The sequence below is a fragment of the Gavia stellata genome, chromosome 5 (assembly GCF_030936135.1).
Source record: "Gavia stellata isolate bGavSte3 chromosome 5, bGavSte3.hap2, whole genome shotgun sequence".
Lineage (NCBI taxonomy): Eukaryota > Metazoa > Chordata > Aves > Gaviiformes > Gaviidae > Gavia > Gavia stellata.
This window is the reverse complement of record NC_082598.1, coordinates 47796266-47913974: the sequence shown is the minus strand read 5'-3', so window position 1 is coordinate 47913974 and position 117709 is coordinate 47796266. Positions and strand designations below refer to the sequence as shown.

Here is a 117709-nt window from a genome sequence, read left to right as displayed (position 1 = left end):
TGAAGACAAAAGTGCAAAAAACCAATTAGGTTATAAGAGATTTTTTTCATGACTTGGTTACGGTGTTTAATGTAGGTGGTAGTACAAAATATATCTGACTAGTTACAAGCTCGCATTTGAAAGACAATCATATGCACAAGAAGGAAATGGAGGTGATATGCTAGCATCTGATATGAATAAGAGATGGGTGGAGCTTGAGGCCCCAGAACCTTTTCTTTGAACAAAACTCTAGTAAAATCTAAAGCTAATAAACATTTGAGTGTGCTGCAGCCAAGCTGTGCACTGCAATATACACTCTTGTACTCTGAAACTTTGATAGCCTTGTCAATAACACCTATCTCCATGGAGCCAGAGCAAGGCCTGAGGCATACATGTCCTAATGTGTTTTTCATTCACCACATAGACAGGTCAACACTGTATTGTCACAAACTGTAAAATGGTTATTCAATGCATTTCCAGAGCCATTGTATATTAAAAAAAAAAAAAAAAGAAAAAGTTGGGTCATTATGTTCTAGCAGTATGAGAACTTGAAGAGAATTTGGTACCCATGTTCTCCAGACAGTCATCAGGCAGTCAGCATAGTGGTACAAATAGGAACTTATGGGCCATCGTAGATGAGTTTTGTTATTCACTGTGTTGGTTTATCATCTTCAAGTAAAGATGTTACTGGACTTTTAGTCCTGTTTTATTTGAGTGCCAGGGACACACAGTGTTAAAAAAATAGTGTTACTATTTTTCAATTAACAAGATCCTTTCTTTCCTGGGGGAGAGCCTGAAATTGTTGTCATTTCATGCACCTACCTGACAATGAGAGGGGAGCGAGTAGTAAGCCAGTAAAGACAGCCAGGCTAATCTAACTGTAAAGAAAAAAAAAGAGTGGTTCCATTCCCCAATCTATAGCTGCACATACAAGGCACTATTTTTTTTATCTATTGTTCTTCAGACTTCTGGCTGGGTTTGGGTGACAGCTGTGGAAAAACTGCAACAATACGTGCTGTCTCCACCAAGTCACTCTTTGTTTGTTATTAGCAGGAAAAGGCTAATGTTAATCTTCATCATAATGGTCAATGGGTCTTTCTGCCAATGTGACTGTTTTGGAGATAATGACAACCAAGGAATGTAAGAACAATTTTGTGATTATTATTCTGGGATGAAGGTGTGTGTTCTCTGTTATAAAGGTTTTGTTCCAGACTAGTCCACATATCCAGCAGTCAGATTGACGTTGCCTTTGTTACTGGTTTTTTGCAGAGGTGATTATGGGGATTTCAATATATATAAAGCACCTAGTACAAATTTTACTCTACAGTACAGTTGTACTCTCAAGGGAACAGATTTTGTGTGATGAGGGTCTATGAACTTGCCACAGTCAGCCAATGCTAGCACACATTTGTGTTTATCTGTTCATGTGCTGGACACCTCTGGCATGAAGCCCGTGTGGTTTTTTATATTGCAGGTTCTCAGGGTCATTCTCGCCTTCCGGAACTGATTTTACACTTTGATAAGTGTGGTATCCTGTCTAGAGCTCAAACAACTGACTTCTGATTAAAATGACAGAACTTAGCTGAGTGCAGACAAAAGATTGAAAGTGTTCATAGTTCCTAGCTGGTGTTAATCATAATCCTTAACTGACAACCAATTAAGTCAATAGTCCTTGAGCCTTTGTTTAAAAGTAAAAATTAAACACCGCCCCACCCCCACCCCCCCCAAAAAAAACCCTACATGGCCATAGTTTTCAAATGAGAAGTAAACCTCTGTTTGAGTTCAGTATTGCTGGCTTCAGCCCCTATGTCAGTATGAGCATAGTGTTTTAACAAACTGTGTGAAAAATCAAACAACCTTCACAGATCTCACTGAAATATGCAATGTACTAAGTGTGAAGAAATGCACATCTATTTCTCCTAAGTCCTAAAGACTATGTGTAAGGTTCCTGGAAAGAAAAAGCAGGTTATGTCCTGTTATTTTCAGATATTTTGTGCAAGTCAGCTTAATAAATGGCAATTTTCATATGCAAAGTGTTCAGAAACAGTCTGATTTTCAAAAAACCTGTATTAGGAGATTGAAGAGTAAGTATCCTTTTTCCACAGAGGGCATAGTGAATCAGTCAGAGATTTAACAGCCTGTACAAGAAACCAAAGCCTTGCCTTCTGTCACATTGTAGGTGTGTTTGTGGGCAACTATGTAATGATCTAGAGGATAAGAAACTTGCCAACAAAGTGAGGATACATGTCTTTTCACAAAGCCTTCCTTTCCCACATCATCCTACCCCTCAGGTTTTATAAATACACACGCACACACACATATATATATCACAGTTTAACGTCTGTGTAGGCCACCTTTCTTCTTTCCTTGCTGCTTGGGCCCATGTCCAGGGAAAAAGACTGGGTACTCATGAGGCCTATAAGTTAAGAACAGTAATACTGCAGTAATCCTGATGAAGGCACCGTACGGGGTCTGGGTAATTACTCTCTAGTCCCCATCCCTGCAGTCCTTCTTTTCTGATTAACATAAAACGTATGAGCAATCTTAGGAGCACAATTATCGGCTGGGAAGGATGCAGCCAGGGACAGGAGGGGAACACCTGAGCTCCAACTAGAATGATCAAAAAGTGTCTCAGATTACAAACAAACATTGTTTTCTCATTTGTGGCTCATACTGTGTAAATTTAAGGTTTGATGTACATACATTGTTAAACTGGAGGTGTTGGTATTTTCTTAAGCTGCAATTATTTATTGTTCTATCATGGAGACGCCAAGAAAAAGTCAACATTTCTTTATGAATTACTTGTCCTAGGACAGGTTTTTTGCTTACTCTTTATTATTGGGCATGATTCATTTTCCCGCTGTGGTATCTGGGTAAATGTTGATTTGTATTTTCAGTTGGAAAACACAGGACTACAGCTGGAGACAATCTCCATTGTCTCTTGCGGTCCCAGGTATGTCACATTTTAATTGTGATACTTCCTTATCTTTGGACCACGTTTTTCCTGGCACCGTGGCACTGCAGCAGTAGGAAACATTACTCTCACTCAGTGCCATAGCCTATCAAAAAGAGCCAAAGTGAACCCAACACTTTAAAAAGACACTGATTCCTTTTCTCATTACGCTTTCTTAATTTCTGGCCTCAACAGGCTAAAACCTCTCCAATAAATTGTTCAGAAAGAACCTGCAAAATGAAGAGCTGCTGCAACATGGGAGATCATGCAGTAGCCAACCAACAAATCTGACTGGGTAGCTCTTCACTGGCACAGCTGCCAGTCCCCAGATTTTATGTTCCTTCCTTAATGGAAGAGCCTGGTCTGTGTCAGACGATGTCATGCTCTGTAATTAAATGCTGCAGGGTGCCAATATTTTCTCCCCCTGTTGCTACAATAATACCAGGCAATCTATGTAGAATGTTACAACAGTCTTGAAGAAAACAAAAAGGATACCATATTACACTGTTGTGTCAGGTTTTGAAAGCTGTGCAAGGCTAACGGGAAAAAGCAGTAGTGGTTGCTTTGTGTATGATCCTGCCTGAGAGGTACCTGCATGTCCCACTGTAATACTGCCTGGGTAAAATACTCCCCATCTGAAAAACAATTTCAATTCGCTTTGTAAAATCATAACAAAACAGGATGGAGGAACACACTTCAGAAAAGGAAATCCTCCCTTTTCTCAGTTGAAACTTAAAGGGAGGCAATGGGATGCTGAACTTGGGTTAGTCTTGCAAAAGGTGTGAGGCTTTTGTTCCCAAAGCCAGGGCCTGCAGCTGCTCCGGACCTGTGCTGGCTCTGCTGGATCCGTGCTCAGCCAGGCAGCGGATGCCGCCTACTGAAGCACCACAGCATTGTCAGAAACATTTTGATAAGAACATTTGCTCAACTAGTCGGGGCTTCTCTTCTGTTGCTCATGAATTTTTAGCAGGAAGAGTAATTTTTCTTGGGCAGCAGCTCAAAACTGGTTAAAGGGAAAGTGTCACGTGCTATAAAACGTTGGGAAAAAGTAACAGTAGGGCCTTGATTTGCCCTGACCCCAGCAAAAAAAGATATTAACAGTCTCAAACAGGTCATCCAAGGGTGGAACAGGAGCTGCCTGAAGAAGAAATGTTCTGGGTTGGTTTTTTTTTTTTTTAAATGAAGTCTGTAGAAGAAGGTACTGTGAACTGGATAGTTTTACCCTAACGTATTTTAATGTTTATTATCTGTTTATACCTGACTAAAAGATAAAGCTTTCCTTGGAAAAGAGGAGCTAATTGACTGGGGCTGTGTGTTTGGCGCTGTGTTACTTAATGTTTGTTAGGCCTTGACATGAACACAAACACATTGCACAGTGTTCCTGTCCGGTGGAGGTTGTCCATCTGGCTGATTAACATTGTCTTTGGCTGTCACCTCTCCCGAGAGTGGGAACTGCAGTCCTGTTAGTCATGTTACAGGATGTAAGAGTTTGCACTAATACCCAGGCAAAACTCTCACTGGAGGCAGCCAGTAAGTTCTGTATTCAACAAACACACAGACTGTAGGGATCCACAGGTGGATCATGGCTGGAGATAATTCATAAGACTGCAGATGTTTCTCTTAGACACGCAGAAGTCTGATCTGCAATCACAGGGCAGAGACTCTGCTGCCAAACAGGGAAGGGGCAAAGAGCTCACTGTGGCTGCAGGACTGTGCACCTCCAGGGTCTTGTCAACCTCCCCTGCTGTCACCGTCCTGGCAAAAGGGTACAGAAAAGCAGCTGGCCATCAGGCTGGAGGCACGGGGCTTACCTTGGGTGCTGGAGGCTTGCTTTTGGTTGGAGGTAGCAGGATCTTGCAGGTATTTGTTAGGGAAGAAGCACAGGGTCACCTTGCTAGTTGTTGTTGGCTTTCTTCTGACTAGCAGGCAGTAGCTTTCTGCTGTGCCTGCAGCAGTCCTGTTCAAAAGGTGAGGCATTAATCACTGACCAAACAGGCGCCTTTGACTATGCACCCATTTGTGTGCAGTACACTCTTGCATAGAATAGCAAGAGTGGCATGCAGACTGCAAGATCTAAAGTCAGCAGCTGTTGGAAGAACTTGCTTTCCTGAGGTACTCAATTGTCCTCCTAAGAAAGTCCATGGAAATAACTGCTGCTTTGCTTTGGTCACTGGAAGAAAAGAAAGGTCAATTTTGTTAAACAGGAAAATATTTATTTTTGAAAGCAATTGCTTCCTTCAACACATAATGATTTGTCAAGGTACAGAATTAGATATGTTAATTTCCATTGCTCATTTTATAAGGCTGTAAAGAGAGGCTATCTGGACCAAAGTGCTGGTTTAACGATCAGATCTCTACCTCTGCAAGAGGATCAACTTCAATTTTCACTTGAACCTTACTTCCTGGGGGAATGGTCCCCAAACCATGCTGCATACCTGTTGAGGGACAATGTCCATCCTTTTGGTTCATTGGCTTTGTTTTTACTAAGTGCAGAATTCTCATCTTACCCCTGCGTGCCCTCGCCACCCCCAAGAAAATCACAAGCCTTTCCCTTCTTGGCTTCTTCTAACTCTGCTTTGGACTTCAGACGTCAGTTTAATGTTTGTGGTTGGTTCATCTAATACTGGCGGTATTAATGTTATTTTAAAAACATACATCATGTGGTTCATTACGTTTTACTTCAGGATTTTTTGCCTCTGATGGATGTGTCGATACTTTGCATTGTAATAGCTGTCATCTGTAAAAGGATGTGACATAACCTACCGTTCTAAATGAAGATAAAATAGTCCAGTATCTACGTAAGATATGGTTAAAATACCATTGATCTTTGGTAACTTTTTTGGTAAGGATTATGTAACAACAGTGTTATGTAACAACCCCAATTCAAGATAAATGAGATAAACTTTTCCCAAGCAGCACACAGTATTCCCATAACTACATTTACTGGAAGCTCTTAGAAGAAAAGTGTCCTAGAAGCAACCAAAACTTGTTACAAAGCAGATCCTATTGTAAGCGATAATTTTTTAGTTTAATTTTTTAAGACTTAAAAGCCAAAGATACTACGCTACCACATCTTTCTAAACATTTCTTTTCACATTTCATGGATAGTTTCTCATAGAAGAATTTTTGTGTCATTTCTGCTTGCATAGTGGCCGATTTTATTGCCCCCATGAACCTGGAGACTTGTGGCAACTGTGACATTGCTGCAAGAAAATGTTACATTAGGGTATTACCATGATGCGTTTATCTGGTCTGTTAATGGAATTAGTTGTTTGAAAGAGCTTGTCAGCACTTCAGGAGTGGCTTCTGTTGTGGAGTGCTCACTTATCTGCTACGAATATCCACTGACCAACAGTATCACTCCCAATGCAGGGTAGTCCATTTTACACATCTATTTCTGTGCCTTATGTTCATTTTGACCACAGCCCTCTGGTAAATATACAGAAAAAGTTCTATTAAGACAAGTGTTACTGAAGGTGTCTTTGAATTGAGGACAGGATTGAAAGTACTTTAAAAAAATATATTAATTTCATATTATTTCCAGACTGTTGCTCATACCTGGAGTATGCCAAAAGCCCCTATGTCTGATGCTTCTGTTCTGTTCTACAGTTCTACCATTTTCAAACTACTGCACAATCTTTATGAGGATGTGGATAAACTGGATGGACTGATGTTAAATTAAAGAGTCTTTGCTTCTTTCATGCATCTGTTTCTGTAACAATTCCCTTTCCCTTCTATGCATCTCAATAACACAGATATGAACTTTGGGTTGCATTTATCAGAATTGTTTTACTTGCTCACTGTACTTGAAAACATCCATAAGTCATTAGCGTTACTAAACGCAGTAGCTAGGTCAGGTTGGAACGTCTCCTGCTCCTAAACAACAAACACGTGCTAGAAAACTCCCTGCCCAGGGAAAAACAAAAAGCAGCTTTCTTCTGGCTGATATGCAAGAGGCTGAATTCTATCAGTGCATGGCTTGGTGCAAAAAAATTTAGTGGCAATCAGGGAACAGGGACCTGAGCAGGAAATGAGGTGATGGAAGGAACAGCCCCCACCCACCCGCAAACAGCGCAGTCAGGGAACAACTTTAAGCACTGCTGTGGCTTTGTTATTGATGCTTGTTTCCACCCTACAGGGGCAGGTAGAACAGATAATCAGGAGGCTGCAGGAGAAAGGAGACTTGATGCTTTCTGAGCATTAGGCCTCATTTGGGCCCCTCTCATCCTCTGGGCACTTGCATGAGCAGCAGCAGCAGCAGCATGTGGGGTACACATGCCTTGCCCTGTAGCAGAGGAAGTCTGGCTCTGTGGGTGCGGGAGACCTGGGCAAGGGAGACTGGTATGCAAGGTGCTGGAGGCTTTGGTCCCTGCCAAGGACCCGTCAGCACCCTTTCTTCCCATCGGCACTCAAAGAAACAGTACAAAGCAATGTTGCTACTTTTTCACTTTCAACAAGAAAAAGAGGGACGGAAGTTGGCCACTAACTGATTCTGTAAGTATGGCCAAAGGAATTGTTTTGTTTTATGAGTCTGAGAGCTGCCTGGCATCTGTTGTCTGTTCTGCTGTCCTTCACACTCCTTAGGGCAAATAATCATCTGTTGATGCATGTGAACTATGCATTCATTTTAATTAACAAGTCCTGTATATGCTTTATTTCATTAATCTGTTGTTAGTAATACATAGCCAAATTCATGCAGTCAGAATATGTGATATAAATCCATTCCTCTTGTAGCTCTCTCAGCAGGACAGCCATTCTGTCCTGATGGCTGATTGCCGAACAATCTCAAAAACTAACCCTCAACCTCTTTCAGCTGATTATTTGAAGGTAGAGAGCCTTTGGGTAACCTAGTGTTTATAAATCCAGACAGGGAGACTGAAAAATAAAAGTAGTCAAATTTTATCCTTGATGTAACCCTCCAGAATGCAGCTAGCTTTAACCACCAGTGCATAGGATTTTGTTGTTAATGAAATCCATATGGATAAGTGACTGTTGCATATTTTCCTCACAAGGCACCCTAGGGCTGGTCTTGAAACCATATAAGTGAGTGATCAGTTTGTGGATGTGTTTATATTCTTTGCTTTATTGAGGAAAGAATGTCAGAATTATGCAGTTGAATTCTGAAATATGTTTGTTGACGTTTTAAACTGTGAGAGTGTGATGACAGCTCCTGGAAGGGTTAATTAACAGAGCCTAACTCTATTGTTGAGTGCAAACTCAGTAGCAGGTTCTGCATTTAGAAGGTACATTTCCTTTTTGGTGTTATGAAAGACACAGAGGTTAAGAAAGAAGTCAAATGCCTAGGGTTTTCCTTAACATAGGAGCTGTTTGGATCCTCAGCCCTTCTGATTTTCCTCAGAGATATGAACCATACTTCTCATTGGGAGTATTACAAGAAATACTCTGTTCTTCTGTTGGAAACTACACCTTTCTCTTCCCCAAAGAGACCGTTTCCCCTAGTGGATGTATTTTTAGGATTCAATACAGTTATTAATTTGCTTATAGTATTCTTGTGGTTTCCAGACAGAATTTTCTGCCAAAAGTTTCTTATTGGCTTATTAACTGAAAATGTCTCATGGGATATGCAGAAACTGGCAATGCCAACTAGAGAGAATTCAGTCATGTATCAGCAATAAAGAAGGAATAGATTGTCTCCACACTTAGATGTAAACCTCATAATCCAGTATTTGCTAGTATCCTCAGCAGAGCTTATGTGGGTGAATGTTTGCTGGAGCAAACGCAAAGGTGTCATCAAAACGACTGGCTGTTCAACACGATTCAAAACCATTGCTGGCTCCCCCCCGCTGCCTTCTTCACACACCACGTGCATGACGTCTCCCTTAGCAAGGGAGGCTTGGGGAGAGTCATGCCCATCGCTATGGCAGTGCTGTTGCTATTGTCTGCTTGCTATTTAGGCCATTTGTTTTATGTTAAGACATCTAAGCTTTCTTTGCAAGCAGTAGGAATGAGGGAACAGGTAATAGCCATTGCCTGCCTACCCCGCTTTCCTATCTGACCATTTAAAGTGGTATCCCAAAACACTTTGGCATTTTGAATTTGGTGCTTTGAATTGAGGGATGAGAGAGATGCTTTACGTTTTTCTAAAGCTGAAGGACCTTTGGAACAGGGTCCACGTTTTGTGAAGTACTCCACATAGTGGAGTCCTCATCTGAACTGAGATACTGGAAAATAAAGAGCAACTAACTTACTCTTTGGGGAAAAATGAAGTCTCTAAAATATAGAGCTGTACTGCACGATGTGACTTTGTTTCTTTGTTTCCCTCAGGTTTTTTTAGAATTATGTAGGTCTCTTAGTAATAGTTTTGCCTTTTTTTTTGTTTAGCTGTTTTTCTCATATCTGATTTGTTTCATGTGGGGCGTTGTTTGCCATTTTTATTCATACATTGCTCAGAAGTTTGAACTAAAACAATTTATTCAGACTGCAGGAAAAGATCAAGATGTGATGTAACACTTCTAGACTAGAGCATGCACAATCTACAAGTGAACTGGAAGTTTACATGGGCATGGTCTGAAGCTGTTTGGCATTTTTAGGTTGGAAAATTTCCACTGAACTCTGGATCAAGTCTGTAACAAATAATATTAGTCCTACAGACGGGGGCTAGAAACAATAAGGATTCATTCAGGGTTACAAACATAGCAGGCCAGGTGACCAACAGGAAAATATTCCAGGGCACCAGGGCTAGTCCTACTAGCCAGGAGTCACGGCAGACTTTCTAAATATGTTTACTTTGGCACTGCACACAAAGATCTGTGGGTTACCCCAGGAAAAGAGGTTGTATTAAAATTCTTAGCTAAAGTTATTGGGAGTATCAGTTACAGAAACTGCACTGAGAATTGAGTCGTTGTGGGAGGCATATGGGTTGAGTTGAATAACACCAGAAGCAGATTTTGGTTTTTAATGAACAGTTTTTGCATGTTCTATGGCACGTGTGCAGCCCTGAGGAGCCCACATTTTTCACAGTTTGTGTACGAAAGTCTTTCTTCTTGTAACTGTTCCTATTTCGTATCTTCAGTTGATTTGCATTTTAAAATGAAGCCTTTAAGTATGTGATGGATACATCAGCAGTAGTCAAATATATAATCGTCAATCCTGCCTTGAATGCCTATTGCCTAAGTCTTAAATAGGTAGAAGTAGATAAGGGAACCCAATGCTGTGTTTAGATTGAGACCCACGAGGGACACAACCTGTGTTAATCTAGGTGTTCATCACTTTAACTCCAATCAACTGGCTAGGTTGACAGTGGCTTTGAAAGTGTCACAAAGTAAGAAGAAATACTAAGAATTATAATGTGGACTACAAACCTTCTTGTCATCAAGGACCCTGAAGTGCACTGGAAGTATTACAAAATTTTCTACGGCTCAGGGTCATTTCTTTGAAAGCAAAGCCCAGCATTAGCAAGGCAAAACTAGATACACACTTAACCAGGCTTCATGTTGCAAAATGATGCACTTTTCTAGAGGTAGAGGGGTTTTAGTATTTCAGTCTGGAAAGAACAGCTACATGTGTGCGTCTCTCTCTCCCTTGTACATTTTTGTAAAAGCACTCCTGATCACAAAAGAGGTTTAAAAAAAAAAAAATCACCTTGAGCGCCTCTGTCCTGAGATAGAAGATGGGTAGGGAGCCCCGGTTTGGACATCAGTTGTGTCTGTAGTGGGAAGGGCCATTTGGGAGTTTTTCTCTTCTAAAGAAGCTTCCCTTCTTCTTGTGGTGACTTTGTTTCTAGTGAGGAGTCAGCAGAGGTGAGCTGCTTCTGGTGGATAAAGGGACTTCCAGTGCAAGACGGTTAACAGGACCAGGATGGTCATAAGTAGCATCAACAAGATGTGATGCTAGCCCCGGATCCACAGCAGTATTCCTTTCATACAGAGCTTATCATTTATAACCCAGTCATGTTTTAACATTGCAGTAAGTAATTACTACAATATCAGCTTAGAGATATACCCTAATCAACTCCACGACTGACGAGAAGGCTTGTGAACAGAAGCCTAAGGTAAGTGGGGCATCTACTGGTGAGACGCTGCAATGAATTAATCTACTGCATAAAAGTCTGATCCAAATCCTTCTCCTGTACAGGCCATTCTGTGCTCATTTTGCTTTGCCAAATAAGCAAGTGCCAGGCCTGTGTCCTGAGCTCTTTGGCCAAAATTGCAATTTCTCCTTGAATAAATCCTTACTTTCTGGCACTTCTTTAGAGATGTCTGCCATGTACATTGCAATAGTAGTCTTGTGATATATCTTAGAAGAAGAAAGGAAATGAGCTAAAGAAACTTTTCAAAAGATGTGATGCAAGTCTTCAACAATCTCCAGCCTTCTCCCACTCCAATCTATCATGGCAGGTTCTCTGTCTGTTAGTTTATAAAGCTGTTTTCCTTGTACCAGGAGCTACTTTTATACTCTGATCCGCTGCCAAAGGGTGTGAAAATGAATGCAATGCATAAAGGAATGCAACAATACTCTAATGATATAAAATCCAGAGCAACCAAACACAGGTCATTACCCACACAACCCAGTTGCCTTCCTCCATTCTTCAGAAAATGTTGTATGCAACAGCATGATATTCTCTATAGTATTAAATAAACTTTAATAACTTCTGCAGAATGCATTTAAAAATATGTCCAATTTTTGTTTTATTTGTTGTGCAACACTTACTACTTTGGGCCAGTTAGAGGGTGTCATCTACAGGCTGACATGTTTCTAGCTACAAAATTCGGTGTTGCATCTTTTTGTGCACATCAGACAAGGATTTGGAAGTAGCTCAAGGGGGTTTTCCCAATCATGTCACTAATTAAAATGTTAATCCTAACAATGAAGAATCAAACAATTAGCATAGGAAAAGCTTGCTGATCTGTACTTGGAGCATGGATATGCACTTCTGAAAAGGAAAAGTGAACAAATAAGCAGCAAAGTAATGCTAAATTGGGAGATGATCTGATGAAACTGTTAAAATGCCTTGCTTCTGCTGCCCTTATGGATACGTCATCTTCACCTATCCAGTAAAGCCAAATATTTTCTTAAAACTTTTTAAAATTCTGTTGCCTTAATAGAACAGTAGTCATACATCAAAGTACAAAAGCACCCTTACTTCTGCTCTGCTGCACAGCACATTTGCTATATTTAGCTGTGCTGGGGAATCAATTCCTTTGTATAATCTCATCACAAGCCATTGCTGAAAAAAACCCAAACATCTGAGTCTGTCACTTGACCTTGGGCAAAATACCATTCTTGGTGCTTTCTTCAGAGCTCCTTTTGCCACGTATGTTAGAAGAATCTGTAACCAAGCACTGATTTCAGCTGTCCTTGTCCGAAGTCAGTGGAGTAAGCAAAAGTAATTTTAGTCTTGTTAAACTAAGCAAAGATGCAAGTACATTCCCTTTTGGAGAACTGGCTTTTTGCTGATTCTTTAGCATGTTCTGTGCTTCATTTCACTTGAACTTTTGCACAGCAGAAACAATACCAGGTTTTTTTAGTCCTTACAATACTAATTTTCTTTTATTTAGCCCTTATTAGTAGAAGCAAACAAAAACAATCATTGTGACTGATAGCTACAAAACACTTTGATCTCTGGAATACCAGGTGTGCTAGATCACTATGTTTAGTCTTTCCCCTGCTTTTCTTCTTATCCAGAAGCCAATACCTGATTCCCACTTCCAAAACCACAGTTTCTTCTGGCTCAAAAATTCCACAGCTACAAACCGTTTGAGGCTGGGAGAAATCTTTAGAGAAATATTGCAGTATGTTTGCTCTGTTCTTTCCATTATTCCTCTGCTTTGGCCAATACACACCTCGGACAGTGGGGTTAGATAGACCTTTTTGTATGGCCGCTGTTCCAAGTGTGCATGTGCTTGGTAATAGTGAGGGGGGGATAGTCCCAGCAGAAATGACCAATTAAAAAGAATAGAGAAAAATATCTCCAAGTTAACCTTAAGGTCTCTCTAGCCTGCAGTTACCGAGGAGTAAAATCAAGGCATCTCTTTCTAGGAAGCAAAAACGTTTCCTGTATTTCCTGATTTGCTTATCCTAGGGCTTATGTTGAAGGGAAGCTGTTGCCAATGATGGCCAAACAGTAGCATTTTCATTACTTGATCTCTAACCTTAAGGACTTCACTGCTTACTAAGTACACTTACTACTTTCTTTGTAGACACTGATTTATTATTAGTCGCTGAATTTGAGTGGATGGTATGGAAGAATAGTGTGAATTATAGAGCATGGGTATGGCTGATTGCTCACCTGGAGTGTCAGGCTCAGCATTGGCATTACTTAAGAGCACAGAGACATGCTCCTGGGCAGTCTGAGGGTTGCAAAGCCCAGGCATTGACTGGGGAGCAGTGGTTCAGAAGGTATAATGTTGTAGCCTTTGTGAGCTTTCTAACCTAAAAATGTTTTGATTAGCAAAGTCTATGTGGTGCTAGTCTGAAGTCTAGACAACTGTCTGTAAGTTTTCAAATAAACAGTTATCTATTACTATTATGTATAGTTAAGTGAGTAGAAGCCAATGCTTCAAATCAGTATAATCCTTTATCACGTAGTCTTAAAATTAGTCTTGGGTGCAATTTTTACAAGACTGTTTTGTGTCTACCTCTCCTAAAGGGTTTCCATCCAGGCTTTGTTTGGCACCTCCAAATGCATGAAAAGCTTTTGATTGGTAGACTCTGGCAGGAGACTTGGGCAAGTGTGGATTTGTTCAGAACTGTATACAGAGACCTATTCCAGAGGAAGAAATGTATTAAAGATACACTGTATAATTTCATTGTATAAAGTGAAATTATCCTATCCTATTAACACTCACATTTTAAAATTATTATGCTGTTTACTAAGATGTTGTAGTTAAAAAGAACACAACACCCCCCTCCAGTGCACTCTTCTTGTTCTATGAGCTGTAGTGTGTGTGTGAGGGGGAGAATGTCTGTTTACATTACACTATTACACATCTTTGGAAGTTTAATCACCAGAGTCTTCTCTAAAAACATAAGAATCTAAACCACTACTGCTCCATAGGCCCACGGAGACTTAGGAAAGCACAAAAGCTTTTCTGAACACTTTTAAAAGAATGAATGTTCAGGAAGCCTCATTCAGCACCAAAGCCACAAAGTTCTTACTCTCACTGTTTTTTAGTAAGACTTAGATGAAACCTTTAGTCTTCATTTTCATCTTTCACGACATTAAACACTGAACTTGGCCTATATTTGCCCACGAGAGGTGGGCGCTGGTCTCTTCTCCCAAATGAGAAGTGATAGGACAAGAGGAAATGGCCTCAAGTTGCACCAGGGGAGATTTAGATTGGGTATTAGGAAAAATTTCTGCACTGAAAGAGTTGTTGGGCATTGGAACGGGCTGCCGAGGGACGTGGTTGAGTCACCATCCCTGGAGGTATTTAAAAGATGTGTGGATGAGGCGCTTAGGGATATGGTTTAGTGGTGGACTTGGCAGTGTTAGGTTTACGGTTGGACTTGATGATCTTAAAGGTCATTTCCAACCTAAACAGTTCCATGATTCTATGACTTGCCATCCCCTCAGATGCCCTATGGTTCTCTACAGTAGTTGGCAGACTCATGAGATTTATTTTTTTTGATGCATTTCAGACAAACAGATAATACACTGTAGAAGTTATTGTTATTAGGCACACTCCTAATTCTGATAGGCAAAGCTATGATACCCTTCATTGGAACATGTAACAGTGGTAACCTACTAGCAAAGACTTTGTCGTCAATAAGGAATCTGCTTTTTCAGCATAGCAATGCTCCACCTTTATGGTGGTTAAGAAACGTGTGTGTTAATTTGGCATGCATATTATTTCTCTTCACTCAAAATACAGAAGATAAAAACCGGGTCAGGAATGCTAAATTGCATTGTATGTCAGTATCGTTTGCTATGCTATTTAAAAAAAATTGTAATTTTAAAAATTTTAGGTAAAGAAAAGAAAGAAAAAGAAAGTGAGACTTTCCAAAGTTCACTTTTTAAAGTCATTTAGCACAGTTAAATAGTTCTAGGAAATAAAAGAAGTAGGAAGAATAAGGAGTGCAGGGAAGGGAGCAATGCGAAATATTACTGACTCCTTTGTATCTGAAAAAGGAAGGGAAGTTGCAGAAACAATTAGTTCTGTGCTTCTTTAAGCTACTAACATTCTTGTATTCCCTTCTTTTTTTCCTTGTGTGTTGGTTGGTTCTGGGATGGATTGTTCCACTGAGGCATTTCAGGAGCTTTCAGTAGAAGAAAGATGCACATCCAACAGAAGTTAGTAAAAATATACTCGAGCAGTTCTATGATTGTAATCATACTGGCACCACAAAACAATCCAAGCTGGCCACCTACATCAGCTGTAATAGAAGGAAATAAACATATGTCATCCGAAGCATTTGGTTTAGTCTAGCAAGCAAACAAAACCCTGCCAGGTTCAAGTGGTAAATAAATTCAATATACATAATCCATCACTTTAAGAAAACAGAATTAATATTCTTCAGAGTGTTTATTGGAGAAGACTAAAGTGTTTCTTAAAACTCTAAATAAAGCAAGTACAACACAACATCCTACTGTGAAACAGATGCTTAAAATATTTCCTACTTCTATGCCTTTTTAACCATTCTCTTGCTTCTCCTCCCCATGTTCTCCCTCTCCCCTCCAAATCCCATAAATGTCACTATTCTTACAATCCTGCATGTGATATAGCCTTAAACTAGTGTCAAACTTAATTTACTCTCAGCTGCTGTCCATACTGCAGGTTCTTTAATGGAATGACAGGACACTATCAAAAATGACCATGAGGCAGACATCATTATTACCATTATAACAGAAAAGGTTTTGCTTTTTGTTTAGAAGCCCACATAGGTTATGACTCAGGATGGGAAAGAATAAAAAAGCAGGTTGGTTTGTGTGGTTTTTTTTATTTTTAGATTAATTATTAATCAACAATAAATGAATATTAAACATTCACTTACCAAGCAACTCGGATATAGTCAAGGCCTTCTGCTGCTGTGTTATTTTGTAGCTCAGATCATGATATTTAATGTCAATACGCACAAGGTTCTGCCTAATGACAAATACAGCATTACTTGAGACAGTCAGGACTGCTGTTCATTTTTACCAACGTTTATCAGAATGGACCAAGTTCAGGGAGAGTGATGGTGTCTTTTAAAGAACAATTAGAGTTACCAAGATAAGTTAGATGACTGAAAAAAAGAAGTGTTCTAATAACAACAGTTTTAACAGGAGCTTATCAGAGGAGTAGATCTTCAGGCTATGTTGAAATAGTAACTCTAGATCTGTACAGTGAGATAGACTCATACTTGTTAAGGGTCACAAGATAAGCTTGAGTGGAAGTGTCAAGGATCCTGACCTACAGCAGATACAGTGCTTGGAAGTGTAGTCTACCACTCTTGTTTATGTGCAATTGTATATTTAAATGTGCTTATTTCAACGAGCATGTTTGTGCAGAAAAGCCCTTGTCCTATACTCGGATGTTTAGTTCTATCCTCTGCTAATAGCCTCGCTTACCTAATTATATTCTTGCCTGCTGCAAAAGCGGAAGAGTAGGTAAATCTCAGTTGGAGCAAGACCTGTGGAATGATTCAGTGTGAGTAAAGAGCTCATCTTTATGATATCGTGTCTATAGAAAGATTCTGTGTAACTCCTAAATAGAATATAAACATAACGGTTGTGGAATAAAAAAGACACAATAAATGATTGCACGCATAATGCTGTGACCTTTAAGAATAAAAGTAGTGATTATTCTTCAGAAGTGTGAACAGCGACAGATTTTTAGGTTGACAGTGATAATGAGCTCATTAACAATATTAACTGAAAATAAAGCATTTGCTATACAAAATGATCACTTCTATCTCTTTAGGTAATAATTCTAAAATTCAGGTAGCACTGAGTAATAAAAATAATTTTATTCTCATGGCTTCTATTAATAAGAGTTCCTACCATTGTCATGGAGTTGCTAGCAGAACTATCCAATAAATATTTAACTTTTCCCTTCTTACATCTTCAGAAATCAATAGATGTCTACGTTTTATAGTTCGGAATATGTACTCATTAATACATGGGCAGGATTCCTATTGGTTAAGGCTTGGTAACAGGGGAATGTTCTGTATTTTCACTTGCTTAATTGAATAATTATTGAGTTGTGCATGATGTTTACAGACAATAAAATAATCAACAAAGATAAAACGTCCTCAAAGGATTAGTATCTTTTGCATATAACAACAGGTTTAATTTTTATAATCTTAAATAGGGACAGAGTTTTTAATAGGGCCAGTAGCGATAGGACAAGGAGTAATGGTTTTAAGCTAAAGGAGGGTGGATTCAGACTAGATATAAGGAAGAAGTTTTTTACAATGAGGGTGGTGAAACACTGGAACAGGTTGCCCAGAGAGTTGGTAAATGCCCCATCCCTGGAAACATTCAAGCTCAGGCTGGATGGAGCTCTGAGCAACCTGATCTAGTTGAAGATGTCCCTGCTCATTGCAGGGGGTTGGACTAGATGACCTTTAAAGGTCCCTTCCAACCAAAGTGTTCTATGATTCATGTAATTCCTCTTCATGTATAAACATATGCAAGCATTTGCAGACTGATGGCTTCAAGAGTGAGAAAAGTGAAGTCACTGAAACAATGACGTGTTCATAGATATTTCATTAGCCAAATTTTCTACAGTTCTTTATAAACATATTTTGATGTTGTGGATACTATAAGTTCATGTAGCACTTGTCTTAATACTTATTTGTACTGCTGACATCTATGTCTGTGAACAAGAGGCAATTCAGTCTATAAAACTGTATTAAAAGCTCTTTGACAACTAGATTGTATCTTTCTAGGAAAAAAATCTAGAAATCATTCTGGTTTTGGATATGCTTGTGTTTGCAAGGAAATCTGGCATCAATTTATTATATTGTAAGAGTAAGGCACGTATGCTCTATTAAAGCATAAGCATATATGATACCTCTCCTATGAATTTAAAACTATGGAGATTTATGTCAGCTCAGTGCTAGTACTGAGCGACACAACTCTATGCAAAACACAAGTCCTAACACCATTTCCTGGATAAAATGTGTAGTCAATACTGTTGAGACAGTATAGTTAAATGCATCTAAGTATATTTTATATATATGAATATGTATAAATCAAATTTTTTCTAAGAGATTATTTATCTCACAGACAACATTATTAATACCACACATAAGAGTATCTTTTTAAAAGGTCCCATTTACATCACACACTCTGTTAGCACACTTAGAAGTAATTGATCATTTCTTTATTAGACAAGGTGTTAAGCAAGATTACCTGATGTATTCTGGGCTTTTCTTCAGTTTTGTAGAAAAGTATTTTATGGCTTTTTCTCCTCCGAAACTTGAATAGGTGACCGTGGTAGGATAATCCGTTTCTTCACATGGGGCAGGGCAAGTGGAATTGTGGGTTCCTACTGTACATAATCCTTTTATCTCTATATCATCTGAAATTTCAGGAGAAAGAATTGCATAACGTTTCTTAAAAAAGCACACAGTTTTAAGACTTTCTTTTAAACTTACAAAATTGCTTTTAACTGACTTTGATAAAGATATGGATTAATTATCCTTAAAAAACTGGATACTTACCAGTTTTGAAGGAACAAATGAGTATTTGTAACTGGGATTTGGGAAAATGGTGCATAGTAATAAGGGTTGAGATTTTTTGGTCACTTTTTCCAAAGAAATTCAGCACCTGTAAGTCTTTCTGCCTTCATTAGGACTTTAAGTGCTCATTATTTCTCATTCACAGTTAAACTTTCCATGTTCTGTGCTAGCTTTCTGATTACATACTTAGGTATATAATCCTTGGTCTTGATGCCTTGATGTTTGCCTAGCTCCTTTCAATGCACAGAAACAGCTTCCAGAGCAATGTCAGTTGTAGTTTACTATCATCTGATAACTATGTAAAAATCCTGGTAAGCTAAGTTCACTTTTCCTTAACCCCTGCCTGCCATTTGATAATTGGGCTTAAGACAGCTAAGAGGGCTTAGGGACAGCTTTGTTTCTTCAAATACAAAAGAGAAGTCACAAAATTCTGCAGATCTGGCTGCTCATGAAACTGGGGAGCCATTCCTCTGACAAGGCTCTAACAGAAAGAAATCGTTACAGAAATCTAGGAAAGCTGGAGAAAATTAATGTAGAAGAAAAATGGTGAGGCATAAATAATTCCTGAAGCATAAATCATAAGCCAAAGCCATTTGATACTCTGAGATGAGTACTATAACCTCCTGCTTGTGATGCTTTGCCCTGGCATGGTGGTGGCCGTTGCGTCTGTTCCCTCTGCATATGGGCTTCTTGCTTTTGCAAACCACAGGGGAGGAGATATCTCAGCCTGTTGGTTGATGATTTTAGGTGCTCTCCAGGGACACTAGGGTTGTGGCTTTCATTCTGGATAGCTGGCTTTTAGAGTTCCTAAAATAAATGCTCTCACCAACAGTAGGTCCCTCAGATACTGGATCAGTGGCACTGGCTTTTGAGATTTTGTTATTAGGTGTTTTTCTCTCCTGCGCTGTAAAAGGAGACTTAGCACCTAACCTGTGGTCCTGGGGACCAGACACCTAAAAGCCAGGCATCGTACTTGGTTCACCATGTACAGTTCTGTGATGCCAGTTCCCTCTGGGGTCCAGCTCTGAATCCTATCCATCCTTGATAGGACTTAGGGGTCATTTTTGTTTTAATATCCATTAAGTAAAGCAATATATGTATTTCCACCATGACAGGATATTAAAGTTCATGATTATTTAAGAATGTGAACTTCGTGGAATCTATTTCAAAACGGCCACAGGAAAAAGAAGTAGTCATTGTTCATAGTAGTAGATCTTGCCTGAACGTTGCACACTCCTAATCAAAACAGAAATAAACTCCTGCACAGGCCCCCTAAAACTTCTTAATCATCTACTTGATTTCTTAATCATCCATTCCTTTGGGAAGGGAGAGTCACGTTACATAGCAGAATCCAAAATAATTAAAAAGCAGGCTTTCTAAAGTTCATGAGAAGTTACTTCTCAGATTACCATTTGCAGTATTTCCCAGGAAGTCTGTTGTAGTGACTTAGAAATTTCATATCTACTGTGTGCAGATTACTTGCTTATGGAAATGAATTGCATTTGGAACACTTTGAAAAAATATAAACCATTTTACTTTTGAAAAGATAAAAGCTTAGAATCCAGTGATTTTGAATTATATTTTCTATCAGTTAGCAAACCTCTTATTACTGTGCTGTTCACTTCTGTGTCATAAACAAAAAGAATACAACATTGGAGCTAGAAGGATGATACCATGAAGATACAAAAATGCAAGCCAGAGGCTTGATAACTGAAAACAGATTAACTGAGCATTCTTCCATTTTGAACCATTTCTGATTACTAAAATTAATTTTTTTTTTTTTCTCTTTAATTGGCATCTAGTTAATGCTCTGTCTGGTCTCTGTTTTCAGAATGTTAAATGAACTGGGATGTACTCCATTTCAGTACGACTTTCAGTATTTTAATTGATAAATATTGTCTACTATTTGGAATTGGCTTAGAAAATATAAATATGAAGTTATTACTTACAGACTGCTGGATAAACGCAATTGTAAAACTTCAGCAAATCACATTCTATTCCATTTCCTTAAAAATAAACAGCAAACTTTAGGAACTTTGATTAACAATCCAACACTTAGCTCTATTTGTACTAAACTGAAATGTAATGGTCAACAAAGCCTGCTCACCACTTCATGTTTATCATTATACAACTGAGAAAACAATTCAGTTGCGCCCAGTGCAGTTACCAACACCAAAAGGGGTACATAGCAAAAAGAGACAACAGACCAAGCCAGGAGGCTTGCTGTTGGAGCAAACATCTTTATGATGCATGCCAGCCAGAACTGCCTTTAAGCCTGTGGCTCAATCTTTCTGTTAGCTTGCTAAAGCCAAGAATTTCTGCTTTTCCTAGTGGAAATGAAAAAACAAAGTAGGGTAGACACGCCCTGTGTTTCAGTAAAAGTTTTGAACTTCATGCAAGAGTTGTTTAGAAACCTAAGGGGTATGGTAGCACCCTGAGCTAACAGCAAAATTTTCAGATTTCAAATGATCTCAGTTTCACCCCAAATTTTCCCTTGCATGGAAATATTATTTAGCAGTTTAGCACCCAGTTAAAGAACATTGCCCTCCTTTATCTTGCTGCCACTGTATAAAGCTCTCACCCTGGGTATGGGAGACCTAGACTTAATTTCCTTCTCAAACCCTTTTCCATGAGAGTTTCTGGGAGATTTCCAACCTCATTTCCAAGAGGCTGTCAAACAAACAGGCTGGAGTTAACTCATTAATGGGTATCGCTTAGTGAAAACATTCTACCTTGCTTGGGGATATTTAAAAATACAGAGTCAGAAAGTGCAGGCGTGACAGTGGCTTTCTTGCCCACTAGTTGTGAAAAAAGAGCTGTGAGAGCAGAGATTTGGGTTCCAGCTTTTGCTTCAGAAAGAGGTGACAGTATTATCATTACTTTTAATGCTGAAAAGGTGGGAGGGAGGAGACTACTCAGGGCTTAATGTTACAGCTTTACATTTCTAGAGTGATTAAGATGCCTGGATTCTCAAGGGGAGTATTACAGGATACACCTGTACTCCGCATTTTGGGCTGATCAGATGGCTCCATCCAAGGAGACCTTGGTTTCTGTCTTCAAGCAACCAGTTCTGCTGCGGCTGCTAAACACTTGCAAAGTAGGTTTTCTATGGTACATGTGAAAATCTATGACTTCTTATGGATTTAGTTCCAGCTCTTTAGGAAGTCAGATTGAAGACTACAGACTTGTCTCACAGCCCTGAGGCATAATCTTTTCTTTCAAGTTTTTTGGTCTGTATCCTAAGAATAGCCAATGACCCAGATGCTAGATCTAGAGCTGACCAAATAGCTTGCTTGTTTTCTCTGAATTTAAAAAGAAAAAGAAAAAAAAGCTTATATAATTTTAATTAAATCCAGCTATAGATATCCCTCAAGCATGTGCTCCATCTCCTTTGCTGTTCAATAACAGGTGAGGTCTCCTAGCAAGATGATCAGTGTATGGTATAATGATATTCCTGAGAAATACCTGGAAGAATGAATGGCAAACAGCCACACCAGTCTTGTATGTACCGGGCTTTGCATTCCTGCAGACATCCATTAGTACTATAAATCTTGTGATACTGAAGCTTTATATCAGGCTTGCACTCTCCCCATGGGTATTCTTGGATAATTGACTGTAGGGTAATAATAACAGAAGATATCATTTTTTTGTTTCTGTTTTAAAATTAGATATTATTTTCTCACATTGTAAAGTGCTGAAGGAAGCCTGTTGAAGACATAAGCAGTAACATTGTGATTTAACTGGAGGCAATTACAGTTCGTGCTTTTGGGATTATAAAATCATCTCCTCTCTCTCACAACAAAAGTAGGACGTGATCAGACAGCCTAGAGCAGAAGGGTAGTCCACTCCACTTGGATTCCACTAGGAATCTGAGACAACCTTAATGCTAACAAAATGCGTTGACGGGGAAATGCTGTGGTGTCCTTGTGTCATTATATGTCAGCAAGACTGTAAGACATTAGGAAAGAAAGGCTGACTTTAATAGATACAGATTATGAAGACCAATGACATTCCCCCCGCCCGCCAATAGCAGGAATTTTGTTTGTGTCCGGAGGAAAAGTTCTTTTTAGGAGTCATTTTGGCATGATAAATATTTTAATTTCCAAAACGTCTAATTCATTGTCACGCTTCAGAAGAGAATTAAAGACAGTAAAGACCAATACTTCCAATTGATGGACAAAGTCCTTACCTTCAGCTGGCGGATTGCGACCTGTGCATGCATGCCGACCGGTGTTAATAAACCTAAACCATCAAAGCGTGGACGCTCTTTGGGTGAATGGATAACAAAAGTTATACCAGCATCAGTATAACCAAGAGCAGGTTCATCAGTGAATTGTTCCTGATACAAAAATAATTATTTAAAATAGTTTTGGCTTTGCTTACCATCTGAAGCTTTAGCTATATTTAAAATAGTACTGTAGTTTTTTATTTGGTCTTGTATCTCTAGTCATATTTTTGGCAATTTACAGAAAAGTGTAGAAGCAAACTGACTTGAATTTCCTTTGTTGATTACCTCTGTGGTTTCCTTCCAGTTACTATAAACTTTCAGGTTTTTTATTCCTTCTGTCATCTCCCCATTTCAAAAGCAAGAAGGCATAGATGAACATTTACTCATAACTTGGGTATTCGTTCCTTTTACTTGCAACTGCCCATCACATTTCAGCAAATTTCCATTACCCTCTCCAGAACCTGTCACTCCTGTTTCATAATTCCTAGAGAACAAAAGTGAACGTCTAAGTAATTTATCACTCTAGATTTTAGGTTTTTTCCCTCATCTCACAAGGTGATATTCCCTGAGTTTTATGGGTTTTGTTGGTCAAAGACAATTCTAATAAGGTCAGAGACTATTTACAGTGCAAAGACCAGATCTTAGCTGGCATTGAGCACTTACAGCTGCTGCTGCTGCAACTGAAATCCAGTACTACTTAGAAACTGGCACCATATGACTTTCCCTACAGGGCCTTTTATTAAAATGAAATTATGTTATCCCAAAGTGCTTGTATAAAATTAAATTACTGCTCTGATGACATGTTTCAATTGTAGGTGAACTGTGTATATATACACTAACTCGCAGCTTTCAGAACCATTTAGCTGGGGACAGAGTCAATAATAATTCTGACTTTTTAAATCTGTATTAGATCTTTCCTTTAAAATACCCTTTCACTCAGAAATAGTCTTGATACAGAATTTCATGCACAAAATTTTGTAGGTCTGTGTAAAACCAACCAAAAAAACACAAAAACCAAACCAAAACCAAAACACCTCATCTATAAGTTATTACATGATTTGCTGTTTATTATCATTAGGATAGCTGTACCTGTTGGACATCAAAAAGCAAATGTAAGCCTCTTCCAGACAAAGTCACTCTTCTTGCTAAAAGATCATTGTGATTAAAAGTAAAGCAGTTTCCGTATTCAGTGAAAACGTGTTCAAAATCCTTCAATAAAGGAAAATAGGGAAGAGTAAAATGAAAGAAAAATCACTTGAAGTTTCCTTAGTGAATTACAGCGCAAGAGATGGACTACTGGGGTTGTGTGGGGGGTTTCCTCCAAAGGCAGTGCTAAGTATTACAATCAGAAAGTGGTACTGATCGAAATACTTAAAAGGATTTTATCACTTTCTATACAAAATGAAGTTTAAAGGAGAAATTTCACGTTGTTTATTAATACCTATGAGCTGCTCAGGATCATTTAATGAGGCCCTGTTGTTTTTCTACATCTGTTACATTATATATAAATTATATATTCAAAAACAACTTGTTTAATTTTTCCAGTAGGTGTTTAGTGAAGACTGTTTCAAAACTAAATGTTGTATTACATATGAAAGTACAATATTTGCATTTTTTCCCAAAGCCACCTCAGCATTTAATATGACTGCATCTCATTTCTTTAGTTTTAGTTATTAGAACTAGTGTCTTCAGTTAAGAGAACTCTCCAATGCCTAATTTTAGAAGCTACAGCATATCTAAAGGTTAGATTAATCTGAAAGACTATAGGCCTGACTTTTGTGTTCACATTTTCTATTTAAGTTGGGAATTACTCTATGGAAGAATTGACATAAAAATGGGAAGACCATATTCTTTGGCTGTTGTCCAAAATTCCCAAAGATGGGCTATTTCACCTCATTATTTAAAATTCCGGTGGACTCTGCATGTGGTTACCCTGGCTGTCTATATTCTTGACCTCAAGGACAAAACTACGCAATCATGTCATGCAAAAAACTCCATTCAAACTGACCTTCGTTATAGGCCATTTATGGAAAAGGTTGTTAGATACAGCCTGGAGGTATGACAGCTTTCAAAGGCTGCTATCTGTGCAGAAGTGGCACTAGGCAGAGAGCAATTTAGACTGAAATCCCATTTTACGGTTCAGGGAGTCCAGCAGGCTGTCTCTGCAGTCAGTGGGAGAATTGGGGTTCTCAGGGTGATTTAAAGCAGGACTTTTTTTCTCCATTGGCTGACTGTAAAGGGAAAACAGGGGGAATAGCTGGCAAAGCTAGATGTCTCAAATTGAGTGGTAAGAATACATCCCCTGCCCCTCCATGCTACTCTTTTAGTAAAATAAACATATTTACCTGTGGATAACATGGCTTTCCAAAAAATTCACATTCTAGCAACGTGCTGCTGTTCAGATAAAACCCATTTTTCCTTGTAAACTCTTTGATGCTGAAGTTCTGGTTCCCAAGAAGGAAATCATTTAGCTCTTGAGAATATTTATCTTCCATAGCAAATTTGTGGAGAACTCCAGACACAATGTTCCAAATTAAAAAAATTATTTTGAGGTTGCTTACTGCATGAGCTTGAAACCTGTCAGTGGGAAGGAGAAAGAATTTTTTGGAGTTCCGAAGAGTTATAGGACTGATCTCAAGGCTGCTCTTGCCAAATCTGACACGATTTGTTACCTACTGGCAAACTATAAGTGATTCTTGCCCACCACGTTGCACTTTGATTTCTACAACATGAATAAACAATGTAGTCTCTGTGTCTAGGAAGGTGTTTTCCATATCTGAAAACAGAAAATGGACACCTTCCCATGGCTATTCTGGTCAGTCATATTGGAAGCATTTCTGTTGTGTGTGGTTGTTTATTAAAAAAATAAAAACCTAAAAACCTGAGTAGATTAGCCATCTGCATAAGTAAACAACCAGACTTGTAGAATTGATAACAAGGTGAACAATTGCATTTACATGTGGGAAACCAGCTGAGAGGAGCCGTTCCTTTCGAAAACGCTGTCTTCCATCATTTAGAAAATTGATTTCTAAGTGCATTTGCAGTAATCTCATGCCTGCTTTATTAAGACACTACACCCCAGTGTAGAGACAGTCTACCTTCCCATGAGCTCTGTGGCTGGTGACACAGTGGTATAAACCAAGGGTGATCCTTACTCCTAGAATCCACTTGAAAAATCTCAAAAACATGATGAGGCGTTGGAGGTGCTTTCCTGATGTACAGCATAGAAGTCCTTTATTGAAGTAAAGTAAGGGTTTATAGAACAATTAGACATTTGAAAAGAGAATAAACACAAATGAAACTACAATACCATGTTCTTTAGAATTGCCATTTTATGTAATCCTATTTTTAAAAACATATCATCGTATTTGTATAATAGATCTTAATGCCCCAACTAAAGGAAGATTGGTAGGAACAACTCTTCACAACTGAATTTGAGTCAAAAAATAAAGACAACGGTAGATCTGTGCCTCTTTGCCCTGCCAACAAAAAATCTGGTTACTAAAAACAGGAGGGAAGGATAAGCACAGCATGAACAACAGATGGATGTGGCACCAAACTGCTGCTTAGGCGGACAACTGCCATGCTCAATAGCTATTTACTTACAATGTTCTGCTGCTATAGTTACAAGAAGTGAGGCGTTTTTATAACAGACAGCCCACTGTAATCAAGAGGGACTTCCATCTGCAGTGCATGTTTTGCAGTAAAACCCAGGATGGCTTTATGCAGGGCAATGAGAAGGAGGCGTAGTGAAGCAGAACAGCTACAGATACTTGAGACTTGGACTTCTGGCTGATTCTGCCAGCAAAAGGTAGAAGATAAGAAAACTTACACTTCTTGAGGAAACAATGTGGGTAAACTTTCTGTATTTCTAAAACTGTTCCTAAATTACATATTTGCTCTAAAAGTCAGGCTGTAGGTTTCTTATATTATTTTCAAAGTGGCTGCATCTGAATCTTGGCCATTATCTTCAAATGTAGAAATTTGTAGTGACGTTCCTGCTTAGATACATGACTTCCAAACCCCCCAAATGCTTCCCTCCTGCAAATCCCGCTGACATCAGCTGGAACCGTAAAGGCTGAACACCTCTGGAAAAAAAGTATCTACTTTGCCTAAGATTTCTACATTTGTATGAGGTTTCTATTTGAATCTCTCTATTTGCAAATCTTGTCTTTTATTTATAACTAGGATGTGACTGATGACTGTCCCTTAGTTACACTGTAGAAGCAACACTCATGCATAGAAGAACACCACCAGAGAGGTTTTTCTACTCCAACTTGTGTTTTGAAACTTAAAAATCTGTAGTGCAATTGTTCATCTGAAGGAGGGGGAAGATTAAAAAAACAACCTCCCTTCGCGTATTTTCCTCTTCATTTAAATCTCATATGGTGGTGTGGAAGACATGCCCCTCAGAGCCATATTTTACTTGTTTTATGTGATTTGTTCAAGCAAGTTGTGGAACCTGACTGCTTTCAGATAAAGAGGCGTTGCCTCTCAAGAGCAAACAACAAGCATAACTTTTACCTGTTCAAGTTGCAAAATGTCACAGCAGGGAATTTGACATTTTCCACATACTGAACTACAACTGTAGTTGTGGTCGGCCAGCTGAAGTAGTAGATGAAGCGACTGCAGATTTGCCAAATAACAATGGCAAGACAGCCTGCAACGACTAACAGCCACAGCACTTTGCGAGTCTTGCTCTGCGTTTGAACAATATTATGCACTCCATGAAATGAAGTGGATGAGGCAAACTCCTGATGATACTTCCTTCTGTCTTCCAAATGTGGCAGCAGTTTCTTTATTAAGTACAATCGTACCTTTTCCAATATTCCTTAATATGGAACAAAGTGAAAACACATTTTTAAAATTAGCAGTTAAATGGCACTTAAGAAAGGAAACCACATAATTTTGATATTGGAAAGCAGTTGTAAAGTTTCCGTTTAATTGTAAATTCTCTTTTTAAGTAGTGAACTTGCTTCTCAGGATGAAAGAGTTGTGTGCTAAGAGATGAGCTTAGTGCTGCCTGAGAACAGATTATATCTTGCAATGTTTTAAGCACACCATTTTTTAAGCACATCATTAATATAAAAGAGTAGTTCCACTTCTGTGGAAAAGATTGGATTTTGACATACCTCAGTGATCTGAAACCACAGGTTGCTGTGAACCTACTGTAAAAAGCTAAGCATCTGATTTTTGCAGTAACATCCCATTGAAGGCCTGGTCCCTAAGGTAAATAGGGAATAATATAGAATGATATGCAAGGGAATCTCACTCTTTCACTGTTAAAAGTTTCTGCATAAAACTTGAAAGGTTACAAGTTCAAAAGGAAATCTACTCTCTTTTTTTTAGGTGCATACTTGTCTGATTCCATAACTTTGAAACAGGAATGTTTTTAGTTTTCATTTACCCCATGTTTTCTACAAACTGATGTTAAAAAACCAAACCATTTTTACGTCTAAGTTTAAGAGCTATAACAGTAATGAATATAATCAATACCTCAAATGTAGTAATTTTCTTATGCTTGTTGCTGAATGATCTTTTGAGTATGGTTTTGAACAGAATGTTCTCTCTCAGAACATCCAAATGATGGAAACTTAATAAGACCTTTCCTGTATCTAGTCTCTTTGCAAAGTGCTTCATTTACAGATTATCTGCTACTTTATTCTATTGTTAAGAAAGTCCATAAGAACAATAAATCAAAGAAAGTTTGTGAGACAATAATAGTTAGGATCTGAAGATATATTATTTAGATTAGTGTTTAACAGCAATTAAATGCTTCCCTAATTCTGTTTTTTAACCCAAAAATAGATTTAATAGTGTGGCATGCCTGCTAGGAAGAGAATATACCCTTTATAATGCTGATTTACTTGCGGCTATTACAGTTGGGCAAAGGAACAAAGGGATGTAAGAGTCATCTGCCAAAGCTATCCTGACCACATCAACACTCTGGGATGTTGCTTTGGTCTCTGCACAGTCTCTGGACTGTGATAATGAAATCCCAGATTGTGCTGGATCTCAAAATATTTCTTAAGGGAAAGAATTTTCTTTATGTTGTTCACTAAAGGTCTATGTAAGAACTTTGATCTATACTGGTATAATTTACTGTGACCCCTTTTAATCATCAAACAGTTTTCTGCTGGAAAACTGTTCAGAAGTTTCTCTCCTCACTCTAGTGACTATTGGATCCCATTGCAAAGCTGTTCAGCCGTGTGTGCTTTTGTACATTGCACTGGAATGGAGTGGATTTCTGGTTTTGCTGTAGGCTTCTCTCTCACCAGTGCATGTGCAGTGAGACAAGCACTTTGCGTGTTCCCTGAATAACAGGAGAGCAAGGTACATTCCTAGCATGTGTCTGCATCTGCTGCTCACAGACTCCAAGAAGAGACTACAAGCGGGTCAGACCCTTTTCTCCAGGGAAAGTGCTGTGTGTGTTTATTCCTCCTATAGACACTGCGCTAGGTAAGAGAATGATAGCATATTCCTACATAAAAGTCCATTGCCATCAAAAAACAGCTTAATCAGCAGAAATGTAGCTTAGAATCTATGCAAATAAGTAACTAAACTGTATTTCAGCTCTTGTGCATAGGTACTACAGTAAGTATACATGATGTTTTATCTGATTGCAAAAGTTTTGCTGTTAGTGCATAAGATTATCTAATATGATACTGCTGCTTTCATTACTGCCTTTCACCAGAGGAAGCACTACTAGGTGGGTGACTTTAAGAATCCTTACTCTACTTTCATATTTCATTAGAGAATGCTATTATTAAAAAAAATAGAAATAAATAAAGAAAAAAGATTGTTAACTATTCTACATAGGGTCAAGTGGTAAATTTCTAGTATGAGATTTCTCACATGTGATGGATTGGAAAATATTATGAAATGTGTATGTCGGGACTAGCTGTTTATTTTGGGATCTGGTCTCTTTGTGAGGAATAGGTACATTCCAGTGATATATAATTAATAATAGAATGGTTATGCCAGGTCTCAGTTAATGAATAGTAAAATAACATACCACAGTAATAAGTGGGTGGGAGTTTATAAATGATTAATCCTTCATCATATACTGTGCAAAACTTGGGCTGTGTGTATCTGGACTAAGGTTTTGTAACCAACACAGCTAAACTAGCTGTAAGTGAGTTAGAGTATCCAAGCTGCTCCTAGATAACCAGTAAGGTCGTGCAAGACCTTAGACATATTAGACAATAAGGTCTTGAGAGCACTATGTTCTTTAAGTAGCAATAAAAAGTACAATTAATGTAGGCACTACAATAAAATATATTTTTGTCAAAGATGTGAATAAACCCAATATTTATAGAAGATTCAAAGAGTAGAGGATGGATAAGCAAAAAAGCAAGGAGGTAACTAAATGAGAGGGATCCAGGTCCAGGAGCAAACCACATGTTTAAAGCCAAATATAGAACATGCATGTAAGAACTAGTAAGGTAGCTCATATGTTCAGGATGGGCTGCAGGTGCTTTGCCTGAGGAAACATTGATTACTGGAGAAGCTCTGAGAACCATCATGATTAGTCAGATAAACCTGATTTTGCAGTCAATGTTGTTATAGAAGAAATTACTTCCCTGCATGTATAATCAGGGATACATGGCCAGGGACATACTATTATAAGCTTATATAAAAACCTCAGAAATTAACGATATTTTTAAAGTTAACACTGTAAATTGAATTTAAAGGTGTTTTTAACTTCAGTCAGCAGGTAATTGATCACAATCTGTAACTACTTATATAGGGAACTGATAGCTAATAATAATAGGCTCTTTGATCTAGTGCAGAAAAAGATGTAACAGGACCCAGTGGGAAGAACTGGAAGCTAAGCTCTTGCATAGCAGCAATAAGGTACAACATTTTTATTTTTGTATTCCCAATGTTTAATTGTGGTTGGATTTTCATTAATGAACATATTGAAAAAGAATGGGTTTTTAAGAGATAGCTCATCTTCATCCAGAGCTCTTACCTGGAAGGAATTATTTCAGGAAGGTTATACGTGGCCTCTGTGCAAGAGTTACTTAGTCTAGATAGATTTGTGGTTTTTCTCTTTGCCTTTATCTAAAAATCATTAAAGTATGGTATCATTCAGAGAAGTAATTGCCTAGTTAAAACTGCGTTAGCTTTATTCTAAATGCATAAAGGACCAATAGCTAGAGACTTTTCCTCACTTCTTAAGTAAGTGTACAATTTTTTTTCTACAAGCTTTTTTCATCTCTCCCTTCTTCTTTATATCTTGCAAATGCACACTACTGCTATTTTTGGACAAGGTTACAAGAGAAAGGAGACAGATTTTTCTGATTTTGATTGTCAGTCCTGGGAAAAAACCTACCAAAATGTAGCAAAACTCTTGGTAAAGCACTCTAATATGTCTAGTCACATACCTTTAGCACCCGATTGAATGAATCTCCCAAGCTGGTCCATGAGGCTGTGCTTATTTCAGTAAGGAAGGAATGGATAACAAGCTGCCTTATCACTGTGATCATTGCTAGGTAATGGCTTTTATAGAAAACTAAATGGGAGGTGATACTTGATGACATATTAACACTGGGCAATTTACCTGCCGGGGTTGCTATGTTTTGCCCTTAAATAACATGGTCTGCAATGTAAAAGAGAAGATTATTTTTATGACAGGATCAGATGTACATATTTATATACATTTCAAGTACATATTATACTAATAATAGTACAAGTGCAGGCTTGTCTTGTGTATTGCATCAGCTTGCAAATTTCTTTCATATTTTTTTCTTTTATTTTAGGAAGACCGACTACCTTCCCTAAAATACTGCGCTGTTCAGAACTGAATAGATTCTCTTTAAGTAGATAAGGAGCCCTTCCAGCTCTGGTGGGCAATAAATGTCTGTCACTAGGTTCCCACCAGCAGCAGGATGTAGTTCATCCACACTTTGAATAGCTGTCTTCAGAGCCAGCTCCAGATTTCATGTTCTTGTGGGCTTTAGCAAAAATAAGCTGTTACTCCTGAGAACTGCTTTGGGCAAGGATGAAAATGCATGCAGATTCAATCATTCCAGTAACTCCTTATGAAAAGGGACAGAGACTGCTTTTGTGTTAGATGAGTGGTATGATCTTGTTTGAAATTTGTTTCAAGGAAAGAACTGAGCGTCTAATAAAAGGCAATTAAAAATACTAGAAAATTCAGACCTGGGATGTGCTTGATTAATGCTTTAGGAAATAATAAAAATAAAAAACCCTAGCATTCCATCTCTGATCTGCAGGGGATGAGAATGGCTGCTGCTTCTTTCATTCACTCTCTTAGTAATGGTCCAGTTGATTGCCCACAGTCTTCTTGGATTATGAGGTGTATTAGCTTGGCCCCTCAGTGCATCACCGTCTAGTTGTTTGGCGACAGCTACGAGCTGCAAAGTAAAGCAGTGAACTCCATTTAGTCATTCCCGTGTGACAAGCAGAAGATTTCTGTACTCAGGTTCTTGGAAATCCCAGCTCCATTTGACACTTTTGCCTCACCGATGGGGCTCTTTGCTGGGGCAAGCTTTGCACGGCACTTGCGTTCACTCAAGCAGTGAAGTGCTTAACAGTAAACTGTTTTTCAACATCTGTATGTAACTCAACCACATCTAATGCGCTGCTGAGCAGTTATTTGCAGATCCACGGAATCCTATTAATGCAAACCACTCTAATTCACAGAACCCAGACAATGCCTCTTGCTTGAGTTGCTTGAGTTCTTAAAGCAAATTGTGTCAGTGTTTCATACTGTTATGCATATACAATTAAGAAGTACAAACAAAGTTTCTCTCTACACAGCAAATAGGATTCATCTTACTGTTTTTTTTAAAAAAAATTCTGTGAGTTGATGTCTTACAAAGAGTCTTTATGCTTATGTAATGCTTTAGACAAACATTCTTGGGTTCTCTGGTTGTGTTTTACAAGAGAAATTACTTTTTAAAATTTTCCTTCTTTTATGGTTGTTTTACATTAATTCTTAAGCAAACACTAGGGGGCGAAGACCATCCATCTTGTATTTGTTCATCTTTCCCAAATGGCTTGCACAAACAGCTTTCAGATTATAAATTGGTCACAGGGAGCTTGGTTTGTCTGTTCACTCCTTGCAGTGTGTATCTGGTTATCTAAACAGCACATTCCCTGATACTTAATACAGTAAAGGGTAGGAAAACCAACCAATGACAGAGGTGGTTATGATTTTTTTATTTATGCATATTGTAAATTTTGTACTCTAAATGCTATTTGAAGTCAGTTCTCAGTGCTGTTCAGTTCTTCTCTTACGGTGCTAAATTTAAAAAAAAATGCTGCAGCCACCATAACTACGTAGCTATTTGCTGGGACAAATAGATAATGTGTTTCTGATAAAGTTAATTCTTTATAGCTTAGTTGCAGAAAAATGTCTTGCAGGAATTCTTACAGGCTGCTGAGAGAAAATACATACATACACACACAAATATGTATTTGGTGCATATTTAGCTTTCATTGGACAATTTTTTTTTTTCCAGAAAATGTCAAAGTGTTTCCTTCCTACTTCTGTTTCATTGCATGAGGCTCTGTAAGTGCTTTATCGACATTAATGCTTGTTATAATGTTTTGCTTAGCTTTCTTTTTTAATAGAAGTATCTCAAATATTATCTCCTTTTAAGATAGAGCAAGTAATGCATTTGCTAATATAGCAGACTGCAAATACTTAATTCATACAAAAAATATTAGCAAAGAAGAAAAAACAGCAGAAAAAAAGGAAGTGACAACCATCTGGACTATTATAATGCGTTGTCATTGCCATTTCATGGGAAATGCTGGGATATGTGGAAAATGGTAACTAATTGTAAATGCAAGCATCTGCCTTGCTCCTTCCTTCAAAGCAGGTATGCCAGTGGATTCAGCAGTGGGGGGGGGTGCTGCAGAAGAAGGGGCTCAAAGAGAGTTTGAGGGCTCATTGGGTCTGTCTCTGCATTGAGGCAGAATCAGCTATGACTGGAGAAATTATAAGCTCTCATCAATGTTTTCTAGTGCTCTACAGATACTAGAAAGTTCTTTTTCTTTTTTCTGATGTCTGTCTTACATTGTCATAATTTAAACTGGCTACTCCTTTTCCCATCCCCTTGTATATGGAAAATTGTTTATTACTCTTCCCTTTGAAGGAAAAGTATTTATCACTTTCCCCCCACAATCTTCTCTTAGTTATACAGGTCAAGTATAATTCTTTCCATCTCTCTTAATGGTCCATATTTTCTACATCAAACATTCGTTCTTCTTGGCATACTCTTCTGAGCTCTTTCCCAGTGGTCTTCATCTTTCTTGAAGAGTGGTGCCCAGGACATAATACAACAGGCAAATCCTTTCTGATGCTGAACGGAAAGGAGGGTTTCCATGCCATGTAGAAAGCTTCCCTTTAAAATTTCCAGTATAAAATTTGCTTTTTTCAGTTTTGCTTTTTGCTGCTTAACATGTTATTTTTTAATATCTGAAACATCCAGATAATTTTTTAAGAATTTCTTATTTCCTAGTTTGGTTATTACAGCTGAAGTTCAAAAGTACTACTCTTTGCATTACTGAAGCTGCACATTATTTATTTCAGTGCATTAAGATAATTTTGAATTCTAGCCCCCATCTGTCAGCATGCTATTTTACCTTGCAGGCTGTTTTTGTTTGTCAATTTAAGAAGTGTGCAACCTATTCCGTCATCCAAGCCATTAATGGTAGTACCGAATAGCATCAGATTAGCAAATCGTTATCAGCGTTTGACCTGAACCAGCCCTTTGCACTTGCTAACCAGCTGTACCATGGACGAAACAGCAGCACAAATTGAGCCATGTGGAGGCATGGAAGTAGCTTATGGCTCCAGATTTTGACTCCACTGTACCTGACTGGTAACCAGGATTCAGGTGTTTAGGAGGGGAAAAACAACAGCCTTCCTATACTACAGAATTGCACCTTGCAAGGCTGCAAGACATTAAAAGAGGATAGGTTTGCCTTGGGACAACTCTGTGGCATGCATTCAAGATTTGTTGTTTTTCCTACATTTATAGTTTTTGCTGATATTGATACATTTCATTGATGAAAGGAGGAAGTTTTGGCAATAACAGTGAAAGAACATTTTGTCCATAGTTGGGAAATAATTGTCAGTTACAACAAGAGGATGATAAATTGTTCCTCTGGAACAATTGTTGGAGTACAGCTCGCAGACAACCCGTAAAAGCACAATCAGCATGAGTGCTGTATATTTAGAAAATACAGGTGTAGGAGGAACTGGTGGTAATCTAAGAAGAGTTCCTTTTTAAGCATAGCTTCGGGTAGGAGATTTGGTACCAGCATTAACATGGTAAGATAGTGTGCAATGTGAAAGAAATCCTGCTGCATTCTGCTGAGCCACAAATGATAGACAGCAGGGGGGGATTGTGCTGGGACGTGTGAAACATAAATGGAAATTAAAGGTATGCTGGGAAGTGATGACACAGTTCTTTGTGTTTTAGAAGTAGAACAAATATAATACTTAAAAAAAAAAAAATAAAGTTCTTGCAGCGCTATCTCTTCTCTTTGTTTGTAGTTTGCAAGACCTTGAGCTCTGTTCCTCCCCCACGTACAAATATCTGATTGGATTATTAATATTGCATCAACTTTAAGCTTGTTTGTTTTAGCCTTGAGTCACTAAATTTTATTTTTCTTAAAACTGACTGTTAATTTCAAATGCTAGTTAAATAGCAAGTCCAGTTTTGACAACCATAAAACGCTCATTTGAGCAGGGGACGTGTTTTGGTGCCAAACGTATCTTCTCCTTTTCACCTTCCTTTTACATGTCTTTATTCACCTGTCTATCTCTTGTTATATTATTAAATTGGCTGGGGAAGTGATTTTTGTTCAGTGCTTGTATAGCAGCCAGTACAGAGAGGTTCTGCCTTGGGTTACTGGGTGCTTCAGCTGTGCAATTTGAGTTGCACCTTGTCCACCAAAACCCACCAGTAGCTGCTGTACTGCATTTCACTATTATAGTTGTGGGTTTGTTGTCCAAGAGACAAATTCTTTAATCACTATAATTTTATGGAACTAGCAATGCTTACATCTATACATCAAAAAGATATATGCCTTTTGAATGCTTCATCTCAAAAAGGTCACAACAGAATCTGCACAAGTCAGAAAAGGGTGACTGGAACTACAAGGTACAGTACAGTTATTTTTCATAAGCTCATAAGCCATGACTTAGTACCAAACATAAAATAAAATTACTTGATTACTTGGCAGGAAGTTTGAAACTGGCACAGGGAAATACTCTTTCACATGATATGCACTTCAGTTTTAGAACTCATTGCTGCAGGCTGTGGATTCACAGAAGAAGGGTTACTAAATGCAAGGACACAGATATCTTGGGAAGTCCCGGACTCTCAACACTGGAAAGTTGGATGGATATATTGGGGAAATAATCTCACTGTAAGCTTGCTTTTTAGTTGTTTGTTTTTTTTTTTTAATGTTTGATTGTTTGTTTTGTTCTGATAGCTCTTCCCAAGTTATATGCTACTTTCTAGCAGAAACTTTTCAGCACAGCATGACCTACTTGGATCTTTTATCCAACTCACTGCAGCCACTGTTACACAGGTAGAAGCAATCTGTGATGGATAACTCCTAGTCTGTAATACTGGGACAAGAGTGTTGGGAAGCTTCAAGTGTCACTTGTTTGTAGCCAGAAGGTCTCCAAGCTCTTTGTTCAAGTTAATCAACATTGGAAAAACAAATTGATCTGTCATGATTTTGTAATCAGAATGAGAGTTTGAGCAGAAGAATGGGTGATACTGTCCAAACCATTTGCGTGTGCATTTTTTCTTCTCCGCAAGTGATTCACGTAGGATAACTTGAGATTTGTCTTGGGTGAACAGGTCACTTCTAATTTAGTAGGAGAGAAGACTCTTGTTGGATTCATGACAATACATAGGAGGTCATTCTTACTTACCTGTCCTCATCAGACTAATGTTTTAGACATAGAGCCCCACACAATAATGACATACAGACTTTCGGCTCCAGCTGTATCTATGAAATATGCTATAGGACACCTCTGCCTTACATCAAACCTCCCCTTGGCCAGGCTAGAGGGATGCTCCCTTTTTGCCCTTACAACTCACTTCTTTTTGTCCAAGTAAGTTCAGTTTGTCTCTGCTCTGCAACCCTGTTGCAGCTGAGAAGAGCAAAGCTAGCCCAGCCACCCCATGTCAACAACTGGGGAAGGGGAGGTAAACAAAATAAGGGGATGAGGGTGGGTTAAGAAGCATGCTTAACAATTCCCATGCTTGGTCATGAAGGCCATGACAGTTCGTTTGAAGGCCATGAAGTGCAGTTCTGGGAAGCTGTGGGTTTTTCCTGCTGTGTTTAACTGTTTGTCTTGTATTCACCCCAGTTGTGAAACAGAACACTCTCACTGTCTGCTGAAGGTTAGAGTCCTCTGGTATGATTCTGGGATGAACAGAAGTCTTTCTGTCTGACTTCTGTGTTTTAAAAGTAAATAAACAAATAACTAAATAAAAGCCCAAGGGCACACACACGCTCTTGGTCGTCATAGCCTTGCTCAGTCATCCACAGCATGAACAGCAAGTTGTGTATGTGGTTACATCTGCTTCTATGTTGTTCCGAGTGTTCAGCATGAAAAAGGGAAAGGATGGTGCATTTTGAGAAAAAAGTAATATCGTCAATTAAAATTAAGGTTACATTTTTCTTTCAGATACATGCACTTGGAAGAGCTTTTTTCATCAAGACTCGTTTATGATTATGCTAGTATAAAGAGCTATAATATAGCTGTAAAATCTCTGTCAGGGCATAAAGGCCACTCAAACCACTCAAAGAAAAATCATGGCCCTACAGTGAGACCCAAATTTGAGCAGCATGGCAGAAGCACATTTATTTCTAAGGGTATCCGCAGCCACACCAGAGTTCAAGGCTCTGAGCTGATCCAAACCTGAGGGCTCTTTTAATCTGTGCTATCATCTACACTGCCAACAGACAATTTCATAATCAGGTAGTGCAAGTCACTTTTTTTTCACTCTTTTAGTACCAAGTTCATTACACGCTTGTGAAGCCTTGCTGAGATCAGATGAAGGCAGCCAGTAAGATGAATGAAAGATAGTTCTGTATTGTCTATGGTTTTATTTCAGGAGTTTTCAAGTCCGCATTAAGACCTCTTTTTCCACTGATCTTGGATAGTTTGAGGTCTGTTGTAGTTGGAATGGTTAGAGAGCAGAACTCAGCTAGCATGAGATTAAATTTCCTTAAATGAACGGTTGCAAGGATATTATCCATAATATTACCCAGCTTCCAAGGAAATTGTCAGTCTACAGAGATTGCTCTGGCTAGATGCTCAATGCAGATAGGAGTTACCAACTTTAAGTCCCATACTTGTTTTTCCTTCTCTCTATAAAACATGGATACCGTGGTCTCATTTTGTTTGCTTGTTTTTGAGGCAGGGCAGGGGAGAGGTAAGGCTTTTGCTTAAGAAGTTAATGTGAAGCCACTTCCAACATTTCTAGTTTTCGAAGTGAAACATGGCTTGTTAAATTACTGCAGCATCAGTTCAGACTGATTGAACTTATGCACATTTTAGTTTGAACATTTATTTCAGTTGAGGTTACCTATAAGAGAAAGAAAAGAAAGAGCAAATTATTTCTGGTTTATGTGCAAAATCAAAGAGTTCATATACTTTGCCCAGTAAACATGGATTTGCATTTAATGCAAAGAATATAGTCTGTAGTATTCACTTGACAAAGTAGATACAAGGTATAGAGTATATATTTTAGATGTTAAAAAATTTTTAAACAGTTTTACTAGGTAGTCTTTTTTTCTTAAACACATATGTGTTTTTTGCTTCTCATAAAAACATAGAACTTGAGCTTACCATCTTCATTCTGGATTGTGTATGAAAGTAACAGCTTATTTTTAATTATCTCTGCCATGGAAAGGGATTGTTAAATTGTTAGGGCTTTTCTAGGATCTGAGTGAATACTTTGATAACAGTGTTTCATGTATTGACAGCACTGCAAAAAATATTTTTGTTTCATGTTTTAAATTGAAGCATGATGTACAAACATGGTTAGAGGAATGTATTTGTGGCCCAAATGTGGGCTTGAAACAAACTGCTCATGTTTCTTTTTTCCAATGTCTTTGCAGTTTTCTGATGATTTGGAGAATCATATTTTTGAATCCTCTCATATATATCATAAGGTTCTCGGTTGCTAATGAAATACAAGAGGAACTGATGGAAAGGCAGATTTTGGTGATAAAGGACTCAGAGAGACTTGGGAATGTTCTCTCAGCAGGAGAGTCCTGGGGATAGCCAAGCTTTCTAAATGCACCAGCGCAAGAGGGTTTAACAGGGGAAAGTGAACATGGTCATCAAGTAAGAGCAATGAGTAGTGGATGTGTTTCATTTGGATTGTCAAGTTTTGCAAGTGTTATTAGGCTGGTGTTTTTTAGGATGGAGGTGCTTTGGGACCAGTTAGCTATGAGGTCCCTAAACAGAGAGTTTGAACATGTTGAAAATCCTGGAAATAACTTTCTAAATCGTTGTTGATTTATTTGATTGACTGAAGCTTGTCTGTTGCTGAATCAGAAGGGGAGTTTGTATAGAGTTTGGTTCAAATAGTATCCTCAGCTAGATTTCAAGTGAGTTTGGTAACCCTGAACCGATTAAGGGTAGTATTACTTCCCAAATAGGGAGTTAATGTTTTGTTAAGCACAGAGTTTAAAAGGGCTCTGATACTTCAAAGTCTTCCGCCTACTGGGTAGGCAATGTAAAGGTTGCAAGTCAGAGACCATTGCTCTGGAAGTTTATTATTCTCTGTGTCCCACAGAAGAAACTACAACTGCACAAGAAAACAGTCAGTAACTTCTTTGGTGAGGTTAAGAGTTCAGTATTTTTCAACTGTCCTTAGTTTTACCAGGTTCACACTCTTTCTTTGCTTGTACCGTGAGAAAAGGTAACAGAAAGTTTGATTTCACTGTGGAGGCTCAGTCTTGATGTTTCAGGGGAAGGTGTATAGAAATGACAAGACAAACCTTCAAGGTCTGTGGGTGTGAGAGATTATTACATTTGTAATTAAGCTGTTTGAGTGCAAATAGAATGGTGAAAACCACAGTTTTCGACATTTAATTTCTGATGTATGTGCCAGTGCACAATCTTCACTTTCATCTCTACTTGCCTACATCCTGAGCAGATGTATAGATGTGTGTGGTGAGAGGATTATTTTCCTCTGTCAGGTTTTACACCGTGAAGGAAGAACACCTTGACATTGCTTGATGGGTTGTCTGAGTGGAGTCCTACTTTTCTTGTGGCTCAGCTTAGTTTTAAGCTAATATTTGTATAGCCTGACATATAGCATCTGGCTAAGCAAGGTATACATCCCATCACCCATGTACTGTGTATGACTTTTAATGAGCCAACTACTCTTAAGTGACCAGAACAGCTGAAACCACCACAAAGACACCACTAAGCAGAGTAAGTCTTGCAGAGAGCAAATGGTCTGGGGTCACAGCGGCCCTGTAGCTTTGTTTGCAGTAAAACTGAGCATTAACTTTTTTTTCAGAAAAGGCTGGCAGGCAGGAAAGAGGTACACACTAGTTACATGTTACTTCAGTGTGTGTTAAGCTGATGATTAAATAGAATTGAGTAACATTTGTCAATAAATGAGAGTGAAACTTTTGAGCGAGGAAATAAAATTAAGAAATTGTCATGAGTTAAACCACTGGAAAAATAGCATGAGATGTACATGATTACTTTTAGGTTTTTTACTTAATATGTGTGTATTTTTTGAAAGTATGTGTATTACTTGAAATCGCTCACAAGCATTGTTCAGTCTGCCATAGAAATATGTTCTCTTTCCCTTCCCCTACCCTTTGCTTTTCCATATATATCAAGATACTCTTAAGTTTGAAAAATGAAATCTTGATACAAGGGGCTGCAAGTTAAAAACCTACTTTAACAATTCCTGAGTTTAATAAATATTGCCTTTTTCTCACACACAGACCTCTCATTGACTTACCCCTTACACCAGTCTCGGTCTCCAAAGAAGCGACTGGCGCAACCCTTGCAGTAAAAAGCACAACAAGTGTGTGCCATAGGACAAAGCAAGTATGCCAACCATTCCTGTTTTGACTGATTGAAAAAAAAAAAACCCAAACCTGGAGAGGCAACAACACGTGAACTTACTGACCTTTGTGCCGCAATAGTTTCTGTAATTATTGAATAGCGGGGATGGGCTGAGGAGGAGAATTTGGGGGTTGGCCTAGGCGGTGAGATAAGGTTACATATAAGGCGGCTGCAGTGGATTTGGGAACACTAACGGAGTATATTTCCTGGTGCGCAGCTCAGCGAGTTTGGATCCTGGAATCATGAGCGGGTGCCCCTTCGCGGGGAATAATTACCTGTAAGTCCCTCGTCCCTGTGTTTTCCTTCATAACGTCAGTTCAAACGATATAATGTTAATGTAAAATATGAAAGCTCATAGAGAAATTAATGATTATCAACAAATAGACAGCTGTAGCTACTGCTAAAGGAAAAGAGATTGTACAAAGGCTTGTCTGAGCACTTGTTATTTGATGAACTAGATGTAATGCTACCAGTTGTTACTGTGACAAGAGGTATTTCAGCTGTACTGTTTTTCTCAAAAGTCTACTTTAGTGGTTCAGTTTCTCAAAACAAAGCATGGTTTGAATTGTAGATGCATCTGTTAGTAAAAAGGCAGGTATATTCATAGTTCTTTTTAATTAAACAGTTTATATATTTACTTAATTTTCTTCTTAGATTTAATTTTAACAAGCTATCTTTGGAAGATGAAAAAGATGACAAATCACAGGAAGGGATAAATAAAGCCAGCAAAGGTGGACTTGTCTATGGAGACTACCTACAAGTAAGTTTAAGGATTTCACGTTTACTGCCCTGGTCGCTCTTAAGACTTGAGCCAGGACCTGTGATTGACGCTGCTGCCAGCAGTCCGCCAGTCACTAAGACAGGTCTCCAAGTGCCCTTCATCTACCAGAGCTCTCCACGTGTAGTCACAGGCAGAGGTGCCTGTCTCAACTGGGATGGTGCAAGTGGATTGTGAGATGGCTTCTCAAACTGTAGGGAAGCTGGTTTTTTTGGGGGGGTTTGGTAAGGAATTATTTATATTGGTAAACATAAACTGTAAAGTGGTGCACCACGAAAGGCTTTCTTTGGTCTGACAATCACCACATGGCAATTTCTCCACATTAGCAGGTCATGTGAAATTTCTCTGAATTATAGCATGAAAGCCCAGAATATTTGGCTGGAAAAATATATTGCAGAAATATAGGGGGTGGGATGATGACTAGGGGGGCACACAAAAAAAAACCAAACAAAAAACTGCAACAACTAGAAGTAATTAAGAAATAAGTAAAAATAAAATGCCATAAGTAATAAAGGAATCCAGACTTCTTTTTTTTTTTGGTGACAGCATGAATGGAAGTGAGCGGAGTTACTCTGTACTTGTGAACAGAAGATTGATTCATTGACATACTATATGGAATCTTGCCAAGATTTCTTTTAAAACAACTATGATTAGATTGTAAATTTGTCTCATTAAAAAAATTAGTAATGCCAGAACTGAAATAACTAGTACAGTCTCAAATCAGAGCTCTTGCACAGATGTTATTGCATGATAACACAGAATTTTACTATAGGACCTCCATTTTCACAGAACACGACAGTGTAGATGTAAGAACTGGAAAACATGCTGGAGATCTTGTTTTCTCTTTTTTTTTATAATTAAAAATACCCTTAAAATGATTTTCTAAACTTTATTACTTGAGGTATCTAGACATTCCATTTTAGGGAAGATTTTTTTTTTTTAATTAAAAAGTAAAAGTGACACCAGAGACTATTTAGTCTAACTTTTCATACAACCTGGAATACGCAGCCTATATATATAGATTTTTTAATATTATCCTTAAATATTGGCTCTACACAGTAGGACTGCCATTGCTAATAGCAGAATTGAGAGCTTTACAGAACAGTCTTATCTGTATTTTTAAGCTGAACAAAATATTGAATGCTCAAGAACTTCAGAGTGAGAAGAAAGGAAACAAAATCCATGATGAGCATCTTTTCATTGTGACGCACCAAGGTAAGTGGTTGGGAGGAGTTCAGTGATGGTTGACTGGCATTTTTGCCACAGGGAGTTATTTGATGCTGAAACATGCAATACACAATTTGTTTTAATTTTAGACACAATCACTACAATTGCTCTTTTATCTGCATTTATATTTGTATATATCCCTTTATCATTTGTAAGGCTGTAATCAACTCTATGCTTATGGAGCCATAAATATAACCTTTGGATTTGGTAAACCAAGATTTGGATGGTTCTGTTTCTAGAGAAATTAAGGTGGTGAAATTCATTCCCCATCTGATTATTAGGTTGCCATGCAGTTTATTGTAGGCAAATTTTGTGTGTTGGCTTGTGCCTTCTCTGAAACTTCAATTCAATTTTAACCATCTGGAGGCTGTCTAGAAGCCAGCATACTGGTTAGGTGCTCCCTAACTGCTAATAGCCACGTGTTTTGCAGGCACTGGCTTGATGATATTTTCCTGTTATTGACAGGAAACATGTAGATAACATAAAGGTTGTAAGCAGCTCTGGGGTTAGCTTTTACTGGAGTACCAGATCTAGATTTTCTCTTTCCTCTGTTTGTAACAAACATACTGTACATCAAATATCTGATGTATAAAACATGCCTTAAAAAAAATCTGTTAACATTCCCGACACTAGATTATTTCATGTAACAGTTTAGGTAAAGGACAGCATACCGTAACAGGTAATTCATCTGAGTATCAGCATCTTTTTATACAATGTAAATGTAGGCTACTAATTTCAAATAAAAATGTAAGAGTTTTACTTCTTCAATGCTATGAATTAAAAACAAAGTAATGTTGAAGTTAATGCTAACAATGCCTTTCTTGTTGTAGCTTATGAACTTTGGTTTAAGCAGATTCTGTGGGAAATGGACTCTGTGCGGGTGATCTTTCAGAATGGCCATGTAAGTTACAAGCAAATATTAATTTTAGGAAAATGCAGCCCTGTCTTTCTCTTGCCTCCTGCCTTCCAGCCCGATATATTTGGGTTTACTAAAGCAACATGTGCTCTTTTTTCAAAATAGCATCAAAAAAACGCCAATGAAATTTGGCTGAGTGGCTTTTATATCCTGATAGTACAGACATTTGATCTGCAAAATCTTATTTCCTCCTGAAGTCTGCCTTTTGTGTAGATCACTCTCCAAGACCAATTTCATTGGCCAAAATGCTCTCATACTTATCATGTGCGTATTCATCAATGACGTGGATGAAGGGACAGTGTGCCCTCAGCAAGTTTGCTGATGACACAAAACTGGGAGGAGTGGCGGACACACCAGAAGGCTGCGCTGCCATTCAGCGTGACCTGGACAGGCTGGAGAGTTGGGCAGAGAGGAACCTTATGAAATTTAACAAAGGCAAGTGTAGGGTACTGCACCTGGGGAGGAATAACCCCATGCATCAGTACAGGTCAGGGGCTGACCTGCTGGAGAGCAGCTCTGTGGAGAGGGACCTGGGAGTCCTGGTGGACAACAGGATGACCATGAGCCAGAAATGTGCCCTTGTGGCCAAGAAGGCCAATGGCATCCTGGGGTGCATCAAGAAAAGTGTGGCAAGCAGGTTGAGGGAGGTTATCCTCCCCCTCTACTCTGCCCTGGTGAGGCTGCATCTGGAGTACTGTGTCCAGTTCTGGGCTCCCCGGTTCAAGAAGGACAGCGAACTGCTGGAGAGGGTACAACAAAGGGCTACAAAGATGATTAGGGGACTGGAACACCTTTTTTATGAGGAAAGGCTGAGGGACTTGGGTCTTTTTAGTCTGGAGAAGACTGAGGGGGATCTTATTAATGCTTATACAACCTTAAGGGGTGGGTGCCTGGAGGATGGGGCCAGTCTTTTTTCAGTGGTGCCCAGTGACAGGACAAGAGGTAATGGGCACAAACTTGGTCATAGGAAGTTCCATCTAAACATGAGGAGGAACTTCTTTACTTTGAGAGTGGCAGAACACTGGAACAAGCTGCCCAGAGAGGTTGTGGAGTCTCCTTCTCTGGAGATATTCAAAACTCGCCTGGATGCATTCCTGTGCAATCGGCTCTAGGTGAACCTACTCCGCAGGGGGCGGGGGGGGTTGGACTAGATGATCTCCAGAGGTCCCTTCCAACCCCTACCATTCTGTGATTCTGTGATACTCTCCTACTAGTACTGGATAACTTTAGAAACATAACTTGGGAATATTCTACTGCAGAAAATGCATGCTCAGAGGCAAAACTGAAAACCAGAGGGCTAACAGGTATTTTTATTTTGAAAAATCACTTCTGCCTTTTTTCATTTTTTTGAAGTCCACGTACTACATCCTTCCATCCAATATCTGCTATAAGAAAGGAAAACTCTTTTTGGTAGTTCTGTATTATTAAGTCCAACAGAAAAGATATAATCAAAATCACAGTGTAGTATTGTATGAGAATTTCTGAAAATTACAAATATAACAGTAATATTTTGAACATCTCTAAATGTCTGTCCAAAGCTAAACACACCCCATAACAATAGATAACAAAGGAAAACTCCTGACCTGACACAACATCCACAAAAAAAAGGCTGACAGTGTGTAATTTGAGAAAGACGTTGAATAACATCATGAATATGTGTATATGAAGAAAATTCGAAACTAGACAGACTGAAAAGGAGTCATTTTATCATAATGTCCAATGAAAATGTTCTTTGTTGTCCTCCACATTCATAATTTAAGTTGGCTTTTTAGTTGAACATTATATCAAATTATAACCCAACAAAATCAGTCCTTAAGCAGGATAATTTTTTATTATTTATTTTTGTGAAAAATGAAACTTTGCTTATAACCAGAATTTGAAATGTCAATGTTAAGGTTAAGTAGACAGCAAGTTGATTAGGAAATGGTTGTAATCTTTCATTTTTGTAGTTTGATATTTCCTGGTTGCGTGCCCTGGTATTAGAGAGAAATTTGCTCCCATTGAAGCTAACAGGAATCTTAGCAGAATCCTCTGCAGGCAAAGTGTTCAACTTAGCCAGAAGAGAGCTTCTGTGTTTTCCATTTAATATTTTCTTCTTATCAGATGCAGGGTTCTCTGTTTTCCTCTGCTTGCTAATGCACATCTCTGATGAACATCATTTTAGACGTGCTCTCCTGACATACATTTCAAATTATTTTGTTTCTCAACTTCTGCCTTATGACCTGTTCCTTCACAACAGTAGAAATGGTTATAGAAGTGATTAGAATAGAAAGTATAATATAATTATCATATATCATTAAAGGTAGCATTGTAATCATGATAGAAATGATTTTGGTCTAGAATTTAATTTCTTGTGGTGACTTCTATTTCAGTCAAAAATGTGGAAAAGAAAAAAAAAATCTGATGCATTTGGACTAGTTGTAATGTATCATCAGTCAGAGAAAAACAGATTTCAACCTTTGAAAATTACACTTTCAGTTTTCACTTAAAAACAGGGCTCTCTATTCAATATGAGATTCTGCTGCTATGGATTTAATGTGGAAAGGACTTGGGAACTACAGTGATGTACAACAGTGAAAAGACCTCAAATAAATAGGTAGAATATAAAGAGAACACCATTCTGTCTGGTTATGATCTTAATTTTTTTTCCTACAGGTAAGAGATGAGAGGAACATGCTGAAGGTTATTACTCGAATGAACAGAATTTCAATGATTCTGAAATTACTTGTGGAACAGTTCTCAGTTTTGGAAACTATGACTGCATTGGATTTCTTTGATTTCAGGTAAATACTTACTATTCCTCCACCATGACAGTAGAGTGCAAGGGTCAATTAAGAAGTTGAGTGTGTGTGAGTCCAGCATGCTCTGAGAAGAAGTATAAGTTAATTGTTGATGTGTATGTGTGGTGCTGCTGAATGGTTTCAGAGTAAAAAGTTAAAACAACAGGAACAGCTCACGGTTCCGTTAACAATTTACTTGAAACTTACCATTGTGCAGTTGTAGCTGTATTCTATGGCAAATCATAGAAGTGCTTGGGTGAGAGAAATGCACTCTCCATAGATTATAAAATAGATATTTCAGATGTCTTGGTTTGCATAGTGTTTCCTTGCTTCATGTTTTCAGTGGGTCTGCAGTGCTGGGGGCTTCAAGTGGCTGAAGGACGCATTGCTGTCCCTTTTTCTTTCTCCCCAATAACTTCTGCTCTCCAGTAGCTACCCAATGTATTGCTGGGCCGGTGGTTGGCAGCTCTTCCGCCTTCTGCCCAGGCTTTCTTTGGGATCCCTTGGCTTGTCTCACTTCTCCCGTGGCATTTCTATCTCTTCCCTCACTTCGTCTAGGTCCTTCCACTACACTGCCATGTGTGACAGCTTCATCCACTGTCTGCCTTCCTGTTCTTGTTCTGCCTGTGTCACTGACCCGTCTGACTTGTGACCTCAGTGCCGTCCAGCATCCCATCCACTTCTGCATTGTTTTAGTACTCTTTTCTTTCTGTCTTTTAATGTTCCCTAACTAAAAAGCACATGAAACTACAATTTTGCTTCTCTTGGAAGTTTGAAACATCTGTATTGTCTAGCATTACACCACAGCAGGGGAAACCCATGGGCTAATCATCTGTTTTGATGCATTCTTGCTACTGCTTTTCAAGAACATACTGTTATTTGATAAGCAAACATGAGATCAAATCAATGATCTGTTTCTGCCAAATCTTATCTTTGCAATTCAAACTGCATTACAATTATCTTGCAATGTGGGATTTCAGATTACTTTTATTAATCTTTTTTTCAGCATGGTCATGTGATTTAACTCTGAAAGAATCCCATTAACGAACCCCTCAAACGAAACCCACTAAACGTTTTTCTAAACATTATTCTATTGTATACATAGCAATTATTCCGTATAACAAACCTATTTAAAACTCATTCATTGGCACTTTAATGACGTGGGAATTTTTGTAATAGCTATTTGGGGTGAAGATGCTTGTTCTGTCTAGAAAGGAAATGATACTTACTAACATTTCCTCCTGTACATCACACACACAAAGCTGCCATTTTAAATCACAGTACAAACATAACTGCATGTATATATCTGTGTATGCACAAACAATATATAGCTAGAAAATTAGAATATGTTATACATACATTGTAGTTGCATTAAAATAGCTTGTTTTTTTCTTTTCTTAATTGCACTCATATAAAAAATGCTCAGATATCTAGTTGATATTCTTCAAATGTGAATTATGTTTTATTTTCTTATCCTAATATCCTGTGCTTTTGTATCTTCTTTTCTTCTGTTACTAAAGATACTACCTAAGCCCAGCCTCAGGTTTTCAAAGCCTGCAGTTTCGCTTGCTAGAGAACAAAATTGGTGTTCCCCAAAGTCTGAGAGTCCCCTATAACAGAAGGCATTATCGTGACAACTTCAAGGGACAGGATTATGAACTACTGCTTAAATCAGAGCAAGAACCAACGCTACTGCAACTTGTGGAGGTAACAATGCCTGTCTATGACCTTGCTTCGTTTTCTCCCATCTCCCAAGAAAGGCCTTCACTGGTGTCAGTGACAAATTATTCTTCCTTGAGAGAAGCAAGCATGCTGGCAATTTCCCAGTCAGTCATGTTTTGGATTCTTACCAAATTTTGTGTGAAAGAGAGTTAGTTATTAGTAAACCAATTGATTTCTCACAGCATTTCCTCTTGTCTGAAAAGTCTGACTGTTAAACTATGAAATAGCATTGTGGAAGTATGAGCTAAGAATATAAATGTACTGTTCCATTCACATTGTTTTTCATGATCATAAACCCTTTTTAGAAGAAAACTTTAGAAGTATTTCCACTGGTAGTGATGGCTATTAGTGAGGTTAAAAAAAAAAAGGAAAAATGACAACCCAAAATGGAAAGGAGAAAAGATGTTTAACAAATGTTTCATTATCACTTACCTTGATTTAATGACCTTGTCTCAAAGTTATGAATGACTCACAGTAATTACTCTAACTCTCTTGTCATTTTCATACACAAATGAACATAACTTTCTAAAGAATAATGCTGTGTAAACCTCAATAAAAGCATCCACTCTTATTAGCCCTATCCTATTTTTTCCTCTCCTAATTTCATTCCCATTATTAAAAGGAAATCAAAGAGAAAGCTTACTAACTGCCAAGTAAATTTGTGTCTTGCATTATCACATATTTTGGTGTAAGCTAATGACAGACTGTTTGATCAGCATTCAGCCTGTCTGACATGATAAAAACTGGTTGTATAGATGGTTCTGTATCTTCCTTTTGAGATTTATCTTTACAATTAAAATCTTAGATATGTAGAATCAGATTGTTTTCCTGTCTCTACAAAGGGAATTGTTTTTAAAGATACTCTTAGAATGAGACAGCTTTTGTCTTCCAACACTGGTCATTTAACTTGGAACTTGTGTGTGTGTTTGCACAGAACCATTATGCAGGTATAGATCTACGTGGACATGCTTACTCCAGCAAAAAGTGCCTCTATGGGATATTAAACAAGAACAACTGTAGCAGTATAATTTATGTTGCTGTAACTTGTAATTCTAGAGTATTATGCTTGCATTGTTAACATTTGAACATATTATTATTATTATTACTGTTGTCGCCATCATCATCATCATCATCATCATCATCATAGGCATGGCTGGAAAGAACTCCAGGACTCGACGCAGAAGGATTTGATTTCTGGGGACAGTTTGAAGTGAATGTTTTAAAAGGTCTTGAAGAGGAATTTGCCTTGGTGCAGGTATATAATGTACTTTTGATCTAGCTATAAGCAACAACAGCTGGCAAAATGACATCCTGACATAAATCTGACTTTTGGCTCAATCACAGTTTCTCACTCATTTCACTTAATCTTCAGCAGCTTCTGTCTGTAAGAAGCAGCAAAAATTACAAACTTGTCCAGTTAATCTGAATAAGTTTGTAATTTGACATCTAAGAGAGTTTAAAACATGTGATATACATGGATGATTTTGATTGCAAATGGAAGGGTTGCAATTGATTTTACTGAAACTACAACTTCACATTTAGTTAGTACTTGCATCTACAGTTCAGAGTAAAACTCCACAAAGTTTGGGCCCATGAGCTGTGAGTATGGAGTGTCACTATAAACAGCCCATTTCTATTTAGCAGTGTGTTGTAATATGCTGCTATGTGATCGTTTGAATTACACTGGCAAATAAGCACAAGAAAATCCCCGAATATTGTAAGACCTGTAGCTTTAAGTACATTTTTAATGGAAAAAGCACCATAACATTTCCTGAAAATATCTGTCTACAACTTTCTAATTTATCTAAACTTTTTTATTTACAATTTCCTTACCCATAGCTGTGCAACGATGTTTTCTTTTTGCCTTGATAAAATAAAATAATTAGACTTCAAGCAAATGAAGATTAAGTGTTTTTAAGGCCTCTAGACCTAAAGAAAAGTGATAAGCTGCCAGTTTGTTTGAACATTCATTCGTCTGAATTGTGTTGACAGCTATTTAATTGTACATTTTGTGGTAATTGTGTTTTTTAAAGGACAGTGACTCAGTGACTCATCTACCTTGTTTGAAAATACAGTTCTTCACTTAAGATTTAAATGTACAGAGTATTTATGATGAAAATAGAAGTTACATCATGGGTCATTCAAGTGCTTAATTTTCCCTTTTGAATTCTAAAACCTGTTTTTGTTTTAAACATCAAAGGCCAAGCCAGAATCAGAAGAAAAAGATGACTTATTATGTGAATTCCAGAAACAGAAAGATGTATTACTTTCGTTATTTGATGAAAAACGCCATGAACACCTGCTTAGTAAAGGTAGACTGTACTAATATATGTCAATATGCACTTTTTGTTTTTTTATACATGATACATATAATCCCATAATAGCATTAAATTTGCAGGAGAATAGTACAAACTAAGGACACTTGTATTTTGCAGGAGAAAGACGACTGTCTTATAAAGCACTGAAGGGTGCCTTAATGATCTACTTCTACAGGTAATGTTAGAAGATAAATCTTTAATGCTTACTGGCAGGAGGAGAGGTGAAGGTTAAGGACAGCAGCACAGGTTTATATAGGTTGGAACAGGCCTTGGAAAGTAATCTAGTCCAACCCTCCATGAAAACCCAGATTAGTTAGATCCAACTTGAAGGTCAGACTGAGCTGCTCGTGGCTGTGTCCAGTTGAGTTTTGAATACCTTCAAAGATGGAGATTACACAGCCTCTCTGGGCAGCCAGTTCGTGTTTGACTAGATGCTGCTCCTCAGATTGAAACTAGCAAATGCCTTGTTCAAACTGTTCTACAAAGTGGCCTAGAAGGATTTAGAGTATTTTTCCAAGTATGAGGGAAAAGGCACAGATCGAGACTTAGACAGCAGAAGCATTTGTTAGAATACCTACTGACATTTCAATACCAGTTTAGGAAAAATATACATTGTCACTGTTATGCATTGGTGAAGTGATACTTTGAAAAATACAGCATATCGTAAGAGGTCTCACTGTCTTCTCTTTCATTTTCCAAGGGAAGAGCCTCGTTTTCAGGTTCCCTTTCAGCTTCTTACCTCCCTTATGGATATTGATGTGCTCATGACCAAATGGAGATGTGAGTTTCACTTTTTGACTGTGACACTCCCTCTTTTAGATGCAAGTAAACAGTTCTGTTTCTCCCTTTTTTAGACAAGTTATACCCAGAGTTTTAGAATTGAGCTTCTGAGTTGATCCTTTAGGAATGACTTTTTTTTGTTTGTATTTTGGCCAAGAGGAAAAATGAACAGCTGCTTCTGTGATTATTAGATAACATAGGTATAGCTATCACTTCTAGGACATGCTTTAAGTTAGGTGAACAATTTTATTTAAGGGGCAGGTATATATTTTCCAATGTCTGCCAAAACGTCATCATGACAACTCTTCATATGAAAACATCCCTTCTGCTCCTTCCCTACCTAGACATCCATAAATAAATGTATTAATTCTGTATTAACAGAGCACAATAATGTATAATAATTAGTGTATTCATTCTGTATTAACAATAATTTTATATTAGTTGACTGAAGAGTGGCATAATTAACTCCTGCATTGCTGAAGACCTAGTAGTTCTGTATCTCTGGGAAGATCTCTGTATGATCTTTAATATTTCACCGATGCACCTTGATGTGACCCTCTGGTTATATCTTAACACTGAACATATGCCATGTCCTTCTTTTGTATTACTTAGATAACCACGTCTGCATGGTGCACAGAATGATTGGCAGCAAGGCTGGCACTGGAGGCTCATCAGGCTACCAGTATTTGCGCTCCACAGTGAGGTAAGAATAACGTGTTTCCCCCATGGCCTGCAATAACGCAGTTTGTAGACACCATACTGCCAGGAGACAGATTTCAGACGGCTCATTGGAGGCCAGAGGGGGGCTGTTTCTCTTTTGGGGGTCTAGCACTTCCTCCTGGCTGTTGAACATTTACTTATCAGGTTGACATATGTAAATTCCAAACCTTTTGTGGCAAAAAGAACTCCTTTCGATCACTCATGCAAAGTGCCATTTATCATTCTCAGTCAAGGGATCTAGGCGTTACTGTAATAGCAATAATATTAAACCTGCATTGTTTAGTTTGTGTGCAAGCTAGCCCAAGTTAATGAGGTGATACAGGCTGCAAGTGAGTCCTGTCTACTGTGCAACTGATGACAGTTTCTTTGTTCCTTAGCATGACCTCTAATCATATAATCTAAGGTTCTTCCATTTAGGACTGAATATATTCTTAAAGGTCATAGTAATTAATACTCTCAAGCTGTCAGGCAACAATCAGATACATGCTTCATTCTGTTGGATGAAGCAGAAAAGGAATTTAAAAAGGATGGTCGGGCCTGAGCACAGAACTCTCTGACTGGGTGGAACTTTTTTACACCAAATTTGAGGATCTAGCTAGTTACAATTCAAGCTTTTTAGCTGCAACTATGTCCTGACAGTCCTGAACCCCATTATGTCAAAAAGCGCAAGGATATTTCAAATGCCTTCTTCTAAGAGGACCTTCCCTGAGGTTTGTTTTCAAAGAGAAACTGTATGTAGCTGGTAGCTGCAATGTATGACTGTGGGCAATGATTCCCATGACAAACATTGTTAACAAAGGATGGAATAGAAAGCAGATGCTTAGATTAAATTGGAAGATTAAAGGTTCACTGTCTTTTTCAGCAAGCCTTCTCACTCTTCCTTAATTTCAGGTTAACATTCTTCCTAAATAAATTCTACTTCATATCTACCACAAGAGTGGAGGTCTGGAGATTATAGCCTACATACTCTGCATTTTCAGAAGAAAGATGTGACTATAGCAACCATACTTCCTTTTTAAGTCTGATCTGCTATGCCCTAGAAATAGTTAGGATTGGATTCTTACTCTGGAATATTCATGAGGAGGGTTAGTGCAGAAACCTTACTAAATAAAAGAGATGGAGTGATTCCTGAGGATTTTGAAATTATGGCCCTCTATGCAGTACTAATTGTTCCCGATTGTCTTTTTCAGTGACAGATACAAGGTGTTTGTGGATTTGTTCAATCTTTCAACATTTCTAGTGCCAAGACACTGGATACCAAAGATGAACCCAACCATTCATAAATTCCTTTATACGGCAGAATACTGTGACAGCTCCTATTTTAGCAGCGATGACTCTGACTAGCCTGCCTTTCTAGACCGGTTGCTGTAAAGAACTTCAGGACTTTCACCTCGAGTGGTGCTATCCCTCATATACAACAGCTATTCTCACACAGTGTGGGTGTGTAAATATGTATTTATGTATGACAGCTATGTGAATAGTATGATCGATTTATGGAAGAAATGTAATTGTTTGTAGAAAAAATAATCTGTATTGAGTTAGCCTATGTTAAGACTAAAATGATACCCCAATTCAACTCAACGGCCAATTTTTAACTCTTAGTTGGCTTCTAAAACCTACATATAGAGAGAGGGAGTAAATTATACAGAATTATCATGATCATGTCATATTTGTACATATTTTTGTATTTGTTTGTTTGGCTAATGGCTGCTAGTAATTTACTGCTTCTAGTTGAGGATGTAATGAGTCTCATCACCTTCAAAAGAACATTAGTTTCTGAGCTCTAGTGGAATTTTGAAAGGAATTTTGGGTTAAGAGTTTCAAAAGCTAGATTTAAAATAATATTAAGTCCTGAATCTATAAACACCCAAGCCTCTTGAACTTTTACATACATCAGGAATAACGTTGCTATCTATGTGTTGTTACACATGAATGTGAATCCCTTCAGTAGAAATACTTACTGTTAAGAATAGCAGATATAAATAAGTACTTACTTTGCACTTCAAATAAAGCAGTATTAAAGCTCTTCTTTTGTTAAGCCTTCTTCTAAAGCAAGCATAAAGTTCAAACAACATTATGACAGACATTAAAAGTGGTTTTTATTCAAAATATCATTGAAATAAGAATTAAATTGATATATAATAAAAGCAAGGCAAATTTGGCCACAGAATATTGAGAAAGCTGCGTCGTCTTCTCATTGGACTCTTGTCTTTTTAAACGCTTCCCTTGGAAATACACATACGCTGTAGGCCTTAATCTCTGCTGAGTTGCTCTGTGTCTTATCGCTTCAGGTACTTATTCCTGGTAGTACCACCTCAAAAACACCGGTGGAACGTCTGTGTTTGATACTACTATAACAACATTACTCTTATCAATGCCAGTGAGGAACTTTGGCTATCATTTTCCAGTTATGAGAGTATGGTATTTGTTGTTTGTAAACTGCTAAGGGAAGGCCATACTACAGAAGACGTAAGACTACAGAAGACTTCCCCTGTTGTTAATCTGAAGTTTTCAGCCAGTAAATTCAGTAAGTAGCAGAACCTGAAACAGTGAAAGGTAGTGCTTGGTCTTCCTTTCATTTAAAATATTAAAAGGACTAAAATGACAATACTTACAACAGACAATTATGATTGTATTTGTCATAAAAAGATAATAATACATTGATCTATTAACATGGTACAGTAATTGAGTGCAAAAATTACAGAACTGCTTCAATACTTTTCATACTAGTGCTTCATATCATAAGAGATTACAGGGAAAGCATTCCAGATGAAAGATTCAGAGCATTTTAGAATTACATGTTTGGTTGTGAATTCTAGTTACATTTGCCTGCAAGTGCAGTTTTACATGTCAGCAAAGCTGGAACCACCTTTTGATTCCCCACAAGTCCCACCTATGAGTTCAATTAATGTAGGGAAATTTAACATCCACTCTATTTGGAGTATTCTGTAATTGCTGACTTTCTAAAGGTGGCAAATATGTATTAACAACCCCCACCCTCACAATTTTTTCTACAATAAGTAAGTTTTTTGATTTCTATTTTGTAACTGGCTTTACTGTTAGTTGTGAAGTAGAGAAGGGAGAAGGCATGGAACTGACACAGCTCTCAAAGCACGGAAAGGCTGATTTGCAAACACATACATCCTGCCAGGACACAGAATGTTAAACCACTGGAACTGCCTCGGTTTATCTAAATACAGTTACTTCTTACTTTTCTACCCATCTAACAAATTAATCCAGAAGACTCAGATATTCCAGGCACTTTCCAAAACACACTCCCTACTCTGAAGAGCTCTAAAGTTGTATTTACCCAATAAAGGTTGGAAGACTGAAACTGAAGGACTGCAGCACTTCAGAGACAGCGGGTGCTCAGGAAACAACTTTGACTCTCCATTTCCTTCTTCTATTATTCTAGCTTTAAAGTAGGATTTCACAAAAAGGAGGAAGACAAAATGTGTGTGTCTGTCAGAGGTGCTAGACAGGTATCAAAGCAAAACAGAGATAATATTTTCTTCCATCTGCCCTTCCTCCTCACCAAGTAAAAGCAGACCTAATTATGGTTCTTCTTATATCCAAAGCATTTTGATTGTATGTTGTCATACTATTGATTATTTGACCGAAATTCCTTATCATTTTTCATCACTTCTTTCCTTGGAAGTTTTTTTTATGGAGTAGTATTCAACACTTGGATAGAGTTCACATTCACAGTTTCAGTCCATTTTTGTAACTTCTTTTTGCATCCTCTCCAGCTGATTTCGAGTCTTCTTATTCCACGAGATTTCATACTCAATGCACATTCCAAATAAAAACACTTTTAAAAACTCCAGCCAACCCATTCCTGTACTGTCTAAAAGCAGGAATTGCCCTTACAGTCATTTCTTATTTTATAAAATGTTGCTTTGAAGTAAATCTTCACATCAAGTGTGTGCCAAACTATTATCCAAACAATAATCATGGTCTTTGGCCAGTAAGTGTCAAACAAATACTGATGAAACTATATCTGCTATACCTACAAAAGAAACAAAAAAAAATTTTTTAAGAAGTACTGGAAGTGAAGACTTATCACAAATAAGTTCCCAGAATTCACATTCATATAATGCCCTCTCTCCTCCATGCCATGACAGTAGGTGAACTGCTGGTCATGGGGGCGGGAGCGGGCAGGGAATCAGCTGCAACCTGTCTATTTCTTCATTGCCCAACCCTATTTATAGCTGTGCTCTATACTCCTCCCTCCTCTGTTTTCATGTTTGAAACTTTAGATCCTTTTTGAGGATTCAGCATTGGTGGAATCTGGGTGCTGAAAAGCATTGGTCGAATCTGGGTGCTGAAAAGCACTCTAAACCTTGATATCCTCTTCCCTTTTAATTATATTCATTAGCAATAGATAGACAATACAAAGCTATGTAGCTTTGAAAGGTCACCAAGAGACTAGAGATCACAAATTCCAAGGCACATTTTTGAACACTCATACACACACAAACACAGAGCAAACTAGGCCTTTCTTCATGCTTAGTTCTTTTTGCATTGTTGTACTAAAAGCAAAGTCTGACTAGAGCCTGTGAAGGTGTCAAAGGACGATGGCTCTTATACCCTCAAAAGTGGTGTCAGAGCCACTCTCAATCAGAAGAGAACATCTGTGGGGGAAACAGAGCAACAACGGGCCTTTGCTGGATTGTTCTTTTGTAACACACTACAGAAACGTGAAAGATCCTGCTTTTTGAGAGAATGGATTTTGAAAATAACACAGCTGTTCTTCCTGACCACTTCTACAATTGACTTGCTTTAATTATCACTACTTGTAAATTTCTCTTTCAGAATAGTTTGTTTATACAACAACAATAAGAACAAAAGTTTCAGCAACATGGAAAAGCTACAATAGGGTACATTGTCCTGATATTTACTGTGCAGGCAAACTGAGTATTACCTATTCTTATTTGCAGATGATTTACACCTTCTAACACATTTTACAATGACTGTGAGAGCTACTGTGAAACATACATGGAAGGGAAAGCCAACAGAAGACCTACAGTGTTAATCTAACAGACAGAAACTCAATGGACACACAAGACTTACTTACTATCTAGTAGTCCAATCCCAGCAATTTGGCTCAGCAATCTTTGCTGGTAAACAGGAGCTTCCCCTGCCTTACCTCCATATCCAGCAACTCAGAAGAAACTGGGTATTTAACACTACAAAACCCCCTCAAACACCAAGAAAAGTCTCATGCAAATGGTAAGAGGGTGGGAGATGGAACCAGCAATAAAAGTATATACCTCTATCCTACAAGAAAAGCCACAAGCAGGGTACACAATTGCCAAGCACAGGTGGATCCATGTTTCATATTTGTTTGCTAAACTGAGACCAGGGGTAATTGCATCCACCAGACAAGGACAGCAGCTGTTTTACCTACACTGAGTATAGCAATGGCACTAACCTAGAACCATGACACATGACTGTATACTTTACAATGCCATTACCTTTACATGGTAAGGTACAATAGCACTTTACTTGTTATGTGTTATATAGCTTTACCTTTGCATGGTGTTTTTCAATCATTCAACTATATGGCTTGGTTGAACTAGCAACCACTTTATTTTTCTACTTGGACTCCTCTAACTTCTTTTAAAACAGAGCAATGATTTTTATTTCTTCTCTGAGGATCCCATTACATTGCTTTACTTACATGGAGAAACATACCCCAGCATGTGGCCTTTACCACTTTAATTATTTTTTTTGTCAGACTCACCACAGACATTGCCGCCTATCTTAACACGAACATAGCCATCTATTCCCCACGTAGGCCCCCAAGAGTTCTGCACAATCCAGTAAGGGATACTACCTGGAAGAGACATTTTCGTAAATGAGACAACATGAGATGTGGGAAGCATAAAAAACTTCTAACACTCTACTGAGTTAATTACCATTTTAGTACCTCATAGTTTATGATCGTTTGGTGATATAGAACAGTGAAACCTACTTCTGTTCACACAGAGGACAGAGATAATAGTCCAGTGTTGAACTGACTGGATATATCCTCTGCTAGCATGAAGACACATATAGCTGTGTTTGTGACTTTACAAGGACATGAAGTCCCACAGAACTGAAGGAGCACAGACAAGAAGAGTATTTCTCCTGGGATCAGACTGCACTTCCAGAACTGATGTGACACCAAGTCAAACAGCTCTCAACGGAACACTCAGTTCTGGATTTTAATCACCTGTGATTTTAACCGCAAGTTGCAAGTAAGAGAAAAACCACAAAACCTACTGGGTTGAAGTTCAGTTGATGGAAACGCACCTGTTCTGTCAAAACCAGTTATTAGAACAGCATGATTTGCTCTTCCACTGGAGCAGTGGTACTGTATGATCCCACCAAGATAATCCTGCCAGCTAACCGCATCTACTGTTACTGCCAAAGGGCCCCAGTTAACAAGCATCCTCATCATTTCTTCTTCCTGACCGCTGTGAAAGAAGTGAGTGATAATGCCGAGTGACTTAAGTTAGCACACTAAAGCAATTTGAGAGGTGGTAATCTACTTGTTAAGTACAATTTAAAAATCAAATAATTCAACTGTTTCCTATGAGTTCTACACACCACATAACATACATCAATAAATATGTATTTCATACACCAGAACAGAGTAATACAAATATAAGGCACACAGACTATGGGAAAGGTGCAGATCCAAAGATATGACGCTATTAAAAAGAAGCAGGTTTCTGGGTCAAGTCAGTGGGCAATGGTGAGCACTATGTACCTTTTATGCATCACTCTTAATTAAAAACCACCTTTGGACAAATCGTATTTCCCATTATTTTTTCAAACACGCAGAAGTACCTCTTATGTCATACATAATAATACACTAAAATATGTATCTCAAACATACCAAAACACAGGACATTATCACTATCAGACATTACCATTAGCATCCTCATACAGTTTTATTTATGTAATATACTGGAACAGGAAATCTTTATCACTGCATGGTATGTGCAATAACTAAATTTGGCAAATACAGACTGGCAAAGCTATAATTGATTTTAGTTACTTATATCTGGCAGTAATTCAATTCCTAGTCAAAATTATATTTCTTGTCTTGAAGTTCAGTATACAGCTGCATTCTACTAATAAAATTAGAAAGAAACTTTCTTGGTACAGAAACCTAAAAAGCTACCAATTGTCTTTACAAAATTCAGTTGACAACACTTTGCTAAGTCATGGACTGGAGGAGGGTGTGGGTGGGTATGTAAACGGATGAATACTGAAGTAACAGAATAATTCCTACTTTTTTCAACAAGTTCTAATTATTATTGGTAGGATTTACCGTTTCTGATACTTAAGCAAAGTAATGTTCACTTAGCATATATTTAAAATTGTAACTAACTCAATGTTCCAATTTAAACACAGCCAACTGAAAAGATCTAATTTCAAGATGCTGACTTAAGCTTTCTAATTTGAACAAGCTTAGTGATGGTAGGGTTGAGTTGATCTGTTGTGGCAAGCCATAACCCTAAAAAATGTTACGTATTAATTCTTATCCAGTACACAGCTACAGAACTGATGCAAACAACCTCATAACCTTTGGCTGGTCAATGCATTATTGGCTCTAGCTTACTCCACCACAGTTAGTGAACACAGAAGGAAAAGTACAGCAAATAAAAAGAATCAATAGTAGCTACCTGAAGTCATATGCAGCAAATCCTGTTATTGAAACTCCAAAATCTGAGCGACCAAAATAATGGCACAGTCCTGTCTGAGCTTTAAAAGTGTATTCTGAATCTCTCACAAGTTTTACTTTTGTCTGAAAGAAGATAAATAAATGAGAATTTAATGCGTTTGACTTTAACACTATGCAGATCAAAACAGACACTGAAACTGACCACAGAACTCACTCATAATTCAGTGCATTCTGGGGGGGATTAGAAATAAGAATGTCATGTTGGGAAAGAAGATATTTACTCTCTCTAGTTCCCCTGTTGGCAGAGAAAGCTTCAGAAGGGATTCAGAAGTGTTTAAATAATGAACAAAATTTAAAAGCTATCTCTGGTTTAAACTAGCCTCATGAGTAATCTCATCAATTTCAAGACAGAGACTATTCATTCATTTAATGAATGACCATTCATTCTCTTCAAACAACATCCACACACAAAATTATCCTCTCCTTGGGACAGTTCAAGAACCACAAATATCCCAAGAACAGTTCTATAAAATACTGAAATTAAGTAAAATTCTGCTATTGGCATCAAATCCTCATGCCAGTATATAATGTATCATAATGGCTGCCACAGTTCAAAGTCCAACTACAAAGGTATTGCATCAACATTTCATACTTTTCTTGTCTTTTGCAGTACAGCATGTTTATGACAGTGCCTTCACCAGTCTAATTCATTTGTAGTCCCAAGTTGCCAAGCATGAGGCAATATTGCTTCAGAGGAATCCAGATGAACATCCTCTGTCTTTCTTGAAATGCAGACTTAAACAGGTTATCTTGACTGTTATTAGCTGGGGTTATATGAATCTTCAGGGGCAGAATTACAAAGGACCTTAAAAAGGACAACCAGCTTCTTTTTTAAACTTCAAAAAGGTAAGAGATTCTTTTTATATTCCTATAACTCAAACTGTTGTCCTAGAGAATATTTTTTATTTCAAAGATATTAAATTGTTTCTGCTTACATATATTAGTAACACACATTTTGCATTTTTCATGAACGAAATGCGTTAGCTACAACTGAAGTAGAATTTCTTTTTGAAACTATGTCTGCATTTTCATTGTTTTGGGTTGCAAGTGAAACAAAGGTAAATGCAGCCAATTTGCCAATTTTATTCAGAGATTCTCCACACTCCTGCATGATTTTGCAGTGTTTGCCACAGAAACCATAGAAATTTGAAAGCAGAAAGTCTCAGCAGCCCTCCTCTTCCCCAGATGCTGGTGCCTAAACTGGACATTCAAATCGACAAAATGACAGGCTCCTTCTACATGGTACTATATGTCTGCAGTTCCAATTGATTTCAGTGGAAACACTGTAGCTTTCAAGAAACATTATTTTCAACCCTTGTGGGTCAACTTGTTACATTCACAAGAAGATATATAGACTATAAAATTCCAATCAAGTTTCAGTTCTGCTTGAACAAACTCTCTCTTGATTCCAGACTAAATAAATATGCATACATACATACACACACACATGTATATACATATATAATACATATATACACACACCTAAAAAAAATCAGATGAGCTGTATGCTCCACCTTCCCCATCACTTTTTCCCAGTAAAAAAGAATGTTAATAGGAAAGCTAAGGAAGGGTTCGAGATTTATGAAAAGTTTCAAACCTGGTTCAGCCAGCTCAAAGCACTAACAGTGGATCCCCCGCTGCAGCCGTAATTATTGTATGAACAGTCAATAACCTGCTGTACACTGAGTTCTTCCAGTTTATTTCCTTTAATTGCATAGGCAGACTCTATACCACCCACAACACTGAAAGCCCAGCAGCCTCCACACTGGTACAAAGAGAAGGGAAACGGGAGAAAGAAAAAGTCAGCTTTGTTTTTGAAGACTGATGTGAAAAGAAGAAAAGTCAAAAGAGTCTTCTAATGCTCATAATTTACTACATCATCCTTGAACTTCATTTTTAAGGCAATAATAAAGAAATTAAATTAGCCATTTGACATATTGAACTGTTTTTTTCCCCTGTACTACTCTCTGAAAGCTAGAAATGCATTATGGATGTCTTATTTTAAGGATTCATGCATTTTGGTTGTCTTATTTTAAGGATTCTTTCTTGATTCATTTCTGCCCTTTAAGATAGGTCTGAGGATGCTCTTTACTGTGAGATATCTATTCTCTTAAAGAAGGATTGGGGCTCAGGATAAAATTATATTTTAACCACATTAGTGTACGTTTTTGAAAAGGGTACACTTAAGGAGACAGTCTACAGCTTTCTACAGTCTCAAGGCTTTTATAGAAATATATTAGATTACAGTTTAAGAAACAGTAAACTGAAATTAAACATAATAAAAAAAATTCTTAGGCAATAGCAGAATCTATACTGCAGTTCTAGGCTCTTTAAACTGTGGCATTTAAAATAGGAAGCAGAATTTGTTCCTAGGCAAGGTCCAGGTTCCACTAAGTGAAGCACAGAAAGGAAAGACATTGGGGATTTAACAGCTTGTTTCTTACTAGTGACCATAACCACTTTGGGATAAAGTGTAATCAGGTGGGGTCTGGTTATCTTCCTACCATGAATGCATTCCCTGAGGTGTTCAATGGTAAAGATATGGGTGTTGACTAGCCAAGGACATTCAGTCATGAAAGAAAACAACAGCAAAGGATCTATACCCATCCAGGTGAAACAGGGGGATGAGGTCAGGTACTGAACTTACCTCAGTCTGTTCAGAAAAATACAAAATACACATGGTGCAAAATATTTGCAGACTTAGATAACTAGATCAGAAAACGTATTACACGCAGTTTATAATTGCACAGTTTCTAAATGCACAACTTTCACATCTCATATTTTTAAGTCTAATCCCACTTTGCAAAAAATGCTATGTGACTTTGTATATGTTCAACTGGCCACACTTGTGCTAGCGCTCCAAGGAGTCTTGAGGCAATGCTGGTCCCTTCCAAAACCTTCACTGTGCTCTACGACATACCTTCTGGAACTGACTCTGAGCAGTGCTTGAGAATCAGGAAAGGAAAACACCAGGACTTACTGTTCGCTGATTTCTCACTTCTGCAATGACTTTCTTGTCCCTCCAGTCAAACTTCTTTGGCAAAGGTTTTTCCTTTCCCTTTGGCACTTTTATGTATCTGGGAAGTTTGTGAGGTATGCTTCTTAAGTAAATAGCTAAACACAGAATACAAACATCTATAAATCTACTAACTAAAAATACACCTACAAACAACTGTTTTACTAGAAGCCATAGAGGTAACTTTGATCTGCAGTTACAATCATAAGATTACATCTCATCCTCAAACCGATAGAAAATTCATGTATTTTAAAATTATCATTATACTCCAGAACGAATGTAAATATTCCTACAGTTCTAGAAAGAACAGAAATATTGCTTGCATGTAGGGAATGTGGGTACAAAGCGTGAAGATCTACTAAATCCTATCAATAACCATTCCATAAAACAAGTTTTCTTTGAAAATTTTCACAATATTTTACTTACCAGAAAAATATTACTTTATTTTAGTTAGGTAAACAGGGAAAAATAAGAGGAAAATAATATAAAGATCCCGAAACACACAGAAATTGCTAGTTTTTCACTTAAAAAAGCTGCTTCATTATTTAGAATTAAAAAATGTGTGAAATCCCCCGATGAACAGAACGTGTAACAGCAGACTTGAACAGCAAGAAGGGAAGATTAGGTTAGGTATCAGACAAATTTTCTCAGTAGAAAAAATTAAGTGTGTCATATTGCTCCTGAAAGTCATAGCTATCATTGTACAGTCATGGACCTCCATGCATTGTTTGGACTGTAGTCAATTTTGTCTTGGGGTGGGGAATAGGAGCTTAGACTACTCGAGAAGCTTGTGTATTTTCTAATTTTAAAACTGTTGCAACTGAAAAAGGCTTTAAGGCCCAGTGAGAAGAAAGAAGGAAAGCAGAAAAGAAGGTCTGTATCATATTCAGCCTCTGGGCCATTCAACATTGCAAGACTAGAGAAACACGAAGAGGACTGTTGTATCCCTCAGAAGTCCCTACAGTTTGGTACCAGACATTGTAAACTAGCTGACTATCAGCACTGGAAGAATCTGTAAATGTTGAAAGACACGAGGTTCTGGGAAAGAATAAGAAAAATAACAGAAAAGGCAGTAGCAGCAGCCAGAGAATGTACCTTTGAACTCTTCAGGAAACAGGTGAGAAAACTGATTTATCCCGTAGAAAGCAGTTGTATTATCTTTTGGTGATGAATTCAGTAATCTAATTCTTTTAGCACTTTCCTGAAGGAAAAAAAAAATATTGTGGACATTATTAAGTTAGCAGTAGCGATAAAACCATAAGAGCAGAAAAAGAAAAGGTTAGCAACAGTAAACATGAACTTAGATAATAAGAGAGCTGTTCACCTCAGATTCATTGTGGATTCCTATCAAACCAATATGAAAGCCATTAGACTAATTTCAACTCCAAGAAAGACACCAAAAAAGCATTTGTTAAGTGCATAGAGGGTAAAAAATTGATATGAGACAGACAAAACAGGCAAGCTTGAGAACAAACTGTGTCAAACTCATCCGATGCCCTTCTTTGACAGCACAACAAACCTTGTGGTTCAGAGATATGTAAAAATGTCTTTAGATAAGAGTTAACCCTGTCCTGCCGTATGTCCTTGCAAAGGAAAAGAACAGCGTAACAGCCTAAAGGCATTAAAACCCCTAAACTTTAAGTTATCAGGAATCCTAAATCTCTGAAAAACATGGTTTTGACCCACGAAAGCAAGACAATCTGACACCCTCCTCCCCAACCTCTTCTGCTGACAAAGTTCGACATGAAAGATAAAACCCACCACCTTCCGCGATTCTGAAGACTTCATCACACCCACTCAGGCGGAGAAGTCCGCGGGCGCGTGCTGGGTTGTCACGCAAGGAAGGAGCGCACGGCAGCATCTCCTGCGGTCCCAGCGCCACAGGCAGCCACCAACGCCACCCGGGGCCGGCAGCAGGCCGGGCTGGCACCGCACTCCCGCCGCGGGCCCTCAGCCCCGGTAACCACCCCGCTGTCCCGTTAGACTGACACCCGCCCGGCCCCGCCGGGCACCCCTCGTCAGGCACGATGGGAAAGGGGGGCACCACCGCGGGCACGGGGGCGCCGCCCTGCCCCGCCTTCCCGCTCGCCCCATTTCCCTGGGAAACTGCTCTGACAGGAGCCCCCGCACAGCCGGAGACGTGAGGCACGGGGCGGGTGAAAGCCGCTTCCCACCGCGCCCGGCGGCCCGCACGGGGTGCGAGGCTCCTCGGCCCGAGGCTGACACCTGGCGTCAGAAACGAGGAAGGGGAGAAGAGCAGCGACACCCCAACCCGGCAACCTGAGGGGAAGCCGAGCAGACAGGGCCGAGGAAAACGACACGGCAAAGGATGCCGGAGCGGGTTGCGGTCCTCCGGGCTGAAGAGCTCCGCGGTGCCACCTTCCTCCACGCCTCACCCTCCAGCCACCGGGCTAGCGGCGGCAGAGCGGCAGGCCCCCACCCCTCCTCCTCCGGCGGAGTCCGCAGCCAGCGCGGCGGCAGCAGCCCCGCTGTGTAGCGCGGATACCAAGTGTAAGTGTCGGCAGGGTCACCTACCCGGAGGGCCGCCGCCGCCGCTTCTTTCTCCCGGCCGCCTCCGTCCCACGGACGGCGGCCCGGACCACCGCCGCCGCCCTCCTCCCCAAGCCGGGTGCCTGCAGGCTCCAGGAGGGCGGTGCTGCCGGCCCGCAGTAGGCAGCAGAGAAGCGCCAGCACCCCCATCGACCGTCCGGGAAGAGCGCCGCGCCGCGCCATGCCGCGCCGGGCAGCGGGTCCCGCTCCCTGCCGGGTCCCCGACCGCCGCCCCTCCCCTGGCCGCCATGTCATGGCGGGGTGGGACCTGGGGGGGCGCACGCCCACCCCACGGAGCTTGCGGGCCGGACTGTTTTCGTGGGGGCTGAAACCTCCTTTCTTTCCAGCCTCTGCCCCGCGGCAGCCCCCCCGCTTCCTCCTACAGCGGGCCTGGGGGTAGGCCGGCGCGGGGGGTCGGCACCCCGCTGCGATGCCCCCCGCCGGGCGGGGCGGGGCGGGGCGGGGCGAGGCGGGGCATGAAATGGTGGCCGCCCGCCTGTAGCGCCTCTCGCGCCGCCCCTCAGGGGCCGGGCGCGCTCCTGCCGGCGGCGGGGCCGCCGGTGCCAGCGGGTGTCCTGCTGCCGTTTTTGCTGTGTTTCGGGGTGTCCGGCAGCGCCTGGAAAAAGCCCGTGTTTCAGGCGGTGTTTTTCGGCGTGGGAGATGCGCCGCGGGGCGCGCAGGGCTGCAAACGAGGGGAGAAGAGGTGCTGAGCGCTCAGTTAACTATGAGGTTAAAACTTAGTGCCAGGCCTTCACTGAGGGGAAAGTTAGTTGGTAGCTGCAAACTGGGCTGCCTGTAGCAAGGAGAAGGCGTAGTGGCTTCTTCGGGGCAGCAGAAATACAAGTTACAGGCTTTAGCAAGGGAGGGCATCGGTGGGGAGAGAAGAGCCACCCCGTGCTGCGCAGCCGGTTTCGGCAGCCTCTGGTGTCCAGTGCCATTAGGTTATGCTAGAAGAAAATATTTGAGAGAAACCTGCGTGTGCTTGTGGTGGCTTGTTAGTTTCCTTAAGAGACTGGTCATGTGCTGGTACTCCAGCAAGCAGGTTAGTGTTTGGCATTTAAAACTTCCTTAGGCCGGTATAAATGAACACAGTCCTTTTTGTTAATTTCCATCACCGGGTATTTTTACACAGTGTTTGTAAGCAGAGTATTTGTTTAAGCCTACTCTATGTTTAGTTGTGTCCATGGCTTCCCCTGCCCGCCCCGTTACCTTGTTAGCACAAAGTGAAGGCACGGGTGCCCTGTCCTGTGGTGCCAGCAGCAAACCTTGCAGTGCTGCGTTTGAGAAACATGAGGCTTTCCTCATGCTGAAATGTTAAGTTACAGGCTGTGAAGTTTTGCTTACCCTTGCTGTGCTGTGTAACAGCAAACTTGTTTCGGAGCGTGTGCTTTGTAAAGGGTGAGGTGCGGAGTTGTGCCAGTGCATGGTTTTTTTTGCGGCATGCAGCATTTTATCCAATAATACAAGTTTGAAAGAGAAATTATACTGTATGGAATGCAACAGGTCCATGTATTTTTAATTTCTAGATCAGCAGGTATACACCGGCTTGGCAAGTAAAAGACAAAGAATTAAACTAATGGCCGAGGAGGGTGGGTCAGGGCAGCCCAGCTGGTGGGCTGTGGCTCCCTGAGCTGTGCCTCTCTCTTCCCTGTCAGCTGGGTTCAAATGCCTGAGCTTGCTGACTTCTGAGAATTGGCTTTTTTGTAGTGTTCCTCTCTGGGATGGTAACTCCTCTTTGAGCAGAGGGTAGGTAGCTTCAGCAATTTGAGTGCCTGATTGATGTCTGGCATCTCCCCACAGGTGGCTGGAGAGGGATTTAAATAACTTTAATCAGCAGCACTAGAGAGTCCTCTGTGTTACATAAGCATTTAACCCTGTCCCCCCTTCACATAAAATGGCCTTTTGCTATTTTCTGTGAGTAGAATGGCAAAAGTATTTTGATGTTGGCAGTAATTATGCTGCATTTGCTAGTCTTATTAAAATGAGCAACTAAACAGCAATGGCAAAAAGCTTTTCTAGCGTGAGACTACAATACCAGAGTTGTTATCTGTCAGGGGAAGAGAGAACAAAAACCAGTATTTTAATCGTGAGGTGGCAACAGTTCCCTCCTGTCCACCCCACTGATAAAGGAGCACTTGTGTTTATTTGCAGAATGCTTATCATGCAGGTAGCTTTTCTTAATGATGGAGAAAAAAATTCATTCTTCTGCTTTATAGCCTGGAGTTCTACATATTTCTGTAGTGAAGAGAGAAGTTAACGTACTGTCGTTACTGAGAAGTTGAGGCAGTTTAAAGGTGCTCATATGGTGGCAGTTTTAATGATAAAACAATCACGGCAGTTCAGGAACAGCCTGGCTGTATAAATACAAGTTTATGATCTGATACCACCAAATAGCTCATGTCCAGGGTTGAACAAACCTGTGGGGATCACGATCCAGCTCTGCCTTTGCCATCCCCCTCGCATGGAATGGCTGTTGGGGGATCAGCTGAACTGTCGCCAATTTTGGTACAGGAGGGCTATTTATGGCTTGTAGCCAGAGTATGAAAGAGCTTGTTAGCAGAGCAGATTTTATTGGTTATTCTGATGATATGTTTTATCATTGTAAACCCAGGATTGGTGTAAGAGATGTTATTACAATTTACAAACTCGTATTGACATAATGAGGTCTGGGATCAGCATAGGGACTGGATAGGATGACAACAGTAACGTGAGAAGTGAATGGTGAAACCTTTTTAAGGATGGTCTGAACCTTAGCAGCCAAATTCTGAGGCAAAATACATCACTGAGACCCTCGGGAGAAGTGCAGGGCAGTGGCTGGTGGGAGTGTCAAAGGAAAGCTTGAGATGGGAACCGCAGCTTTGGATGTACTAATCGCGAGAGTAACAGAAGCCTTAATACAACTGTTATGTGATTTTATTCTGTACAGTATAGTATAATGGAACAGGAAAAAAGTTACTTTGCCAGTCAGTGTAAACAGCAGAAGGATGCTGAAATTGGCTTTAATGGAAAGTAAGTTTTGAAATAAAGCATTTCAGACTTTCCATCAGGCTAATATCATCAACTTCCACTAAATTGGCCTGCTAGCTTTGAAGTCTATTGCTTGGAAATTATGATTATCTCAAACTGAATACATTTTCTTATTTTTAACAAATAATCATTAAATTCTAAACCAGTCAACTTAGCTTTACTAGAAGAAAGATAGAAACTTTCAGTTATTTTTGGTTATTATTTCCACGGACTACATCTTGTTCCTAACAGGAGATGCTATCGTCTTGCTTGGAGAAGCTATTTTACTTTGAATGTAGAATTCAAGAGTTACTTTTCCTGTGAAACGCAAGAGGGCAGCAAAGGACTTTTGGAAAGGTGGTTGCAAACCATGCAGTTTTAATTTTTATTTTAATTAAAATAAATAAACCCCCAAATAAACAAACAAACAAACAAAATCCCCTCCTATTTTGGGAAAATAGACGTATCCCAGGTTGATTTGCATGAAAAATTCTGTACAGCATATCAAGAGGAAAAAGTGTGTTTCTCTTGGATTTGCCCTCTCTGTACTAAGTAGACGTGTCAATTTATCATGTTCAAGAGGAGAGAGTGTTAGAAGTGTCTCCTTTGATGACTACTGGCTCAGGGAGAATATAAGTGTAACAAACAGCAAAGGGTAGGTGACTGACAGCCAAAGTGTTTCGGAGTGCTCTATTTTTCCGCTAAACTACTGTGCTATTAAAGCATTTTGTACTTGTGCTTAGATGAACAAAACCCCACCAAAGTACATAACGAGAGCTCTGTCTAGAGGCATGCAGTCCCTGCTCTGTTTTTAATTACTCCAGTGTAAATCTGGCTTTGCTTCATTAAGATAAAAGAAAATACACTTGTAAAAATAATATCAGAATCAGGCCTATAAAAAAGGAATCGAGTATAAAAATATGTGTTTCTTTTTTGGTTTGGGGTTTGTTTTTTTTAAAGGTTTTATTGATACAAGTTCTTATTGTTTCATTGACACAGATAAGCCGTGTATTAGTTACACAAGTCACACCAGAGAGGTGATTAAAATCTTTTTATGCAAGTGTATACTTTGTTTATGTTGCAAGATTTTTTTTTTTCAGAAAGTCTGATTTAGAATTTTATAATTGTAAATGCTTATTTTAAATATGTTTTAATGGCTTTTTACCTATCTCTCTACTGTTCTGGCTATTCATTAGACGTATTTCATGAGCCCAAACAATGCATACTAAAGGAAGAAGCAATAATGAATATATATTTAGGAACCTCTAAACTCATTGTGAGATGTTTTCTTTAAATTAAAATATTCCTTTATTAAGAGAATTTGTTTCTCATCAGGTGCAAAATACCCATTTCTAAAATGACTTGTAACTTAGTGTACTTAGTGGGTGTTTTTTCATAGTATTACAGGGTTAGAGTGAGATAGCATGTTAATATTCAGTAGACTGGCTTTTTTTTTTTGAGTGATTTTTTTTTTTTTTTGCATAGCTGTTTGAAATAGTTAATTAAGTCTTGTTAGACAGCCTAGCTTCAGTGCCTTGTGGCTTCTATGTTTATAATTATCATAGCAAACAAGGGCAAAATACAATAAATTACTTCTGAGTTGAAGACAGGTCTTCCAAGGATGGGTGCTGCTGCTGCTAAGGGCAGTAACAAGATGTGTTGATGGACCTGTGAGGACGAGGTATGCCTTTCACTTTGATAGGTATCTACATAGCAGCAGTTTGGATTTTTGCCTTTTGCATGCATACAAGTTGTTTAACAAATGGAAAATAAATTCCTTTGTATTGTGTATTCCTCAGCTTCAGAGAGAAATAATCTAAATCTGGCAGCAGATGGAGCTGAGCACCTTTTCTTAAAATGACTTGTTGGGAAAAATTATTTCAGGAGAAGTCTAAAGATTTGTTTATTTTAAGACCTTGCAGTGGTGGTGTTTGCTAATATAGTTGCACTGGTAACAGCTATTAAATGTAAGCAAAGCAAGTGAGAATTACAATCTTCAGATGAAATCTGGTCCTGTTTAAGCCAATGTGAGGGTAAATAAGCAGCATTGCTGCAGCTAATGTTCAGAAGTCGTCTTTTCTGAGCCCCAAGGTAGACTTTGAAGTTTGTGAGACGCAGAGAAAATTACGCATGGTAATAGGTGGGTTTGCAGGAATAACCAAGCTGTGCAAGGCGTTGCCTTAGCTAGATTGTGATAAATATCTGTGTTGACCGTGAAGTCTCTCCTGGTAGAGCTATCTTTCTTTGCAAATAATGAAATAACTGTAGGACCTGCTTCTCAAACCTGACTCTTCTGTGTCTCAGATGAATATCCTAAACACCAGTAAGTATCTAGCTCTCTTTAGAATATTTTTCTTCAGTCTTGTCAGTAGGGGGTGAATGATGAATGAAGAAGGCTGGCAGTGGAGGTAATAATTCAACCCAAATGGTGAATCAAAATTTGAAAATGCAGAAAGATGTGGTTAGGCGTTACGCTGTCACAAAAGGAGCAACACCTGTTCTGAGTGAGACTGAATTGACAGTTTTAGGGAGCTGAGAATTGGCTTTTAAGATGATGACTGTGCTGTTTCTGATTTTTCTCTGTCCTCATTGTCAGCCCCACTTGCCAGTGTGTATAATAGCTTGACATTAAATATTCTCAGCTGAGAAAACTTCTCAGATCAAGGTCATTCAAATCTTATTTTCCTGTTGGCTTTTTTCTTTTTAATATTTAATTATCCCTAGAAAGTGGGGTAAGTGGTCAGCTTTTCAGGAAGAAATTCAGGCAATACTGGGTGCAGCCTGGTTTGAGGGCACAAGCATTGACAAACATTTATTCACTTGAATTGTTATTTCGTCCATCAAACTGTTTGATTATGGGAGGTGGACAGAGTGCTCATGAGTAGAAGTAATGCTGTTTTGCAGAATCTCCTTTGCAAATTTCTGTAAATCCTCCAGTTTATTTGTTTATACATTCTTCATCAAGTCACCAGTGACTTTATTGCTAGAGGAATCTAGCAAGAGGGTAGGAGGACTTGCCTAATTCAGATAAAAGGAGCAACAAAATTGAAGAAAAAAAAGTACCATTCAGGAATCCAGATATTTCTATCCTACATAGATTTTTGCACTCATTTTTGGAGGATCTGGTTACTGACTTTCTCCATTGGCGATTATAACTCAAAAATGCTGTTGAGTCATCCCAACCTTATGTTCTTTTTGTTCCATATACGATGCCTTCCACTTTTGTTTTACCGTGGAACTTAAAAGGACTGATTTTCCAATCACATTGATGTGAATCAGTTGTGACTAGTACTGCTATGATTATAATACTACTGAAATTATACCTTGTCCCTATAGTGCTTTATGTCCATAGACTTCCAGTGCTCTTTGTGGGAAGGTCAGCAATGTAAAACTAGCATCAAATCTGCACCTCAAGCATGAGGTCTGTGTCCATGACTAACCTGTGCACAGAAATAGGGGGTCTGTTTTGCATCAGTGGCTGACTTCAGTCTTGCTCAGCTTTTGTTGTTTATGTGCCACACGCTGTTAGGGCCTGGCATAAAGTAAAATCCTTGCAAGAAGACATACTATTTTTATTGTGTAAAGTTTTGGTGGAAGGTTAACTTTTTTCTTGTTGCTTTAGGCTTTGTTCTAACAGCAGGCTTTTATGCAAGAGGAGTGACTGTCCTGTCTTCCCTACTGCCACTTGCGCAAAATTCACCCCTGCTTTGTCACCATTTCCATACGTGCTGCTGAAGGTGCTGAGCTTTTCTGAAGTTTTGCAGCTCTTATAAGCTAGGAGAGCTGGACCCAGCTGCCTGTTGTGAATGGGAGGATTAGTATGCAGGAAAATAGATTTAGGGAAAAAAGTGAGAAATAGGACTGTGTCCTTGGTTTCTTCTTTTGTTACCATGGGGAGCACATAACCTGGCATGGTTGTCATCTTTTTCAGTCAGCATCTACAGCCAATATATCAGAGCTATGTCCTTGTCACAGTATTTTATTCCTCTAATCCTGGGTAGTGGTGCAGACACACCTAGGGAATTTCTATCTTTGTCTCATTCCAGTTTGCCTATGTATGCAGTGTCTAACTAGAAGAGCAATGCTTGAGCTATTACACTTTTGATCGATTTTACTTCTGTCCTTTTTAACCTTTACCATGTATTCTAATATCTGTTTGTTTGTTGGCTTTTTTTCTTGGTAATGAAACCTTCTACAGGCTTTGGTTAGGATGTGTATATGCAACTGTATATATGAAAATGTTCAGATCAGACAGTAAATATTAATCAACATTGAAGACTTTAAGTTAAAATAGAATGCACTTAAAGCGTGGTACTGCTAACAAAAAGATACCAGCTGGATATTTATAAATGATATGTTGGAAAAAGTTCACTTGCTGAAGGGCAAGGAAATTAACTAGATGATGAATAAAGACCCTTGGCTTTTATTTATGTGATTCAATGATTGTTTTTTCCACTGGAATCCCTTCCTTATTCTGGGCTACTTGCTGTTCACTTTCAAGAACTGATTTTGCTATTTAGAAAGAAAAATGCAGTAGGAATGCATCATATATAGTTATAATGCTGATCAAAAATCTGGAGCCAGGGAAAAGGTAAAAATGCTTTTATTATGCAGAAAGGCAAAATGGTTTGGGATTCATATAGGTTTTCTTTCACTGAAATTAATGTAATCATTTTATGAATCAGAATTTGAGCATATTTGGAAGTTAGGGGGTCATAGGAAAATAAATTATGCATATGTAAAGTGTCAGTCAAGCAAATCAATGCTGGGCTTGTAGTTCTTTATACTTTACGTGATTTTTGGACTTAGAACATTATTTTAACATAATTTCAAATAAATGTTGACTGTTCTATTAAGCTGATTATTTTTTTAAGACTGTAAACAAAAGTATAGTTCCACAGTTATTTTGTGGTCCTAGTGGTGGTTTTAGATGGTGTAAACAAGGAGGAGTTCCATTTAAGTGAGTGTGGAATTATACTGATGCAAAAGTAATGCCATGGTGAGCACAGCTGAGCCTTGTATATTTATCTTAGTTAGGGACCTTGAACTTGTGCCTACAGCTTGTCAGGGGGAAGGGAGAAATCGTATTACAGCTTCTAGTTTTCTTCTTACAAACCAGTACTGTCAGCCTTCTGTGTAAGACCATACATGGCAGTGCAAGTAGAATTTCCCAGACGATTAAATTACATTGTTTTGAAAAATTTAGATGATGTCAGGATCTGTTGCACAAAGAAACAAAGTTCCATTAATTACTCAAATATTTATTGTATTGGTGGTAATTTAAAACGTAATGACAGCTTACTTCACCCTTTCTCTGTTAACAAAACTTAATCCTAGTTTTAAAAGGATACAGCCAAGTCTTTGGGTCTTAAGGTCTGGCTTGTTTTGGTTCCTGAGTATACTGCACTTCTCTCCTAAATTTCCTAGGAAGTAGAAACTTTATAGGTCATATTTTTATAAAGCAGTTTCTTAATGATACAGCTGGCATTCCCTGTTCTATATCTTATAGCTTCTCATATGTAGCTGAGCACAAAGGAGAACAAGAGAGGCACTTTCTTTTGAAGATCACGATCATGGCAAGTGTTACATGTTACCTTCTAAAGAGGAAAACTTTCTTGTATCTCAGCTTTTCTTTGGAAGAAGCCCTTTATCCTAGAGATCACTGAAATGTCATTCTTTAAAAAAAAGACTTGAAGTACCTTCTGCTTTTACAAAAAGCATTTGACATTTTAATTTTTCTCATTTTTGTAACGTATTTTAATTACCAGGCTAGCCACGTACACAGCATCTGTAGTACATTTGTTGCCATAGGCAAGTATTCAAAGAGTATAAAAACAGAACGTGGTAGAATTTGAGGGAAAGTAATCCTTACTTAATATTAGATCTAAAGGATTTAACGTCTGATTTAACATCTACATTTAAGTCTCAGTTAAAATGAACAACATTACTGTAATATTTTTTAAACAGCTTTTGTTAAATAGATTGAGGTAGTTCTTAGGGGAACATATTGTCTGAAGAAATAAATATGTTATGTAGAAGGTGTTCAAGCTAAAACTGTGTGAAAGCTACATCGTAACTTTTTATACTTTAAGCCTGTCAGCCTCATCCAGATGTCTGTGTTAAGTCACTGGGTTGTAATACTGCTGGTGAAATGTAGAGTCTTAACTATGGTTTCTTTGTCTTTGTGTGGTCATTTCTGGGCAATATAGGCGTGATATTCATGGACACAAGTGAATGTGTGGCTGAGATTGGTACATGCTCTGGGTTCTCTGAGTAAGAGAAGCAACTGTTTCTGCTAGTTGTTCATGGTGTGCTGCCATTTGCTCTGGAGTAGATCACTGCTCTTTATTGACAGGTTATTATGTACAAGTACATAGCACTTTTATTTTGAGGTTGAGGTGCTTACCCTTCCTTTTAACTTGAACAGAATTTCTCTTTGGGGTGGTTAAAGAAGTTGTAGTAACCTTGCTATCAGGCTAGAGCTAACACCAGACATGCTTCATTTGGTTGACCATGAACATACAACAACAACTTTAATATTTTCTGTGCTCAAAATACAGACGGTTTGTCTCATTGAGTTATTCATGCTTAAGCATTTTGAGATGACTGAAAAGTTAGTGAAATATCCATGATGTATAGTTTGAACTGAGGAGAATTGCTGATGTGTTTGGAGTATGTTTCTTAAACCAGTGTACTTTGTTTTGATGATAAGAAGAGAGGATTTGTTCAGTTAACACCACCATTTACTTCCAGCTGAAATGAATGCAAAGAGGGTATAAAGTGCTACCAAATTAGATTTCATGTTTGTAGACTGCAGAAGGAAATGAGCAGTAATGAGTGCTTAGGAGTTTGTTATTATGTATGTTCGTGGTCTAGTATTGGGAAGAATATGCATTACCTGAAATGTGGTCCATATTTAAAGCACAGGCTGGCTGGCCCTAGCAATTAAATAGTTGAGATGTTATTTGCCTTAACAATTTATTGTAATTTGGAGACAATGTTATGGTGAAGTGTGTGCAATTAAAACGGGAAACTAACTGGCGTGGCAAGAGGTGCTTACCTAAGCCCAGCTTCAAGAGCTTTCAGGAACTCATTTTCCCCAGCAGGCCTGCCAGATTACACTCTGCCCTTGTTAATTATACAGGCAATCTGCCTTAAATAGTGCTGGGTAGGGTTCGGTGCTGAGCTTGAATTACCACAGGACATAGTCTTTCTTTATAAAGGGGGCTATATTAGGTTGGAGCCTGCAACCACAGTGCCCTAGCTATAACCTGTGAACTCCTCTTTGCCATGTGGTAGGCAGGCTATGAGGCAGAAATGGTATGCTTATCAGTAAAGCAAAGGCTGTGAGGGCACTTTTCTTTAAGGCTGGTCTCATAGCTGTGGGAGAACGTCATTCAGCGATCCTTGGTTTTGAGTCTGTATAGACTTGGGTTAATTTTGCTCCTTTGAACTTTCTTAAAGGGAGTTTAATAATTCTCATTGTTCTGTTCTGGGTGTGATTCTCCATAGTCGAAGGTATGCTCTGGGATAGGGTATGGCCCCTTCAAGAGTCCCAGTCATACCCTGCAGCAGCCAGGGCTGACTGCAGACTTGGCAGCCACCTGTGTCCCTGGTGAGCCACTGGTGCAGCCATCCCATGCTCGAGATATCAGGTGACATGCAGGCAAAAATGGAGACATTCATTATTTTATTTGGATGTTGGGACATATGGCTGATACTTTCTCATTTTCCTAATAGATTTTCTTTTTTATCAGTGTTGACCCTTTTAAGGACTGCAAAGTTAAGACTTAAGCTTAATACCATCTCACTTGAAAGCCAAATATGCAGTGTGCTGTGTTTTCATTGCTAGTTAGAAGAATATCCCATCAGTCTGTAGTGTTTTGATCACCTTTTTCTCTAATCATCTTGGAAAGAGAAGATTTTTGTTTTTCCAACCTCTGTTGCAAATCAAAGTATGAAGACAAAGACCAGCATCTGGTCTGTTTGCTATAAATCTGAGCACAGCTCTTTCCTAAAGTGTGAGTATAGTGCCTAACTAGAATAACAAGAACTACTGCACCATGAAAACTTGGTAAGTCATTGATAAGTTGCACACCCCTCTGGCTTGCCTGGTTAGCCTTCCTTAAATTCATTAAAAAACTCTCAAGTGGGTTTTAGCCTCTGACTGCTTTTTTCTGGATTAATCTTACAGTTACTGAATTTTACCACCCCTGGGGACTAGGAAGAGAGGCTTAGAAGATGATAAAAATCTAAAAATGTCTCCATTGCTTGCCAAGTGAAATATCCCTACAAATGCAGTTGGTTCATTGAAGCATCAAACTACAGATTGTTGAAGTATTTTTCAGTAATGGTAAAGAAGAAAGATAAAGTGGTTTGAATACAAGCTTAGTGCTTGAATACTGATTAATCATCAAATTTTGACTTCACAACTTAGTCCTTGCCAGTTCAATTTGATTCTTGTAACCATTCTGAGGACTGAAAACGTTGGGCCAGCAGCTGTATCACTAACCAAAACGTAGTACTAAATGGGATGCTCAGTGGACTTCACTGAGCAGTCTTACGTTGTACTAGTAGGAACAAAATCTTGAAGATAAGCAGTCCCAGTAAGTTGGGAAAGAAATAATTGAAAAGGATGATTAATTTGTGATTTCTTTTCACTTTCATTTTAAACAAATTACTGTGGAGGCAATTAAGACATTCTTCCCATGTAGTAAGTTAACTTGATGAATTGTGGTGATCCAGAAATGGCTTAGATTTATTTTGCGTAAGTACAGTCTATCAAATTAAAGTTAGTAATACATTTTCTAACAACCTTTCAATAAATAAAGACTGGGACTCACTGGGACTGGTTTTATAAATGCTGTTTGAAAGTGATTTATCTTCATGTCACTCTTCGAAGGTTTTGTCCAAGAATTAAGAGCAACTTTTACCTGATAGTATTTCAGGAAGGAGAACAATTAATATATGAGTCAGTGAGTTATGGACAAAAGACATTACTTTGCTGAATAGTTTTAATCTGATCACAAGCTACTTAATGAACTATTTATAATATTTCAGTTACCACCTTTGAAAGTACTATGAGCAATTTTACTTTTCTGCACTTGCAGGTATTTAGCAATAGTCGTGTGCTGTGCTAAAATCCTGTGGAGGGATATAAAGCATTATAATACCTTCATTCTGTTGAAGAGTTAATTTACAGGAGAAAGTCACAAAATTTTATTCATGGAGGATCTTTTGAGTAAGATGATAGAGTGGGGACTGAATAACAAAATTTGACTTTAAAGAGTCTCCATACATAGCTGTTTGGGTGGCACTTCTGGAAATCATGATTTAAAACCTGTGGAGACCCTCTAACTCTTATCACCAATTTCTAGTCCTGAGAACTTTTGCATATTTTCTAAACACAAAGACTAACTAATGGTTTACTGTGGAATTAATTTACTATAGATTAATGGAACTATAAACCAAGAAGGATCAAAAGTAAGGTTCTTAGAAGAGAACTTGAACAGTATATAGTTTCATCAACTGTCAGCTATTTCTCATTAACCAGTACTTAAAGGAGGACTGAGGTACCCCAGCTAATAGCACAGTATCTTGGGTATTATGGAGACATTCAGGTGTATTCCTGCTGTGAGCAAAGAGAGAAGTTCTCCAGGAAAGCTGACAGCACAGGAGAGGGCAGTGCAGAGGTGCTGTCATTCCCCAGGGATCCTCTTGCTTTTGAGGATCATTTGCCAGCTCGTACTGGCCCCATGATATTCCTTTCCCAAACTAACAAGTTAACTAATGATAGAGGACTTAATAATAATAAAATAATAATAATAAAATCATTAATAAAATAATATATTGTCACAGAAGAAGAGCGTGTTTTGAGTGAAAAAGCTTGAAGATACAGGAGTGGCATATGTATATGTGTAATTAACACAGGACAGTCTTAAACACAAATGATAATATTTTATTATAGTATATATACCACTTTACATACATAACTATAATTGCCTGAAGTTACAAGCTTGAATTACAGTAACTTCATCTGAGGTGCATATTAATTATAAAAAAGGCATTTCGTAGAATTGAAATACAGCAATTATAATGTTTTTAAGCAGTATTTTACAAATTGTTTTAGTTATTTGTGAGAGAAAATATTTTAGTTAAAATTTATTCAGAGTGTATTTGAGCGGGTTTCATTTTTTTCCTAAGAGATTCTGGGTGGTGATGGTGGGGAAATACCTACATTTTCCAGGTTGAAGTTACCAAGATAGCGGGAAGCATAGTCAGTCTTTACTCAATAACCTCTATTTTAATACCAGAAGAACCACTCAGTGTAAAAAGTATTCACGAGGGTGCACGGCTTTTTCTTGTATTTTAATCTGTCAAACCCTGTAGGTCTGTGGGGAGGATGACGAATGCTTAGAAATCTTTCAGTGCAGCGTAGTTGAGCAATACGCTAAATGTGAGCAAAAATTTTACTGTAAAAATCTGTAGCTAGACTATGAAATCACAATTAACTTCACCAAAAATAATGGGTGTAAAGGTGATCTGAACTTTTAAGGTCTGCTTGTCTGGAAACTCTTTAAGTGTATCTCACAGCAAGAGCCAAGCAGACTCTTTGTACGCAACAGGAAGTTGGACGCAAAATACATCAATAGAAGGTATTGAGCCTAATAAACTGCACAACAGTGGCATGTATTTGTCCTTCAAATTTCAAGAGTTAATTTAAACCTTAATCTTATACCATATTATTTTTTTAAACTCTGTCTAGTATGATGTATGCCCTGCTTATGTAGCAGCAGGGATAAAAATGGTATTCTGCTGTTGCAGAATACCGTATGTAGGGTAGAGGTCCTCATTAAAGAGACTTCTGTGTAACTGTTCTGCCAGTAAATCGGTTGCATTCAAATATAACTTAATATCAGGGAATAATGGTATGGTATCTTAATCTTATTTTCCAAGTACTTTTTCTTCAGTTATAATCTGCTGCACCATGTAAGAATGCAGCAGTTTTAAGGGAGGTTCCAATGGGTAGCTGTGGAAATGTCAATAAAAAGGTTTTATTATTCTTGTGCTGTTACATGTTAGCTTTCCTGAAAACAGTTACCTAACTGGAGAGCTAAAGCAGGCAGGGTGCTTGTGTGTTATATAATACTTTTTCCACATTTAACTCGATGTTCATGTTCAAACTAGAATGCATTTTCAGGCTAGGGATAATTGAATGATGGAAGCACCTGTTTTGTGGAGGAGTTGTACTATAGCTGTTTAAGCAAGACTGAGAATCAATTTGTTAACTCTTTCTGGCTGATATGACTTGTACTTTGGTTATAGGAATGTTACAGAAAAGATTAAAAAATGCTTCTATTGACAATCAGCAACTTTGGTTTGATTGCTTTTCAGTACTCTACCTCTATGGAGAAAACATTTACTTTTCTCTGTTTTAAAAAACCTTGTTTGATCAACCATGAAAAAAACCCAACAATCAAACTAAACGCCCCAGGGTTTTTATTTTTTGCTTCTGATCTTGTGGGGGGTGTTGTTTGTTCCTGCTCTCCCCCTCCCTTCCCCCCCCCCCCCCCCCCCGAGTCCTACAAAAGTTGATGTTTTTTGTGATTGCATTTTCTGCGATCAGCAAGTGAGCTTTGTGACAGTGTTTCTTGTATTGTATATTTAACTAAAATTGATTTGTTCTTTCCTATCCCAGGTCTATATTGTACCTATTTCAAGAAGAAAAATCTGAAGTTTAGAGTGGCAACTCAAACTTCCATCTTCAGTTTCCTCCCTGTGAAGTGGGAATAGATTTCAGAGACTCACGTACCTACAAATATGTACAGATTAAGAACTGACAGAAGGCACTATTTCCAGTTGCACTTCCTCAGTCAGGTAAGTATGATTGTTGGGGAGATCTATCAACTGTGTAACTTCTTAACATGCTGTGTCCCAAGAGCTATCAATTGTCACTTCTACTTTTGTTATTTCCCGTGCCACCTGCTGACTCAGAGTTCTGTGTGGGTTAGCACTTGGAAGGCTCTCCTAACTCAGCAGTCTGGAGTATCACATCTCAGATGCTGTCCCATTATCCCTTTCCATATTCCTCTGTTTCACTCAGTCTTGTTCTGCTGTTATTCTAATGAGGCTGTGAATAGGGTTTCTAAGTCTATACCTCCTTCCATAAGGGCAACTGTCTGAGCCAGGCTGGCAGTACTGCAGTGTCTGTACAAATAAATGTTTTGCATCAGCTTTTCAGTGCTGCAGTTCTTAAAATGGATTCTTTTTATTAAATCAACACAGTAGAAATGAGTGCCTTAACCACTGCTGTAATCTCATTAACTTTTCTTGCCATTGGAGTAGAAATATTTATTTACAGTGTTCTGAAATAAATAAGCAAGTTAATAGAAGGTGAAAGTAACAAGAAAGCCGTAGAGGTTATCAGTATTTAACTTCCTTGAAGTGTGATTATCCGTACAACTCTGTTAGCTAAAGCAGGTAGTGAAACAGAAACAACTGACATTAAGTAGGTGCTTTATAATATATAAAATGGATGTAGTGTGTCTGTTTCTAAAAATAGTACGCAAGGGAATGGCTTAAAGCTGCATCAGGAGAAGTTCAAATTGGCTATTAGGAAAAAGTTCTTCACTGAGAGGGTCATCAAGCACTGGAACAAGATCATCAGGTCAGTGATCATGGCCCCAAGCCTGTTTTTGTGTTAGAGAAGTGTTGGGATAATGCTTTTAGATATGTGGTTTAACTTTTAGGTTGCCCTGTGTAGATTCAGGAGTTGGACTCAATGATCCTTGCAGGTCCCTTCCAACTTGGGATATTCTATGATTCTATATGTGCATACTGTTGAATTTTCTCCTGGAACTCCGTCTTCTTGAATCCTTATGTATATATCATCAGTCTGTAATACATTTCAGAGTATTCAATGCAGGGATTGTCTGCCATCCTATTTGTGATTCTGTGACATATCATAGTTAATGCAGAACTTACATTAACTTACATACTTACGTAAAAAATGGAAATTAAGAAAGAGTGATGTGTTTTTCCTTTTTAAATGCATTAGTAGAAGAGGAGGTAAGAAGTAGGAGTTGGCACCATGTGATCATTCTGTTGTCTTTCAATAGTTGATGGTCTACAGTCATGTCCACATCATTTGTACTTGTGATGGGATGTCTAATGAAGATGAGGAAAACTAAATGAGAAAAGGGACAAAATTCATCAACTTACCATAGCAAAGTAATTAAACCTGTGTTAGTGAACAGGTTATCACAGTGTCATCTGATGTAACGAACAATTTGTCTTGTAACCAGGATGAATACTAATACTTTACTCCTTTTGTCCTTGTTTGTGTTGACAGAAAAAGAGGAGCTGTTGTAATTAAGGGGGAGCTTTTCAACTTGAGCTGCTCAGAGAGCAGTAGAGTTGTTGTATATGAAGTGTGTGTCCATCTGGTGACTTCCCCCTCACCCCAGTTCTGTTTGTTTGTTTGCATCTTTTCACTGATGGGCTATTTTGTACTTACTTGGTACAGGTTGCTGCCTGTGTGCCTGATTATGTATCTGTGTAGCTAACTGATAACTCCTGCTTTAAGAAGGGAAGGCAAACACTTTGTTTATTTATCTAGGACTGAAATACTCTTAAAATTCTGAGTGTCCTTGTTTCTAAACTGTCAGAAATCTATAACATTTTCATTCGCTTGCATATTATGAAATATTTTTTTGTAGATACGTAACTAAGAATTTTTTGTTTCCCAGAACTTCAGTCTCTTTTGTTGCAAAGAAAATTGGCAAAATTAGCTCTTTTTGCCAAATCATGTCCCCGGCTGTATTGATTTATTTGGAAAAGTAAAACTGTTCAAAGTACACCTGCATTTAATTCATAATGTTGTAGAACAGTATGAACCAAATTTATGTTGTTGTACTACAATTTGTGCAAATATATATACAGTAGAGAAGAATTTATTTTTCAAGAGTAACTTATTTATGAGATCTATACTTATTGGCCATAATATTTTTCACATATTAGTAATTACTTCTATTTTAGTATTTTCTACAATATTCATCAAACACAAGAAGAAATCTTTAGATTGCAGCTTCACAGTCTTATGTCCAGTTTTGTAACTTTTCATGTATCACCATTTATTTGCCCTCAGTTCTTCATTAATAATTCTTTTAAATTCTAAAGGTTTCATAGGATATAAGGCACTCTACGCTTTGGAGTTATTCATACTATCTGCACTAGACAATTTTCATTAGCTATCTTAATCAGTTGTTGTGTACGATGACTTTACAGTGTTGACTATTTGTTAAATAGCTGAGAGTAGGCGGTATGAATGTTTCATGGTTTCTTGAGATATTTATCTAATTTTTTTCAGATTATAAATTGTATCTTCATGCATACCCTTTAAACTGCAATGACTATGTTAGATAAAGAGGAATAGAAATACCACAATCTCTCGTCTTTGTTCAAAATTCCCAAATGTAAAAAAAAAAAAAAAAAAAAAAAAAAAAATAGGGAGTATAATTGTGAAAACAGTGTATTTGAGTGTGTGCAGATGTGATGGGTTGACCCGGCCAGCAGCTAAGCAGCCACCCAGCCACACCCCCACCCTCCCCCACAGTGGGATGGGGGAGAGAATCAGAAGAGCAAAAGCTGAGAACTCCTGGGTCGAGATGAAACAGCAAAGATGCATGTGCAAGCAGAGCAAAGTAAGGAATTTTTTCACTATTTGTCATTAGCAGGCACATGTCCAGCCACTTCCCGGAAAGCAGGGCCTCAGCACCCATAACGGTTACGTGGGAAGATGAAAACCATAACCACAGACCCCTTCCTCCTCCTTTCCCTGAGCTTTTTTTGCTGAGGACAATGTCATATGGTAGGGAATGATCCTTTGGTCAGTTTGGGTCCACTGTCCCAACTGTGTCCCCTCCCAGCTTCTGGCATACCTCTGGCCTACTCGCTGAGGCAGGCAGGGTGGCAAAAAGGAAAGCACAATGCTGTGCAAGCAAAAACACTGGTGTGTTAACAACAGTGGTTTAATCACAAGTCAAAAATACAGCACCATATGAACTGTACAGGATTAACTACATCCCAGCCAGATCTAGTGCACCAGGGAAGGCATCATTCATTCAGAGGAACAGCTTGCTTGCTCCCTGTAATAAAGTTATTAACAACAAAAAGTGTGACGATATGTAGGTTATAAATATGACATCTGCTTAAAACTCTACCTCCTTCTTTCTAAAAATGTGTTAGACTAAAGGGAGAGAACTGTACAAACAAGTATGCACTTATTTTTAAAAAAAAAAAGTTGATGGATTGTCTTGAGGTCTGTGGCTGTGCCACCATTAAGGAACTTAGACTGTTTTCAGCCTTTACTTTTTTACATCAAAATCAATATTAGTTGTCAATGTTTAATCAGCGTGCTTTGTAAACATGCATTTCACATTGTGTTGGCCTTCTGTTAATTTCATTTGTGATTATATGTAATATTTTATTGCTTTGTAGAGAATTTCTCAAAACAACATATGCTGTGCATTGAAGTTAAAAAAAAAAAAAAGAATGATTTATTAGTAACTATTTTCCTAACACTAACCCACTGAAGAATTTTTGGCTTCCTGTTAGTACTAGTGCCAAAGGAGGAAAGGGGAGAAAATGGACTAAATGGTGTGCTTCTGTGCATAAAGTTTTGCTTTTACCTGAATATCCACTTTATGGTAGAATGAAGTTTTGCTTCGTTTGAAGGAGCAGGAAAGTTCAAGGATGTATATAGCTCTGACTTTGGACTCCTTCTCTGCTAGTTGTTCTTAAGTCCTGGCAGGAGGTTGCCATGCGTGACTTCTGTTGATACACAGTCACCTTTCATGCCTGTGGGTATTTTGTGTTCTCAGAAAGGGAGCTAGGTCAGATGTTTTTAGAAATCCTTGGAAAAAAATTGTCATCTCTGTGATGTAAAGGCCATAATGCAGAGACTCTTAGCCTGTTTCTCAGTCCCTTTCAGTTCCCACAAACACACTTTCCCACATCACTAAACCATTGTGTGGTTTGAGCAGTGAGTTTTGCCTGCTGTTTATGGCATGAATGTATGGGGAACCAATTATTTTACTAATCTATAACTTTGATTTTTACAAGAGGTCTAGAAGTAAAGTAAAAGGTACATGTGGTCCAGTATTGTTGATTTCAGTATTCATATTTTTCCTGGTTTTGCTTATTTGCTGAATTTCTCTCTGCTGCAGTTTTCTGTCTCTGTGAATAGAATGTAATTGAAGACTAATTCATCCTGTCCCTCTTCAGTTTGTTGCATGCAAACCAAAAGACATAATAAACCTAAACCAGCTAAAACGTCTCACTTTGCTAATAAGGGTCCATAAAAAATAGTGCAGTATTTGTCCAAGATCAGTGTAACGACTTGGTAATAGTAACTTAAATGATGATTTCCTGAGATGGTGAAAACTAATGCCAAAGCAATCCAAATGACTTACCTTTAATGCCTTAACTTTATGCAACACCATATCTTGCTATTTTGGTAGCAGATTATGTTTAATATTATAAAACAACAAAGAAATATAAAGCTCTTCATCCACTGTTCACCATTCTAAAAACATTTGTTGCATTGCAAATAGGATGATGAAGCAGCACAGTGTAATATTAAGAGGAATGCAAGCATATGTTTTATTTCTGGTTAAGCCTGTTCTCCAAGACTGATGCTGTCTTTGGTTTCAGTTCAGTGAGACATGTTTAAATCTACTTCTCTTCATGCAGGCACTTGTGTCAACAACTAGGGATGACTTGCAGAATCTGGCCCTTGTTTGGAAGAAGAGTTTCTGTGAGACAGGGTTGTAGTAAACTGATGTTTAACCCTTTTGACTAGCTTACGGCATGGTAAGAAAAACATATTTTTAAAGGCTTGAATTTTAAGCTTTACAAGGAAATTCTGTATTACATGCCATATAGTGTATTTGGCTATTACTGCTGTTAAAACTTTTTTTTCCTTTCCCTTGAGCAGTTATGGTATCTCTTGGATTTCTCTCTTAGCATTATCATCGGGGCTATAGGCTAGGGCTTTATCAGGCCAGGCAAATAAAATGTGCTATTGCACACTGTCACAAAGAGATGAAGTGTCATTAAGCTTGACCGAATGCATTTTTCCCAGGGGAGAGGATTAATGAAGAAATGAACCATATCTGAGAGATGTTGGTTACGGTGCTCATTTTTCAGAAAAAGCTTAGATGATGAGGATTTGAGAAACTGAGTAGAACCTCTATAGCTTTTAACAAATGATCAGAGAACAAGCTTGTAAGTGTTTTTTCTATTGTTTTTAACAACTCCAACCTTTTTAATTGTAGATAAACATTGTCCTTTTATAAAAAGGACCACATGCCTCGTCCCGCACATGTGGAATTCAATTTAAATCATATTTCTTTTAACCTATAATTAAAATAAAAATATTGTTTTAGACAGAAGCCTTAAAATTTTCACAAAAACACTGAGAGCCTGTCTTCCTAAAGTTTACTCATGAGATGTTATAGTATGTTCTATTTTGAGTTCCATTAAATCAAATAAGTGTACAGGATAAGTAAGCTGTTGCCCCAGGTGGAGAATTGTGCCTCACTAACTTGCTGCATATGCTCATTTGTCTGTATAGCTATTGATAGATATTTGCATAATGTCAATATAATTATTACTTTATTTTCTATTTTATAACAAAAACATTTTGTTGGAAAATATTTTTCTTCTGTTTTCAGTAAAATTATGGAATTGCTCTATAGCAATTCCATATATGAATTCCATCTATTCTTATATGAAATGCTGCTATCTCATTACAAAGCTGCTGGAGCTCTGTGCTGGTGAAGTGTTATATATTACGCTTCCCACTTTCCATTCATTGTAGAACACAAAGGACACATTTCAGGTGGCCATGCTTAATTGAGCCTTCAGTATTTGGGCAAAGAGTTGATTTGCATACTTGAATATATTTTGCACCTTATTTGATCACTAACTAATCAGTGCATACAGATGGCAATCAGATTTCTGATCTGAATACACAAATAGTAGCTTGTGCATGCAAGCAAGGGCTGTGAAGCTGCAGATTGGGAGCTCTATTCAGTTGGAATGAAAAATTATTAATGTATCTCCTGTGATTATGGAAGTGGAGGAAGTGAGGTTTTTTCATTAGTACTTTGTAAGGACTTGCTAATTTATTCATATGCAGAAGAGACATCGGTGAGAAAGTAAAAATTGTTTGAGCACTGACTCTAACTCCAAATCCCAGTTTTTTGTTTTTAAACTGCATTTGCAAGAGCGATACAAGTCTTATCACTTACTGAGGAGCAAGTGAATGGAATGAATACTTCCAGTACTTTCAAAGTGCATTTCCCCTTTCCAAGTTTTTCACCTTCCCTGTGGAAAGGAAAAGTTTGTGTGCATGCTATGTGAAGGTGCCCACATGGTCTTCTGTGTTCCATAGAAGATCATTGAGGTTAATTGATTCTTGCTTCCTAATTGCCGTAAGTTTTGTTAGCAGTTAAACAATCTATATGGATGGGTCTGAAGTCCATCTTCAGACAAAACTGCTGACTCCAGTTGCCGTTTTCCTGTCTTTCTCCTCATTTTAAATCCTGTGTTAATAGGTGAACTGATAAATTGCAACTGAACAGCATGCCACTTTTCCCAAGGAATACTCCCTTGTGCTGTATGTTGTTATTTGAGTTCAGTCTTTTAAAATAATTAGTAAGCTGAAAGCTTTGTATTTCCATATTTGAGTATGTAGAGCAGCTGTACCTCTGCATAATGTATACAGGTTCAAAATAGGGAGATTATTGGAAAATGCACTGATTCTTTATAATGTAAGTTATTAGTGACACCTTGATTTCAGGTTTAGGTTTTTTTACTTACCAGGGTTAGAGAGCCCAGCTTATTGCTCTGATTAAAATGTTCAGAGTAAAATATCTTTGAGTCCTGAACTGCACAGTCAGGAATATCTATAAAAACATCCACCCAATTTTTATATGATCTTAAGAACAAGCTTTAGAACCATATGAAGAAGTCTGTTAACTTTTATGGTGGAAGAATGGCTAAACTCTGTTTTTATGCACTGTAACAGATTTCTTTATTTGGGGAAAATTTGTATTTCTTTATTTCAGATAGTTAGGCATCTTTGAAACACTGTAAAGTACTATAGGCTTTGGAGACAGTAAGGAGGGGGATTTAAGTACAATAGAGATGAGGCCCAACAGCAGTTTGTGTGAGAAAAGCATGACTCAGTCGATACCTTATGATCCAGATACCTTGTCCAGCCTGTTACAATACTGACTCGAAGGGGCAGAGGAAGCTCTAGTCATTCTGCCAGTGGAAAGAAGTTGAACTTTTAGATTACTATTACTGTCAATATTTCTTCAAACATTTCTATATTCTCTTGTAAAACATTGTATCTTTGTGTATTTCAACAGCTTTTGAGAGTGAGATGCATTAGGCTGCTTTGCTTATCAGTCATGCAAGTAGCATTTTTTAAAACTTTCTAAATGGTGAGCCTAAAAATATGTCTTGACTTATAGACTTACTTTTTTGTGTCTTGTTGTTCAGTGGTCTATATATAGCCACTTCAGCCTTGGAAGTGATTTCTTTCCATGAGTGTTGTCAGCTATAAAACTCACACTATTGAGCTATCAGCAGAGTTTTCCCTGAAAATAATTAAACTTCAGAACCCTGTTCTTTCAAGGAACTTGACCTCTAACTGGCTTGACCTTCAATTGACTCCCCAGCCTGCTTTGCACTTAACTGAAATTTCTGTGATGGTAACATCATTAAAGATGCAATTTCCTTTCCCTCTGAAATATCAGCTGCATTGGCAAAAGCCTTCCCACAAGCATATTACTATGTGCGAAAAGCCACTGCTCAAGGGAAAACACTGATGTTGCTTGTTGCGTTATGGTATTCATTAGGTATGCTGCAGTGATAAAATGAAATGGCCTCTGGGTTAGGTGAATCTACTGGCATATCTCTTATGACTAGTGAGGTTGTAATCCAGCACTGTAATCCTGGCCAGCACTTTAATCCTTCTGTACTTTCCTGTAAAGGTTCCCTTCATATGCAGACTATATTTTTGTTATCCTTTATGTTGCAAAACAAGCCACTACTGATTTTTAACTGAAACTGCATAGCTGTTTCGTTACTAGAAGCTTACTCAGCAGCAACCTATAACACAAGATTGTTTTTCATGTAAAAATTGTAAGGTAAATGGGTTTTGTATGGTATATTATTTAATTTACCTTCCTATTAAATGGAGTAATCAAGTAGAATAAAGCAGCTTTTCAAAATAATGAGATTTTCTTTCATGAGAATAGACATTTGTTTTACACAAGTCATTAATCATGTAAAGCACTGATTAAGAATATTCTTTTATTTGCTTTCCTTTGTCTAAATTCGACCTAGGAGAGAGGCTATGATAAAAGAGGTTGATAAAGCTATTTGTTATAAAGAAATTAATATTGCTTGTATCTTGTATATCCTTTGCTATTCATTCTGTGCCATTTTAGTTATTGGGTCTAACATTTCAAGCTCTGGCATAGATTGGTTTAATATTTTCTTTTTTTGGTAACTCAAGTACTATGGGACTAGTCAAATTAATTTAAAATACTCACTTCTGCATCTTCAAATGGAGGTGTCAGTGAGTGCTCAGGGCTCCAGGCCTCTGGAACTCTCGAAAGGCCTTTACTGCCCTCATCAGCTTTGCTGTGGTGACCACGTTATATACAACCTGGGTAAGTGCGCACGTACTCCGCACTGCCTGTACAGGCCACTGAATCTGGCCACAGTTTAGACTCCGTGTTGTTTTTTTGGGTGGGGGGAAGCACCTGTTGCATGTGAATCTCCTGCTGCCTGGCAGCAGAGCTCAGCAGTGCAAGGACCTGCGTTTCCACAGGCCACGGAGTAGGAGGCTTGAAGTTCAGAGATGTGAAGCTTTAAAGTTATGGTGACACTGTAGAAAATGAAATCTAGAAATAAAAATAGTTACAGGAAGTTGTCTGTTAGATGATTAGGAAAAAGACTGGGATATTGGTATCAGCACACATTTTTGCACCCTGCTATTTGAACTCCTTTTTGTCACTCAAGTTTGAGCATGTAGGGAATTGGGGAAGAAGGGCAGTGAGACAACTACAGAACGCAGAAGCTTGATGTGAGCATTCTGCAATAGGCTATGACTGGTCACTAATTCTACACTGTCCCTCTCTCAGCCTTCTTTAACTGATGCTGGGGTACTTTTTACATTTTCAGGATCAAGGCTTCTGTTTATATGCAAAAGCATATCACTTTTCATGTTTGCCCTTTTGCTTTCTCACAGGCAAGCAAACCACCCTATTTTTTTCTTTACTTGAATAAAATAAAAACTGTAGTAATACACTCCACCCTCTTAATTCTGAGGACAGGTGCAAACCAGAAGTTTGCAAATTATCTCCCTTCCCCTATCCCCACTTCCACAGACACACTTCAGAACTGAACCTTCTGCTTTCATAAATTTTAGAAAAAATGACTTCTTTTCCCTAAAAAATAAAGGCTCAAAATATAACAAATAGTTCCCATATGAAATTTCACAAAAACACTGCAGGGTAAGTGAGAAGATTTTCATGTGACTGTAAACATATCTTATTTTTCCATGGCTGAGCAGCCCAGAAGTGTAAAATATTTATCTTATCACTTAAGCAGTTATCAGCTAAAAGGGGAAAAAAAAAAAAAAAAATCTTTGTAGTAGCTTTTCAGACTCTAATTGTATTTCAGAAGCATAACTCTTAAGACTCTTGCACAAGAATTCCATTTAAGCTCAACATTTTAAAATCTAAATGTAAACTAACACTTCATAGGTGTAAAGTGTGAAAGGGTTTTTTGTTACTTTCTTCCTTTCCCAGCTTTGAAATTTTACCTCAAGGTCAGGTTAGAAAAGGGTTGTACATGGACAGGAGTATGTTGCTGGAATTCAGTGTAAATTTAAAACAGACAGCCCCTGCGCAATTAAATGGTGTTTACAGAAAGGGTTACTAACATCACTTTGTAAAAGCTTCTGATAAAAAGAATGTGCTGCTCCAACGCTACAGACCAGAGGAGGATATAGAACAGAAACTTGTCTGAAAGAGAAAATGTCTCCTTGGTGCAAAACTATGAACACTGGTGCATTACAAGTCTAGATCTTGCAGGTGTTGACACTCCATCTTCTCTCCTTCATGAACACAGAGACCAATTAACAATGACTGCAGATATTCTGTGCAGGAATTTATAGCTGTAGGTTGATTTTTTTTTTTTTCCTTTGTTTAGCCCTGGTATGTGTTGTCTCAATTTTGTTAAGTTGCATTGATAGATCTGACAGTGACGTACGTTCCACATGGCTATTTTAGTTCAGCAGGTGTATGCTAGGCTGGATTATGTTTTGTTATGTGCCCAGCTAATGAGATCCAAAAAGAAGTAAAAATGTGCTTCTAGGTCAAATGGTCAGCAAGTATTTTCTAAGCTAATTTAATACTTCTTTTTAAGACTAGCCTATTTTGTGGTGAAGGTGATACCATTACAATTGGATGGTACCATTTTATTCAAATACCTTTCAGAGCTACAGGAAACTTGTGGGAGAGCTACAGCTCACCTCCCATAGGGATGCCGCTCCTAGGGATGCCTCCCTTGTGAGGGCTGTGTCTGGGCTCTTTGTCTGGAACCATACACTGGATCAGGGCAGCCGTACACCTTGGCCGTAGCTGAGGCTTTGGCTTGCGTACAGGCTAATTACGGTTGGACTTGGTGATTAAGTAGTATTTCTGCCTATTATTACGTTATTCTGCTTTGGTTGGTATTGCCCAGTGTTACAGTCAAAGCTTAGAATTGGATTCCTTTCTGGAAAAAAATCTCACCTAACAAACAACTCTTACACTGTTGCTTTCATGGTGCTTGAATATCTCCTGTGGAGAGTGAAATAGATCACAGTGCTAAAGCCTTGTTCTGGGACTGTTTGTTGGAGATGAAAGCTGTGCAATGTATCTATGAATCTAAGGACTCCCTTGGAAGTGCAGAAGTGAAAAGGAACAGGTTGGTCTTGGCTCTGTGTGTGTTATTGCAGGGGGCTGACATAAGGAAGCGTGATGAGGCCATGGAGTCCCTTAATGAGGGGGATGAGGCTCACCATTAGCTACATCAGGTCACACAGTGATAATTCCTCAGAATTCATACCTGTGGCAATGCACCGTTCATCAACTGCTTATGCCCCAACTGTTGCCCTCATGGCGGAGTGTGTTTGCTCTCCAGCCAGAAACTTGTCCTATTAACTTAGCCTTGGCTTTCAGTTTTACAGCATTGTCATCTTCAAAGATGGCAGTAAATTCTGTTGATGGAGCGCAGAGATTGTGTTCCAGAGATCTAACCCCTCTCAAGTCTTAAGCCACCTAAACTTGCCTTACTTTGGCTCAGAGCTTCATGCCAGCGCAACACGCAGTCTAATTCACTTTTTTAAAATGATTGGTTTGTTATTGCTGTGCTGAAACAATTTGGCTGGTTTAAAAGGAAAAAATGAAATAAATCTACAGCTAACATTTTAAAATTGCAGGGAAAAAATGGTCTAAAAATATGAGGACTTCTTTTATATGAACTATTTTTCTGTGATCACTTCCATACACTCACTGGAAATTATTTCTGCCTACAGCTGTTTTGTGATATAGAGGCAATTTTTTCTGTAACAGTATCTTTATACTTTCCTGTAAAATAGTTATAAGCAATATTTTTGTACTTTCCTACATAAGCTAGGTATGATTATGATGCATTGTGGATTTCTTGTAAGAGTGACCTTTAGAAAAATGATAGTTGTGTCTCAGGTTTCAGGCAAGATAGCAAAGTTGGCAGCAGTGGTGGCAGCTTTTTAAAGTGTTGCAGTGGGTGTCTCAAATCTATAAATGTGTTTGGAGGAAAAAGGATAATAAAATCAGGAAAAAAAAAAGCGCAACAGATACTGGTAGGAATACTGTTCTTCAGGAAGAAAGAAAAGAAACCTGGGGTAGGACAGGGAGACAAGTTGTGAGGAGTGATAGGGTGTTTAAGCCCTCAGTATTTGGTCTGGCATATGTTGTGGAGAGTGGATTAAAGGAAGAGAAGTAGTGTTGCAGAACCGAGGTTCTGTAGAGAGATCTGAAGTTTTAGAGCGCTTGGTGCCACAAAGCACCACTGACTGGGCACCTGTAAATAAAACTCTGTTTTTGGGAGGAAGGGGTAGGGGATTGTTGGTTTAAAGCTATTGCTCATAACAGTTCTTTGCAGAATAACAGGTAAAGAAAGGATCAACAGTGGGATGAAAAAACTAGCAAGCTAGATCAATGGTCTTTGATCTATAAAGAGAAGTTCCTAAGCCAAACCTGAAGAACTGAAGGCAACAACTGCCTTCCTGAAAGTACAGGTATAAGAGCAAGAAATGCCTCATAAGCTGCCTGCAAAGTTTCTGATGTCTAGGTTTGAACTGTACTGGAAAGAGATGGTCTCCTGAAGGACCTGTGGAGAAAGCATCATTCTGGTGAATAAAGACTGCTGTGGCAGTCTTGCTGCAGTCTCGGATACTTCAGTTCTACCAAAACTATATTGTTGCTGATTGCAACATTATGGTGAGAAGGAAAAATATTTTTTTATGGCAAAACATGCAATTAAAATGTAAAAAAAAAAAAAATCATTATTTATTCCTTCAAGTGAAAATTTCCTTTCCTCAAAATATTTAATTGTTAGGATCTTTGTACAGGTCAGGAAAATGCAGACATCCGTGAATAACACTTGATCTAAATATGTGTGTATTCATTACTGGAGCAAGATCGTGTAGGAAAAGTGAGAGTCCTGTGTTTTTCTGGACAATCAGATTTTTTTATCCTCAGGCCACTGTTTTCTCACTTTTAATGGTTGTCCAATGGTTGTATCAATAGTCTATTAATCATCATTCTTTACTCTCTAAGAAAATATTCTGTGTGTGCAGTGGACACAAAATTCCCCAGTAATTGTGCAACTACATGTGCCATTACTATTTTCACCCATAAGTCCAGACCTGCCGATACTTTATCTGCTGGTGCAAACCTAAAATTAAATTTCTAACATCAAGCCTGAACAGAACAAAACTTTGGCTGCCAACTGCTGTTATAAACGGGTACGTTGAGAAGCCACAAAGCAACAGTAGGAAAGTGCGGGTTGTCTATTCAGTGGCCAGTCTTCTGTGATGGGAGTCCTGGGTAATCATTCCAGTGCAAGATGTCAGTCAGTTTGCATGAAATGATGTTGCATAATCACACAACCGCATGTCAACTGAAAATGCACGTTACTAATGTATTAGAGCTGATAATGCAATAGGAGCAATGTCTGGATTGAAGGTGGGACTGAGGGAGGAATGATCAGAGCAGGCTCATAATAACGGTATGTCGATGAGGAATCTTTCAAGCAAATTCGGCATGTGGGCCCAAAACTCCTATCAGGTGTAATGCATTGTAGGAACCCTTTTGGAGAAATAGTCTTTGAGAGGCTGTGTACTGAAACAGCTTTTGTAGCTCATAGATATTATGGGCAAATAGGGCTGTCGTAGTGGTGAAGAATACTCACCTTCTCACATGGCAAAGATAGCGATTCTGTTATTGATTGAAGACTATAGATGCAGAACTTCCTGAGAGCAAATAGGCTTTTATTGAAAGACTACTCAGGATATTTGATTTCATAAAACCAACCTTAGAACATTACTTATGTTGTGTGCAATTCTCTATATTTAGTCAAAACTATGGTTTCCTTATTAGAAAAATCCTTTCATTCCTCTTGAAAACACAGTAAATTAGGGGATGACCTGAGACTGTTTTACATTAAGCAGCAACTCGGTTATCTGTTATTTGTAACTTCTGAAAACAGTCACTATGGTTTCTTAAATCATTTATTTGAAAATGAGCACAGTTAGAATGAAAAAGCCCTGTGATTATGCTGAAGTGGAAAGTTCAGGTAAGACTTAACCTGCAAATGTTTTGTTTTCAACTGGCTTATAGCTGCCATTCCCCATTTATCCCCATGAATATATTTCATATGTGTGTGGGGAGAGGAAAGGAAATGTACTTTAAAGCAAACTATCATACAAGCTCCAGCTGAGCAGGTATTTTGAATGCCAATCACTCAAACAGGTGGGTGTCTGCTAAAGCTAATTTGAACATTGGCTCACTGCTGAGGAAGAGAATTATAATGGCTGTATACTTTGCTAGCAAGGCAGATTTTTGAAAACCTTAATTCCATGTGGAAACAACATGTGATGAAGAAATTTAGCTAATTTCTACTTATTTTTCTAGTGTTTTATTCTGTATGCCTTTCAAGATCACTGTCCTCTATCCATGCCCCTTTTTTTGAAACGTGAATATTGCACTTCTGTTTTCAGTTTTTGTTAAAATTGTTTTTAACTTTAGCCTGTGGAACAATAACATGGATATGTAGTACTCAATTTTTTCAAGTTGCCTCTTACTATTCAGGTATCATTCTTTACATAGAAAGTGAAATAAAGTGCACCATTAAGCAATTATCAGGTAAAAATGCTAAAATAAAAATGTTATTTGCACGAAGTTTGTACTGTTATCTAAGCTTCTTACTTTGCTGACTTCCCTGCTATACGTTGGGGTCATGCACACAGGATCACACAAGCTTTGAGCTTTTCTTTGCTGGGTTTGATTAACTAAGTCCTTTATATTGTCCCCCATTGGATAACCTAGAGATTGTTCTTTGCATTCCAGTACTGGTATTTTCCAGAGTTGCTTAATTTGTCCCTGTATAGTTTTCTCTTTTTCATGGAAGCTAAGAATTCTCCTTTATTATCCAGTAAAGTATATTAAGTGTAAAATAATTCTGTACTGAGACAGAACAGTTCAGAGGTATTTGGATAGGACAACCACAACAGTATAGCTAAGAAATAAAACAAAATGTGAATTGAGTTGAATTGAAGGGGGAAGAATTGCTCCCTTTAGTTCATGTTATAACATGACAAGTGTCAGGCTGCTAATGCATTGATCTCCTTGTTTCCATGGTTTCAGATTTACAGAGGCTCAAGAATATTGGTTATCTCTTATCTTATATTTGGACAGGACATGTTTCAGTGCAGATACTGACACGTCATTCTCTGTTGGCCCTACGCCAAGCCTGTGCATGTGACTGTGGTAAATGCTGAATTCTGTGAGTCAATGCTGGTTTATGGAACTGGTGTGGAAATTAGAAGAGGGTTGAAAATTGGATGGTGGTGGGGAGATTATTGTTGTCATTTTGGTTTTTTAGCTCACTGCAAAGAGAAGCCTGTTTGACTTCTGAAATAGGTGAAATAAGCATTCAAAAAACACTAGTCACTCCATTATTCTTAATAAATATGGTAATACATCATAAATATGCTAAATTATGTTATTTTGACTTAAATAGCCATAGGAAAACTTAGATATTATTTTAAGGGTGAAAATTAAAGGTGGAACAGTATTCAGTTTGTTCGTAGTATGAGAGGTCCAGAGTTGCACAGCAGTTAAAATCTGCAGCTACTAGGAACAGGTTCACACAAGCTTATTTGTTTTATGAACATAAGGATTTGATTTCTCAGGCAGTCTCTTGGGAGGTTAGACTTGGCCACAACAGTAGCCTCAGAGAGTTTTTCCTTGATCTCCTTGCATCTGGTAAGTATTCATATGGATCAAAATAAAGACTTTTTTACATTGTACATGTGTATTTGTATCTTACCTTAAAAATGAAGGCAGTCGTTACAGCAGCTTCAGCTATCCCCAGATTCCTAGAGCACATGCTAGCCTAATGTTTTTCCATAATGCATTTTCTTTACTCATTCATTTCTTCCCCCTTGCAGGAAAATCTAGTGGAGATGCACACACCCATTTCAAGTGCAAAGATCATATAAAGTGCCAGTAGAAAGCTTAGAATAAGTCTGTAAAATCATTGTAAAATACCACCTGTTAAAAATGCTGTGATAAGTATGTGCCTCTAACTCTTCTGATAAATCTCTTATGTCTGTTACTAGTGGTGTCATCTTCTTTGCAGCATGTGTGTACATGGACATGCATCTCCCATGCTCACCTTACCTGCCACTCTAGTCACTCCAGTCAGTCCTAGGAGCACTTTTGTGCTCTCAGTACTCTGTGGATTCCCAGAGATCTGACTCCACTGACAAAGGCCATGGCAAACGGTGACTTTTAAGTGTGACCCGTGTCTCTAGTCCTTTTAATAGTAGGACTATGTATATTGAATGAATTACTGATTATTTGGAACTCTAATACAAATTACTTGGGAAGATACTCAGTGCTGTTTGGACGTACAAGAGGCATACTATCTCGCTTGCAGTCCCAAAGTCCAAGTTCAGTGAAGTGTCCAGCATATTTCAATATTTTTTTTGGAAGAACTCAAAAGCTTTGTACAGTGAATACATGATTAATTTTCTGCATATGAATAATCTCAGCACTTTCAATTAGATTTTTAACATATACTTCAAGTAAATGCCTGAATACTTCAATGGATTGAGCACCATATAGTGTTTCTATATGTCTGTCAAAGAGCAATGTATTTTCCTTAATCAGTGCAAGTAAGGGTGACTATTTCATTATTGTATTCAAGCACTAGCAGACTTCATGAGATGTGTTTTTAGGGTGTGATTTGTGACCTATTCCCTTTACCTTAGTATGAAGTCCCATTTTGTACATGTAAGGATATAAAGTAATGTAATTTATTTGTTGTAAATAAGCAACAAATGTTATTGTTGTCCAGAGTACCAGGGAAGAGAAACTCTTGCATGTTTAATCCCCTGACCCCACCTCCTACTCCTTCGCTGCAATGCTGAACTGTTGTTTTCTGTAGCCAGTAAACTAAGGATTGATATCTATAAAACAGCATTCCTTCAAAGTGCTCCATAGTTCATATTCACACTCCTTGCTATAATTACAGATTAAAGACAAGTTCCCCCTCACCTCTCACAGATTTCTAAAACATTGCTTTATATTACTTGTAATTTTGAATGGAAATAAGTCTGATGGGTTTTATACCTAAGGGAATAATTTAAGGAGGTGGTCAACAGTAATGAGCTGATAGCTCCACCAGACATAAAGTAAGTGAGAACATATGCATCTAGTTCCAGTCACAAGACCCTTTATTAAAACAAAACGTTGCAGGGGTAATACCATGAGCAATATGCCTTGAGATGGTGTTAACAATTAAAGATACAGTGCATCCCTTAAATATCCTCTGAATTCATTTAGTGACAAAGGATTTCTCTATTTTTGGTTATAACTTTAAACCAATACTATACAAGAAGAAGTCATAAAAAGGCTTTGAAAGGACAACAATCATTGATAATTCCACAAGCTTTGCTGAGGAAATTCAGGAATTCCATGTGCGTTCCCATAAAGGCTTCTGTGATTGAATTTATTTTTTTAAATTTTCTTAATTACGATGTCACACTGGATCACTTTGAATACTGGTGTTTAAATTATGCAACATTCATTGCCTCAATTTATAATGTCATTCTGAGGGTACCATTCCCAGTTTTCAGGTAATGACTGCTGCCTCGTTTCAACAACTTTTAATTGCCATGTGTTATCAAATATAAAGAAGTTATTTTTTTAAAATTGGCTTTACTAGTTATAGATTCCTTTGCATGTCATGATTCGGTAAGAGAAAATGGATGTCTACAGGGTAATGACACACTTTTCCTCTCTTTTTTTGTTCTTAACATTTTTCTAGAGGGTGTATACATGTTAATCCTGATATTTTTAGAGAAATGTCTGTATAGAAGAATAGATAAGTATGTCATGTTCTCCTAGGGACAACTACAGGTGTATAGTTTTTGTTATCTTCAAATGAATATTGATAATTTTTAACTAATATAATGTCAGTGGAGCTGGGAGCTGACTTATGGTCAAAATGATGACTACACTATTTAAGTAAATGCTGCTGAATGTGCATGTATGAGATCTTTCATTCCATTCCTTCTCTATAAATTGTTATTGTTTTTGTTAGTTGAGTAAAAGAAATATTTTTCTCTGAAAAATAAATTGTAGAATTGCCTTTCTGGACTACAGCATCTTGTTTTATATGTCCAGTAAAGTACCTTTTGCATTGTTCTGTCAGTGGAATAAAGGCTTAGGAAAAAGTAAACCTCACTAAATTTTACAATTTTATTCTTCACAGTACTAAAATAAAGTGGCTATCACAGAAATGTAAATTAGGATTATTTTTGTTGTTGTTTTGTGCTAATGACTTGATACAGAACCATGGAATCACAGAACGGTGGAGGTTGGAAGGGACCTCTGGAGGTCATCTGGTTCAAACCCCCTGCTCAAGCAGGTTGCTCAGGACCATGTCCAGACAGCTTTTGAATATCTTCAAGGAGGGAGACTCTACAACCACCCTGGGCACAAGGATTTTGTCTGTGTTTCCACATTTGTTGAGATTATCATATAATGATAATGTATTGCATATTTTATAAGCTTTAGGATTCTTAATTACATTCTTGCAGTGAATCTGTACCAACCTTAATACTTTGAATGTATTATGTCAGAAATAATTGATATTTTTCCTGTTTGTTAAATTATTAGATGCACTGTGCAATAATAATTTATTACTGTTTTCTAATGTTTTATTACTGTTTTGCACTAAATGCTGTCCTAGATTTTTTTTTTGGTCATGGTAAATATCTTCAAAGATGTGTCATATTTCATGTTTTACTCCATGATTCCATTGAGACTGACTCACTAATTCATCCTTTTCATCTTGTTTTACTTCCACTAGTGTCAACAAAAACAATAGCTTTATTTTACCTCATTTGGTATCATTTTGCTAAACCTTGCAAAGGATTTCATGTTCTATAAAAAAAAAAAAAAACCCAGCTGTTAGCCTGATTCTGTCATGTACTAAGGTTTTTGGGGTCTGTTTTCATTTTTGAAAATGTCAACATTTTTGATGGACTAATGTGTAAGAGAAAATACTATGCAGGGAATCCTGCTATCACTTGTGCTTGGTAGAAGTTCACCCTGTAAATGTGGTGTTGGAATATTAAGCATGCACTAATTTATTCAAATTTATGATGAGCACATAGTGGCAGTGAGCAAAGACAAAACGTTTAAGGTCTGAGTCAATACCACTGAGGCCAATGGGAGGAAAATTTCAGTCAATTTCTTAATGGAAATGCAGTTAGCTATTTTGACATTTCAATTGATGTGGGAACATATCATTCATGGTGGTGTAGCACAGAAATAATACATAAATGTTTGGCAAAACATCATGTAAGAACTTTGTATTAAGGGTAGAATACAGTTTTCCAAGTCAGTATTCAAAGACCATTTCCATTTGGTCAGCCTTTAATTTTTCTTTTAAGTTTTTGGAGAATGCAGTCCATTGCATTCTCAACCCTTGCAGAAAATAAAGCAGGGGTCTTAGATTTTTATTCATTATAGAACCCTGTTTCATTCCTTAAGCACTGCTTACCCTTTCTATGCATCAAATAGTGGGTTTTGTGCTACTGAATTATTTGACCTGCTGGAGACATTTTTTTGACAAATTGTTGGGTTTTTTTTCCACTGGAAAATGCACAGAGCTTGTGTGGAAATACAGCAGTCTGTAAAAGTTTATCTGAAAACAGTATTTCAGCTCAGGAATCATATGTTGACCTATTTAAGGCTGATTTCTCAAGTGCCACATAAGTGACCAGTAAGAAGTATCTGAAAGTGAAAATAAGGGCTCTATTGCCTGTCAGGGTAGGTATAAATGAGATTAAAATAGTGAGATAAACAAGAAGTCCTTCCTGTCTGGCTGTTCTTGTATTTTGATTGCTGCATGAAAATGTCAAAATGTCTTAGGTCCATTATGGAATAATGTAGAAATTGCTTACATTTCAAAATACATCATGGGTCATGAAAGCCAGTTCTCTTCAAGCTCTATGAAATGCAAGCCTGTTTCTTTTTTGTGTGTACAGAACCATGTTGACCTGTCAATTAAAGTGGGTAAGTGTTCTGTAAGTGTTTTTGTCCTAGTGGTGTGGTCCAGTAGGACAAGAACTGACCAGTAGAAACTTGACTTCTTGCCTTATCCACGTTGTATAGGATATATTAATGTATGTGTGGAGTCTGGAGCTTCTGTCAAGGTAAGAGCATTAAAATACAAACAATCCATTGTAGTAATACGCGAAAAAACTTCGATTATATAGCACAATCTATGTATGACATAGTTATGGAAGTATAGAATGCAGTTGTTACTCTAACATCGTGCAGCTGGTTAAATATCAGCTTAGTAAAAATGGTGAAAGTCTGTTCTTTGAATCTTAAATTGTGGAAACAGAGATGTAATATCTTTGAACTTTTCTCTGAAGGATGCGTTATTTGGGGCTCTTTTTTTGTAATTAGCAAGAAACATTTGCCTTGATAGTGATGTTGTTTTGGAGAATGTATGATTTACTAGGAAAGTTGTCCTAGTTTTTATTGTTTTCTGGGTTGTTTTTTTGTTGTTGTTTATTATGGAATATTTCCCTTTAATGTAAGTCAAATAAATGCATTATGTATAGAATGAAAATACAGAACTTTTAGAGGCTCTATAGGTCACTAGTGCTATTTTAATAGTAATAAAATAGCTAAATAAAACAGTTGATACAGGAGTGTCATACTGATGATGAGATTTGTAGGAATCTTTTGTTTTCCTGTTATGGGATATACTGGGTTATATTGCTGTTTCAGAAAAAAGAAATGTCATCTGATTGTCAAACAGCTTGGATTTATAGACTTTTTCTAAAGGCAGGCTCCTGTGGATTTCCTGTGTTCCCTATCTGAAGTATGACATTGAACCCCTGTGTTAGGCATTTTGCAAATACACCCAACGCATGAGACCTTCCAAGACTTGCTGCTGCCCCTGATACCCTTTACTTAAGAAAAAAGTGTAATTAATCTCTGAGAACCCTTCAGCGATGTACGGAGAATGATTTGGTGGGGAAGGGGGAGGAGAAGGAGGGCCAAGCTGACCTGTAATTGTTTCAGTCTGTTGGAAAGTCTTGTACTTCCCAGCAGGCATTTAGCGTATTATAATTATGGTTAGATGACAAAACTAAGTTTTTATAGCAGCTATCAACCTTTATTTTCTGTTTAAAAGGGGGAAAAATCATTTCATTAAACAGTAGAAAGTAGAACTTGGGATATAAACTTTAAGCACCTTTTTTAATTTTTCATGGTGAGTCATTAAAAATGAATGGGTACAGAAAGACTGGACTTCAGAAATTTCCCCCTTTGGCAGTCTCTTTTCTAGCTTCTCTTATTGTTCTTTGTAGTGGATTCTAAGACATCTGAAATGCTCTGGGATCTGTTTTGTCTGTATTTATTTCTTGTAGTATATTGATACCTGATTTATATTCATACTGATATTTGATTCATATTCATCTGTAGGGCATTTTGTAAGCTTTCACCTGTAGTGGAAAATGTGTACAAGTGATCCACTGAGTATTGATTTAATAGAATCATAGAATAATTCAGTTTGGAAGGGATGTCAGGAAGTTTCTAGTCCAACCTACTCTTCAAATCAGGGTCAGTCCTGAGGTCAGCCCAGGCTGCTCAGGGCTTGATCTGGCTGGATCCTGAAAGCCTCCAAGGCTGGCAACTGCACAGCCTCTTTGGGCAGTCTGTTCCACTGTCTGACTGTCCTAATAGTGAAAAAGTGTCTCTCCTTACAACCAGTGGGTTGTCTTCAGTTTGCCTGTTATCTTTCGCCCTCTTGTCATGGACTGTTGTAGCTATGTCGTCTTGGTAACCTCGCCATTGGCACTGAGGCATTGCTGTTGGGTATCCCCAAAGCCATTCCTTCTCCCAGCTAAACGAGTCCTGGACCCTCAGCCTCTCCTCGCAGGATAGCTGCCCTCATGCGTATCAACTTGGGGTGCCCCCTCAATTTTGTGTCATCTCAAAACTTGATAAGCAAGCGCCCTGCCTCTTCCAGGCCATTGGTGAAGATGTTAAACATGACAGGTTCCAGGAGACAACATTGTGAAACAGCGCTGAAATACTTGTTGGGATAAAGGACATCCATTGCTCTCTTCTCATCCACAAATCCAGTCATTTTATCATAAAAGGCAATCAGGTTGGTCAGGCATGGTTTACCATTGGTAAATCCATGCTGATTGTTCTCAGTCACCAAGCCTGGCACATACTAAGCAATATGAAGGCTGAATGACTTCTCAAGTGCATCAGATGTGACAGTTTTGTCAAGCTATTCTACTAGGGAGTAATTTCAGAGGAGCTGTGGTGTAGTTGGAAACACAAATGAAAGCATTATGAAGGACTGGAGGGTACTGTTGACCTTGTACTCTTTATCTCAGATTCATAGTTTCTTCATGTCTTTGCATTTAATTTTTATTCCTGGTGTAACGTCCTAGGCACAAGGGAAAACTGGAAAAATCGCTATAGATGTTTTTACTTCAGAATGTGAATACTGATTTTTGTAGTTAAATCTAAAATTTTTGTCTGGGTCTTGTCGTTCTGAAATGTCTGAGCCACTGAGAATCTTTTATTGGCACTGCAGCAAACATAATGGTTATTTTAGGAAAGTCATGATCATGCAACTGATAAGCCTATCTAAAAGAATGAATCTTCTTTGCTGTTAACCAAGAAGCTGTTGCCTATAAAAACAGCAAAACTTTTAAAATTTAAATCTCCGATCTGTATCTTTCACACTTACCTTTTTAACTGTATTTAACTATATTATTGACCTAGAATCAGCTTGTATGTTCTGTTACAGTGTTTGTACGAGAAGCATCCCTCTCCCTTTTGGGAAAAAAGGTAGTCCCTTTTGGCAGCGTTCTGAATACTAATACTTGAACTGCATTTTGAAGTATGATGTAACTAAAGTCAAGGTGGTAATACAAATGCTTAACCACACACTAGCAGAAGGGATTGTGAGTGAAGGGAATTAGGTACTAATAATTCAATTGAAAAAAATTGCACTCTAGTGGATTAATTATCCAGAGGTGGTTTCATTTACTCACATTATACTATTGCTTCATGAGGCCTGCAAGTATGAGATCCCTGGAGCAAGCACTGCAAGAACTGCATGATTATTTCTTTTTTAAAGCCTATGTATATTTAGAGTCTCCAATGAGAGTATCTCAGTTTAACCAGCTTTCAGTGTGGTTTTATTGGAAGAAATATTAGAATGGCTTAATAGCACAATGACTGCACTGTCTTCTTTTTAATGTCACATTCCTTCCTATTCCTTTTAGTTTTATGACATAGCCCAATATGACATGACTAGACTCAAGCTTCAAGGGAATGACATATTCTGTTTTCTAGTCTGAATGTTTAAGCCTCATGTCTCAACTGGGACAGAAACTGGAATGTTGAATATAGATGTACTTTAAAGCCTGGTTGTCAGAGATATATGGCCCATAGGAAGATCTAATATTTTTTTAATATGTCTGAGGAAAGAATTAATGAAACCATGTTTTAAAACCAATTTTGCAATGGATTCTGTTAGCTATGAACAGAAATGAGAAGATAAAGGAATGGTCTGTGGGAAATGTTGAGGCAATCTCTTGCAGGCTTACAGAGAAATGATTGGGAACAAGGTCTTGGATATGTTTATTTCTTTTGCCATTTGAATGAAACATTCTATAAATGATAAATTAAGCTAAATAACATCTGAGAAAAGGTGTGGATAGAGGATTTAAATATAATAGATCAATTGTAGCTACTAAAACAATTCTACATGTAACAGACTTCTAAGTGTTTCTTTTTCAGTCTAGCTCTCAAGTATGTTTGTTGGATGCATTAAGGAGCAGCTAACCAATAAATAAAAATATTTCTAAGGGTATGTAATCTAGTGCAGTATAGTGTACCTGAACTGTGGTAAACAAGTGGTTCCTGGAGTCAATATTCATTCCTTAACATGGAATTAACGAGCTAAGTTTTATTACACCAATATAAATATTACTAGTTTAAGAAACAATTTTTATTTTATATGAAATATAGCATGTGAACCATACATTGTATATGCTCAATGAGCAACATTTAAATTTTGATAAAGAATTATTTCCTCCTGTCCCTTTTTGGGCAGAGCAGTTAGCAGAGTCTTGCAGGCATGTTCTGGATTGGTGAGTTATTCTGTTGCTTATTGTGTAGTAAAAGGAAATAACTGAAGAATGCAGGAGTTACAGGCTGGTGACAGTGCTATTACTGTGCCTAATATATCTTAAAGACACTGAACTGCTGCCTGTGGGGGTTATTTGTTAGAACACATTTTCACAAGTGTAATTGTACTTCCCTTATGTGTGTCTTGATAATCTTAGCTTTAAAATCTATAGTAGGTTTTTAATTTCATTTGTTCATTTCCAAAGTGCAAGAAATTCTACAGCTAATACAGGAAAAAAAAAGTGAGCATGAAGGTGATGCTAGTGAGCAGAAACAAAGCTAGATAAGTTGCAGAGGCAACAGTGATTGTAAGTCACCAATCTGTTTGGACATAAAAGAATATTTAATAGTAATGGACATGTCTAGTCAGAGGCTTATCATGCAACCCTTATTCCTATTAATTGTTTTTATTTGGTCCACTCTGCAAGATTTGCAGAATGAGAAGATGAGTGACTTGCCTTATATGATGTTTGGAATTACTCTGTTTTACAGTAAAATCACCAAAATTGGAGGTAGAGGTTGAAAAAAAATTGATATCCTGTAGTATATGTTCTCTGTATGAATAAATATATTGGGACAAAGAAAAAATGTATTACGATTTGCATAATCCTCCATCACATGGGTGTTAAAATGCAAGATTGTACAATACAATTCTAACTTCTTTAGGATTAAAGTTATAACTTAATTTGAAGGGTTATGTCTAATGATCCATCATTAATAATGAATTTGAGTAGTCTTAAGGGTTCAATTTTTAAATTGTGATGAAAATAAACTGTTAAAAAGATAAACTGAAAAAAGCTAATTCAAATTTTATATAAAACTGTTCTCAGATCTATATAATAATTATATTCTGGCTTTTTTAATATTTGATTTCTGTATTACATCACTCTTTTTCCATTTCAAAGGCACCTGAAATGAACGAGAAAGAACACTGCTATTTGACTGTTGTCTTAATGAACCTTCTAGTTCAATCAGTTCATGCAGTAGCGAATTTTTCTTTTGCATTCTGTTTCTTACCAACTTGTGACCCACTTCCAAGGTTATAAATAAATTGTTTTAACAGTAGGAGAAAATGTCTCATCAGTCAGCTATTAGCAAAAGATACCAGGAATGCAAAAATCTCTTACATATTTGTACATTGGGTTAAGGAACAGAAAACTTCTATTCTTTCTTATGAAAGAAACCACTGTCTCTTAAAAACAAACAAAAACCCCCAAATGCTTAACTGATGTTACCACTGGCCCTTCTTTAGATCTTTTAGCTCTGATGTGCTGCCACTGTCTTTTCTCAAGGTACTGTTGCTCTCATCATGAATCTTCTTCTAGGGAAATAGGGAGAAAGAAATTAAACAAGGAGCAAGGCTATTGTCTGATTTGGTTTTGCTGCTCTTTGAGAAATGTGTTGAGATGGATCCATGGTACCTGTTACCTTGCCAACCATAAACTAAGTATATACAAGCTCTTTTATTGGTGTAGCTGAACAGCTATTCTGTCAGTCCAGATCTCTGGTGGAGACGTGCAGCCCCAATGCAGCCCTTCTTTAATGAAAACTTTACCTCCCTATAACAGAAAGAACTGAATAGAGCTCATAGTAAACCTTTTTCAAAGGCAGAAAACTGGCAAACTTCAGCAGAGGAAGTAATAGGAATAGGGATAAGTGTAAAAAGGAAGGCTGTCTGTCAAGAAGAATGGATGAGTTGGTCAATCTAAAACCAAATGACATGAAGACATGAGACCTGTTGCACACTTGCATGTCTTACATTGAAACAATTTAATCCACATGCTGTTTAAATGTCCCAAATCCAAGCCTTTTGTGCAAAATCGGACTGTTTTTGCCAAAATACAAAATTAAACTCCTATGAATAAGGGCTTATAATAGAAACTCTGACAGACTGCAGAAATGTAAGCAGGCATCATTATAATGAAAATTTTATTCTGATTAGTAAGAAAGTTCAGCTAGATCAAGAGTACAAATTGTTTTTTTTTTTCTCTTAAGGAATTGAAACTATGCTAAGTTGAACCTGTCATTCACTTTGAAGAATCAAGATTTTTTAAAAGACTTTTTTAACACCTTTGTCATTGAGAGTCAGCGGGTGCTGTTCTTTTTGAGATTTTTCCTTTGCATCGAAAGTCTTTTGAGGTGGTGTTGTTTTGTTGTGGTTTGTTTGTTTGTTCCCACTTCCCCTCCCCCACCCCCCTTATTGTGATAATGTGACCTTACTCTGGGTCATGATTCAGTTTAATCTTTTAGTGTGATTTTTATCACAAAAGAAAGGACAAGATGCAGTAGGTCATAACATGAAGAAGGTTATTTTCTTGAAGATTATTTGCTCTGATTTTTCAGTAGCACTCTGGCACAGAATCTTAATAGTTGCCATTAACCCTGAGTACAGGGTTATTTTTTCCTTCCTGAGCTGCTGTGAAAGACCTTTTAATGAAAATACAACAGTCTGCTGCCAGGAGAAGGTAGAAATGTCTGTTGCTAGCAACTGTTTAAAGGGCTGATAAACGCTCAAACGAAGATAGATTAAACATAATATTTATTGTTATAATGTTATTGTCATTTATTGAGAATCTGTGGCAAGGTTGATGGACAACCTATTTCTCATCTGTTTTGCATGGATCCTAAATCTGGCCTTCAGAACTCTACATTAAGCTCTAAAGCAAAAACCTGTGTATTCAGGTAGGCAGGTGTAAGAGAATTAATGGTCTTATGAGATAGCCATGCATTTCAAGAACCCTAAGTCTAGACTCTGAAATGGCTATGTATGACTACGTAGATATACTTAAGTATGGTGCAAATGTAGGAGCAGTGCTTGAACATGTATGTTTTGTGCTGGTTTTTCTGATTTATCTTCACAATATTCCTAGCTTCTGTAACTTGCACAAGAATTTGAAGTATTTTAGTATGCTGAATGCATGCTACAAAATTGAATGTAAAGCAATGACTTTATGAAGGTCAGAAAACATTTAAAATGGCAGATGACTTCAGGGTTTTGAGCGCTGAAAAATATAAAAACTTTTTTTTTTGCCAGTAAATGAATTACAGCTGACAATTGGGAAAAAATGAGGCAATCTATTGATGGTAAAACATTTAGAAATTTTAGCTTAATCTATAACGAATTTTCATTGCTGACTTAGATTCAGTTTTTATGTGTAATAAATATGTTTAGAGAGTCACATTCCAGAAAGTAAAGGAATAAAAATAAATAATAAAAACCCCAAGAAATACTGAAATTATTTACAAATTAGAAGCGTACCAAGAGGAAATATCAGTTGTTTATTATTTTCTTACTTAACTTTTTATGCCTTCTCTATTGTCCTGAAAGGTGTTATTTTTTAATATTTATATATATAGACACTGTGTTTAATATATATGTAAATATGTGCTGTACAAAGCAGATGACTGGCCACAAGATGGTGACACAAGATGATGTAAGACAATGTAACTGTATTTGAGAATAGAAGTTAGTTCATATAAATGTATTAATATATCTTGAAATGCTTACAGTTGTTTTAAGTTTTCTGGCATATTTTTGTAAATGATCTTGTGTTAGAATTCCCTTATACCACTTACTGTAGTGTCAATTCTAGAAAAATATTCTGCTCCACCAGAAGCAGCATTTCCTTAAGCATTTCAAGATGTCAGAGGTATTTTTAATAATTAACAAAAGGTCTGTTATAAAAATGAGAAATGTGAACTTCCTAAGTTTTTTCTTGTATTGACAGATGTTAAGGGAAATAAAAAGAGAGACTTTACTGGCTTCATTGGTCTGCTCTGATGCATCAAAATCCATGTAGAGGAAATTTATGTTGATTAGAAGTCTAATTGAGTCCTTTTTTGAAATCTAATTGCTTGTAAAAGGTACAAGAATGAATAAGTAGGAGGTTGTTACTCTCTGTACAGGTTCAGTAAAGTGCCAGCTGGCAGGGTACTGCTCTCCTGATATCATTTACTCTCCGTGCTTTAACCTTCATGTGGATATAATAGTATCTTCTTTTATTTTCAACCTGATTTGTGTTCGACATTCTCTGGGAATTATTCCTGGTCTCAGAGATGTAAGGGAGAGAAAAATAGAACTGTAGGTCTCTTAAGAGAGATTCAGGATGTTTTTGAACTTAATATATATTAAAAAAATAATAATTGGCAGCTGGTTCAGATATCATCAGAGGTTTTTTTCCTTCTGATCTTAAGTCATGACCAAGTAAGAATGTCTAGGGGGAAAAAAAAATCCATAGGTGTTGAGAACACTGCAGATACACAGGAGGAGATAGTCCAGGGTTACTTGTCCCTCAAGTATGTAATTGTGAATGGGCTTGGTCATTTTTATGTGGAAGGGTCTTTTAGCAAAACGGAGATGTCACTGAAGATTCAGGGGAACAACAGAAAAATCCTGTGACTTCTGCCAGAATTAAGATTAGTGCAATAACTTATAGAACCACATTATGACGGTATGACCACTCTTTCTCAGAAGAGTCTATGAATGTACAGCTTATTGGAAAATGGGCAACAAAATTTGGGACAAAAGTAGTGGCATAAGTACTATTTGTAGATGTTAGGCCTTACCTGTCTCACAACCAGTGCCCTTAGTTGAACCTTAACCTGAGACCAACAGGCATTGGCCAGAGGAAGAAGTTGTCAGGGGAGATTTCCTTTGGCAGCCCCCCCTTACTTTGGAAGCCCCTTTCTGGTCCTACACATGCTGTAGCTCTGGGATCTCTCTGCCAACCCTAACCCTTGATCCTCAGATAAGTCTTTACCCAAGACCAACAGCTGTGACCTAGAGAGAGAGAGAGGTTTTCAGGGGAAACTTCTTTTGGCAGCCTTCCCCTTTGTTTGGCAGGTCTTTTAGACCTACTCATGCTGCAGCTCTAGGATCTACCTTCTCAACCCTAACTCTAGGCCCTCATCTGAGCCTTAACCCAAGACCAAGAGCTATAAGGACAATTTTCTGCAGCCCACCCCTTGCGCTGTCAGCCCCTTTTCAGCCTTACTTAGCAGCTTTAGGCTTTGTTTCCAAACCCTAAGACTAATTGCAAGCCTTAAGGATATTTTATGAGAGTGTGTTTGGCAACTTTTAATCTTTTTGGAAAATGTATCGCTCTTTTGTCCTCATGCTGAATGTGCTGTAAATTCATATGCTGAATTCTGAAAAGGCAGGCTGTTAGTATTAGTCTTCTCAGATACTTGTTCTTACATATTTTAGTTTATACTAAAATTCACATGAAGGGGAGGTAGTTACTTTCATGGTATGGAACAAATGGAAAGATCTGTCTAAATTCTTTCAGATGAACAGATGTAGTGTCTAAAAGTCTGTGTAAAGAGGATTGTCCTCTATCCTCCAGCTGCTATATTCTCTCAATCCCCCAAAGTAATTGAAATACCTAATTTTGTAGATGTTACATTCATGATGCATACAGAACTGTTGTGCATAACAAGGATGTAAGCGCTTCTGTTTCACTTCAAGGAAGAAGTGGTCTTATGTGACTTCAGTGAATATTGCTGTCACACTTAAGAACAAGTTCAACTACATCTTTAACTTGAAACTTTAACATATAATAATATCTTTCACTATAGCATCTGACATAGAAACAAATATATTTTCTTCTCGGTGTGGAGGAAAGAAACCACCTTTGCTTATTTAGCAAATGCAGAATGTAATTTCACATGGTGTGTCTGTTCTACTGGCAGATACACGGCTGGAATAATAAAGATCAGAACATTGTCAAAGTGTGCAAGAGTTTACTGATCTCTCAGTTTTATTACTTAAAACATAACTTGATGGTGTTTCAGAAATGTGTGACATTTTCAAATCTTGGGGATACAAAAAAAAATGTATGATCAGGCTACTTCACCTGGAAATCTGCAGGAGAGATGGAATGCTAACCCTTATGAGGGTGACTCCAGTTTGGTAGGAAAAGGCTGAAAGGGTATATGATAAAAGTCTACAAAATCATAAAGGTGGTAGCTTAGGAGGAAGGTGATGACAAGCGGAACTGTTACCAAATTCCACAGTTCTGGAACTAAGGGGCAGTCCTTGAAACCACTGGGAAGTTGGCTTAAAACAGATAAAAGAAAATACTTTTTGATGCAGCAGGTAGAAATTCTGGAACATCTCACACCAGGAAGTTGTGGAGTGCCTGAGTCTGAGACAGGCTTTTGCTGGATGGAGCATAGGATGACACAATGGAATATTATATTCTTAATTCTAGTCAAGCAGTTTTACTCACGTTTTTTTAAAATTAAAACAATACCTTTTCTCTCCTCATAACACCTATCTATCAAAGTCTCATCAAAATAAAGATGTTATGTATTTGAGAAATATGAGGAATCTAATGAGATTTTAAATTTCCTTTATTTAGAATATTACAAGGAATGCTTCAATTTCTGACCATTCTCCTCAGCAAATATTGAAAACTGAACATAAATATTTCATTCTCCTATTCTTATACACCCATGCCAGCAGTCACATATTCTTGCCATTGTTCATGAGGGTCTTCCCTTGGCTGTCTCATGGAGGCTTCATGATGATGTGTTTTAGAACTGAGCTGTAAATATGAGGTAGCAGGCTAGATTTCCAGTGGAGAAGCCTGAACAGCTTGGGTCTATTGGAAATGCTTGTTTATCTTTCAGTAAAGTAAGTCAAATTTTTAAAGATAGGGAAACACTTCCATTCTAAACCTGAACAGTTAGCTCTAAACAGAAAATTATGTTGAGAGATTATTTGGCTAAATTCTCTCCATGCAGTTCAGAATAGTTCACAATGGAGGCTGGTTGTTAGCAAATAAAAGGGAAAAGGATGAAGGCTTTCTACCCAGAAAGGGTTTGAGCTTCTCAATAGAAGTTGCTCCAGCAAACTGGCTGAAGCCTTTTCAGCCATTAGGATAGAGAAGACCAAGGATCCATTGCCTTTCCTTCCTTACTCTGAGCTTATTAAATAGCTATTTTCCACCTTTTCCCACCTTTCTCCTCTGCAGGACATTGTACATGATCTGCATACCAGAATTGTATTATGCAAAACTAGCATGCATCCTTTTTTCTGTCCATTTGAAGTGGAACAGTGCTGGTTGATTATATTAAAAGAAAATGTCAGTATAAACTTCCAATAAGTAACAATCAGAATCATTACATACAGCAACCTCATTTAAATGATGGCACTTTGCAATTTTTCACTTTTGTTAGTTTTCTGTGAAAGCTTATACTGCTAAAGACTCTGCCATTAACCAGATGATCTCTTGTTTTCTTTTTTTATAGAGAACTTATTTTGATTTGATAGAAAAAAATACTTATTTTGCTTGCACTAGAAGTTTAGAGAGGTTTTTATTTTATTTCTTTCTGAAACAAACCATTTCCCTCAGAGTGGCATCAGTCCACTCTGAGAACAACAGTAGCAAATTGAGAGACCAGTGTTTACAGCAGAACCAACAAGCAGCTTGTCTGTACTTCTGCAATCTTCTTCTCCAATCACTTTTTTGTATTTTGGCTAGGAGAAAATAATTTCCAACTCAAACACATGCATAGGGTCTATGCAGAGAGGGCAGTAGGCTCCAATTGTCCTTTTAAAGTTCCATTAAAACATAAAAGAAAAGGTAACCTAAAAAATTAGAGGGAAACTATATTTGGCAAGAACATAGAGCTTTATTGCTACCTACAAGAAAGACTTAAGAAACTGGAAGATGACTTTAAGATTTCTTAAGTCACAAATTTGACCTCTGCTTGCCCCCAGTCCCCTGTTTCGATTTTGCTAATTGTATGTTATCTTTTGCTCAGTCCAGTGTGTTGTGGTTTTATCTGCATTTTTTTGTTTGTTTGTTTGGGGAATTTTTGTTTGGCTTGTTAGGTTAGTTGGTTTGGATTTTTTTTTTTTTTTCCACTTATAAGAACTTCAGGACACTGTGTTTTAACTGATCAGAGGAAGTTTTGCACATTCTTGGGAGGACTTTTACTTAAAGGTTAGAAAATATTTTGGATTTCTCAATTCTTTTTCCAATTCCCCCCCAAAGTTCTTGTCAATAGCCTCCTGGTTATGGGAATTCACTCCTAGTCTGAGTTTGTCATGTCTGTGTATTGGTTTCTATTATGTGTTTCTGTTGTGGAAGCTTCTAATGTTCACTGTGAGTGACTAAGGTATAAAACAACGGAGAAGAATGTTTTTTATCTCAGTAATGTGTCCAGTAAACAAATGGGCATTTATGTATGATATTAAAGTAAATTTCCTGCTATTTCATTAAAATAGTTCACTGGTATTCAAGATAAACTAAGCAAAATAATTAATTATAAATATGTTTTCTATGTGTTTAATATAGGAGTAGCTTTCTCTATTTCATTTTGTGTTAGAAAATGTGAAACTAGACGCACTTGGAAGCCATCTGTATCATTTGTTCTTTTTATCTCTGAAACTGTAAACTATAAAACCTGTTTTTCCTGGTTGTGTGGTTTGGTGGGTGTTGTTATATTTTTGTTTGGTTGGGTTTTTTTGTTTGGTTGGTTTTTTTGTTTGTTTTTTTTTTTTAAATGAAATTGGCACAGTGCAAATCCGAATCCTTATCAGATAGCAAAAACCTAAATATGTCTGTAAAAATAAAAAAATATATATAAATGTATACAGTTTACTACAATACAACACCTGACTGCATATGTTTCTTCCTCTGAAGACAGGATGAGAGAATCAAACTCTCTTTTAATTAAGTCCCTTAATAAATGGATGAAAGACATCCTGACATTCAAATGCTAAGTGTGAGAAAGGTCCGTGAGAGCATAGGAAAATTTTACACACCTTGCTGTTTTGAAGAGTACAGTGCAACTTGCTGTTCTTTTCTGGGAGTGAAATGCGTTATTGAGACTTTATGTTGTTAAAAGGAGATGATTGTGACTATCTGCAAGAGTAAATAACATAAGCTAGCTTTATTGTTAAGGTCTAGTGCTAGCAGTAAAAGTAGTTTCTACTTGAAGATAACTTTTCTCAAGAGGGTATTTCTTGAAGAAATGAGAAAACAACAAAGAAAAAGGTGATTGAGAGAAAGTTGCTATTTAATGAAAGATATAACTGAATCTTGATTATTCTCAAATTATGTGTTGTGATAACCAGGAAAAATATTTTGCTGTGAAGTACCTGTGGTTACTCATGGTTACTGTCAATATAGCAGGCACCAGAAGGTTGCAGACTGAAATGTTGTGTAGATCTAGTCTAGTATATCTATATTCAATAAAGCCAGAAAGAAGAAAAAGGAAAGATTAAAGGAAACAACCTACTTTGAACACTTGTTTCTTCATGGACAGATTGTCTAGGTTGTAATTAACCAGCAGGGTGCAGAGAAGCTGGCACTGCCTTTGCGTTAAATAATTTAGTCCTGGAAGACTTACAGGCACTTATGCGGAGAGTTGTGTTGAGACAATTCAATGGCCTATGTCACTATTATCTCACGTGTCTCCTCCTATTAAATGCTTGTCATAAGCCAATAGAGATTTTTGTTTGGCTAATTATCTCTGTTTGGCATCAGTCATTGTTTTGCTTCATTCAGGTTCTCCCTCTCCTTAATTTTCAGGAATAACTGTTAATAAGCTGTAGTTGATGATATCTTGCCCTCCTACAGCGTGCACAGAATTGTCCTGTGTGTTCACTGCTACTGCACCCTGCTGCTACAGCAAGCAGAATTTTGCTTAGGCATGATGGGGTGTCAGCGTGACGGAGGGAGACTGATGCTTCATTTCGAAAGTGTGTACTGCAGTAAATATGCTTTAAGCCAAATAACTTCTCTTTTTCAGTATTTTTCCTTCATTAATGTTCACTTTCAAAAGGAGAGTTAACTATTATTCTGGAGAGAGATTAATTTAGATGGTAAGACATGTAGACAGAGATGTCTGATAGTATTGTTTTCTCAGCTTATGCTTCAATGCGATTCTAAGGAAGTAGCCTGTATTGAGGCTTGCAAGTATATCTTCTAGAAGCATGCTAATTGCTGAGTGATGACCCTGTGTGGTGAGAGCTTGTAAGCTTTTGTAAGCTTAAATTAAATATCTGTTTCAGAAAAGGTCGTACTTGTTATTTAATTATGAATTATTAGAAATAATCGAGCATTGGTTTACATCCTAGTAAACAGTATATAATATAAATTTGTCTCCTCAAGCTGTGGTACATTTTTAAGGTTCTTTCATTGTTTATATAGCAGTTGCTTTCAGATTGTCCGTGTGTTTTCCATTCCATCAGATTGTCCCTGATGATTCTTTTCACACAAAATGTCCGTCTTTGAGAATACATTGTTTACTTCTAATAATGCTTACCTTTTTAACAAATGTAAAAGACAAATTCATATGCCAAGTTGAGCTATAAAATGAGAATTTTAATCTATAATTATTTGGGCTTTGGCCGGTTCTCCCTGAAATACTGGGAATCAGGGCTTGGTCCCAGTAGACATTTGTATTTGATCCCAAATAGCTTTAAAGTAGTCTTTTCCTGTAGAACAGGTAGAACACATGACTTTAATATATTATTGTTGCATGCTATGGAAAGTTTCATCTTGTGTATTAAGTTAGTATGCAGTGGAATAGCATACTTTCTTAGATCCAGAGCCTCAAAAGGACTTGGGTCCCAGCTGTGGGGTGGAGTGCCCAACTGTACTTAGTCCCTCTGTGGTGCCTAACTTGCCTTCAGTTAAAGTTTTCTAGTCATCTAAGCATGTACAGAAAGTTTGCCTCCATTGTATCACGGTTAAATGACTCAGCACCTATTTTATGCTCAAGCCTACTTCAGATCCTCAGAAAAGGGTCCTCCAACAGTTTATTGAGGGAGGCTACTATTAATAAGCTGTTCTTGGACACAGCACAAGCATGTGCTCAAATATCTTTCGTTCAATAACATAACTCCATTTTGTTAAGGTATGGTAGTCGAAAATCCGCAGTCGTCTTAGTGTGAGGGAGTTTCCCCCATGTTTTCTATGTAGGTGAAAGTCAGAGTTGGAGGCTTTGGCTAATTTGTTTAGAAGCACTTTCTATGCTTGTATTGAAACTGTGCCATGAACAACCAAATAGTTGTTAGAGCACAAAAAAGTGAGCAAAACTGTATGAAGGGATTTGGGAATTCTGAAGAGGCCTGTTCTTCAACACTTACTTTAAGACAAAGTCCATTTAGAATAGACAGATGTTTTATTGAAAGCACAAATTAAATCTTCGGAGCAGGAGTCCTTTTAAATTTTTTTTTACCATCTTCCTGCAACTCTTCTCTGTTGGAGTGGGAGACGGACCTGGAGTAACGATGGAGTCTCAATATGAGTATAGTCGTTCTCCCCTTTATTCAAGCTTACAGAGTATATATAGACAGATGCCAAGAACACGCGTCTGCAACAGTTGTATAATCGGCTTACAGCCTCTGTTCACACGCCAAGGCGGCGAGTGTGATTGGTACAGTGCTCTTGTGCATGCACAAGAGCACTTCTTCTCTTCGCGGATGTAGTTCCTTCTTGTTTACCATTCCACTGTCTCTTATCGCAACAGGCTTTCAAGGACAGTTAACAGTTTCCTCTGAGCCTCCCCCCTCATCAGAGACTGGGTTGCTCACGGGAATCAGATTGTGTCCCTTGTTACTAAGCCATTCCTCCACACTTCTCTCACTCACATTCCCTCCCACATGGTTGTGAGATTTTTGGGCTGCTGCAGTGATTAATGTTCTTCCTGCCTGCCAAAAATTCTTACAAATACCCAATAGACAGTTTTTATTGTACATCAGTTATTTTCAACTTTTTCTTTAGTGTGTGTACGTCTTTAGAAAATTCACATTAATAATGTTGTACAGCATATAAGAACTTGCTTTTCTTTAGGTACTGTGGACTCTTTTAGAGGCATTTAGGGGGACGTATTCTATTGTTTACAGAAGAAGCAGATTTGTTGCCTTTCCATGGTTCCTGTATGAGAATACCAATTATTTCTTTTTAGGTAGAAAACTGTATTTAGTGCTTGTTTGCTACTTCACATGACCTGGATTTAGATTAATGAGCTCTAAATAAGAACCTTTATCAATTACAAGTAATTAGGTTTAAGCTCCACAGTTCTTTTCACCAGAGAATCTCCAGAGCTAATGATTACTCCAGAGTAAATGATTTTCCTTAAGTCTATAATGTATACATTGTAATATATTGTTCTAGTTCTTCAAACACTCCTACCGTTAGCCTGAGTTACTCAATAAAAGCAGTAAACTTAAGTTTAGAATAGCTTTAGTCTTTTTATATATATAGATATATATATAAAGACAAGCTGTCCTCAAAGTGTGTGTATGTACATGAATTGTGGGAGTGGGGCATTTAGAGATTATACCTCTAGGGGTCTGGTTCCCTTAAAGTTAATTTATTTTCTTACGCAACTTGACTCCTTTTCACTGAGGCTGAAAAAAAAAAAAAAATCCATTTCTATGATATGTTGCCCCTTCAAAGTCATAACCAACACTGCTGATTCATGACAAGATTACCATGCCTTCAAAAGTTCAATTAGCTCAATCTGAAATAGAATTTCCAAAGGCAGTGTTGTCCTTTGAGGTAATATAAATGTCAGAAAAAATGTACTAGCTGAATAAATATCATCCACTGACAGTTAAATGCTAAGACTGCAGGTGGATTCTACCTATGGCACTTAAACAGAGCCATATTGTAGAAAAGGTTGCAAATATGCTTTTTAACCCTGAGCATTCTTTTCAAGAATTGATTATAATAAAAATAGGCTTACAGAGTCATAAAGTAAGGCACTTCTCCAAGTTGTGTGTTTATTTGTGAAACTTTTTCTGCTTTGTTTGAAATCAAATGCACTAGATTCTGTTTATTTGCTGTCACTGTTTTTTGTGTATTGGTGGTATTTTAAGTTCTTAAGTTTCACTGAATTCTGAATTGAACTTCACATAGAGTTAAAGTGAGAGAAACAACAACTTTTCAGTTTCATGACAGTTTAGCTGTTTTGGTGCATAAAAGTTTTGGCGTCCAGTGCAGCATCCACAGACCTGGCCTGGAGTCTTCACTTTTGTACGCCATGGATATACCTCCAACTCTTATTTGGAAAGGTGAAAATTGCATGATTTAAGCAGACTTCACTTCTGTTAACCTGGTAGTGTGAAAAATGGATTTAGGATAAAAGTAG

The 117709-nt window shown here is 38.0% G+C and overlaps 3 protein-coding genes across 3 annotated transcripts; 1 reads left to right on the top strand and 2 right to left on the bottom strand.

Annotated features, from left to right (window-relative positions):
• Nucleotides 1-15068: 15068 nt before the first annotated feature.
• ASIC5 (acid sensing ion channel subunit family member 5) lies at nt 15069-31217 on the bottom strand. Its single transcript, XM_009809395.2, has 10 exons — nt 31178-31217; nt 27312-27618; nt 25133-25364; nt 23877-23996; nt 22749-22898; nt 22025-22172; nt 20509-20565; nt 18231-18399; nt 15887-15978; nt 15069-15268 (listed from the first exon to the last, which is right to left on the bottom strand). The coding sequence occupies exons 1-10, from the start codon at nt 31215-31217 to the stop codon at nt 15069-15071; spliced, it is 1515 nt and encodes a 504-aa protein (XP_009807697.2).
• A 9903-nt stretch (nt 31218-41120) lies between these two features.
• On the top strand, nt 41121-53484 carry TDO2 (tryptophan 2,3-dioxygenase). Its single transcript, XM_059818038.1, has 12 exons — nt 41121-41176; nt 41554-41659; nt 42802-42892; nt 43735-43805; nt 46476-46603; nt 48121-48307; nt 49470-49577; nt 50523-50634; nt 50758-50815; nt 51341-51420; nt 52033-52123; nt 53331-53484. Exons 1-12 carry the CDS (start codon nt 41142-41144, stop codon nt 53482-53484), a joined length of 1221 nt encoding a protein of 406 aa, XP_059674021.1. The 5' UTR covers nt 41121-41141.
• Nucleotides 53485-55516: 2032 nt separating this feature from the next.
• On the bottom strand, nt 55517-65594 carry CTSO (cathepsin O). The gene is made up of 8 exons (XM_059818207.1): nt 65430-65594; nt 63990-64095; nt 62859-62992; nt 61476-61643; nt 59820-59941; nt 58438-58601; nt 57887-57979; nt 55517-56149 (listed from the first exon to the last, which is right to left on the bottom strand). Exons 1-8 carry the CDS (start codon nt 65592-65594, stop codon nt 56115-56117), a joined length of 987 nt encoding a protein of 328 aa, XP_059674190.1. The 3' UTR covers nt 55517-56114.
• Between the last annotated feature and the right edge of the window lie 52115 nt (nt 65595-117709).

Excerpts from the sequence above, each read along its gene's own strand:
- ASIC5 (XM_009809395.2), bottom strand. The coding sequence starts at position 31,217 with ATGGACCAGCTTGGGAGATTCATTCAATCGGGTGCTAAAG. Across the intron at positions 23,997-25,132 it reads GAAAGCCATGTTATCCACAG|GATTTTGAACACGTTTTCAC; the intron begins GTAAATATGTTT and ends CCTTTATTGAAG. Across the intron at positions 22,173-22,748 it reads TCGCAATCCGCCAGCTGAAG|TCAATTATCCAAGAATACCC; the intron begins GTAAGGACTTTG and ends ATTACCCTACAG.
- TDO2 (XM_059818038.1), top strand. The coding sequence starts at position 41,142 with ATGAGCGGGTGCCCCTTCGCGGGGAATAATTACCT. Across the intron at positions 48,308-49,469 it reads CGCTACTGCAACTTGTGGAG|GCATGGCTGGAAAGAACTCC; the intron begins GTAACAATGCCT and ends TCATCATCATAG. Across the intron at positions 50,635-50,757 it reads TGAACACCTGCTTAGTAAAG|GAGAAAGACGACTGTCTTAT; the intron begins GTAGACTGTACT and ends TGTATTTTGCAG.
- CTSO (XM_059818207.1), bottom strand. The coding sequence starts at position 65,594 with ATGGGGGTGCTGGCGCTTCTCTGCTGCCTACTGCGGGCCGGCAGCACC. Across the intron at positions 64,096-65,429 it reads CGGCGGCGGCGGCCCTCCGG|GAAAGTGCTAAAAGAATTAG; the intron begins GTAGGTGACCCT and ends TTTTTCCTTCAG. Across the intron at positions 62,993-63,989 it reads GTTTCCTGAAGAGTTCAAAG|CTATTTACTTAAGAAGCATA; the intron begins GTACATTCTCTG and ends TTCTGTGTTTAG.